The 144,179-nt window shown below is 30.4% G+C and overlaps 8 protein-coding genes and 1 pseudogene across 12 annotated transcripts; 3 read left to right on the top strand and 6 right to left on the bottom strand.

Moving 5' to 3' along the window:
• The first annotated feature begins 5,166 nt into the window (after positions 1 to 5,166).
• Positions 5,167 to 12,878, top strand: LOC124845690 (glyoxylate/succinic semialdehyde reductase 1). The gene is made up of 8 exons (XM_088102051.1): positions 5,167 to 5,360; positions 6,379 to 6,489; positions 6,567 to 6,665; positions 7,444 to 7,545; positions 11,723 to 11,838; positions 12,036 to 12,114; positions 12,200 to 12,370; positions 12,606 to 12,878. The coding sequence occupies exons 1-8, from the start codon at positions 5,256 to 5,258 to the stop codon at positions 12,693 to 12,695; spliced, it is 873 nt and encodes a 290-aa protein (XP_087958177.1). The 5' UTR covers positions 5,167 to 5,255; the 3' UTR covers positions 12,696 to 12,878.
• Positions 12,879 to 25,464: 12,586 nt separating this feature from the next.
• On the bottom strand, positions 25,465 to 29,989 carry LOC124826062 (common plant regulatory factor 1-like). 4 transcript variants are annotated; one of them, XM_088102435.1, is made up of 13 exons: positions 29,783 to 29,989; positions 28,789 to 28,907; positions 28,639 to 28,695; positions 28,257 to 28,349; positions 28,053 to 28,133; positions 27,800 to 27,841; positions 27,535 to 27,695; positions 27,342 to 27,390; positions 27,171 to 27,219; positions 26,709 to 26,947; positions 26,496 to 26,573; positions 26,158 to 26,283; positions 25,465 to 26,069 (listed from the first exon to the last, which is right to left on the bottom strand). In XM_088102435.1, the coding sequence occupies exons 2-13, from the start codon at positions 28,849 to 28,851 to the stop codon at positions 25,830 to 25,832; spliced, it is 1,278 nt and encodes a 425-aa protein (XP_087958561.1). In that variant the 5' UTR covers positions 28,852 to 28,907; positions 29,783 to 29,989; the 3' UTR covers positions 25,465 to 25,829. The 4 variants fall into 4 exon arrangements, with proteins under 4 accessions (XP_087958561.1, XP_087958559.1, XP_087958560.1 ...); XM_088102433.1 differs by having other exon boundaries at positions 28,639 to 28,701; positions 29,783 to 29,988; XM_088102434.1 differs by having other exon boundaries at positions 26,709 to 26,944; positions 28,639 to 28,701; positions 29,783 to 29,988.
• Positions 29,990 to 55,711: 25,722 nt separating this feature from the next.
• LOC124840121 (GDSL esterase/lipase At4g01130-like) lies at positions 55,712 to 58,606 on the top strand. The gene is made up of 5 exons (XM_047316121.2): positions 55,712 to 56,005; positions 56,095 to 56,304; positions 56,400 to 56,569; positions 57,705 to 57,975; positions 58,143 to 58,606. The coding sequence occupies exons 1-5, from the start codon at positions 55,750 to 55,752 to the stop codon at positions 58,385 to 58,387; spliced, it is 1,152 nt and encodes a 383-aa protein (XP_047172077.1). The 5' UTR covers positions 55,712 to 55,749; the 3' UTR covers positions 58,388 to 58,606.
• A 252-nt stretch (positions 58,607 to 58,858) lies between these two features.
• LOC124840123 (uncharacterized) lies at positions 58,859 to 60,784 on the bottom strand. The gene has a single exon (XM_047316123.2). It carries the CDS (start codon positions 60,041 to 60,043, stop codon positions 59,087 to 59,089), a length of 957 nt encoding a protein of 318 aa, XP_047172079.1. The 5' UTR covers positions 60,044 to 60,784; the 3' UTR covers positions 58,859 to 59,086.
• A 2,120-nt stretch (positions 60,785 to 62,904) lies between these two features.
• On the bottom strand, positions 62,905 to 65,388 carry LOC124840122 (CURVATURE THYLAKOID 1A-like protein). The gene is made up of 5 exons (XM_047316122.2): positions 65,122 to 65,388; positions 64,029 to 64,123; positions 63,746 to 63,853; positions 63,540 to 63,611; positions 62,905 to 63,237 (listed from the first exon to the last, which is right to left on the bottom strand). The coding sequence occupies exons 1-5, from the start codon at positions 65,273 to 65,275 to the stop codon at positions 63,172 to 63,174; spliced, it is 495 nt and encodes a 164-aa protein (XP_047172078.1). The 5' UTR covers positions 65,276 to 65,388; the 3' UTR covers positions 62,905 to 63,171.
• Positions 65,389 to 66,088: 700 nt separating this feature from the next.
• Positions 66,089 to 67,110, top strand: LOC124840125 (copper ion binding protein). The gene has a single exon (XM_047316125.2). It carries the CDS (start codon positions 66,234 to 66,236, stop codon positions 66,954 to 66,956), a length of 723 nt encoding a protein of 240 aa, XP_047172081.1. The 5' UTR covers positions 66,089 to 66,233; the 3' UTR covers positions 66,957 to 67,110.
• A 4,746-nt stretch (positions 67,111 to 71,856) lies between these two features.
• Positions 71,857 to 72,609, bottom strand: LOC124840124 (eukaryotic translation initiation factor 1A pseudogene; annotated as a pseudogene).
• Positions 72,610 to 80,916: 8,307 nt separating this feature from the next.
• Positions 80,917 to 109,783, bottom strand: LOC124840127 (uncharacterized). Of its 2 annotated transcripts, none has more exons than XM_088101763.1 (15): positions 109,629 to 109,783; positions 109,392 to 109,451; positions 97,414 to 100,465; positions 97,085 to 97,333; positions 96,228 to 96,947; positions 94,674 to 95,480; positions 93,140 to 93,754; positions 88,954 to 89,421; positions 87,899 to 88,693; positions 85,319 to 85,783; positions 84,081 to 84,902; positions 82,098 to 82,856; positions 81,772 to 81,848; positions 81,636 to 81,693; positions 80,917 to 81,149 (listed from the first exon to the last, which is right to left on the bottom strand). In XM_088101763.1, exons 3-13 carry the CDS (start codon positions 100,390 to 100,392, stop codon positions 81,810 to 81,812), a joined length of 8,718 nt encoding a protein of 2,905 aa, XP_087957889.1. In that variant the 5' UTR covers positions 100,393 to 100,465; positions 109,392 to 109,451; positions 109,629 to 109,783; the 3' UTR covers positions 80,917 to 81,149; positions 81,636 to 81,693; positions 81,772 to 81,809. The 2 variants fall into 2 exon arrangements, with proteins under 2 accessions (XP_087957889.1, XP_087957888.1); XM_088101762.1 differs by having other exon boundaries at positions 97,414 to 100,432.
• A 16,279-nt stretch (positions 109,784 to 126,062) lies between these two features.
• Positions 126,063 to 129,832, bottom strand: LOC124840119 (BTB/POZ domain-containing protein POB1-like). Its single transcript, XM_088102356.1, has 6 exons — positions 129,394 to 129,832; positions 128,957 to 129,073; positions 128,226 to 128,353; positions 128,072 to 128,135; positions 127,691 to 127,970; positions 126,063 to 127,017 (listed from the first exon to the last, which is right to left on the bottom strand). The coding sequence occupies exons 1-6, from the start codon at positions 129,641 to 129,643 to the stop codon at positions 126,204 to 126,206; spliced, it is 1,653 nt and encodes a 550-aa protein (XP_087958482.1). The 5' UTR covers positions 129,644 to 129,832; the 3' UTR covers positions 126,063 to 126,203.
• Positions 129,833 to 144,179: the final 14,347 nt, after the last annotated feature.

Here is a 144,179-nt window from a genome sequence, read left to right as displayed (position 1 = left end):
TTATTACCTAAGACCGTGGTTATCATCGTGGTTAAAACTGCGATCCGCATTGTGGTTAAGTTAAGACCCTGGTTAACAAAGGGATACAAAAGTCAATAATATTAACTTTATCGAAAAAGCTAAGAACCACGAAATTTTCCCAGTTCTTTTCACAATGAGGAATGGGAACAGGGTTTTACAATTATTTACTATCTCTCTTTTTTAATTTAAAATAATTAAATGAAATTAGTTACTAGATATAAAAAAGTATTTATGTATTCTAATTTTAAATTACAATGAATTGTTAATAAAATAAACGGTATTTTATTTTTATGAACAAATTTTCATATTTTTAATTTTTCTATCAATCATTACTGAAATTAAGTATTTGTTTTAGGAATTCATTTTTCTAAAAACTATTACAGTTCAAACTTAAATTTAAGGTTTTTATTCTTAAGTTTATTCAATTTAGTTTTAATATATTTTTTTTTATCAATTTGATCTAAATTTTTGATAATTTAATTTAATTTTGTCTTTTTTTAATATCAGTAATTAAGTTAGTTAATGATTTTTTAGCTTTTTTTAGTTTTTTTTTAAAAAAATGTTATATTTAATTTAGTTTTGTTTAATTTTGTTTTATTTTTTTTAATGAAATAATTTTGTTTTTTATTGACATCAAATTTAATTTTTATATAAATATTATAATAATATTTTTATTAAAATTTAAATTTTTATTAAATATTTTTAATTAAGGTTAAGATTGATTTAAAATTAAAATACTTTTAAATTCATTGTGTTATTCCTTTTGTTATAATTTTAAATCAACTGTAACTTAAAAAAAAAATAATAATATTATTATAACATTTATACAAAATTTAAATTTAATTTTAATTAAAAAAGATAAAACTATTTTATTTTAAAATAAACGAAAATTAAATTGAAGAAAAAAAAATATGAAGATCAAATTAAATATTAAACATTCATCTTGATATATATTGATCCTAGCATGATACTGTATTAACATGTGAACAATTTTTTAAGTTAAAAAACTTAAGAAAAATTAAAAAATAAAAAAATCCAAAAAACAAATCATGAAATAATGTGAAAAATATAATTAACTGTTTGTTAATTATTTGTACAATTTTAAAAAAACCAAACTCAACAAAATTCACAAAAATTAAAAGAAAATTAAAAAGAAAATTAAACTAAATTAAATAAAATCAAAAAATAAATGAAGTGGTTTTCTTACCACGAAAGTGGTTTTCCCCTCCCGACGTCCTCTCCGCGTGATGTAGTGTTTTATCTACGTGGCGAAAAAAATATATAGTTTGAGATTCTTATCCAATAAAAATAATTACTTTATAACTTAGTTTAATAATATATTAATAAATAATACAAAACTATTAATATATTAATGGTTAAGTCATTGTCGTTTGTGACCGTGTTAAATATGCTGCTAGTCTTAATTCTTTTTTTATATTCTCAAAATGCATGGTAGATAATAATTTTGATGTTTTTAAAATATATTAAGTTATTTTAATATATTATATGTTTTTATAAAGCTAAGTTGAATGTGTACTTCACAAAACCTTCAATAATTTCATAAATATTTTTAACTTTTAATTTCTAAATTTCTAAAATACTCATGTTCCTCCCTAGTATTTGACGTTGATAAAATAAATGATATTATATATCCAGAAGATACTCTGGTGTTTAAGTGAATCAATTAAATCAGTATAATATTAAATGTGTAATTAATAAAAATGTAAACAAAAAGTCTTAATACAAAAATACAAAAAGAGTGTCTTGTATTTTTGTTGTCTTTGTGTCTAGTTGAGTTATGAATTGCAAGAGTTGTCGAATATTGCACAAGTTCTTAAGGAGAGAATGATATTTATTACTTTCTACATTGCGACCGATGTACTTATCGTTGGTTTTGCAACCAACATAGTGTTGGTAGTCAAGTATCAATGTTGTCGGACACATCTTTGTCCTATGGTATGGGGTGAGATGGAGGTATAATCAAAGAGAATAAGGAGGACCCTGCAGAGGAGCATGTTGAGTTTGGATTACCTAAGAGGCGAGGGTACGAGTCGGTAAACCCCTTAGTTAAAAGTTATTTCTCCAAGTTCAGGTAGTCTAGTATTTTAAATTCTTGGTTAAACAACATCTATGTTTTTTATAGGGGAGTGTCTGTTGATTGCAAAACCAACGACAAATGCACTACTAGTCATAGCGTAACAAGTGATAAATATCATTCTCTCCTATGAGACTTGTGTAACACTTAACAATTCTCGCAATTCACAACTCACTTAAACACAAAGATAACAAAAACACAAGAAACTCTTTTTTGTATTTTTATCAAACAGTTGGTATGCACGAAAATATAACATATAGTATTTACAACTTGTTAAGAATAGAGTTCATGCACTTCGTTCTCATGCATTAACAAACACCTCAATTCTATGCATGTCAAAATCAACTCACCAATATACTCAAATCCTATCCCTAGTGACTTTGAGCCTATGATAACAATCCCTCAAGTCCTCAACCAACAATCAAGCATTAAGTTAAGAGTCTTAAAATTACTAATGAATCGTTTTCTATCTCTAGATACAAACTCTATTAGGTATTAAATTTCAGTTATAGGTTCAAGTCATACTTTTAAATACATAAAGAACCGCAAATCAAGCAAAGGATGATCAAGCCATAACAAGCATTAAGCATATAAATCAAATACTAACTTTGAAATAAAAAGGTGTATGTATTAACATCACAAAATACATAAGATTCAGTTTATTATATCTAATCTCAACAAATAAGAATAGTCTTCCATGGTGGACAAATTAGGGTTCTATAAATTGAAGAGATAAGAAAAAAATTGAAACCAAAGATAGACGCACGCCCTTTCCCAATGTTTTTGGCAACTACTTTATGCTCTAATTGTGCCTCTTCTTTGCATCAACACCTCTAATTTGTGACCTATCTTTCTAGTTCTCCACACAACCTCTAAGATTCTTTTCCCAACACCCTAAGTGATTTTATTAATGTAATATTGAGGAATTATAAAAACTTGCAAAAACATGATTAAATGCCCACTTTCGTGTATCAGAACTAACAGACTCGCCCATCAACTTCATTATCGCTAAACAAAGCCTAAAAATTGATGCTATTTGACTTGTAACTCGTTGTACGAGCCATTTTTTGCCTAGCGACTCAAATACTACAAGTTTGGGCTATCATTTTGGTCCAGTGAGCAACCAACTCGCCCATCGAGTTAGCCTAACACATAATGATGATTTTTTTGTCGTCCATGGGTGGTATGTGGCAACATAACCCTATAAGTGAGTCTTTTCTTCATGCTTACAACCTTGGGTGCGATTCTAGAGTCTTTAAGTGGGTATTTGTTTAAAAATAATTCTTTCTTGTCCAATCATGCTTTCTTGAATTCCAACTTATTTTCCTTCACCAGAATTGATTTTTATTTCCTTATTTTACACACTCAAAGAGAGATTAAAGGTAAAACAAACATATACTAACTAAAACACAAAAACACACTAAACTTGGGAAAAAGTAAGGTAAAAGTTGTAAAAGAGTTGATTTATTCATGAAAGTATACACACAAAAACACGTAAACTCAATACTTATTAGTGTCTGAAGACATTGTGTCTCTTAAGAGGGTAAATGTAATTGATAATGTCTATCATGGCCGAGAGGAGTATGGGGAGGAGTTCTATTTTTGTTTATATGGAATTTTTTGTTTAGTTAACGTTCGTCTACCCTTTGACGAGTTTACAATGGGTGTACTCAGACTTCTGAACGTAGCTCCAATGCTATTACATTTGAATAGTTGGTATTGCCTTTAAGCCTTTAGGTTAATATGTAAATCTTTATATCTATCTCCTTCTCTTGATTTTTTTTTTTGTACTTTTACCTTACATGGTAATTGGATCCGAATACCTGGTTTTCCTTGGGAAGCAAGTCAGGTACCTACCTCTTAGGTGCATACTCTCAATCTTTCAAGAAATTAAAGAATGATTTTTTCAGGGTAATGATTAACCCTGCTGGTTGCTCATACTTTTATGATGATAAAAGTAATAAGAAGTTTTCTTTCTATTGGACCACAACTCTTTAGGTACAAGGAAGGATTGAAGGACATCTTGTCTGAGGAGAAGCGAAGAATAGTGGGGATATTGGAACAAATCCTAAAGAAGTTATCGATTAAGAATATTGTTAGGGTTTACTTATCCACTAAGCTTCGAGTTGAATGGTAAGTGTAGAATATATATTGTAACTTGAATATTTTTTTGAACAAGTCTAAAGATTTTGTGGTGCTTGCAAGTTACATGGCTCAACATTATGCCAAGGTAGAAACGAGCAAGGACATATTTCACCGCCTAAAGAACCAATTGGCCAATGAGGCCAAGAAGAGTGGGAACATTGTTGTTCCCAACTTGCAAGGATCAGTGGTGGATACCCATCGGCCAACAAGTGGCAATAAAAGGCTCGTTCCTTTGAAGCAGAGAGGGTGTTAGAAAAGATAGAAAGAAACTAAGGGTTGAGTTGTTTGGCGATGTTGGAGGTTCGACTATAAGGAACAAATAATTCGACTTAGGTGGTTTAGAAGGTCCTTTAATCGTGATGAGGAAAGAATTGTTGACCAACCTAAAGAACAGTGTGTTAAAGCTAGTGGAGGAGACTAATTTGACTATTTTTGTCTTAATCATGTTCTAATCCCAAAAACGATACCTTATTATAGATCAATCACAATTCACCTATCGTAGAGTTTGGCTAAGACAAATCTTAAACAAATAAAAATATAAACAATAAATAAATAAAAGAAAACAATAACAAGACCTACAGTCATACAAATATTGAAACAAATGCCTTAACTTAGGAAATTTAGTCCCTTTGTTAAATTCTTCAATACAAATGTCTAAATTTAGTTTTTTAAAATTGTTACTATACACAATAAACTTAAAAGATTTTACCAAAATATATTATTAGCATATTTTAAGTTATTATATTAATAGAATTATCATCACTTAAAAATTAAAAGTTTAAGCGGCTAATAATACATAAAAAATTTAGGCTAGTTCTTCATTCTCAAAATTCCCAGGATTTATAAATTAAAAGATTTTAAATATTTACAAAAACGTGTTGTTTATAAACGATACTACCGATATTTGTTATGGTAAAGGAAGCGGCTTTCCTGAGAAGTTGGGAAGAAGAGAGTGGTGAGTGAGAGTGAGAAATCAGAAGAGAGAGAGAGAGAGATGGAGGTTGGATTCTTAGGTTTGGGGATAATGGGCAAGGCTATGGCAACCAACTTGCTACGCCATGGCTTCAAAGTCACTGTTTGGAACAGAACCCTCTCCAAGGTCTCAATACACATTCCTCCAACTTTTTCAAGTTTCACTTTTTTCTTTACTGTTACGTTTGTGTGTGTCCATACAATGATTTCTTTCAATAATACTGGTTCATTATTATGGTTAATATGAGTTTCTGCATTTTTTTTTTGTGTAATTTTAATTTGGGGTTCCGTAGAATAGTTTCTTCTCATATGTCATTAACCATACTTCAAGTTGCACAGAAAGTTATGAGCTGAGGTATTGCTCCTGGCGTTTTGGAATGCAGCTTAGCAAATTTAACTGTTTTCTTATAGATGATGTCAGACAAGTGACTTCAGAAAATTGTGATACAGATTTAGCTCTCTAAAATAAGGGTTAAGTAAGTAATCTCATCTGTTGTTGAGAAAATCAACTGTTGATATTGTCGTAAAAAAGCTGACAGAAGATAATAAAAGTAACAAACAAAGATTTCCCTAGATCACTGTCAACATTGTTACAACAATTTTAAGGACGCGATGTGTTATACAAGTTTTCTCATATACAACAGGAACTTCTTGATAATTTCGAGGATACAAAACTAGCAAGTAATAACGAAACCTAGGATATAAAGAAGATAAGAGAAGTTAGAAGAACCGAGAATAAAGTTCGTGGAATAATATTTCTTTTTGAGAGGGAAGAAAGAGCTTGTTTTTGGTTATCCTCTTGGAATGAGGTGCTCTATTTATAGAGCTATAATCAGAAGGGTAACGACCCAATGGTCAAGACTTGCGGACTACTCTTTGCATAACGGTTTTGACAAACATTCATCAGCACAAAAGGAACAGTGTTTTGCAATACTTACCCAATGAGTATAACAGATATTACAGCACATCCATTTTTTGTTGTGATGGTTTGTGTAACATCAATTTTTAATTCTTTTATTGGATTCCTTAGTTTACCTTCAGACATGAGTTTTAGTTTAGATATACTTTGTTGTCAGCAAATTAGAGTGTTTATTAACTATGGAGCTCTCAATATATGTGTTGGCTTAGCAACTTTCTGATTGTAGTGTGAAGAACTTGTGCAACATGGTGCTTCTGTTGGAGAAACGCCAGCTACTGTAGTCAAGAAATGCAAGTATACAATTGCAATGCTATCTGATCCTTCAGCTGCTTTATCGGTCAGTTGTTGTGAATATTATTTTAACTAACTTCTTTTTTAGCTCTTATATTAATTCTGTTTGTGGTGACTTTCTAGGTTGTGCTTGATAAAGATGGTGTTCTTGATCATATTAATGGAAAAGGTTACATTGACATGTCAACAGTGGATGCTGATACATCCTCCAAGATATCTGAGGTTGGTATACCCAGCTGATGTTGTGATTTGTGTAAAATGTAGTCTGTCTACTTTTCCAAAATTTTTCTACAGACTCTTGTTGCTCAACAGAAACTTGTAAATTAAAGAGAGGTTGCATCTAGTAATGTTGCATGACTTCATTTTCCATATTGCCCAGGGTATTTTGTGTGAAAATTTGTATCATTTTTGTTCTGTATTCTATTTCATCTTCGAGGACCCCATTTTATTAAGTATTTTATAGCCGAGAAACATTGCTCTAATCCTCCCTCTTCTCTCTCTTCCCCTGGTTTGAAATCAGAATAATGTAATTTAGTTTGCAGTTTAGCTTGTGGGGATGTCGTGCATTGCAAGTTTTTATCTAATGATAAGTTTGTGATGATGTCATTATCTAGTATTTGGCCATTCAAAATTCCCGTATAAAGGAAGTTAAATTATCTGGGGAGTCAACAGTACTGGGGATTTGTTTTTGAATGAGGAATAGTTGATATGAAGTTAAGCTTTCCCAACCGTTTAAATGTGAATGGGAATGCTATATATTACATTATTTGCAGATTCTTGCTGTAGAACGTTTGAACATCTGCAACCCCTAAATAAATAAATATATGCTTCGTTATATTTGTCCTTTTGTGATATATGCATTGCTTAGGTTATTGTAGTATACTATCTTTGCCAGTTCATACTATATGCATAAGATGGTACTTCACATTTTACCTACTCAACCATTCGAATGGAAAGAAATCCATATGCAAGTTGCCATTTACAGACCTGATTTCAACAGGCTATCAAAGCAAAAGGTGGTTACTTCCTTGAAGCTCCTGTTTCGGGTAGCAAGAAGCCTGCAGAAGATGGCCAGCTGGTTATACTTGCCGCTGGGGACAAGGTATTTCTAAATGTTATTCTGTAAATTGTTGATAAATATTCTTTGCGAGCTTCTTTTTTTCCTTTAACTATGCGAGGGCGATGAAATATTCAGATGTCTCTTCTCTCCATCAAATGACCTGTTTGCATGACTGGATGTTTTCAGAGTATAAGATGCATAAGATATATCAGCAACCCGATAATGCCCTCAAAACCTTTTAATGAATGTATATTGATGATCAGTGTTCTCCTGGAGTATTCTGTTGATATCCCAAAAGAAAATTTGATGTATATTTGAGCTATTTAAGCAATATCTAGTGTTGTAAAATGCAATCCGATGACAATAATGTGAAGGTAACATCTTCAAATTATGGAAACATCTTTTGCTTATTGTTATTCATGTTGGGTACAAACAAAGTTCCACATCGCATAAATATGAAATACACATGGGTTTATATACACATAAGATACATCCCTTAATAAAGGTCTTTTAGAGTGGTATCAAAAGCAAATCTGTGAAGGCTTAGCCCAAAACGGACAATATCTTACTAATGAGGAGACCGTGTATATTGAACCTACACAATACCTGGTATCAGAGCCCATGTTGTGAACCAACTATTCCTTAAATTTCAGTTGCAAAGGAGTTATTATAAATGGGTAAAACATCCTTTTTTTTTCACGAAGGTTAGTCATGAGCTTAACTTAAAATAAAGTTATTATAGAGAGAGAGAAATGGAGAAGTAAGCAAGGTTGCAAGACAGATGTGTCTGGTGCCCTCAATTTATGTAACATATAAAGGGTGGCCAATGCAGTTTTACCCCACCAAGGAGACTGTTTCTAGGTTTTGAACCCACTGACTTCCTATTCCAGATCACAAGGTAGTGCCTATGCTCCTCATCTTGTGTAACATGTGTACAATTAAAATAAGAATATTGTTTTTGATGGGTTGGAACCCCTTGCAATTATTGCAGCCATTTAGAAGGAGAGATAAAAATAAAGTTGTCTCACAATTTAATATTAGTAGGACACTGGTGCTCTTTTTATCTTTTGGGCCTTTTCTCTCCCATTGGTATTTTAAGTGTTGTGCGGGCCATTGGAAATAGTCATCTATTGGTAGAAATGTGTATGTTCTATAGTATTGATGCTAGTTCAGTGAAGGAGCAACCATAGTTAACCTTTTCTAAATTTAGTATGAAGGTTAGGCCATGTATTTGCTGTCTGGGAATGTCCTGATAGAATTTTGTAAATTAAATGTTTCATGCCTTCTTCGTTGTATGAGCCCTTAATAGAACGTGTGAATAACCTGCAAATCACACTTCAAGCCCGTTGAGGCAAGCCATAAACTAAAAGAGAAAGAGAAAAATTCTCGCCAAGAAAGCATTACTATGTTGTCAGATATCTGTTGAAGTTGGGTATGTAATTTTGACGTTAGGCTTTGTTGATGTCGTGTGTGTTGGGAGCTGTGACCTGTGTGAAATATGCAGTTTGAGTTATTTGTTTTTGTTCTGGTTCAATTAGATTTATTCTTTGATTAGGATTGATTGGTCAAGCTTGTAGTATTCGTGTTGATGTCTGATAAACTATAATTCGCCTCAAGTTTATGCATATAATGGTTTTCCCATTTAATGTAGTATTGGGTCGACCAAGAATCAATCCAAGGATAGAGCAATCAATTAACTAGCTATAGTGTGTGTGATGTTATTTTAGTGGGGAACTAATCTATCTAAACTTATTTACTACACACACTAAATGATATGCTAAAATTGCTAAAACAGAATGCAACCTAAATCTGATCCTAAGCTAGTGCTAGCATGCAAGATGAACTATAATTATTTATTTTAGCTTTTAAATGCAAATGCAACGTCTAGGATGATTATATGCATGTATGAAATACCCAAACTAACTAATCCTAAAAAAATCTGAACTCTAACAGAACCTAAAATGATGTAGAAAAGGTTATACACACTGTTTGATGAAATTCCTGAGAGAAACCTAAATGCACTCTAATTGTTTGATGAAATGTTGGTGTGAAGTGGAATTATGCCGTGAGCTACAGAAATGTTATCAACACTGAATAAAACTAAAACCTATGAACAAAACAACTAAAGTCTACCTAAAATACCTAATTCGAACTGAAATGTGATAAAACTCGAAAATGAACTATGGAATGGCTGTGAATATATGCGAAAAACAATTCTGTGGCGTATTGAAGCAATTATATGAAATGGATGATACAGAACACTCATACAGGAATATAATCACTAAAAGGAACTGAAAATTTAGCCAAGAATCAAGTAATTCGAAAATCCATAACTATGAACCCTAGATAACGAAAATAAGTCTCAGTGAAATTCACTAAATTCTACTTCTAATGTGATGCGAATTGAATCTTGGAGGTTGTGGAAACATGTACAGCACAGAGAACAACACAATTCAACAGCAAGAATGCATGGAAATGCAATACCGACGTACGAATGGAACTGTACACAAAAAATGGAATTAACAGTCAAACCAGGTATTTGCTCCTAATCAATTTCAACTGGATTGAATTTCTGATGTTCAAGAGCCGCTATGTGCTTCTTGAATGAAAGAAAGGCCTCTATGTGCTCGTTGTATTACAGCAAAGACTATGCATTTGCTATAATGCCATTATACAGAAATTTGATCAAGTTAATCTTGAATACTAGCGAAAATGGGATTTGCCATGCAAGAAACTGAAAACATGTTTAACACTACAATTGAGTAAAACAATCAGTTTGAGTAGTCCAGGATTGTTTATATCTTCAAGAGTAAATCTCTTTACAATGAAAGAAATTGAAGAAATGCTGTTAAATGGCATGTCTCTAGCTTTCTATGTTCAGCAATTTTGAATCTTTTCTTCTCTGCCCAAGCTTCGTCCACAAATCTCCAGAACTCCACCCCTTTATTCTATTACAAATTTCCTATTTATATCTAGCTACCTCTAAATTGGTTTTACCTACAATTACAAGTCAAAGAGACTTCCTACAGCAGGTAAACATTGGTGCAGCAGCTCCTTTCAAGTACATTTGATAATCCTGGTTCAGCAGGTCGCTGGTTTCCAGGTTAAGGTTACTTCAGCCTTCAAAAATGACTATTAGAATTCTTCACTTGCTGCAGCTCATGATCCAGCCCTTCTCCAGTCATATAACAGCAGGTCCAGCAGCTGATGGAGTTCAAAACTAGTGCAGGTTGTCCTGGTTTTATTCTAGCTTAAGTGCTTTGATCACCTTCAATTGTAGGTCAGCGTTCCTTAACTATTGCATCTGGAACCTATCAAAGGTTGGAATAGTTTCGTGAAAAGGAAGCTCTATGTACTGCTGCAATTATTCATTAATAAACTGAGAAAACATTAACTATTTAAGCTACGAAAATATATTATACGATACTATAATGTTAACAGTCTAACCTGCCAAGAAATAAAAGATATTAAAAACTTGGTTAGCAGCAACTACTACCTAAGCTGGAATTAACCTTCAACAAAGTAAAGCTAGATACAATTTTAAACCGAAAACAGCAAATGTGATTAACTATCCTATTTTCAGAAACAGCAACTAAAATGTAATTAGGTCTACAGTAATACTAGACAACTACAAGAGTTTACTACCAACACTACTTAACTACTACAGGCAAACTAGAACCAACCTAGGACTTAAACTAATAATACAAAGTAAACAAAACCAAAATGAGAGTGAGAATGTAATGGAGCAACCCTATGCTATCAACTGAAGTCTAAACTAGAACAAATGAAACTTAAGAAAATCTAAGACAACACTACTATACTTGTAGATAGTCACTAAACTAAGCTAAAAACTACTAATTAAAAGAAAATACAAGTTAAAGCCTAATTAACTAATATACACTAAAAACGTCGTAATAGACTAAGAATCACGCAAACTTGGCCCTAAAAGAGTGATTTTAAGCTTAAAAAATTCTAGCACTTGGGAACTCATCAATATCCATAATTCTAGTGTAGTTCAAAGATGTACAAATAGTGTTGCTTGTTATACTCTAATTATCTGAAAACAATATTCACATTTCCTCATATTTAAGTCTGTGTGAGAGTGCTCTCATTCAGATTCCTTGTTGTATACTGCTCCATACTGAGGAAAATACAAGAGAATTAATATGCATTGCGCATATTTCTGTACATTACAGTTGTTGATTCTTTTGACATGCAGGCATTGTATGATGAAGCACTTCCAGCATTTGACATACTGGGGAAGAAGTCTTTCTTTTTGGGTGACGTTGGAAATGGTGCAAAAATGAAACTTGTTGTGAACATGATAATGGGCAGGTAATGTTTTCTTCACCCTTTTCCTGGCTCCATCATTTTTAATTTGGAGTGGATAGAGGGGATAGCAGTATTTTATGAATCAGCTAACAAGAAATAATCATCCACATTATACTATTAGTATTCCTTCTTTGGCTGCAAGCCAAATGCATGTCCATATTTTCTGTCTTGTTCTGTAAATTAGTTTTTCTCCGTTACAGTATGATGAATGCTTTCTCTGAGGGACTCACACTAGCTGAAAGAAGTGGTTTGGACCCTGCAACTCTTCTTGATGTGCTGGTAATTGATTTCAACCACGGAGATTCTTATTGGTACCTTTCGTTAGTACCATTTTAAACAATAATTGGGGAATTTTTGTGTGCAGGATCTTGGTGCCATAAGTAACGGCATGTTTAAATTGAAAGGACCTACAATGCTTCAAAACAGTTACTCCCCAGCATTTCCACTGAAACATCAGCAGAAGGACATGAGGTTAGCTCTTGCTCTTGGAGATGAAAATGCTGTATCAATGCCAATAGCAGCTGCAGCAAATGAGGTAAAACTATTTTTCAAATATTTTCTTTTAATGGCAAAAAACGATAGGATCTGTTGCTACTTCTTTAGTTCACATGACTGCAAGTCCGGTGAATATAACGACTGGTGCTCAAATTACTGAATTGGCTTCATTTGTTTCTTTAGAGATGGAACCCTTTTATTTTCTATATTATGCTTTTATGTTTAGTGACTATCATGGAAGTTTCATGAGGTACTAAAAAACCCTGTTTTTGTAGGCTTTCAAGAAGGCCAGAAGTATGGGGTTGGGAGACCTTGATTTTTCGGCAGTTCATGAAACTTACAAAGCACCTGATCGTTCATCTTGACTGGATGACTTTCTGAAGTGATTAAGCCACCATCTGGTCAACAGTGTGACGTGAACCTTTTAAAATATCTGTTTGAGCATTGGTCATGATTGTAGAATCTTATTGAGATGAATGATCCTTTTAAAATTTTGACACCATTGCAAAAGTAAGCCTTAATGTGTGAAAACGAGTTTATTAGTTCAATTCGTTGCAACTGTTCACTTACATTAATGTTTCAGTTTAAGTGAGTGGTTTGGAATAGGTTTAAGACGAATCTGACATCTGTGATAAACTCTCTTCCATCGCATTCGTCTTATTTTGTTTCACACAATCTTTTACATGTTTCACGTATCACCAAGAACCTTTTAAGTGTTTTTCAATTCGCTAAAGATAATTGTGTGTTTTTCGAATTCTTTCTTCATTTTTGCAACGTTCAACACCAGGAAACAAAGGTGATTTATATAGATATATGGGGTCCATCGCATGTATGTTCTATAAAGGATCGCGATATTCTAACAACACAATTTTGACAAAAAATTGACAACGTTACGTGTCAAAAGGCTATTGGATCATTTAAGATATTTTTTTTTGTTAAAGTTGACAATGAATTTGGCTTCCGAAAACGTCCCTCTCAGTTTTGTTTTCATTCTCCTCCATTGTTGCATTTTAGTTTTCATGTTGTGTGTGTTTTCTCTCCTTTCTCTCTCACGAAGCAAGCTTCATCTTCTCCGGCGAGACTCCGGTGAAGCAATGGAAAACTCCGGTAATAAAGTATTTTTTTTTTCCCTTTCCATTTTCCATTTCCTATTTTCCATTTCTCATTTTCCCTTTCCCCTTTTTTCCTTTTCCCTTACTCCATTTTCATCCTCTCTCTAACCTCTTTCATCGTTCCCTTTCCTTTCTCTCTTCAAGTTTTCTCCTTTCTCTCTTAAAGCTCACTCCTTTCTCTCTTCAAGCCTTCTCCTTTCTCTCTTCAAGCTCTCTCCTTTCTCCCTTCAAGCTTTCTTTTTTCTCTCTCGTTTCTCTTTATTTTAGCTTCATCTTCTTCGGCGAAGCAACCCAGCGAGAAACATGTTCTTCTTTATATTGATTTTGTTGTGGGAAATGGAAAACTCCGGTGACTTCGGTGATGAGAGCAAGATATCTCCACTATTCCTTTTCCTCTTTCCCATTTTCCACTTCCTCTTTCCCATTTTCCACTTCCTCTTTCCCATTTTCCATTTAGCCTTTCCCCTTTCCTCTTTGCCAATTTGTGTTTCTTGTTTTGTTAATTATTTTTTGGATTGTTCTAACATGAATTTTTTTTTATGCAGTTGTGTGTGCAACATTCTTTCAAAACCAAGTTTGTTGATGTTTTGAATGGAAGATTGACTCATGAGGAGAGGAATGTCTACTTGATAAAATTATGGAATGTCCACTTTACAATCATGCTGATGTTAATATTTTAAAAAATTATTGTAATGAATTGTATCGAACATTTCCAATTCACAACATGTTTTTTCAATGTTAATATTCATGGATTGAACCAAAATATGTTCTCATCATGGAATGTTAATGGATTTGATACACATGACCATTAAACTCACTCAACCATCTCAAAAATTGGAAAAAGTCACCAAAAACACAGACAAAACCATCATGGGGAGTCCAGTTGAACTACCTTGGTTTAAACACCTATAAAAGCCCCTGTCAATCAATTACAGAGACAAAAATAGAAAAAAATAGAAAAAAATCACCCATAGGGACAGAAAAATGACCCTGGGGAGTGTTGTTCATCCAGGTGGGGAGTACAGTTGAAGTTTCTGTACACATGACAATTTTTTCTCTAGTAATCGATTACAGGGGTCTTGTAATCGATTACCAGAGAAAAAATTGTCATTTGTACAGAAACTTCAACTGTACTCCCCACCTGGATGAACAGTACTCCCCATGCTCTATTTTTGTTAAATTTTTCATTTTTTGAGATGGGTGAGTGAGTTAAATGTTATTGGGTGTGCTCCCTGCATCAATAATGAGGTTAGGTCATTGATTTCTTCAAAATAAAAATGTCCATTTAGGTGGTTTTCTCCAATTGAGGTGAGGTGCATAACTCATGCTGTCAACTTTGACCTTGGCTGACTATTTTAATCATACATTTTTCCACAGACCTCCAAATGATATGATTCTTTTTTTTTATTAGAAAGTAGACTAAAAACTCTTTTCAATGACTACTAATTTATAATTTTTGGACATCTGAGTAGGTGCAGTTAATTCCTTAAAGTTAACGTTTTATATATTTCTATCACCTTTGACCTTTGCTGGTTATTTTGCTCATAACTTTATTCATCGAACTCCAAATGAGTTGATTCTTGTTTTGTTGGAAAGCTCTTTGAGTCTAGATTCCAACAAAACAAGAATCAAGTCATTTGGAGTTCGGTGGAGAATGTTAAGAACAAAACAAGTAGCAAAGTTCAGAAAAATAGAGTTGGGGAGCAGTGTTCATCTAGCTGGAGAGTACAGTTGAAGTTTTTGTACAAATTACCCTTTTTCCTCTGGTAATCGATTACAAGACCCCTGTAATCGATTACCAGAGGAAAAAGGGTAATTTGTACAGAAACTTCAACTGTACTCCCCAGCTAGATGAACACTGCTCCCCATTCTCTATTTTTGTTGAATTTTTCCTTTTTTAAGATGGGTGAGTGAGTTCAATGTTATTCGGTGAGCTCTCTGCACCAATAATGAGGTTAGGTCATTGATTTCTTGAAAATAAAAATGTCCACTTAGGTGGTTTTCTCCAATTGAGGTGAGGTGCATAACCCATGCTGTCAACTTTGACCTTTGTTGACTATTTTAATCATAACTTTTTTCACAGACCTCCAAATGATGTGATTTTTTTTTATTAGAAAGTAGACTCAAATATCTTTCCAATGACTACTAATTTATAATTTTTGGACACCTGAGTAGGTGCAGTTAATTCCTTAAAGTTAACATTTTATATATTTCTACCACCTCTGACCTTTGCTGGTTGTGTTGCTCATAACTTTCTCCATCGAACTCTAAATGAGTTGATTCTTGTTTTGTTGGAAAGCTCTTTCAGTCTAGATTCGAACAAAACAAGAATCAAGTCATTTGGAGTTCGGTGGAGAAATGATGCACTTGTAATCGATTAGAGGGACCTTGTAATCGATTACCAGTGGAAAAATCCCCTTTTGTACCAAAAGTTGAGGAGTGCTACCTAGACATGGCTGAAGCACTCCCCAGCAGTCCTGACGACTGTGTTTTCAAGGTTTTGTGGATTAATCCTCCCTTTTGGCCATGGTTTAAGGTGTCCACAACAAGCAATTTTCAAGTTTGGTGAGTCCTATGTGGATGGAAGACCCACTAAGGGTGTTTATAGGTTGAAAGGTGAAGTCCTGCACCATTGACACATGAATGATGCACTTGTAATCGATTATAGGGACCCTATAATCGATTACCAATGGAAAAATCCCCTTGTGTACCAAAAGTTGAGGAGTGCTACCCAAACATGGCTGAAGCACTCCCCAGCAGTCCTGACGATTATGTTTTCAAAGTTTTGTGGATTGATCCCCCCCTGTTGGGCATGGTTTAAGGCGTCCACAACAAGAAATTTCAACTTTGGTGAGTCCTATGTGGATGGAAGACCCACGAAGGGTGTTTATAGGTCGAGAGGTAAGGTTCTGCACCATTGACACAGGAATGATGCACTTGTAATCGATTACAGGGACCCTGTAATCGATTACCAGTGGAAAAATCCCATTTTGTACCAAAAGTTGAGGAATGCTACCCAAACATGGCTGAAGCACTCCCCAGCAGTCCTGACGCCAACAAAACCACTCGCTAACCAAAGAGGAAGGAACAATGCACCTAAGCGACGAAGGAACAACGGTGTCAGCGGAAAAACGAGAGCTTTGGAGAAATGGCGCACAAAAAGCACTTCAATGGCGTAGAGAGAGAGAGAGAGAGAGAGAGACGACTTCCTCCAAAGACACTGGTGGACCCAAGCGACGGACGAACAATGTTGGACGGAGACACCACTTCAATGACGGAGAGAGTTTCAAAGGAAGGAACTTCAATGACGGAGAGAGAGTTTTGAAGGATCTTTCGGTGAAGGGGGAGAGAAAGTTTCAAAAAGGAGGAAAGAGAGTTTCGAAAAGGGGGAAAGAGAGTTTCGAAAAGGAGGAAAGAGAGTTTGGCAGGGTCAGGTTTTAGAAATTGAAAAGCGCCAAAAGGTTTCTGAAGATTATTCCAAAAATGCCCTCCAAAACAAAATGAATCTTTAAACAAAATTTAATAAAAACAACCAATGATAGTGTGACACGTGTTGTTGTCAAATTGTTGTCAAAAATCTATTGTTGAAGAAACGTTTTCCTTTTATAAATGGTGATCAACATTATAATTCATTTTAGGTTTAATTGCTTCCTTTGTCCCCAGTTTGGTTGAATTGTGTCAAATTCATCCTCATTTTTAAAAAAGTTTCATTGTCGTCCTCACGTGGTGTAAAAGTGTCAATTGAATCCAAACATAGAAAAAATTTGTGTCAATGTAGTCATCTCCGTTAAATACATACTAACGGTGTTAAGTGGCTGATTATTTGGCACTAGAGAATTAAAACGTGGCAAATGAGTCACAGTAGTGGTAATGATGTGTCAATGACGTGTCAATGACGTGGCAGTCCCCTAGGGTTTATTTTCTTCTTCTCCTCAATCCTCGTTTCTATTCTTTTCCTCAATCCTCGTTTCTGTTCTTGAATAATCCAAATGAGTCACAATAGTCTTAACAATTGGTGAATCTGCTTGTGTGTTAACAATAAAAACACTTGTGTGCGTAACGCTTGTATGTTAACAATAAAAACACTTGTGTGCGTAACGCTGCCTCCATGAATCTGCTTGCCATACTCAATATTTATTGTCTGCGGTCCACGCCCATCGATAATAGAGATGGGATTTGCTAGAGCATCTGATTCGGTGACTGTTTGTACATCCAAATCAAACTTGTACTCTGAAAATTCTCTAGATCCAGCTGGTATTACACTGAGGAGTTGTAACAGTAAACCCTTGGCACCTGCATCCTCATCGCTTATCGTTAAAGTGAACCTACAATTTGAACGATCTACGTTGTATGACATGGTCCACTTCTCAATCCGCTTTCCACTACAGTTTTGCTCAAATTTTCTTTCTGTCAAGTCAACGAAGACTTTTCTTCCGAGCTGATAATGGAAAGGTTCATCCTCTCCAGCGCCAACAGTGCTGAGAAGACCAAATCTGCGAATACTGTTTCCCATCTAAAGCCAACAAACTAAGATTGGAATGGAGAGATGATGGTACGCAAATATGTAAAAGGGAACTGTATAGACTCGGGAATTCAGCAACCGATTAATGGATATATGGGTACCTGGCTAGGTTTTCCCTGCGACACCATCAACTATTGCCCGCAGCTTCTTAACAATAATCAAGAACAAAATGCGACAGGGTCTTCTTCCGCGCGACTCAACCTGCCCAAAATTGCCAAGAAAGGAAAAAAATATTCCGAAATTACAAGATGAAGAACACCAATCTACAGAGAGGAAAACAAGAAACCCACTCAAATCGCAAAATCAGAAACCCCCAAATTTCCAAGTCGCGACAATAAGAAACCCCAAACTTCGAGTCAGACGCGACTTCCCTTCACTGCGAATACGCCGGAACACGAACCTAGCGCGGAGGCGCCGCTGCTGCAAAGGCGTCGCGGCTTCAACATCCACCACGCCGCGATAAAATGAAAGACGCGCCTGAGCCATTCAAAATCGCCTCCCTCCCTGCAGGAACGAACCGGCCACAGAGAAGCGAAAGGGAGTCTTCCCTCCCTGCGAAGCATGAACCAGAAATTGGGAAGAGGAAAAGGAGGTTCGCGCCTCCCTCACCGCGGAACGAACAAAGCGACAAAAAAAAAAGAAAATGGGTGCCTCCATCTTCTTATGAAGCCGCGACAGGGAGGAGAAGAAGAAAACAAACCCTAAGTTGGGTTATTCAAGAACAGAAACGAGGATTGAGGAGAAGAAGAAAACAAACCCTAAGGACTGCCACGTCATTGACACGTCATTGACACATCATTACCACTACTGTGACTCATTTGCCACGTTTTAATTCTCTAGTGCCAAATAATCAGCCACTTAACACCGTTAGTATGTATTTAACGGAGATGACTACATTGACACAAATTTTTTCTATGTTTGGATTCAATTGACACTTTTACACCACGTGAGGACGACAATGAAACTTTTTTAAAAATGAGGATGAATTTGACACAATTCAACCAAACTGGGGACAAAGGAAGCAATTAAACCTTCATTTTAAATCTCATGCATGCTTGTTTCTTGATTATTCTGTTAATAAGAAAGGACATCTCTTTTAAAGTCTCACATCTTAACACAATACCGTTCATACTTGAACCCTCTACTATTAAATATATATATATATATATATATATATATATATATATATATATATATATATTTATATCGAATGTTAGAGTTGTCAAAATGGGTTAAAATTTCTGAATCAACTTGACTTATTATGAATTTAAGCCAAGTTGGATTAAAAAAAGTTATAAATTTCAACACGAGTAAAAAATGAGTCTGGTTTACTAAGAACGAACTTATTTGAATCTGTGGTGAATTGAGTTGGTTCTCCAACCCATCCATAAATTCTAAATATTAAATTATATTAAAATACGAAAACCTAAAATGTTTTTCTATCTCTAAATGTGTTTGGATTGTTTTGTATTTTTGTAGTTTTGGATTGTATTTGGATTTGGACTTCAATTAGAAAAAAATTGTAAGTTTTTTAGGATTGAAAAAGAGATTGTAATTAAGTGAGTCAATATGTTTAACATGTGGACGAAGTCAGATTCAACTTTTTTGAACTTGTTAATAAGTGAATAGATTGAATTAACTCATTAAATGATCAACATATTATGGGTCGGGCTAAGTGAAGTCAGATGACCTGTTTTGATAACTTTATGAAATGTTAAGCTTTTTAAATATGAATACGATGAAAGATTTAAAATATTAAAATAATCTTGTTACAAAATCTGAATATTAATAAATAATTATGATGTAAATTTTCATTAAAAATGACAATAATATAAACAATATAATTATCCAAATTAAGAAAAATAATTACAAGACTTTACACTAAAAAGTGCAAGAATAAAGTATCGTCATTTGTAAATATATATATATCTAGTGATAACGTTACAAAGACATTTTTTTTATAAAGGTTCTAATACCTAATTAGTTTCGCTGAATTTCTTTCGAGGATTAAATGATGTTGAAGAATAAAGTCGACAAATAACATGTGAGTCTCCACCATAACCATAACCAATATGAATTCCTCATTTACGACAAAACAATGCATTATCTAAACAAGTAAACCACGATACCTGAAACCAAATAATATTAAAGGTTAATTGAAACAACAAAAAATTAATTAATTACAAACTTTTGATATTCGTGCATAATATCATATATGATGACATCAATTAAAAAATATTCACAAAAATCATATAAACATTCAATCCAAAATTTCAAAGCAATAAATCGAACTATGACACAAAGTATTTAAGATTGTTAAGTTGTTAACATTATAATTATGAAATATAAAAACATTCTATTTCTTTAACTAATAAGAAACCAATACACTTATTGTGGTAGACTTTCACCTATGTATAAATTAGATAAATAGTAGGTTGTCATGTCTTCAAAATTAGCACATTGGTGTATTCTTTTCTAATTATAATTTAAAGCTTCTTACAGTTAAGAAAGTCTATCCATGTATTGATTCAACATAAAAAAAAAATCAGTGTTATGAAATTGAATAATGTGAAGTGATTTAGTTGTTCTTTCAACTTCTTCATCATTCAATATTTATAAAAAATTGCAACCCTAAAAAAACTCACCTGAGAAAGTTTAAAGCTGAGGACACCACCATTAAAAAAACACAGTTTCTAACTTCATATGTTATATAGAGATGTTAGATCATTATGCACCCATTATTGTTGTGATTGGAAATATAAATGAAAAGAAAACATCACAATTTGACTACAATAATTTTCTAATTTATTATTGGTTGTCCTTATTTTTTGTCTATGATTATGAAACTTCACTTCTCACTCATAGATGATCAAATGTTATCCTATGCGATACTTTTTTTTAGGAAGACTAAGTCCTCAAACCTTTAAATTACTACAATTTTGTCTTTGAAACCCAATATTTTCATATTCCAATGATTTTTTCATTCCATAATTGGCAAGATTTTGATTTTGAAAGCTTATGGATAACATTAAATAATATGTACTAGAAGTATAAATTTTCACTCAAGAAAACGAAAAAGACCAACTAGATAAGTTACATATCTCATTTATGCTTAGATAAACAAGACCAAAGCATTAATCATACAAAATATAATATTCTCTTCAATTGCATCGGTGATACCCATCATTTCTATTTTTATATCAATATAAATTAACATCATGTTGTATACAATAGGTACCACAAATCACCTAACTTTTACTTATTATTAAGTGCCACATCTATAAACAAATGACAATAAAACATGCGAACTTAGAACACTTGAAAAACCATACATATGAAATTCATTTTTGAGACAACAAATTTAACATAAAAGTTAAAACTACTTTTTATATTCACTTTTTTTTTTCTTTAACATAATCTCGATCAACATGCAAATTTACTTTTTTGTAAAACAAGACGGAACACTTACTCTTTTTTTTTTTTTTATCTTAAATAATGTGATTTTATTTTAATAACTTTTTCATAGAAATTTTGTAACATCACATCTTAACATAAAAAATTACTAAATAAAATATTGCATAATTAATATTCACAAAACAGAAAAATTTACAGAATAAAATATATTAATACAAGCTAAAATTATAATAAGATAGCATTAATACATCCAACACTAGACCAACTAAATGTATTTCAAAACGATACAATTCATGTTCTCATATCATTCAACAACTCATACAATTAGCTCCTCCTTTGTTACAGGGGTCTCTTACTTTCATTTTCATCTGTTCACACTAATAAAGTGATAATTACAAAAAAATAAACAACATAATAGAATCAACAAAAAAAAGAAAAGCAAGTTAGCTAAAAAAGATATAGATGTAATCATAATATACTAAATCATTTAATTTATACATGTAATGGTTAGATTGTAAGCCGAGTTGGTTAATTTGTTAGCCTAGACAGTTGTTGCTTACTGTCTTGGCAATTGTATTTTTTCTAGTATAACCCAACTCCTATACATTTTGAACAATTAGAGAATAAGTGAGTTAGTGTGAATAATACAAAGTTTTTTGATGCATCTTTTAGTTTGTTCTTTTCTTTCTCTATTCCTTCATTGTCGTTCAGTTCAAAGGCATTGTCGTTCAGTGCATAGTTCTCAGTCCCATCAACATTGCCATTGGGTGCAACGGTACTTGATCGTTCGGTGTTCGTGCTCTTGATTCGTTCTCGGGCGTCAGGTGCAGACGATCATTAACAGTCGGCGCAAACGTTCCTTAGTGTTCGATTCAAGCATCCACAAAACGTTCGTCACACTAGGATAAATCCTCGTTCTTTACCATTCTAACAGTAACCACAATAATATAATATTTTATCTTACTCATATTTAATATATTACATAGATTTCTTTATATTCTAGTTATTTTAGTATTTATAATTTATAAATGAAGAAAATACAAAAGGGAAAATTTACCATATGTCATAAAAAAAATAAAAAGTAAAAGTAACTTTGCTAAAAGAGAAAAAGAAACAAAATATGTGTCTCATTTTAAATAACCTGTCTTGTCCTGCTTGTTTCTTTCTGATTTTGTGGCATACTTTTTGTATTGTATTACACATGCACATACTCTTTTCTCATTAAACAATCTATTCACTTTCTTTTTTCTCTCATTTTCTCACTCTCCTCGCTCTCTAACCATCATGCTAAAAAATCTTATTTGTTTTATACAAATAAATCTCATTATATACTAATTCGTTGCTATTTCATATATTAATTTGTGATTATCATTCTTCGATAACTATTTTAACCATAATTTTGCGAGAACCAATTTTTTCGGTCATTAATTTCTGTTGTTAAATTACAATGTTTTCCTGTTGTTATTATTTTCTTTTGTTTGTCAAAAATAGAAACTTGATACTTATTATGGTTTCCAGTATTCCTTGGGTCGTCTAAATAATTGGTAAGATCTTAATTTACTTTTTATCTATTTGAAATTTCATCGTCTTTTCACAAAATCATTAATACAAAAATCACTTTTTATGATAGACGTTATCATTCACTTATTATAAATGTGATGAAAATTTCATTATAATAAATATTATTTATTTTTACAAAATAAAATACTTATAATACATGTTAATTATATTTTATTTTATGCGATAAATATACTATTTTATTTGGACAAGTAAAAGTGCCAGTATTATAAATATTAATTGTAAAAATTCAAATTTATATATTGTTATATTTTTAAAGATAAAGTCTCTGTTTATAATATACTTGCATAAATTCAGTTATCATTGATGTTTGCATTTTTTAAATTTTTTATTGTATTATAAGTTAATAATATATGTAAATTGATTAAGTTAATATATAAGAGAAAAATAATGAAAATAATAAGAAGTATTTGAATGTTAGCCATAGAAATTATCAATATAATAAAGAAAAAAATAGAAAAAAAGATAAACTTGTACAGTTTTATACAAAATATTTTAAAATAGCGATTACTTTTAAAAAAAGTTTAATTAACAATTATATTTTTAAAACAATTAGTTAATAATTATATTATGAAGGATAAAATATGAATAGAAAAGATATACATAAAAAGATGTATCATCTTTATATATATAGGTATATTTTATATACAGGTTAGATTAATAAATTATTTGATTGTAAGTAAAGAATAATTAATTTTAATAAAAGTCTAATTGTAAAATACGTTATCGAGTGCAATAATACTTACATTCAAAATAATTTAAATTATAATATGCACTGAAAGAATAAAATCAACTCAATTTAATTTTTTTTGTTTACTTCAATTTTATTAATTAATAATTTTCTGTTTTACAAGAATAAGGAGAAAAAGAACATTTAAAGAAATCTTAGAATTAAAATATTTACATATTATTTTCAAAAACCAAATATATATCTACAGACTAAATACACTTAATAGTAAATTTAAAATTATTTATAAGAAAATGTTTTTTAATTATAAATATATTTTGTTTTATAACTTGAACTTTGAAAGTTATATTTAAAACTTACAAACTATCTTGTATGATTGTCCTGTCAAATAACACAATAGTAATCATGATTACCAATTTCGAAATCGAAACATATTGAATGACCATTTAAAAGAATAACTAAAATTAATAATTATAATTTATGGCAAAATATAATTAAAATTAATTTATGAGTAATTTGAAATAAAATCTATAAATATAAGTTTTTTGAGATAAATAACATGAAATTCATCTAAAATCTGTACTCATTTTGGTATTAAAATATTTCTGCTTCCTAATTTGACCAAACAGAATTTCAAAGACAAAAACAAAAATCCGAACACCCAATACCCCCATACAGAAAAAATGGAATAAAAATAAATTTAAAAGCATGATATTTAGCACGAAATATCACCTGATATTAAAACTATATTTCCTTAGTGATTGACAACGTAATTAAACATCTCAAAATTATGTAAACTTTTTTCCTAAAATTTACATCCCTTACTATCAATATTTATTATAGAATGATTTTTCGATTCATTGTAAAATAAACTTTGAAAAAAATGAATGCACAGACCTTAGGTCTAAATGTAAACAGCTGATTATACTAATAAAGAAAATACTTTGGATAAACCATAAAAATTAATTATTTGCTCTTTCAAGTTTTAAAAGAAAATAATCACAGTCCCAATCATAAGGAAATGAAGAACGTTCCATGAAAGGCTTTCCCCAATCATTCAACGACAGCCACATGTGATGTGTACTCACTAACAGCCAAACCTCGTCTAAGTCATCAAGTGTCAACATTACATAAAAGATTAACTTAAATAAATATAACTAATATTAAAAGATTAGTCTTAAGTTTGATGTATGTAAATAGAAAAAAAAAAAAAAAACTCACCCAAGTAATTTCCTTTATATATGTAACAAACAATTTACAATAAATGTTGAATAATCATGCACTACATAATTTCGAATTTAATCTAGAGTCTAAAAAAGACTAGTTTCTCTCTATAAATTAATTGGTAAAATCTATCCAAAATTTTCCAAATCTTAATTTTATTCTTATAAGACACGACTTATTTTGCGACATTCTTTACTTAATAAAATAAAATAAAATCTAGACAATATCGTAATTAATAAATCTACCACTTTATTTCTTATAGAAAAAGATTTCCGTGTGAAGATTATAATCTTCGATTATTATTCAAATTACATAAACCAAATAAAATCTGCATGCAAGGTTTTAAATTCAATCCTTACATAAAAATATTACTATATACACTTATTAGTATTTTAATAATACTTTTTTATTTTTAACTTAAGTACTAAATATATTATTATATTATTAAAATTCTACTATTAAAATGATTAATAAAATGAAAATTTTGAGAGTGTCAGTATATTTTTGTTATTTATATATGTAGACTGGGTAGTTAGTTGCAAAGACGTATCAAAAGGTAACCATAGCCACACACGAGAAATTGCTTGCAAAATATTCAAACGAAAACAAAGAAAATGTGAGAATACCTCAACTCATACCATAGGAAAGTTCACACCAATATAGTTAATACACAACCAATTATACAGAGTGTGAGAACCCTATCTTTAAAGTCTAAGCTAGATCCCTAATACTCATCAATTTACAAACTTCTTTAAAGTTGTCATCCATTTCTGTCAATTCTAATAAAATACAGAGTTCATGTCCTAAGAAACTGACAAGCAAAGAATTAGTTCTGGTCTATAGATGGATTTAGGTTGTAAAACTCAGCTGATCCATCCCTCTGAAAACTGTTAGCACCAAGCTGTAATTTTGGACTTGTAATATGCCAAAATTACAAAATAAGCCAGTGCAATTACTGGTTTCACCCAGCAGCAACAGCATCAGCTCTAGGATTTGTATCCAGTAGTTGATGCAGCTTTGCACCAGAATTTGGTTTGTTCTCACATAAATCACTCTCATTGTCTGCACTTCTATCGTTAGAACTGGAATTATTAACTCTTGATAGCAGGTTCTCAGTACTTACTGGAGTAGACCTCTTGCTGTCAATGCTTTCCAAAATTATCTCTTCCCTTTGTCCCAGGTGAGTATTTATCAGTTTTTCCTGAGTCAAAATCAATGAAGAACTCAATCAATATCACAGTATACCAATGAAATGTCACAATAGTATGAAAGAATATTTATAGCAATACCCTCATTGCAGAATTTTCCATCCTCATCTGCTCTGAACCTTCAGTCAATTTAGTTATTTCTGACTTCAGTGACACATTTTCAGCAGTTAACATCTCAACTTTTCGGGCCAATTCTTCAGTCTCGGCCTAAACAGAGAAAATATGAGCATTATTCATCAACTTTTCTCATGTCAGATCAGCCCTTTTCCTATTTAGTTTTTCAATTTCAATTTTTGAGGGCTACATGCACGGAACTGAATAAGCATGAGATAGGACAGAAACCAAGCAATTCATGTCTTTTACCAGGCAACAATAGAAACTATGGAAGATTAGCACGTCAACAATATAATAATTTATACCTGCTTCCTCAGTCTGGACCTTCTAGCAGATTCACGGTTAGATTGTTTCCTCCTCTCCCGTTTCAACTCACGCTCATTCTAAGGAATTAGATACACACAGAATTAACCATCAGTAAAAGATTGAGGGTGCAGCATAATTATTCTAGTATGTTTCACAAGCATCTCTGTATTAAACGTGATAAAACATTAGAATGAACCATTATCTGACCAGACCTGTATCCAAGCTTCAGGAGGCACAGCTGCACAAGGTTGTGGGGCACTCGTGAGATTTTCCTTAGAATGAACAGTCAAAGAGTTCCTAAGCTCCAATGCTGTGGTCATACCTGAAGAAATTACAGGACCTACAAACTTTCCTGCAATACTAGCTGGAGTAGCAGGCACAATTATTTTCGAAGATGCAGTCTCTTTGGAAATTGGGCCATCTTGTGTCTCAGTTTTCCCTTCTCCATCTGCTTGTACAGTGTGATAAAATATAACCGTCAAAACACGTATTAAAAACAACTTAACTCCTCAAGTGAATAGCTTAAGATGCTTAAAAGGCCATCCAAATATCAACTTATCAACACCCTAGTACGATACTCAATGATCTAGTTGACATCAAAAGTATAATTGTGATCCAAGACAACTCAATCATTCATCAAGATGCAACAGTGAATAGGACTATTAGAGTCATACCAGTGGTTGATGTTTCCTCTCGGCTTCTTTTCATTTTTGTTTGATTAGCCTGAGCATAAAATTATAACATATCATAAAACTTAATTCTTCAATTTGTAGAATCATTATAAATGAAACACTGTTAGTGCACAAGGACAAGAAAAAATATGTTAATAGTGAAAATGTTCTCACCCCTGCAGTGTTGCCATCACTTCCATCGCTAGAACCCTCAGTATCCACACTGTTCATATCACCATAAAATTATTCAGTTACTCATATCGACTTACTAGTATAACTCTCGGACCAAAATTCTCTTACACGGGAGAAGAGGGAAGTAGAGTTCATTCGGGTAATAATCATATAGAAAGAATTTGGATCAACAAACCTCTGTGACAGCCTGTTTTCAGCTCCAAGCTCAGCACTCTCTGCATTGCAATTGCCTATTGACATTGCAAGCCCATCAAATCCTTTCAATTTCTTCATTAACCCCTGATCGGTATTTCCGGATAATTTTGTCGGTGAATCTACACTTGAAGGAGTCCCAGCCTGCATCATTTTTCCATGTCAACTCATCATAATTCATAGTATTCGGGGAATTAAGCATAAGATTAGAAACTAAGAAGACAATTAAGAGAAAATAAAAAACTTACAGCAGGTGGAGATGGAACTCCCTGGCCGTGTGAATGTGGCCCCTACATTATACCAATATAATTTATGAGTACATAGGAAATTTTCCAATCACGAAGGTTTGTTACATTAAGAAGATCATAGAATCAAAAGGTCAATAACAGCTTAAAGGCACCCACATATGAATAACATGAAAATACCAAGGAAAAAAGGAATCCCGTCTTCATATATTCCTAACCCTTAAAAGTAAAGATTTAAAATAAGAAGTACACTTACAATAGCAACTGCAGGGTGAGTATAAACTCCACCAGGAGGATAAAATGCTGCATATGGTGGCCCATAAGGTGGCATCATAGGCTGCAAGAAACAATAAGTTGGCAAATTATTCATCCCTTCCATCTAAGATATATATCAGGAACATCCAAAAAAGCATAGAAATGGTAATGGTAAAGCAAAATAAATGTCTCTTGGGGGCACTACCTGTGGCGGACCCCACATGAATGGGTGTGGAGCATGACCAGAAGCCACAGTTGAGTTGAAGTATGGAGGAATGTTGACTCTTGGCCCATAATACTAATATATGGCAAAAATGGTTAGCAATTCGCAAGTGGGAAAAAAATAATAGGTTTCATCAGATCATTGGTTTAAGAATAGCTAAAAATAGAAATACATGAACTAAAATTGTTGATTGATCAAGTGAATTTACAGTGCTACAATCTTTTATTGGGATAAAACTTGAACTACTAAATTTTTTAGAGCAGTTATTTTATTTACATTAAAGTTATTTAGCTAAAACAATGACTTTGACATGAAGACTTGTGTAATTAAGGCACAAAGGAAATGATGGCAAGAGGTAGGTAACCTGCATGGCAGCCCAATCAGGATAGACATGAATGTTAGGCTGATATGTCTGATTGGCCTGATCCTGTCAACAAGGTTAGAAATAAGTATTTAAGAAGACTATTTATAAAATGTGTCCTCACACATAGTGCATAAACAGTTCTCAGCTTACAGTTGTTGCTGGTGAAGAAGGACTTCCAGTTTGAACAGATTTCCCTTCCTCACTGTTTCCCATGAGGCAATCACCAGAAGAAAAGCACCGAGTTAAATATGTCCCAACAAGTTATTCAGCTGCATTCAAAGAAGCTATGTTGTTGTCAGCAAGAAAATGTTGCAAAGACTAAAATATCATACAAAAGGTTCTATCTAGCAACAGTACAATATCACTGAAAATGTTGGTTTACTCTGTTAATGACATAGTTAGCATTCAGACAACACATACTACAAAATTACCCACTGCAGTTTGACATTATGCAGGTGTAAATATTATACAGATAGCATCAAACAAATATTGCTCTTTTCTTGCAAAAAAATACCACAGACAGAATGAATACTCAGTCAATAACAGAATGGTATAGGGTCAACTATGTCTTTTTGTTACCCCACAATGGATAGAAAGCGATAAACACAAACCACCAAAGCATTACATAACAAATAAAACCCAAAAGGACAATCTGAGAGCACAATGACAAAAAAACCCTCCAAATCAAAAATCTTTTTCCACCCTCATGCTGAGAGAGGAGTATTGAGACTCCTAGAATTTGCTACCTGAACCTCCATACTTTACAATTTACAGGCTTAACCCCTGATCCAAAATACCATCACTTCTTCCCTTGTTATTTTTTTCCAGCTATTTCATAGAAGAAAACTAAATTCCCAACAACAAAAAATTGCAAAACAAGAATCAAAGCGCAGAAGGTACCAAATTCAAATAAATTAGCTCACACAACACGAGATCCAGGGCATTCAAAACTCTAATCCTTTTGCTCCATTAACTAGAACATATATTTGAAAAAAAATATGTATATCAACAAAAACCACCTTATGCTTGCGTTCCTTGTTTCTATAAATTTTCTAACACCTTTTCCCTAATCATAAAACTTCAAACCCAAAAATAAAAATCAAATCTTTCTGAGCTAGAATCACAGCACCGAAATTCTACGTACCTGATACCTGAGGGGATTAAGATATCAAACTCTTAACCAAAACAAGGAAAAAGAAAATCCCAGAATGAAAAAGAAAAAAAAGAACAACAATTGGTTCTGGTGGGTTGAAAATATCCTGAAATTAAGGTTTGGAAAAACAATTCCGGTGGTTCTCTATCTACTTTCTCTCTCTTAAAAAACGAGGGAAAGAGCTTGCTTGGGTTTCAGAGAGAAGGAAGGGGTGGTGAAAAAGGAAGAGAGGAGAGAGAAGGGGCCATATCCACGTCACCACACACGTGTCTAATACAGAAGCTTGCGTATGCCTACGCGTATATACGATAGGTTGGGCGAGTGTGGTGGTTGTTGAGGTGGCCATTAATTTATTCCAGTGTCATTGACATCGCACACGTGGTCATCTTTTGTGGGGTCCACACCAGTTTATCCGGTCATGTGAGCTTACGTGTCTTTTGGATTTAAATACTTTTTTATTAATTAATTAATCAGAAGATATTTATACCGCTAAAATTAATAGATATATTACGTGATTGAAATTATCTTTCTTTCAAAAATGTTATTAAAATGAATGCTGATGTAATGTAATTGTACTGTTAATATTTGTAAACAGCCATTAATGTTCATATTTATCTTGTGAAGGTATATGATAAAATAGTTATTAAAAAAATTAGTATAAATATATATTGAATAACAAACAAAATATTTTAGAAGAATAAACATATTAAATGAGATAAAATTTAATTAATTTGTTTGCATTTGAAATTTATATGCTATAGATTCTTTTAGCATTTAAATGTTTCTTAATTCATTCTTTTCGATATATGTTTTACTGTTTGTTAAATGTACTTTTATAACTCTTTCCTCGTATTTAACAAGTGTTTTGCAATCCAAATCTTTAATACGACATACAAAAGTATGAATTAACTTTTTCTTTCAAATATTATTTTTTATAATAATAAATTTATTATTATTATATTTACAAAATTAAATATAAATATCATTTATAACTTCATTATAAATATTTTTTATTTATTTTATAGATAGTTTTATACTTAGAAAAATTATTAAATTTAAGATGAAACTAAAAATACGATTAAATTTAGAAAAAGGTAAAATTGATAATATGTTATTTTTTTAAAATTTAAAAAACTTTGTGTAAGGATAAATTTGGCAAATAAATGTAGAAATCCTTTTAAATGTATTGCTTTTATATTTATATTGATGGAATATTTTTACCATAACAATATAAAAATTAGGTTAAAGATTTGAGTGAAAGAATAATAATTAATTAAGTCTTTTGGTAAAATAAATAATTATGAATAATAGTTATATATATATATATATATATATATATATATATATATATATATATATATATTAATTCACACATGCTAAATAAAACGTGCTAAAGTGGAAAATTAATATATGTAGATACTTAACTTTAACTTTTTTTTGGTATACTTCAGTTATGATTTCATTTTGATAATATGCTATAATAAATCTGTCATTTAATTTTATATTTATATATTTTTTGAAGCAAACCGAATTAAATTACTTACTATATTAAAATATAATATTATATTCAGAATTACTTTAAAAAAATATGATTATCAAAATTTGTTTTTATATTTAATTATATTATATCTATAATTTTGAAACAATGGTAGCAAACATGGAAATATGTACAGTAGTTTTTGGCAAGATTAGTAATTTATTTATCGAATTAGATGGCAAACATAGTAATTATAAAAAACACCATATTTTTATTTTATAATTTTATAAATATATTAATTATTTTATAGTTATAAAATTAAAAGATCAAATCGAAACTAAATTGTAAAATATTATTCAATTTGATTATATATTACATTAAAATTGTAACATCCCAAAAATACAGTTTAAAACTATATAGTTGAATAATCACATCTAATAATAACTCAAATCAGTCTTACATTAAACAGAGCGTACAGTTATGGCCGAACGGCCTTACAAAGCATTACTAGAAATTAAAATTGTACAAGGTACACTCCTCACCGAACGGTTTACAAAAGAAGATACCGAACGATCATACTAAAACAAAAAGGGAAGATGATCGAACGACCACCTTACAATCAACTAAGCTACTAACCGAACGTCCTATTGTTCGGTCTTCACTTCAACCTCGACTAGGTTTTCTTCCTCCAGCGTCTCTTCCAGCAGTACGTCTCCTTCTGCTCACATCCACACGGATGATCATTGCAATGAAAAAATACGGACGTACAAAACATGACAAGACGGGAAAATACAGGGTAAACTTATGTAATTTAATTCATGCATAAACATACATTCCAAACAATCAACACACAAGGTAAATTTCAATATATGTATCATACAAAACCTATTACTAGACTGACTGTCTGGACTGTATAAAATTTGTGTACCTACGACGTTCGTGCACCCGGGTAATGTAGTAACTGGGATGCCCTCAATAACTGTCACCCGAGGTTAGTCCTATCTGTCCAAATTAACCATAAGGACTAGGACCTCCTACCGTTTCCACACATGACCTACCCTCCTATACGTGAGGACGAGTACTCACGGAACATCAAGATGAACCGCCAGCTTAGCATGCCCACATTCATACTTTACCAATTCCAATATTCATCCATGAGTCGTTCCTCCCCGGAACGCTCGTCCATAATCCAAAACATTTCAATCCATATCATATTCTCTTATCTTTCATTAGTATTCATCTCACTTAAACATTTTTCACAAAGATCCGTAAGGGTACCTAATACCGAATGTTCAACACTGATTCAGAACAAGACCGAACACTTGGAGCGAGACCGAGAGATCTCCAGTTCCAGAATAGATTTAGACTAAGAGGGTACTATCGGTTTGAGAAAGAAACCGAGTACAATCAAATATCACAGTAAATGAATGGAACGAACGTTAATTACAAAGTGAATCAATTAGATGAAATTATTCTTGAGGACTTCAACCGAACACTGAAATGACCATGCCCAGTACTAGGGCTTTATGCCGTAACCAAAGGATACATACACTTCGAGACCTTATAAGAATAATACTTAGAAGAATTCCCATGAAGAAACCGAACGCTTATGAAAACTTAGCTTATTTGGGTTTAGTATCAAGAAATCAGAATGTCAGTCAAAGAGTGAACACTATAGTGAGCGAACCCTAGTGGGCTTGAACGAACGCTCTTATTATGAAGTTTAGCTTAAGGAGCTAGAACGAATGCTTAGTGTAAGACCAAACATTTGTTTAGGACGAACACTTGATATAAGACCAAGTGCTACTAAGCTTATAGAGAATAGGCTTGATAAATATAATCAGATACTATTTGAGTAGTATTTAAGAATAACTAAAATATACAAATACATATATATATATATATATATATATATATATATATATATATATATACACACTTAAGTTTATCACAGAATACCCAGACACAACTATGCTTAGCCGAACGCTCAAGCATAGTATTACAACACGAAAACGCTCGTCCTTAACTAGGACCCTTCCCAAATGAAAGAATCCAATTCTAACCAAGTTTACTAACATTACCGAACGGTCAATGATCGTTCAGTGACGAACGTACACTATCATAGTGGAATTTCATATTCAGAATTCATTTATATTCATCTCATTTCTTAACATATAGTTTCATAACCTATACATTCATATCATAATCAATTTTCATACTTCATACAATCCAAACATATCAACCATCATATATTAATGCAATTAATTCAACGAACGTTCATGCAACACACATAATCATACAAATTAAATTAATAAGCTTCCCTTACCTTACAAAGTGAATGAACGTTCCTAGAGAAGACTTGAGGTTCGCTTGACTACAACTCCTTCTACCCTTACGTTCAACAATTCTTCAAAAAGCAAACCAAACAACCAACAATGGTTCACCCAAGATGAAATCATGCAACCAGAATTTGGTTTGCATGTGCCAGAAAACGAACGTCTAAAGACAAGAAGAACTTACCAGTTCAGAACTCGAAATCGTTTGGTTCAAACTGAAGCTCTGGACGCCGGAAGTGCTTCTACGGTTCCTGAACGGTAATCGGAGAAGAAAAATTGTGAGTTTTGATAGAGAGAAGGGAGAGCTTTTAGAGAGAAGGAGGAGAATTTGAGAGTTTCAGAGTTTGGAGAAGAAGATGCATGCAGAGAGTGTGACGTAAACTTTCCAAAAACTCAGTTTTGCTTAAAATGAATGTCCGCTCATCTGCCGATACCTGTCTTCCATTATCTGATTTTCGGATCCTCGTCACTTGACACCTGGCGTCCGTTCTGAGGGGTTTGGATGCGTTTTTAATGATTCTGACAAAAATAATACAAAATTAAATTAAATAATCAATTTTTATATTTGATTTCGTTTCCTTTAATTAAACTCGTCTTTTAGTGAAAGAAAATTTAGGAACTAGAAAATCTTATTGAATAAAATATACTATACTTTTAAATTCACCATACACATGTCCATCTTTTATTACTGTGAAGGACGACATAAGACAGTTTAAATATTTTTCTTTTATTTTTTATGAATGTCTTAATTTGTAATATATAATATTTTAAACGAATAATATTGGATAATACTTCAAAAATTACTATAATTCTAATAATATTATTTGACAAATTTGAAATCGTACTTGAGTAGATAATCATACTTGTTGTAATAAGCTCACTGGTTTTCTTTATGCAGTTATATTTCTAACTAAAATTACAAATATATTTGCTGTCAATAATTTGAGTAGATAATCATACTTGTTTGTGACTCAAACAAATATGACTCATTTGTTGAGTGAGATTATATTTGCCTTAATTTTATCTCTCTTTTTTATTGTCTAAAAATGAAATTAGTCTATCAACAAAGGAGTCTGAAATATAAACTTTTGGAATTGATTTATTAAAATAAAATATTTTAAAATATAAAAATAAATAAAAAGTAATTTAAAATTCAACCGGAATGAATATGATATAGATATGAGTACTTGTTAAGTACAGTGTAGAGTTATCACATCAGTCTTCAAATGATAGTATACATAAAAATAGAAAGAAAAAAAGTGATGACATTCTATATTAATCTTCAAATAAAAATAAATGTTAATTTCAAAAATAAATAAATATTAAAATAAATTATTTTAAATAAGTAGAAAGGCTACCTATAATATGTTTTAGTGATATGTCAAAAATTATATACTGTATAGTAATATTTAACATATATTTTATAAAAAGATAATTAGAAAATAACGGTTATTTATTAATATTTATCTGTACTGAATAACCAAACACAGTAGTAAAAAAAAAGTGCAGTGGCAGGCACATCCTGCTTTCAGATGTGGAGAGCACTGAATGTATCATGCACGCAGCTGCAGCTTTCGGTTCATCTTTTACGCACCAAATTCACCTTCCATTTCTCACGTCACATCCTTTATCTTCCCATATCTTCATCTCACTTTTTAAGTATAAAGTTATAAACAAAAAATAAATAAAAATTCAAACTTCATTCAACAAAATCACCATCTTTCTAAAAATATTTCCTCATTTTTTCTAACTTCTTCCTAAATTTTTAAAGAATGTATCATTTCTTTCTTTTATCAAAGTTCATCATAGAGTCCTTAATAAAGAATAAAAGAAGTCTATTTGATAAAAAAAAGAAATTGGAATATAAATTCATCTTTATCTTCTTTTTTCCTGATTGATTTTTTTATTTATTGAAAGCATATTAGTAGTGCTTGTATGTGGCATTTTTTTGAGCAAAGATGAATATGTTAGTCGAAGATCATATAAGTGTGTTCAGATTATTAATATGATGGTTTTGATAGTACTTTCAGATAAAAGATATAGACCCTCAAGGTGTGACATAGTCAAAATAGTATATATTTTACGTAGTCGTGTTCTTTGATAAAAGTTTTTAAAATTATATATTTTGGAAGTGTAAAGATGTGATGATATTTTAGTTTGATATTTAAATTTTGATTTTGATGTTGTAAATTTTATTGAATGATATTAAGTATGAATTGTTTGAAGTTTAAAAATAGTTGGGAGATGTGTTATTCAAATTGGTTGAGTTTGGAAGTCTTATATATATATATATATATATATATATATATATATATATATATATATATATATATGTTGATTTGTGAGTTTAATTTGAATGTATGTTATATTTGAGCACTTTAAAACCTTAGAAATCTTTATATATGTATAAAAATTGTAAAATTTTATACTAAGGTTGCATAAAGACTTTGAAATCATGTTTTAGGTTTTATGGCTTTTTGATATTTTTCTCATGCAAAACTAGCAGAAATAAGAATATTGGTCTCAACCCTTTTCGCTACAAAAATTGTACTTGATCATTTTCTCTTAAGCGAAAATAGTACTACAAATAAAATCTATCTATGTTAGATTTTCGTTAAATAAGTTCAAACGAAAAAATTTCCATTTAAGCTAAAATTAATTTGAAAAAAAAAAGAATCTTTTTTTCTTCTATATATGTTGTTTGTTGGTTGTTTGTTTTAATTGATTTAAATATAAATGTTAATTATACATGATTTTAATTATTTATATGATTAGTTTCACATGATAAATTGTAGACTTATTTATTTTAATGAATGAAATACTATATTGAAATATTTAGGTTATGAATGGGGAATTCATGAAGAGATATTATAAATATGTAAATATTGGAATCACATGGAGATAAATATTAGTTAGTGAGAATTGAAGGAGATTTTTATGATCTAATTTGTAAAGTAAAAAAAAGTGTATGAAGGATTTATCCAACCACATGAGTGGAAAGATATTCTTAATATGTAGCTTTGTTGGGTTGCCAACTTAAATGAAGATAGTGTGACATGTTCATATCTCTGAGTCTAACTTAATATCCATGTTTTCTAAAAGTAGAGTCGAGTATATCTGAATATTGTTGTCATTTGACATGTGATGTAGCTATTGAGCTGATATTTAGACACTTGATTCTATTGTTGAATAAATTAATGGATTGTAATTGTATTCATTTTATTATGCCAATGGGATGTAAATAGAATATGTGTGTATAATTTGATTTATAAGCATGTATGAAAGTATTTTCTAAAACTCTAAGTTTATCCTATTTTGTGTTATATTATTATTTATCAATTGTGATAGTTTTGTGTTACATGAAAACAAATGATGTTATAAGAGGACAATTGTTAAACTCTTTGGCAAGTGCACCAAATCGTTCAAGTAATAAACCGTGGTAAGACCAGGTATCGTTTTCCCAAGAGACTCGTAATACTAGAAAATTATGCGATTAACAACTCATCTAGACTCAAGAACAACTCATCATTTAAGAATAAGTGCAAAAAGATAAATTCACAAGTAATTACAAGGTTGGACTTTGTTATTGAAGGCACTTGAAAATGGAAAAGACTAGAAATGGTATGAAATGACATTGTTAAGGTTAGTTTTCACCAATGCACTTTTGTGTATAACCAATTTCATCTTCTCTCCATCAATTTACTAAAGTCAATCCACTGAAACACTCTAGCCCTAATCCCTTAGGTGAAAGAGCCTAGGTTTTCCTTATCAAACTCCAATCCCTTGGACAATCTAACAAGCAAACCCGCATTAAGAACTAGGATCTAAGACAACATGTGAATCATATCCCATCCCTGGCTCAATGACTGATAATGCTAAATTTTACCATTATTTAAGCATCAATTTAGTAGCAAAATCAACTCCTTTCTAACTTATAACTTATTAAATCCTCTTCTTTTGTCTTGTTTTCTAAATATTTGTGTTTTTGGCTACTTTGATGTACTTTCATCAATAATCCCTTGTTTTGTAGCTAAAAATGAGCTTGGAAGAGTCTCCAACAATGTATAGAGCAAACCAAAGCAAGCACATGCAGAAACGCTCGTCCCAAGCAAGAGGACGCTCGTCGCCAGCAAGAGGACGCTCGTCCTCGTCCAGAAAAAGACAAGATAGGACGCTCGTCCAGAAGGCAGAAGAGCGGACGCTCGTCCAGAGTAGAAGCACGAGCGGACGCTCGTCCAGAAGGTAGAAATGGACGCTCGTCCTGAGAGATGCGCAATGGACACTCGTCCAGAGAAGAAACGAGAGGACGCTCGCTTTAAGATCGAAAACAAGAATACTAGTAATAGATAGAAAATGCATTTATAAATAAAAAACAGTCATTCATTACACAAGAGTTCATAGGCTACATCTAACCCTAACAAGATGAATCTGGTTCTCCATTTCCATGGAGAACCCTAAAGCTTACAAACATGGAAGATGGAAGAAGAAGGAGGCCCAAAGGAAGAGGATGAGATGTTCCCACAAGCTCCTCTCGCCCTCCATGAGCTCCAAACGTGAAATCGCGCCTCCAAAGAACCAAAGACCCTTTTTCTTTCTGCCTCGTAAGCATATATACTGCCCGAATTCTCGCTTAAGCTAAATTATTCTCGCTTAAGCGAGAATGTTCTCGCTTAAGCGAGAATGTTATCGCTTAAGCTAAATTATTCTCACTTAAGCGAAAATGACTGTTAAATCAATGACTTCCTGGATCATTGAGGCTCTTCAATGTAATGGAGGATCTTCCTAACATCGAAATAGATCAAAGAAAACAAGGGATTAGAGTATTATTTACGTAATGTAGCTCAAAATATAGATAAATACTAAAACTAAATAAAAGAGAGGATTTAAGCAAGTAATAAGCTAAAGAAGAGTTGATTTTGGTACTAAAATGATGCTTAGATAATGGTAAGAATTAGCATTATCAACAATCTAAACAAATATGAACTAAAGGTAAAAATTGTGAGAACTCCCAATTTTTACTTGTTTTTTCTTTTTATTTTATACAGAAAACTCTTCTCCTAGATATCATCTTCCCCAACCACAACTCACATGTCTCGCTTCTTTTTTCTCACCAAGAGAGCACAACAGACAAAAACCCCAACTTCCCTTGACGTCGATTAGCTTCTAGTGAGATCCAATCACCATTTCCATCATCACCAGTATCCATCACTCTAGTTGATTTATGGTCCTCTTGACAAGAACCGCCACACATCAACCGTGGCCACTGACTTCCATTGCCACACTCACCGGACAAAGTCGCCTCCATTTTAGCCCTTGGAATCCTTCAACATGAGAGCTTGTGTGTCTTTTTGTCTTTGTCATTGATCTCGCCACAACTGAAGTTGTCATCTAGTAACTATCACCACATTGTCTCATCTTTGGCAAGCTTTGTTTTTTGTTGCCTTTCACCACCAGATCTTCATTGGGCTAGACCTTTCTTTATCCAACACCACTTGTGTGATGTCAAAAATGGATTTTTTTTCTTATTAGAGAATATTACACCACCTTAATTATTTATGAAAATATTTCACAAAATTCTTTTTTATTCATAAAGCTGATATTTTACATAAGTGTACACCATAATCATACAAGATAGACTTATATTACATACATCTTATTTCTTTATTTATTTGTACATGCATTTACACGTTACATGTTCATTAACGTTTAGTTGATACATGTACTATAGTGTTATGCGTTTAAGATGTTTACACGAATATAACGTTTAGTTTGTTATCCTATAAAGTTTCTTTTCATTAGATATTATTTCGTTTGACATTATTGTTAAAGTTCAAAACAAAGATTGAGAGACAATCTTATCTTAACATGAGATTCCTTTTTACCCAACCTTATCACAATAATAGTATTATTATAAGTACATGATGTATGTTTATATATGATACTATCCTTTCAATATATTATGATTATATTTTTATCATTAGAGAGAGAGGGGAGAGAGAAGGGGAGAAAGGGAGGGGAGAGAGAGAGAGGGAAAGGGGGAGAGGAGAAAGAGATAGAGGTGAGTTTATATAAAAAAAGATAATGATGACTTTAATACATTACGGTGAGTTCTAATTTATGCTCTTTTCTCCATTGAGCAAATCTATTTTCCCTCGCATGAAAGCTTTCTATTAATTGCATGTTGTCTCTATTTGTTCTTGATGAAACCTCCTCTGGTTGAAATCCTAAGATTTTATCTTGATATGTTGTTTGAACTTTTTATTGTGTAGACAGAGCAATTCTATGGGTGAAGGTCATTTAGGGAAAAAGAGTAGTGCTAGGAAAAGTTTACAAGGTAAGGGAAGTTGATCATTTAAATTGTTTTTAAATAAAATTTATAATTGTAGAACATTTGAATGATTAATGAATATTGACGATGGTGTATTTTTAAAGCTATCAAAACGGGTAACTCGGTTCGACCCAGCCCGACTTACCACGGGTTGGTCACTTAGTGAGCCAACACAACTCGGCTCACTTATTAGCGAACTGGAAAAATTTGAACCTGGTCCGACCCACCACGGGTTGGCGTACTGACTCATTTAATTATAAGTTTTTTTAAAATAAAAAAATTATAGTTTTTTTAATTCAAATCTAAATAAAAGTTACACTAAAATGATGTTAAACTCCATAGACAATTCAAAATAAATAAAAAGGTATCATACAATCCAATCATAATCCAAAAACATGTAAAAAGACGAACAAATAAGTTTTAAATATTGATAATTTTTGTAACACTTTTTCATTTATAATATTAAAGTCTTGAATAAATAAATTTATAATATTTTTCTCTCTTGAAACATCTTTTTTATCACCATCTACAATATAATAAAAAAATGTTAACTAATAATATTGAAACACAAAATAATAAATAATTAAATTAAATTAAGTGGGTTGGTGAGTCAACCCGGCTCACCACGGGTTCAACTCGGTGAGCCGAGTTCTAAGTGATAATGAAGGACTGTGATAGAAATATTACGATGTTAATGAATTATAGTTTTAAAAAATTGTATTAGGTTTACCAATTTATATTTTGAAGTATTTATAAATTCATTTTAAATGTATTTTTAAGTATCTCATTATGTAGTATAAGAACTATAAAATCAAAATTTATTTTGAAATATCTTATTAATGTAGGTTAATTAAGCATTACTAAATATTGTGTAGATATAGAAATTATATTTTTATTGACTCAATTTAGTGAAAAATTGTTAAATTTTTGTTAACTCTTAAGAGTTATTTGAAATACTTTATTTTGGTTATAATTTAGAAACATTTTTACTTTACAATAATAAAAGAAAGACCAACAACCATTTATCACCCTTAATTTTGGTTCTTAACAAGATACTGTGTTCATTTTTTATTTAATCTTTTTCTACAAAATACTTTATCACCAAATGACAACTCATTCAAAGAAATCCTGATGAATAGCACTCTCATAAGAACATATATCATGATTCATTTAAGATTCACAACTTATAATTCACCCAATAGGATAAATACGTTTTCCTTTTAAATTGTTATAAAAAAAATTATCTTTGTAACATCCCAGATTATATAGAATCATATAACATAGTAAGTCCACATTTAAATAAAAAAGAACACTTAGAGTAGACTGTAAATAAAGTTTTAAGCTTACAGTCATCCCAAATTGAGTCCTAATTTAAACTTAAACGCAAATAGAGTATTTCAAAAGATAAGGAATAACTGATAGAATCCTAAGGAGACTAGGCAGCAGCATCATCTTCCTCCAAAGCCTACTTCAAAGGCACCTTATCCACCTCTGCTCACATCCAAGTAGATAATCATTGCAAAAGAAAAGCATACCCAAGCAAATACAAACACACAAGCAAGGGTGAGCTAGATATAAAAATCATGTTATAGCAGTCACATGCAACATGCAAGTAAAGACAAATACAGTACACTACACACACATGACTTGTTGCACTTAAACTTGACTCGTCCGGACTTGGAATGATTGCCGAGCTATGGCGGGTCTTGCAGTCGTGGTGGCCTCTACTGCTTTGCAAAGCCATTGCCAATGGGTTTCACCCTACCACACTCACGAGGTTAGTCTGTTATCACTCACCTTGGGCCATACTGGAAGAACCCAAGACTAGGACCTCCTGCTACTACTCACGACATGGTTCAATCCTCTCTACTTGAGAATGATCGACCATTGTAGTTCCAGGATAACCCCCAAGACTGAGCTGCCATGCAAATCATTCTAAACACTAAGGGCACCACCATGAATCTTCTCCTTGAAGACCATGGAATTACGTCCAATACTATAGGGCACCACCATGTAACCTCCCTTTGAGATCCATGGGATTACGTCCATCAACCATACTTTTAAACCACATACTTTGAGTATAATCACCTTACCACATCATACTATGCATTTCAAACATTCCACACACTTGATTCAACCAAAAAGAGAGCAAAATAAAAGACTGGACTCAAAGGGTTCGCACAACGCACCCTGTTCACAAGGCGAGATAAGAGGATCTCGCACAGCGCACCCCTAAATTCGCATAGCGAATTAACTCGCAGCATGCATTAGACTTTAAACCTCTCGCATAGTGCACTCAGATCGCTATGCGAGAGCCCAAACAGAGACCAACTCCCCTAAAACTCTCGCTCTGCGCCCCACTTGCCTTTCGAATTAAATGGGCAGTGGTTCCAGACCACCACCAGTCGCATAGCGACAGGATTCGCCAGGCGAATCCCCAGACAGAGAGCAACACTCTCTGGTAATTCGCACAGTGCACTAGCTCGCACAACAAATTACCTAGACAGTGAGCACCCTCTATAGGGTGTCGCTATGCGAGCCAGCTCGCATAACGACTCTGCATCATCTGAAGAACGCAAATTCTGCAGAATCACACACTCACACCAATTCTTACCATTCCTAGGCCTCTTGGCCAACTTCTAAGACCTCCAATTCGAAGTATATGTTGAATTAAACATGTCTAACTGATTCTAACCTTTTCTAACATCTTTTTAAAGTATTTATGCATTGATTTATACTTGAAAACTGAAAATCTCTCAACCTAGGGGCCCAAATCTAATTCTACCATTTTTAACATGATCTAGTCCAGTTTTATGTTCCTAGCAAGTCAAAATTGACCTATCTGAGCTACCCAAACAACCCAATTGCACTCTAGATCTCCAATGCCCAAAATCGCTACCTCACTTACTCTCCAAATGAACTAAAATCCTGATAAAACACCAAGTCTCCCACTTATTCAATGTTACAACAGACCTCTTACCCCAAGGCACTTCAACATAGTAATTACAGAAATTAAATACCCCCACACAGTGTACAAACATCACACTCTAGTTCCACCGTTCCAAGATTCAACACATGCAACTTCATCATTCCAAGTCAAAACACAATACCAACAGTAAAGCAGTTCAAAACTCAACATAAATCACATGTAAACAATATAAAAAAATGTATCGTAGCTCCCCTTACCTGGAAAACTTCACAACACAGCTTACAGTATCGTTCTCTACAGCACCTCACACAGCAAGAGCACAACCCTACTCTACAAATCACCCAAGTGGCGATATAAACAACTCTTAGAGCTAGAACGAACAGAGGAAAAACTTAAAGAAGGGTACACTAGGCACATGCAACTTGCCCTAAGTCCCAGACAGCGGAGAACATTGAAGAGCTACTTACTCGCTGAAGAATGAAATTCTATTCGGATGGTTGCGAAGGTCTCAACATCGCGGTCACCTGAGCACCACCTAATCAACAATACAACAGTTGAAATTGGTGAAGGGTTAGAGAGAAGGCAGAGAAAAATCTGAAACTGAGTTTGTAGAGAGAGAAGGGAAAGTTGGCTAATTGAACTCAGATTTTGAAAGGTCCCTTCTAAGGTCATGTTGTCCTTAGTTTTTACGGGTCGGACTGCCTCAACCTAAGGCCCAATAGCCCTACATTTTCAGGCCCTTACATCTTCCATCTTTAGATAATTGATTTTATTTTGGTATATGTTAATGTTAAGTAAAATATTATTTTTAATAAATAATATATGAATGTTATATTAATTATAGACTGTTATATAATTTTGATTATCACATAAAAATATTTAATATATCATTTATTAAAACAAATTACATAAATTTTATAAAATACACAGATTAAATACTTTTTAATTTAAGACTAAAACCCTTTTTTTTTATCCTCTAATTTAAAAAAAAATTCAATTAAATTCTTAATTTTTATATCAAATCATTCCGTTCTATAGATCTAAATATTTAAAATTAATTTTTTTTAAATGATTTCAAGTATAAATTTTAATGAAAATCTAACATTGATATATAAAAATCTAATTAAATCATTCTTAAAATTTAGAGAACTAAATTGAATTAATAAAAATTATAGATCTAATTAATTTGTTTATAAAAATTGGATGAAAAGAAGAGATTTTACCCTTAATTTAATTTAGGAGCAAAATACAATTTTTATACAATTTAAAGATAATATCTTTAAATAATTATGCATATGATATACTTGTTTCAATAACAAGTTTATAGACCAATATGAAAAAAAATTAAATCATTTTTCTTTTTTTATTTATTAGTGACTTACATATATCAATATATTCATATTTTAAATTACTTTTCTTTTATCTTTTATTCTTATTTTAATTATTATTATTTTATTTCTTTACATTTATCCCTCTTATGCCTAGACTAGCTTATGGAACAAGTATTTAAAAAAACTGAAAAGTGGTTAAAAACATAAACTAAAAATACAATCTCAAGCTTCAACTAACGTTCAAACACAAATAAATATATATGGTATGAGTTTCAATTTCATTTAATCAGAAATAAGTCTTGATAATTTTTTATGCACGCTCTATCATATAAAAAATAAAATAATTTTACAGCCTAATTAGTGTTACTAAAATAAAGTTAATAATATAAAATAAATATAAAAAAAAAACCTTTTGTATCAGCAAAAAATAAAAATAAAAATACGTAAGGACTTGTTTTTCACGTGTGAATAAAATAGTACATGAAATATATTGTAAGGAATAATTTAATTGGTTTTATGTTTAAACTTTAAACCCATTAATTATATTTTCCTTCCTCCATGCCCGAGAGATTAAAATATCTTCCCCCTTCTTCGAGTTCTCTCTTCAAGATATATATGCATATGTTGAGTTATTTCACATGAGTTTGTTTATTGGTAATTAGATTTTATTACTCAAATGATTAATGAATTTTTAGAATGTTTTGTATCATCGTCTTCAAAATTCAAGAAAATAAAAGGTAAGAGAAACTACCTTTATTCCAAATTTTAAATCAAATTATGATTAGACGAGTGATTTTAGGTTGTAGAAATGAGCTTGCATAATTATGATATTTGGTTACCAATTTATAGGTAGTTGAACAAATGAAATTAAGAAAATTTTTAGTAATAGTATGTGAAGTTATATATAAAAGCCTAGAATTTTGGTATTAGTGTAGATTTAGTTGATCTTTTGTATGATATAAATTCTGTTAATTAAGTGGTATAATAGATGAATAATGATACTTCTTAATTGATTTTGGTTTAATATGGTTATTTACATGATTCCGTGTGAATGATTTCGGTATACCATTGTAATTTTCATATGACGATTTTAAATTGTAATTGGTTTTAGAAGCTTAAATAATTTGATAATATCTTTTAAAATTTGATTATATTTGTATATTCTTTTAAAAAAATAATTTTTTCTCATTAAAAAAATCATTTTTTAAGAATTAATAAACTTGTGATAAATTTCATTAAGCGAAATTGTAACATCTCAAAATATGGTATAAATACTATAAAATAGTCATCACAATTTTTAGTAAGATAGATCAGTCGAAAAAAAAGAAATATAAAGTTATTATAGTTATCAAAATAACCACAAAGAAAACTTTATATAAAATCTGATTAAACCCAAAACTATATACATGACAACCAACTAAAAATATTAAACATTTGTAGTCCCTCCCTCCAACGCTTGCTCCAAAAAAGCTTCATCACCCTCTGCTCACACCCACCGAATGATCATAGCCAAAGAAAGAAGTACAGAAACATAAAACAAGGCACAAACAAAAAGGGTTAGTTAGGTATACAAGACAATTCATAAATTTCTTTAACAATTCAAACATCAAACATAGATCAGATATAGCAATCCAGTCATCCTAAACATGCCAAGACCTAGACCAGACTATCGAAAATCAATATGAATGTCTGACTATTGGTAGTCTATGCACTATAGTGGTAATACAACTGACTCAATCCAAGCTACCATACAAGTTTAGTCTATTTCAGTTGCCTATGACCATGATCAAAGCCTATAGAAAAGAACCTCTTGCTACTCTCACCACATGATTCACCCCTCTCTACTTGAGAATTGATAACCATTAGAGTGTCGCAATAAACCACTAATTCAAAGTTCCGTACATTCATACAACAACAATACATGGTACCACCATGTAACCTCTCCATGAGTCATGGAATAACATTCATCAATCGTACTTCAAATACATACATAACCTTAAGAATAAATCATCATGTAATACAATAGATACTTCTACACCATCCTCAAAGTCCTAGCATAGTTCAAGTTACCAAAAAACAAAAGAAAGAAAGAATCAAAACATATTTTGGACTGGTCGCTTAGTGCCCATGCTCGCTCCGCTAGATATGGTCTTACTCGCTCAGCGTCCAACTCGCTTAGTGAAAAAAAAACTTTCTCGCTCAGCTAAGACTTTCGCCCACCCATTGCTACCACCAACCTCTTCCCCAAACTAATCTGCTTAACCCTTTTATCTCGCTATGCGAATACAGAAACAATGAGTTTTGCTCGTTCAGCGGCTACACTTGCTCAGCGGCTACACTCACTCAACGAGACTACATAATTTTACAGCATCAATTCTGAAGAATTTGCACCCCTCAACCCCTTGTGACCTATCCTATGCATCTTTCCCAACTTCTAAGACTCCTAAATTGTATTCTAAACTAAAATTGGCCTAGGCAAAAGTATATAAACCAACCTAAACTCGTTTTAAACTGTTTTATCACAAGAATCTAATCCAAAAATAACCAAAACCTCACATTAGAGACTAAAAATTGAATTCCACAAGTTCTAGCTCATATTTGAGCAACTTAGGGGTCTGAACAAGTCACAAATAACTCAAAAACAGACTTCAACCCCTCCAAATTGCCTCAGTACCTTCAATTCAAAATTCCACTACTCAAGACCCCTAATTTGCACCTAAAAACCATCCAAAACACCACTAATGCACTATTACACATTTGAAAATCAGATTTAAATAGTTCACAACTTAAACAAGTCCTAAATAATCATTCAACATAACCCAAATTACCATATCTCCATTTAGACCTTTATTTCATAAACTCACTTATTAAAACCCCCATTTTTAGACAAAAAATAACATACAACTTAGCCTAACTTTTCCTTCCCAAAAATTTCAATTCAATTAACATTGCAAACTTCACAAACACCAAAGGTTCATCATCAAGAACACATCCAAACAGATTCATCTCAATCTAGAACATCCATTACAGCATCAAGCATAAATTAACTATTTTAAAGCATTCAAATCACAATTCATACAAAGGAAGACAAACTTCTAGTTTTAACTAAATTCAATAAGACCTAACTAAAACCATCAATTTAAAATAACATCAAGAAAGGTCACTAGCTTCCCTTACCTCAAAAAGAATTACTACAACTTTAAGAACGTCCAATCGTTGCTTCAAACGAAAGGAACTTTAGAAAACACCTACGAATCACCAAATTATGATCGGAGTGAGTTCTTAGGACCTCAGATTGACAAAAAACTAGGAAAAGATAATAAAAAACACATGCGATAGAAATCGCTACGCATGCTCTCCAACTAAGAATGGAAGGGAAAAAACAGTTGAAACTTACTAGCTCTATGTCAGAAATTGATTGGATGGAAGTGGAGATAACTCAATTGTGATCTTCTAAGAACTTCCTAATCATTAATTAGCTGATTAAGGAGTGAAAATTCTTAGAGAAAAAGGAGAGGAAATTAAGAGAGATGAATTGTGTTTTAAGTAATGAAACGAGTTTAAGAAAATCTATTTATTTTATTGAATTATTTTAATTTTTTAAATATTTGGTCTCATTATTTTAAAAATCTATACACTATAATACACTATTTTCTAGGTTCTTATAAATCAATTTTACACAGCAAAGCGTAAAATTCACTTAGCAGAATGAATTTAAGCAAAGAAAAATTATAATGTTCAAAAGTTGTATTTCTTAACTTTAAATTAAAATATTAATATATATATATATATATATATATATATATATATATATTATTTCGAATATATCTTGCAAACTTTTGTTGAATTTTATTAACAAAATTGTTGATGTTATTAAAGTCTATATTATTATATTGAATTTTTGTTGATGTTATTGAATTTTATATCCAAACTTTTTTATTGATGATTATGTGGAAGTCTATAAATAATACCATTTTAATATATATATATATATATATATATATATTTATAAATATTATTTTATAAATTAGTTTTTTTAGAGATTGAGTTAGATTTAAATTCTACTTTTTAATATTTGAATTAAATTTTATTTTAATAAGATTTGTTTATTATATATATTATTTCATTCACTATCAAATTATTTATTAAGATTATTTATTAATGTCTAGTTTTATTCATTGTAATTTTTAAGTGATGAAAAGTGAATGAAGAATTTTTTTCATAAAGTAGAAGAGACCCTGATAACTATGATAACTATGAGTGTGTAAGAAACTACACTAATAAAGATTTTGTAGTAGAATAAATTGAAAATCAAATTGAATGATTAAGTATACAATAGTGTATTATAAATGTTTGTATAATATATAAATCACAATATTTCAAAATTCATCTATAATAGTGTGTTATTTGTTGTATGATGCTTTTAGTAAATAAGTATGATAATATTATTAAATGAGTAATAAAATTTTCCTTAATAATAATAAAATTGTAAATCTGGTTTTTTTAATGTGTTATCTTTGAATAATGACCATGTTTTAAATATGGGAGAAGATAATAGTTAAAATATTCATGGTCATAAATAATAATTGATGAGAGGATATATGTTTCAAATTTTGTTTTTATTTTAGAGAATTTTATATTTCATAGTGTGTATATATATATACTTGGAACTTGGACATGTTTTTTTTATAGCAGTTAAGCTGTATTATATTTGTTCTAGATTTGTTACACTTTCTTATTCTCCCCATTATTCTTCATCCAAACTTTGAAATGCATCCTTGTTGAATTGTTTTAAATAAACATTAATATCATATATTCACATTCACAGTACAATCTTGACTTCCTATGAATGAATTATCATTGACGTGGACAATCATACCAATAAGGTTTTTTTTTAACACAACCACATTTCTCTTATGGGATTTGATGTTTTTTATAGGAAGGGTGGGATACATTTTTTATTTGGTATGAAAAACCATAATTATATAATATGTTTATTCATTTTTTATATTTTAACGGATCAAATTAATTTCTATTTTTCAAGTCTATATTGATTTTCTATTGATACTAAACTATATCACTTTATATTCAATTCGCCTAAACACTAATAACCAATATACAAGTTATAATATAACACACAATATTCCAACGATTATAAAACTCTAACATAGATAGATTAAATAGTAAAAATGCAATGATAAAATTTGCAAGAGAAAAATATATTTATACTGATTTTTTCTACGAATTTTCAGACAATTTGTTAGATTATTTTACATTTTCTTTTATTTGTGGATTTTTTAATCTATTTTCTCATCCTTTGTTGCAATTTTCTTTTCCATTTATTACGGATGTATTAATGCCTCTTGAATTTCTACTTTGCGATATAATATACGCAAATAAAATATACCTGAACGGATTAAAACTATGTGCATATTTAATTAATATACTTTCGAATTTTTTTTTCATAAACATTATTAATACTTTATTTTGAAAATTGTCAAAGGAATGGAATAATGGTGAAGTTTGATTTGGTAAAGAAGTAGCAGAGTTAAACACAATTTTGGTTACTTAAACATGCTGATTTTTTGTGTTATTATTGATACTTAATGTAAAATTAAATTTTATTTTAACTAATTTGAGGAAATTTAAAAATAAAAAGTAAAATTGTTAAATTATTTATATATAAGTGGGCCCGTCCTAGGTGATGTCGGTGAATGTGGTCCTGTCGAAAAGAGAGTGGTGAGTGGTGACGTGTGTCTAAGTGCGTTGTGAATGAATGATTGATACGATAGAAGCTGTTTGTTGCGTACCCAACTCAACGCGTTTTTTCTTCGTAAACCTTCTTTTCACACCAAATCTGCTTCTACCCCACCAATATCAATATATCAAAATAAGTTTACTCCTTTCTCTCGAATCTTTACATTTTAATTGTAAAACATACAGCAAGAAAAGTAAATAATTAGTAAAGTACTTTTCAATAAACTTTAATCTTATTTTGTCACGTTGTAAAAAAATTAGAGTAATTTTGATCTTCGTATGTTTGTGCCAGGAAGGTGAAAATGAAAGTATAAATAAGGTTATTTTGTTTTTAGTTCGGAATAAATAATGAGAACTTGCTTATATTGATTTTTTTTAACACACTTTATAATAGGATATATATTTTTCTTAGTTGTATAAGATTTAATTTTTTGTAATGAAACATCCAGTTATTTATTTATTTATTATAGAGAGATTATTTAAAAAATAAAATAAAAGTAGAAATTTTACTTTATATTTAATGTTAAATTGAAATTTTAATCTTCAAGTTAGTTTTTGTACAAAATCTAGTCACAATTTTAAATTTTGTTCTTTCACATTATTTTTAAACTCTTGAGACTTTTTTTTCAATTTTTTAATCAGAAGTTCCAATTTATGTGACGACAAAATTTAAAACAATCTAATTTAATCAAACTTTTGCTTTAAATAAGTTTTCTTTTACCTCATGTTCCAATTCTTTTTTTCTAGTGAAGCTTGCGTGTATAATTTTTCTTAATTACAGATAAGATTTAGACAGAATAGATTTAGTTTTGTTAGTCTTCATATTTAGTAATTAATTTGATTTTTTAATCATATTTTATGGGAATAAATTATGATTTTTCTATTTGCATGCCCTTTAAATAATTTTCTAAAAAAAAATAAAGAATTCAAAGTAATGGAAGCTAGATGTTATTTAGTTATGTATGTTTTATGTTTTACAATTGAGTTTTAGGTTATTTTAAGCACTTCGGAAAATTTAATTACCAATTGTTTTGAATTCTATGTAGTAGAAACATAAAATTTATATTTGCATTGAAATATGTATAAATTGTTTGTTTATGTGTTGGTATATAATGTATGAAGTTTGTGAATGTAAAGAAATAAAGGGTTAATATATCATATGGAATTGATAACAACTTGGTAAAAAACTGAAATTTTTTTTCATAGTCATTCCAAATTCTTCGTAGGACAAACCTACTTGAATTTAGGTGGACAGTACATTATGAAATTATCAAAATCATGTTCTATCACATGTATTATTTTTGTATAGATACAAAAGTATATCAATAACATTATTTGGTCTAAATACTCTCAATCAATCCAAATTGACTCAAAATTATTAATCATGTTATTAACCACACTATGACTAAATAACGCTATAATCATAATTATTATAGTGTATTTGAGTTTCTAATATAGGTCAAGATTTATTAAAGGTAATATAAAGTGAACATATCAGTAACATCATGAGAGTTTAAATATAAGATGAATTGGATCTTATAAGAATAAATATAAACAATGTGCGAATTACATTGGTTTATTTAACTATGCAAACTACATTTAATTTTAAATCAATTAATTAAGTTTCACTAAATAAATTAAAATTTTGATGAATAAGATGAATATTCTTTGGGCTCTCATAACTACCTAACTAACTCATTAAGTATCATTAAGTATTATTTAGACTTGTAATTACTTGTAACTAATATCTTAAGTATTATTTAAGCTCATAAAAATTCCTAAATAGTCTTCTAGTATTCCTTCAACAATGTCATTACAAATCAAAAAATTGAAATCACACTTTTTAATCTATTTAAAACCTTTCAACCACAACTAATATTTATATGAACTCCTTTTACTTATAAGAATACATATTTGATCTATCGATTGATTATATTATGGTCAAAGTCCTACTTAAGGTTACTTAATAAAACTAGAAGAAACTGAAGATTATATTGTATGTCAATCAAACATTTAGTTAACATTACGTACTTTAATGTATTTAAATTTCTTAAAAATGTAAAATTCTTATATAAAATGAGGTTTAGCTTAAAATATAATGAATATACATTTTATTAAAAAAAATTTAGAAGAATTTCCTTCAATGAAAAATTCCATAATATTGTATGAGATTAGAGTGATAAATATTTTAACTTTTTTTTGTTAACTTCTATATAATTGTTGTATATATACCACTGGAAATTCATCCGTCATCGTGCCTACCTCTTCATATATTTTCTCATGATAATTAAAACTCATTAATTAGTGTAATTAATTTTATAATATAACTATTATATTATAATAAAAATAATTATTAAGACATAAAAAGTAAATTTATAATAAGGATATGAAACATAAAAAAAAAGGTAAAAAAAAAATGTATAAAAGCAGTTGTAAAAACAATCCCATTATTCATAATTAGAGATAAACTCAAGAAAATATTGTCATTAAAATGGTGTTTCTCTACCTTAACTTTCACCCCTAAGGCAATGATCATGTAATAGTGTAGTCATTGGTTGGAAGCAAGAGAACTCATTAGAATTAAATAAAACTAAAACATAGAAGAAGTTATTTGAATTAAGTAAATCTGAAATGTAGTTTCTCTATTTATTTAGACAATATTATAATAATAATTATAATTTCATTTTAAACAAAGACATTTGGCTTTCCATTTTTTAAAATAGATGGTTTTGATAAAGTTAGAACAATTAATTCTATAAACTAGATATTTTATTTTGGAATGAGAAATTAAGAATTAAAAAAAGTGAGAAATTGAAATGATATTTTAATTTTAATAATATGAAACCAGAAATGATGGCTGCGTTGCATGTGAGTGGGCCTAGTGGGGTGTGACGCGTGCATTAAAGGGAACACGTCAGATAGAAACGCTGACCGTTGATTCTTTTTGGAGATGCGATTTTTGCGGTGGATTTGCGTTATGACGTGTTCTGCTTTTCTCTTCCAATGCCTTCTTTCTCGCTACCGACAAAATGACGTGTCCCCGCATTCACATGCAATTTCAATACATACGGTGGGGCCCAACCATTTTTGTTTGGACTATTTTAGCCTTCTTTTCCATGTTCACATTTCCAGATAATGAATGTGGTGGCATAGTGTAGCATAGCATTATTGTTACTCTATCATCCCATTTAATGTCAATTACTATATAAACATGACTCTTATTTTGACCCCTTCAACAGATAAGTAATTTCACATATTAATTTGAATAATGGGTAACGATTTTAAAATAAATTTATCAAAATCAGTGTACCTAAATTTAAGGCTGATTTTACGATTGACCTTGACAAACTCACTAAATTAAATTTGACTCTCTTTTTTTTCATTTTTTTAAAATCAGGTTTTGGTCAGTTAACTCACGCTATTAGTAAAACAAGAATTAAGGTTAAGCCTAGGTGGCATTTTTTTTTTAAATAATAAGGTGGATGTTTTTCACTTGATTTGTGATAGTTATTGGAGTTCGTTTTTTTTATTCAATGGAGATAGTGTATGAACTATTAGAATAACGTTATTTTTACTGATCAAGCATTATTTTAAGGAAAATAAATCAAAGTAAATGTTTTTGTCATTTTTTTTACCAAAAAAATATCATAAGAATCTTAGAAAGAGAAGAGCGAAAAAATGTAATAAAATTTCATTAAAAAGATTTTACATTAATAAAGTACATTGTAATAAACATAAATTTATTCTCTTGTATTTAATACAAATACTTACTAAAAACTGAAAGTCCAGTTTGTTGATAAAGTTAGATCACACGTTATATAGATAGTATGATTTATTATTAGGATTAGTAGTACCACTTTTTCTTTTAATGTTTCAATTTTTTATTTTTTATTTTTTAATTTTTAGAAATATTCTTTGCATCCTTTATACTAACAATGTTTCATTTGCTTGTAGTGATGGAACTGATGAGATTCATGTTAACAATAACACATGTAACTAAAATAATAATGTGAAAGTTTATTTTTATTTTTCTATAATATCTTTTTAAAACCTTAAATTAAGTACACTTTTATTTGATTCCCCGGAATTTTAAGAACCATATTTTAATCTCTCAAATTTTAAAAATAACCTTTTAGTCCCTTATATATAAAACTGATTTTTTTAGTTTTAAATTAAAACTGATATGTACTTTACTTTTACAGTGAAAAAGGTGAATTAAAATCTGTAATTGAACCTTTTCGTCAATATTTAAGATTGGCCCATTACATCTATGATGATTTATTTTTATATTTCATGAATAGATTTAAGTAATTAATAATACTATTTCTAAGAGAACTAAAAATAACGTATTAAATAATAATATTTTAAAATAAATTTGTATATCATTTTAAACCCCTAAATCTAATGAAAAAAATTTAAATAAAACGGTTAAAAACTTTTCAACAACGTTAACTTTGCAAATCGAAATAAATTATTTTCTTAAATAAAAGAAAAAATTTAAATATTATTTTTATTAAATTAAATTATATGAAATGGACGAACTGAGTTTTCCTCAGAAGAAGAAAGTCTCACTGATGGAGTTTTTCCATTGGGCTTAGTCGGCCCATCTATTCATGGTAGTAAGTAGATGAAACTACTTTTGTCAACTTCTACTTCCACCAAACAAACGTATCATATCATCACTCCACATATAAATTAAATTACGTCAAAACAAATGATGTAGATATTTTCACCAAGTAACAAATGTAAAAACACTCTAACCAAGTGTTCTACGTTTCATCTCTTGACTAGATCATTTTTAATGTGTTTAATTGCACCCCTTTTGATTATATCCTAATTATATGATTAGGCAAAGCATATATTACATTACATTTCTGCAAATCAAACCGTCTCATGCTGTAATTGTAATGTACAATATTGATATATAATACTCCAAAAAGGATTAATATAAAAGAAGATTCTTATTCAATTGACTAATTTATCTATAATTATAATAATAATAATAATTATAGATAAATTTCTATAATCTTCTTAGGGTTTTCTTGTTGTAGACTTAATATTTTATAATATCGCTTTTTTTTTTCAAACAAGTGAATGAATATTGATCATTATCAAAATTTATATATAAAATCATAAAATGCTCAATGAGAAGTTATTCAGTAAACAAGTATGTTAAGTGAAATCCAAAACTCTAAACTCAAATGAAACATAAAAAACAATAATAAAGCTAGAATCAAGATTTCATTTAATAAAATGTCAATTTATATTTATGTGTTTGGTTGAATTGGTAAATAACAATAACTTTCCCAATAGAGAAGTAGGTTGAAGTGTTGCTACATGCATGCAATAACATATGAATAGGAAATAACCTATTTTAAATTATAAAGCATTTAGTGTGTTTGTTAATTAGTTAACATTAGTTTACTTAATTGAATGATTTAGCTTCGAATATATAGAAAGGAAGCCACCCTATAATCCTATAGTTTTATAAATGTCCTTATCCTTAGCTCCTTTTAGCAGAATTAGATTTTGTGACAACTTTAGAGCTCATAGTAAGAAATTGAGTTCTTTCTAGAATCATATGAATTTATATGTTGGAAGCTTTTAGCCTTTTATATGCATTGTAGGTAAGTTCATCTTCCATAGGTTTGTTAACCAGTCACTGTTCTAAAATAACCTATTCAGTGTTTGGCTTTATCTTGAGAAGCATGCAGTTCCTATAATATGGGTCTCCGTTTGTTACCTTTATCAAGATTAGCCTCTGGAAGAGCTTTTATCAAAGGGAAAAAAAATAAGCAAAATGGGTACCCTTAAGGTGTCCAACAGTTCATGCACATTTTCAAAATTCTTGGTAGTTTGCATGGTGGCATTTTCTTTGGTTGATTCAAGTTATGGTGACTGTGATTTTAAGGCAATCTTCAATTTTGGGGATTCAAATTCGGATACTGGTGGGTTTCATGCAGCCTTTCCTGCACAGCCTGATCCCTATGGAATGACCTTTTTCAAAAAACCAGTTGGTCGTGCTTCTGATGGAAGGCTCGTTCTTGATTTTCTTGGTAATCACATCTATTGTTATAATAATATTATAACTTTCTGATATATTTTAACGTATTCTGTTGAAAAATATTTGATTTTGAACGTGCAGCTCAGGGTCTAGGGCTTCCATTTTTGAGTCCATATCTTGAGTCAATTGGATCAGACTATAGCCATGGAGCTAACTTTGCATCTTCAGCTTCCACTGTGATTCCTCCCATTACTTCCTTCTTTCATAGTGGACTCAGTCCATTTTCCCTTTCCATTCAACTCAGCCAAATGAGACAATTCAAAGCCAGAGTTGATGAATTTCATCAAACAGGTACACAGAAAAATGTTACTACAGATTTACATTTACTTAATCTAATAATGGTACACTCACCCATGAATCTTTCTTTCCATGCATGCACCATACAGGAACTATACCATCATCTGGTATTCCTTCACCAGATATATTCAAAAAGGCCATTTACATGTTATACATTGGCCAAAATGATCTCACTTCCAAAATAGCAGCCACTGGTAGTATTAATGGACTCATGGAAACCTTTCCTCAAATTCTTTCACAAATTAATGATGCTGTCAAGGTTTGAGTATATTCTTCATGCATTTTATATAGTAATCTTTCAGAAGATTTTTATCTTATGTTCATTCAACCTTGTTGGCAAATTATATATATGTCACACTGTTTTAATAAAGCATCTCAGGGCCAGTTGTGCAAGAAATTTGGACTATTATGTGTCATATAATTATGCATGATGTAATAACATTTAAATTATGTGACCATTTAAAAAAGTTAAATGACTTTTTGAAAAGCTTATATATCTTTTGACCAGTATCAAAATAACCTTTTTCATATGATTAGTTCTATAAGAAAAGTTTTTATAAATAATTCTACTCCTCCCTGTAGATAAAGAAAAAAAAATATGGTAAGTTCTCTTAAGCTGTAGAAACTTTATTAAATTTCTTATAAAATCTTTTCTTCTTACTTGGCTCAAAATCATCTCATTTGTTTAAATATAAAGGAATTTAATGTAAAAGAGAGTCTTATATATAACACAACTAGGACTTAATTATCTTGTTGATAGTTCAAAATTTACAGTGAACATAGTTTAGGTTTTCAAATTAAAAAAAGAAGAAGAAAAAGTAATCTCTTATGTTTATTAAAATATTGTTTTAATCTCAAAATATTAAATTTAAAGAATTGGAAGGATTTTTTGAAAACTATTTTAGCCTCTCAAATTTAATATACAACATTAAAATCACATTTTTTTTAAGTTTAAAAACTAAAATAAAATATTTTTAAATTTGAAGGACCAAAATCATGTTTTATTTTTTTCTTTAAGAATTAAAAAATAATCAAACCTAAAATTATGTACTCCTCAATTTTAAGGACTTAAAAACATAGTAAACCTAAAACTATTTATTTTTTCTCTTTTGTTGGAACAAGTTATATAATAGAATATTATTGGTTTTACTTTAATTTATGGGTTCTATAGCATAATATCAGTTGATTGAGAAAACTTTCAAAATTGAATTTGTTTTGGAAGAGATTGCTACTGTGTATATATATATATACACATAATAAATTCATAAAACATTCTTTACCTTAATTTCTCTTTCATTTTCTTTCATCTTATCAATACTTTACAGTATACACTCTCTGTTTTCTGTAACATTATTTGTATGAATTTTTTGTACTCATAAAGTTTGTGTTTTTAGGAGCTTTATGCACAAGGGGCACGCACAATTATGGTATTCAATCTTGGTCCTGTGGGATGTTATCCAGGATATTTGGTACAGCTTCCTCATGCTACTTCTGATTTTGATGAGTTTGGATGCATCGCTTCTTACCAGAATGTTGTAAATTATTACAACAAATTGTTGAAGGACACAGTGAGCCAAACCAGACAAAGTTTACCAGATGTTTCCCTCATTCATGTAGACACTTACTCTGCTTTGTCGGAGCTCTTTCACCATCCCACACTTTATGGTACAAACATATTCCCTTCACTTGTTTATCTCTGCAGTTCTTCTAACTGGTGATTTCAAATGGTTGAATAGCATTACCAAGTTTTATATGCTGCAATTATACACCAAACATGCTGATTTAACATATGCAACTTTGGTTTCTGGTTCAATTTTGTTTTCTTTGAACAGGGTTTAAGTATGGTACCAAAACATGTTGTGGATATGGAGGGGGTGACCACAACTTTAACCCTAAAATTTTGTGTGGTAATATGCTAGCAAGTGCTTGTGCTGAACCCCGAGAATACGTGAGTTGGGATGGAATCCATTTCACAGAAGCAGCAAACAAGATTGTTGCAAATGCTATTCTAAATGGTTCTCTTTTTGACCCCCCTTTCCCTCTCCATGAACATTGTGATATACAACCTATTGTTTGATCCAGTGCTAGCAACCAAAGGTCTTTCTTATGTAGCAATTTAACTATTTTGAAATACTCAGCTGTCAAATTGTTAAATAATGTTTCGATTTATGGGGTGTTGTTACTTTCACCCTTGTGTGTGTAGCAGTTCAAACAAAAACATGGTACTTATTGGTAGCATTACTGTTTGGAGAAAAGAAAAACATGTTATCATATAAATGTTGGACTTTGGTTATTATATATGGTATCTGATATGAACTACCCTGCTTCATGTTATGCAGAAAATAATTAGCATATAGAGTTGATTTATCTTCCTTGAAAGGTTGCTATGAGTGTGTTGTAGTGCTTGGATTTGAGTTCCAATAAAAATTTCATAAGGTTTGAGTTTTAATGATTGTCACTTTCATTGATTTAAGAAAAACTCAAGGGTGTAAGACATAAATCAAGCTACACAAACTCTGGTACTTCGTGTTCAAATATAGACAGCAGAAGAGAATACAAACGTTTTGTTCACATATTCCTAAAAAGAATTTGACGTGAAAACAGAACATGAAATAAAAGTGCTATTAACAGCTGTAATAACTACATAAATATAGGATAGTTTCTTGTTGTTGTTGACTGAACAATTGTTTTGTTGATAAGGACCAAAGTTGAAAAGATAACATTTATGTACTCATCTGTTTGCATAAAAGTATCACAAGTGATATTAATGTACATTTTAATTCTCAAGGATTGGTTGTGTTCTAATCGATGAAGCTAATGGTAATTTAGTTTCTCCAATCCAAAATGTGTCAAAAAGCTCTTCCCCAGCTGAATTTTTCTCCATTTTTCTTATTTTTCTCTTCTTGACCTCCATAACCAAAGCTAACAAGATCAAACCCAAAACAACCAACCCAATGAAACCTATTGCAAACCCCAACACCCACCATGTGGTAAATCTCCTGCCATGACTGTGAGTATGAAGTTCATCTGGAAAAGGAAATGATGGAATTACAAGAGTGTAATGTCCTTGTCTGTGTACTTCACAAACATATGGCTTAGTCATGTTCTTGAATTTCACCAACCCATTATCAGTAAACTTAGCACAAAGAGGAGTGTGATTTCTCCCACGTTCATCGGCAAGAGGAAACCAAATTTTGATGGGATCACCATGAATGGTAAAGTTAATCTTCTCATCCACCAATGCTGATTCTGAAGAACTGTAAGCCATGATACCAAAAACTGGAGCCACCATTGTGTGGTTAGGTACATTGTAGTAATGAGAAGAACAATTGCCTAAGTTTTCGTACAAAATGGTTATTCTTTTCTGGCTTGGCCGAGACATAATCCGTGGCGGAAGGTTGAAGAAACTGTAGTTCATTCCTCTTGACCATAAAGAAAAACTGCGCAATCTAACGACTGAAACTTCCATACCTGTTAAGTTGGAAGGAAGGGAAACATTGTAGAGAACACCTGTTTTAGGATTTTTTATCTCTTCATTTGCTTGCATGCGAAGAAAGGAATCCAGTGATTTACGATCAGAATAAGTCTTCAAACCTTCAACAAGAGATGATGAAAACAAACACACAATTACCAACGTAACTTGCCACCATCCATGAAGCCCCATGAATGTCACCCCAGTAGCCTTTTTTTGTCTCTGATGTTCAATTCTTGAATGATTTTCAAGGAAATCCATGCATGCACTGAACCCATTGAAGCTTTTATGATGCAGTAGTAACTTCACTACTCATCAATGGAAGAAGGATGAGTTTTCTCACCACAAACTTTCTTTTCCTCTAGTTTTATTAAAGATAACTGAATGTAACTCACAATCAGAATCCTTCCCTAACCAAGTATATATATAATATAACAGATCAGAATCTGTTTACAACAACACTTGGTTTTCTTCTCTTAACACATAAGAAAACTTGTACAAGGTTTCTTGATGATGTGATGCAAGACAGTTAATGGATTTGGTTGAGAAGTTACATCTATAGCATGTTATGAAAATGATTAGGTTCCAAAGTGGAACAAGAACAGAAGCCTGAATTATTCAACTCTTGTTATATGAATGTGGAGATCTATTGGAGTTTGTTGTGCCTAGAAATGAGAGGTGTATGTGGAAGAATGTGGGTGTAGAGAAATTAATGAGGCGATGAAATATGAGTGAAAATGTTGTATTGTGATGACATTGGTCAACAAATGAAAAGGGGAATGGAACCTTTCAGAGTTGGTGATGCCTAATAGGGTGTTGTTTTGTTATTAACTATTTGTCATTATTAATTATTGGATTGTTGAAGAAGAAGGATATTTATTGAGGCACATATTTTTGGTCCCACATCGATTCTATTGAGAGCTTTGGTCAAAGAGATAAAAAGGAAAGAATGAGTTGGTGAACATCTGTGCCAACCACATGGGGCGGAAGCCACGCAACTCCAATGCCTATTTTAGGTAACAAATTAGTTTGAGTTTTAAATTACTAGTATTATTCTCATTCATCTACCTGTAATTAGTGTAGTCTGGTTAAAAACACGTTAATTAATTACTAAGATGCCATTCTTTAAGTAAAAGAGGTTTCTCTTAACATATTAAAATTAATCATATCATATAATCTGTAAACTTATATTTCTGTTCTCTTTCTAAGTGTGTATTAAGTGTTAATGTACATTTTTTATGTACATGAAACAATTTTTAAAGGAAAATAATAAAAGTGATTTAAAAGGAAAACAAAGAAAAATATTTTCAAAAACTTTGATATGTAATATATATATATATATATATATATATATATATATATGTATGTATGTATGTATGTATGGTTAATTAATTATAAATATTTAGTATTTTATTGAAAGCATTACATACAAAACACTTAGATTTAAAAATACTTGCACGATTGTTTGGATTTTGGTAAAATAAGAAATTTTATTAGTCATAATAGGGTGTTTGGTAAGTTCATATAGGAAGAAAAAATATATTTGGATGTTAGACTATCTCTTTCAACTTACTTTTCCTATTGCATCATTTTACTCATATTTTAATTACTTATTTCTTTCTTTCTTTTTTCTTTTTCTCTTTTCAAATTGTTATTCATACCAAAATTAGATATTAAAATAATCGAATATGATACAAGAGAGTTGAGCAACTCTAATTCACCTTATTACCCAATTTATTTATTATATATAATTGTAAAATTATTAACTTGATCTAATCTAAACAAGCAATCTATATAACTTTTAAAATTTTTATTTTTAAAATAATAAACTAAGTGTATATTTAGCAAAACATACATAAAAATTAAAGTTCTATAATTAAGAATTAAATCTTTCATATAACACATATTGTATAATAAATTACAAAACTAAAATGCCATATTAACTTTCTCTTTAATATTCGAAGCTTTATGTTTAATTGGTTTTAACATTAATTTTGTCCATCAATACCAATTTTTTGAAGTATTCATACAATAAATTAAAAAATTAATATTATAATTGTAATTAAGCTAAGTTTTAGATGAGTTGGTCAGTAACCTTGAATATGGATTTTGAGTTGTTTTAAAGACTCTTAATAAAATGTTCTAATTAATATATACAAAAATGATTTTTTAAAAAGGCTAATATAGCGAATTTTACGTATACAAATCTCTTCTCGCGTTGCATCATTCTTTGTTTTACATGGAATAATAAAAATTATATATTATTTCGCATTTAATGTTGCGTGTTAGAGATTACATACTCACTAATGTCAACTTCTATTTTATAAAGCAGAATACATAATCTAAATATTTTTTCTAATATTATCCTTTTTCTTTCTCATTTACATGTGTATTTCAGACACTACCTGTAATTAGCAAACAATTTCTTAAAGTATATCATTTCATCATACCCTCTTTCTAAATATATTTGAATATTTTTTAAAAGAAATTGTCAACAGATAAAATAACATAATATATATCATAATTTAAATTCTCCATTGTAAATTGAAAATATAATTTATTTTATACAAATATGTTTATGAATTATAAATTTTAATTATAATATAATTTATATGTTAAATTTACTTATGATATATTTTTATTGTATAAAAATGAACTTTGTCCTAAGCAATGTAAAAGACGAAATACTAGTTTGTAGTTAACTTTTTTTTTAACAAAAACCATTTGAATGAAAGAGATAATTCTATTCATCATCACCTCAAACCATGTGTCAAATAAAATTACCTTTGACAAAAGAAATTAATGCATACACAACATATATATATATATATATATATATCCACATGTTAAAAAAAATCTAAAATAGTATTTCTCATAATTAATTATAAAAACGATGATAATAAAAAATAAATTAAGAATATACATTTTTTGTATGGACAGTAGTTAAAAATAACAAATGAAATTTCCAAATTAATTTGTAAATGCCCCATTTACTTTATGCTTGCTGTAAAATTTCTACATGATTGATTTAAAGTTTTACTTTTAGCAAATTATGTGCTTTAAAATGGTAGTAGATCTTCAATCTATCATGATCTAGACACAGAAACAACTGGTCCCATATATGATATAATTCCTCCTTCTATACTCATATATCACTTAAATTTCTTACACAGGAAAGAAGTGGAAAGATAATGGTTCCATTCAGAGCCATATACATAAAATTTGCTACATTATTTTGACAATGAAATGGGTTCATTACAGGGGCAATAGAGGTTGAGAGGAATTCTATTCTACTTCAAGAGATACATACTTATACAGCAGATAAGAGCAAACAAAAACAAATGGTGCTCACAGAAGATAAACTTCACTTGGTACTTGCTAACACCATTCTATTCAGTTCCAGTGATTTTCTTCTTCAGTCCCTCAATGTCTGTAGCTAGCTCCTTCCTGCTAGACTGTATAGAAAATACACATAAATAATCACTTGTAAAATGTACATTTTACAATACATGTCTTGTTGCAGAGGTAAAAAGTTATCATTCAATCACTTTTGAATTCATTCAGTAGCTCATTTACCCTATGCCAAATCATCATAGCACTCAAAGGGAAAAAAAAAATGAAAACAAAACGTACAACTGTATCAACACCAGCACCAAAAACTCAACAGAGAATCCAAATTCCTCAAGGCGTGGTAAAACAAAACATCTTACATTGTAAAATCTAAAAGAGTGAAGTATTCATGATGTGTGTTACTTACCTTGAACAGAAGGTATCGGTAGACAAACCATCCAGTGTATCCTAGACCTACCAACTCCATGATCTTTGGAAGCTGAAACATAAATGGTATTATTCCAGAATGGTTCACCAAGGTTTTATATGGATGATGTACTCAGAAATATATAACCAGAAGTGATGAAACAATAAGGTAAAAGTGAATTATATTCATTAAGAGAGAAGGCTTACCAAGGGAACTGAGTTGATTGCGCTCACGAGAATGGAAGATAGCCAAACAGCAACTAAAGCCCCACCACCATAGATAAGCACTGTGGACTTGTTTTCAACAGCATCCCACTGATTATGATAAACGGAGGATATTATTTCCACTTGGTTAAAAAATGAGTTTGTACCAAACATTGTGTAAAATAAGGGTTGGCAAGGAGGAGAAAGCGCATGCTTGTGGATTTGTTAAAAGGAAGTTCAGGACAAAACCAAATTGCTGAAATCAGCCAAGTAGTAAACTTCTTGCCTTTTCCTTCAAATCTGTGAACAACTCATTGGCATCTACTGAGGATGATTCCTCTGAAGAAGCTCTGGTCTGAAGCAGAAAAGATTTTCCGGACACTGAAAAAGGAAAAGAAACATCACCTTAGAATTATTATAAGATAAATGAACAAAAAAGAGATGTGACGAAATAACATGAACATTGAATATGCAACAGAAGAATTACTAGTCCTAAAGCTAGGGAGGAGCTGTCGCTAAAACTACAAACACAGAAGGCTTAACCAAGTAACCAAGTGTAAAGTCTTGGACAAGTATTAATTGATGGTGGCATGAATTGCCCCATTCACATTGCAGAAACTAAATTAACTTTCTGATTAGACTTTGATTTGGCAAAGTGTAACCACTCAATACAAGATGTTTACTACTCATCAATTTCAAAATGCAGAAGTGTTTCCGTTACATAATGAACATCACCTAGGACAGGGATGATCAAAACATGGAATAATTTCAAACTAGATTAAAGATTAAAACACATAAAAGAGGAAGTGAGATAAATTATTTCAGGAGAGGACAAGATAAAAGAATTGGACAACAGCTTAATAGCGCTGACAGGCCCAAAATTAAAAATATAACAATGTAAAAAATACAAACATACTATACATGACAATAATAATGCAGCATACTTCAAGAGTTTATGTAAATGAAACCCTTTTTCCTCTTCCATTTCCTGCTAAAACTAATCTTCGACTGTCGGAAACTAAACATCGGCATCACCCAGAAGGAATTTGAACGTGGTTCGTCACTTCACTAAAGTCTAACCCCATTAGTAAATCAAATCAATCCAATTAAAAAATTTCAACCCAATTGTTTGGAGCCACCAAATTTTACACCTTTTTGTGAAGAAACAAGATTTCAAAATTAAGACTAACAAGGAGAATGGCATACCAAATAGAAAACGAGAGAACAAGCAAATGCATCTCAATTGTAAAAAGAAAGACCGCTTTTTTCTTTTTTCTTTTTCTTTGTCACAAATTTTAAAAACAACTTACTAGAAAAACGCAATATTCCTAAAGATTCAACGTTTTGAGACGAACAAGGAAAAAAGAGGAAGAGCGAACCTGAAAAGTGGTTGAGGGAAGGTGAGAACAAGGTGGTGCTGGTGCTGGTTACACGTGGAGGCAGAGAAGGCAAAGCAGAACAGCGGGTAACGTTGGTGGTGGTCGGAATCCTAGGTGGTAGTAGCACCGTCACTGCCGCCGCCGCCGCTGCCATTATTATTATTAATTAATATGAGAAATATGAACAGTGTGATGGGTATCACTCTATCTATCCCCAAACCAAGAAATTGGCACTTTGGTTGGTCTCACTTTCTTCCTATTCAAATTCAATAGATATTTATTTTTATAAAAAAAATAAAGAAAGTAGAGAAGAACATGTTGCTTACACTTGTTATCCATTACCTTAATTCAATATTCCAACCTCTTGACACGTGGACTAACTTCGCTCTCTCATTGGCCACTTCCCTATCTTCTAAATCCACATCTCTATCAAAATTTCAACTCCCCCCGAAATCAACCCTATCATGCCTACACATTTATACCTACTAAATACAATTTTTCGGCTATTACTTCCTCCACCCCCATAATTATTAAGTGCATTCATACATTAACAAAATTTAAAAAGACTAAAATATTCATCATTATTTTAACAAACCATCGTTATAGAAGAAGAAAAAGAGAGAATGAGGAAAAAAAACTCGTTCTGTAAAGTTAATTGTGGAAAACATATTTCAGAAATTATTATATACATAAGGTATTATTATATGCATTTTGAAAAGTTTATTTTTGAAATTCTATTTTATAAAACTCCTTTCGAAATATATTTCATGAAATTCTAGATATTTTATTCTGAAAATCTTATTTCTAAAATCTTTTTTGAAAAATTTCTAAAACATGTGGTTTAGAAATTACTTTAAAATTTGGAATGTGTGAAGAAATTGTGGAGTGCAGGAAGTAAAAGCCCAATTTCTCCATTCAATACTCCAAGAAAGATGGGTCCTTTATGCTGTAGCAGCCCATTGAAAATTTCTTTTCGGGCCAGCTCATTGTCTGCAGTTTCTCTCCCTGTTGCTCTTTCTTGCCCTAACTCTGCTACCCACACTTTCCTGGCTCCAAACCACCAACTTCTTAGTCCGTAGAGAACAAACAACCACCGACCCGTCACCGGAATTATGTTCCGCCTCGCAAAGCCGAACCCTTTTCTCTCTGGGCACCACCTCATACAGCGCTGCTCCGTCAGCGGCACAGCGAAGGGCAAGGCGAAGATCAAAGCGGGCCAAGCCCTGAAACGCTCCCGAATCACCACCAAGAAATCGGGATCATCCCAAATCGCAGCCCCACCAATGTCGCGCGAGCGCCAAGAGCGTGAGAATCTATACGAGCGGTGCCTCCAGGCCCCCACCCCGCTCCGCTACCTCACCCCGCGGCAGCGCGAGCGCGAAGCGGAGCGCGAGAAGATGGGGCTCATCAGCAAGGAACGGAAGCGAGAAATCGACATGATGAGAAGCAAAGACAACAAATTTAAGGTTTCAGACAAACCCACGATAATCGGGACACCTGGGTTGGACTATGTCTCTCTGGGGTTGGTGGATGTGGAGAAGTTGCCCACGTATGAGCTAACGGTTGAAGATGGGAGGAGGTTGGCGAAGGACTATAGTAGGGTTTTGATGAGGAAGCATAGGGCTAGACAGGCTGCGGAATCGAATCTTTTGAGAATGAAAAAGGAGGCAATTGAGGCTTTGCCTGAAGGGTTGAGAGAAGCTGCTTTGGTTCCTGATTTGAGTCCTTTTCCTGTTAATAGGTTTATGGCTACTCTCACTCCTCCTATTGAGGGTTACATTGAGCAGATTAGGGAAGCTGCTAATAAGATCAGTGGAACGGAGAAGATTAGGTGACTCTGTATTGGAATGGAATTGGTTTTGTTTGTGAATTTTGTCCACTGTTTGGTGGAATGGATTGGAATAGCAAATAATGTTGGTTGTTTTTGGACTGATTAAATAGGATGTAATGTGATGAGAATGAAATATATTTAGTCTGATGTTTTCCATTGTTTTGTTGTTGTTTAGAGGTATGCGATGAAATGATGTTAGCTGGTTTAGATGGATTGAAGTTGGATGAAATGAAACAGGCTGGCTAGCTGATTTACATTGTTTGAAATTGAATGAAATGAAATGTGATGTGGTGACGACTTTGATTTGTTTTCTGTCATTTTGAGGTATTGGATGAAATTAACTAGTTTTCTAATTTATGTTTGGGTTCATTTATTTTTTAGATATTGGAATGGGATGGAATACCTACTAATGGTATAATGATTTTATTTCAATTCATTACATTACACATTAATTGTTGCATGATTCTATCTCCTTTCCCCTTGTTTTTAGATGAACAATTTGAAAGGAGGAGGTTTTGAATTGTATAAGTGACTCGACCTTAGTGTGTGATATTGTCATTGTTATGATTGAACTGGTTTCTTTTTTGTGAAATAAAACAGAGTGAAAAAAAAATGGAAAAAGGGATAGACTAGGGAGCAAGAAAAATTATGTTTGTAAACTGATGAAAATCTTGCTAGATGTTATGCTAAACCTGTGATTACTTCTTGTCTAGTGCACATTGGAGTGGGATTGCTCTGTGTTGTTTGCTTGTTTGGAGTGCACATATTAAATGGCTAGTATTAGCACTGATATTAAACATTTAAGAGAGCAACTTCAAATCTAATTCATTGCATTGGAATTGATTGTTAAAGAAATTCAACATGTCAAATTGGTGAATTCTGCAAGTGATTCAGTTGTTGAGGGAAACGTGTCACTGAAGTTAGAAATGACTCAATTAACTGAAGATTCTGAAATTCTGCAATGAGTATTCCTGTATACTGTCGTGTCATTTTGTATTATTGAGTTTAACTAAGGAAAAACTGAGAAATACTCAACTGGGACAAGGGAAAGACATGGTTTTGACATGTATTGACAGCAAGAGGGTAATTACAGAAAACTTGATTCAAGACTTAATAATTCCAGTTTTAATGATAGAAGTGAAGAGAATGAGAATGAAATGGATGACAACGTTAAATAAGTTTGTAATTGAAGAGTATAATAGAGGGTGGTTAACGACAGTAAAGTTTTGGTTGTGAAATTTCTTAAGATGAGTTAAGGTTTCTAACCTTTCTGTAGTTTTGGTTTAGATGATTTTGCATGCAATTTTTGGCTGAGGTTGCCTTTTAACATGTCTTTGTAACTACTAGTGTGCATTTGAATTCAATTAATTTTAGAGACTATAATCTGAATGATATAAAAAAACGTTACAATACTTGTTATGTAAGGTTTTAAACCTCTTATCAGTAAGCCGTCAACTTTAATTTGGATAATAATTAAATATTATAATCTTCGTAAAGGAAATATTATTCAATAACAAAATAAATTTTCTGACAATACATGAAAAGCTAATAAATTGTTTCTAAAATTAATTTAAACACATTATGAATTTCAAAGTTTTTAATTGTATTAAGAGTTTTTTTTTAAATAATTCTCTCGAAATACACTACTTCAAAAATATTTTCAATTTAATTTATTTAAAATAATTTATTTTCCTGATTTATTGTAACAATAATTTGAAATATCTCAGTGAGGGCTTTTTTCAATTTCCATTCTAAGATATGCTTCGATAAATTTTTTCATAAACATGTTTTATGAAAGAAAATAAGAAAAAAATGAATTTCTTTATAAATTAAAATTAGTTTATATATGAAATAATTTGTAAAATTTATTTTATATATTTGATCTAAATTTTTATTTTTTATTTTTCAATAAATTAATCTTAATTTATAAATAAATTTATTTTAATGTACAAAAAAATTCCTTTCATTTTATTTTTTATTTTTCAAACTTAAAAAATTATTTAACTATTAAACTCAAATTTTATTTTGAACTTGTTCAAAGAAAAAATATTTTTATGATAAAAAAATAGTTTTTATTCTTATAATTGGTGGACATACATCACATCCAAAATTTTAAATTTTATACAATATTAATATTTTTAAAATCAAATTCTTTTACAATTCAAATCTTATTAATTTAATTAGATGTTTTTAGAATATGACTAAGTTCACACCTACGTAAATTTAAATATAAAATATATTTTTAGTTATGTGAAATTGAAATTTATTTTTATCTAAAATTTTGATACATGTTCCAAAATTTAAAAATAAATTTATATATTCTTTTAATTAAATGATATTAAATTTATTTTATGTATTAAATAATATTTGAATTAAAATATGTTAAATAGAGTAAACATTTAAATGAAACGGTTCATTTTACACCTTAAAATAATTGGATTAAAAGAATTATATTTTTTCTTAAAATTTAATAACTAAATAATATCAAAATTTAAAATAATAGTAAATTTTAATTTCACATTAAGATTTAAAGATTAAAAACATATTTATCTTTAAATTTAATTATGGAAACAAGAAAATACCCGAGTTGATGATAATGACGGAGGAAAATGCACGTATGTTTCCTATTCTTAATGTCGTCGACTGACTAGGAAAAGCCTTCGTGGAACGTCATAGATTTCGAACATTTTCTTGTTTGGTGGGGTTTGTAACTTATTTTCAAACATGTACATATATAATCATATCACGTAACCAATTTGTTTTCAAACACCCGAACTCAGTAAATTGAATGTAGATTATGCAACATGCACTAACTAGGTCATTGCTGAGGGAAGTGAATGACAGTTAAATTTTTGGCCTCACTGGGTCAAATCTCGAAACCATCCTCCGTTTTGAAGCTGCCACAACTTCATAATTTAAACAAATAAAGCACATTTTTCAGCTTTAGAACGAGGCAAAATCATATTATGATTTACCCAAGACGGGACAACATTTGAAATCATTGGTCAAGTAAATTTAGTACTTGACATTTAAAAGTTGTCCATTCTTTATATCTTATTCATCACACTGCTGTAGCTGCTAATAAACTTAAGGAAAATGACACTTAAACAACCATTTTTGACAACATTTAGACACGCGCACACGTGTCAAAATCTGAGTGGTCCAGTTGGAAAAATTAAATGAAAATGGACCACTCAGATTTTGACACGTGTGCGCGTGTCTAAATGTTGTCAAAAATGGTTGTTCAAGTATCATTTTCCTAAACTTAACAATATGACGTTTTTCTGTTTAAAATCCTTGCTTATCATGAATGGGGTTCCTATATAGTTACTGCAGTCTGATCTTGCATTAAGCATCAGGTAATCTCTATTCACTTACATTTATGATAGATTTATCTTCATATTTCCAAAACAGGAGGAAGCTATATTTCGGATGGCATCCCAGTTCCACAACATTAATCACCACAGAAATACATTTCATAATTTACACCCACACCAAAACTATAACCAAGCAGAAAATTAGAAAGAGATAAATAGTCCATAAGACGATAATAATGATAAAACTCTTTAAGAGGATTAAGTTTAGGACTAATTTGAAGGGTTTTACAAAATTTAAGCGACTATGTATTAGTACTACTGCTTAAATGAATATACCTTGAAGAGGGAGTTATCCTAATAATATCAAATTGGTCATTTACTTAAAATCAACCACTCCAACAAACAACTGCCTAGGAAATCAAATCTCATCACATATCTAACAGGTAGAAATAAGAGTACTGCCACAGGACTAGGTTCATAACGGATTGGGCCATGTTTGCTCAAATAGGCAAAACATACAGAACGTAGGATCCGTGAAACATTATAATCTACTGGCCTACTGCCAATTGCCCGAGTTGCCTGAATAATTGAAACAGAACAGTTAAAGTCCCTTGCTAACATTCTATACAGGACAACATTCTAAATGAACTAGCCTATGAAAAACTAGCTCTAAGGACAGAACAATACACTAGCAACTATGAATGACTACAAAAACTGAAAAATCCTATCACTAATTCTGCACAACGACAAAATGATTTCACATATCAAGCTATAGCCACCAACACAAACATAACTCCTTCAAAATCTTAACAAGAATTACAACCAAAACCAAACTTCCCATGATCTTGTTTCTTGCCTCTGATGATGATAGAGAAACAAAGAGAAAAAGACCAGGAGAACAGATCCAAACACCCTTTACGTCTTCAATAAAAAAAGAAAATAAACGCCTCAAACTATGTCAAAGATATTTTCATCCCCATTTCAAAACTAAATCAAAGATATTTTCAAAACTAAATCAAAGATATTTTTAAAACTAAACCAAAACCAAGGTTTTGAACTACAGTCCTCAAATGTACACAACCACCAAGGACTACAGTGATTGTAACTAGAACCACATTGGTCACTCATGTCTGCAATCTCCTGTGAAACATGAGATTAAAAACCTTAACCAAAAGTACTCCCAACAACTTGTTTCGTTTCAAGTGTTAGAAGTGGATTTTAGTTTCAAACTTCATTTTCAAAAGTAAATGTTTATAAATCTCCCGATCCGCACATGACTTTCAAGAATTAATGGTTAAAACTTTTACATGCTAAACGTGATTCTTCCATCCTCTAGACAAGTTTACAAATTGAGTACTTTTTGGATAACCCTGTGCTAGAGGTGAATCCAAACACCCAAAACACACTATAAGTACATGCTTGGATGACCCTTCCAAAAGTACGGGCAGAATGAAAGATTACAATAAACAACCTTCTCCAAACTGTACGTTACAAATTGTCAAAGCATGTACTATTCCATCTCATTCACAACCAGAACAATAAAACAGAACAAAGGAATCAATCAAGAAACACAGAACAGTACAAGTATACCACCGTATAACAGAATATCTTATTTCATTAACACTCACCATTCATACATGGCACAGTACACAGACAGACAACACCTTAAAACCACATACAGTTAAATATAATCTCAACAAAGAAAAAAAAAAGGAAACCAAAAACCGTTACCGAAACCCTAATATTTCAAATCTTATCGATATCCTCATCCTCGAACTCAATATAATCATTCCCAGCGCCATCGTCTTCCTCGTCGAGGCCAGCGCCGATACCCTCGTTGAGCCTGGTGCTATCAGGAAGCTCACCGTAGGCCTTGAGGAGACGAGCCTCGTCGGGCATGTACTTGAGGATGACGTCGGCCTTGTCGTCCTGATAGTCGCGAAGGCCGACTAGGATGATGTCGCCGGCGGCGATCCAGACCTTCTTGTGCATCTTGCCGCGGATGTGGCAGAGCCGCTTGGTTCCATCGATGCACATGGCCTCGCAGCGGCCGTTTCCGAGCATCCGGAGCACCTGCGCGTACTCCTGGCCGTCCTCCTTGAAAACGAGCTCACGCTTCTCGTCGTCCGCCTCGTTCTTCCCACGCTTCCGGTTCTTTCCTCCCTTTCCCTTGTTCTTCGGCATCCTCGATTCGAAACCCTAACAATTGATCCTCGCGCCGATTTCTTTTCCCTTTTCCGTTTCTGTTTCACGAATGCAGGATTTGCGTTGCCTTGCGTTGAGACGCAGAGAAATTGGGGTCGTTTGAGTAGGGGTATGCGTGGGGAACACGAATTGAGGGTGAGTTCGAATTGACACTATTGCCCCGGGTGTAACGTCACTCTTATAATAATACCACTATTTTTTTTAATGTAAGAAGAAAATAATAACGTTGTTTTGTTGCTTGACAATCAAGGTTTAGATTGATTAAATCGTGACTGTTGATTGTTTTATACCAATTGGACACTACTTATATAAATTTTAGTCTATATATTAATTTAATTAAAATATTATACCAGTTTAATCAAAGTGTTGGTGTCATAATAAAGTAATAATTGATTTTTCTTATTATTATAAGATTGATGATGATTATGAAAGTATTTTAATAATTATATAATATTTAAATATGTTATAATTAATATATTAGTTCAGATATAAAATTAGTCAATAATTATACTAATTTAACTAAAACATTGTTTTAATTTAACTAATATTTTTCGTAAATTATAGGATTATCACTGTAGTTCCAAAGTGTGAGAACTTTAACATCATATAAAATTATATCCAAATCACTTATTAACATATTTAAGAGGGTGATCTGAGTTTGGGAATATAATCTTGAAATGTTGTACTTTACTGCGTAATTTTTGAAAGGTTTGTAAAGAGACAAACTAATTTTGTTGCTCATACCTTTTTCTAGCTAGAGTATCTTTGTTTCTGAGGTTGTACTCAGCGAATGGTTGAACTTGTTTTCACGTAACCAATGTAAGCGACTTTCTATATAAAAAGAAGAGCGTTAATTTGATAGAACAAGATTAACCAAATGTTAAATGAAAGATAATACTAAATTATTTACATAACATGCTACATTTTGAAATAAAAAAAATTAAATGAAATTTTGGAAACATAATCCATTAATCATGTTATTCTATTTTGATAATATTATTATATACTTAATGATCAAAGTAATAAGAAAAATAGTTAAGCTTGAGAACTTAACAAATAAATTAAAAATTTCAAAACAATTTACTATATTTTTTTAAGGACCAATGCTATAACAAATTAATGATTTATGCAATTTTTTAAAAATATTTATAGGAATAAAATTATGATCTATTTAGTTTATCAAATTGCAAACTTTAGTTACTTAAATTAAAAATTTAAAAACAATTAAAAATTTATAATTTGTTCAATCTCACCTAAACTTACCAATTTTATAATTTTTAAACTAAATACATGTAAAATTCAGCTTTATACAAAAATGAACATCATATATAAAAAGTCATATCCTAAACACTTAAGGTGACTTTTGTTGTTATTTTGAACTTCTATTACACAACATAACACAAATACACAAAATGGTAAACTACAAAAAAAAGAAGATATACACTTTAAATCACATTTACATTTCCCACCTTACCGAAAATGCACATCTATTTCCCAATTCTTATAAAGGAATCATAAATATATTTACACAACAATAAAAAACCTTGATAATTTTTAAAAGAGAAATATTGAGTAGATTCACCCAAAATTAACAATTAGCTCACTCAAATGCAAGTAGGGTAATTCCTTGCACTTACTTTCCAGAGTGTTATGTATAAATCTTCATTGACTTTTGGTCATTTGATATTTTCATCTACATTGAATTAAAATGAAACTAGGACATTTATATTCATGGTTTCACAATTTAATAATTACCTTATACACAAACTATTTTATTCATGATTTCACAATTTAATAATTACCTTATACACAAACTAGGTCAAATTACCATGTAACTATTTTTCACACCATTTGTACAATTAATGTCATCTCGATATCAATTGGTAATAAAACATAAACATTAATCCTTTCAAGAACAAAAACAATTCATCATATTATAATAGAGTTATACATATCATTCATAACATTTAAAAATATTTTGAACAATGAAACATATAATATAATATAGAAAAATATTACTAAAGGTAGATTCTTTCACTAGAACGACATTACCTAATAAAATATGCATTTGACTCTTTCCTTGAATAACAAGTTGTCACTTAAACAATATTTTTCCACTTGAAGAGTTGTAAAGCCATAGGTTTTGCATTCAACCTTTATTTCACTTAACCAATACATACAAATAACAACAACTCAACATAAAAAAAAAACGATCCAAAACATTTTGTACTTAGCAGATAATTTTGATATTAAAACTATAAATTAGTTTTAATATTTCAATTCAATTTATACCTTATGATTTCATTGACCAAGTCCATCAAAATTTCGTTATCTAATTCAATTATATATAGTATGATCAATGGATTGGGAAACAAATGACGGAAGAGGTTACACCCGTGTCCTTCAAGTTAATGAGAACGCTGGTAATATTCCTTTCCGTCGATAGATCGTAATCTTAACTAGAGATCTTAAATGATGTTAATTGAGCTTGTATGTGTTTTGATTAGCCAATTCTAAAAACAGTTACATAAATCAGTTAGGTAAATCATATTAAGATATAATTGGATTGTGATTAGATCGGTGATAAACAAAAACCCATTAAAAAAATTATTTATATTTATTTTATTTAGTGAGGTATTTATAACCTTATTTTTTGTTTATATTTATTTGTCTATTTATTTTATTTAGTGAGATGTTTTTAACCTTATTTTTTTTTATTTACTTGTCTTTATTATTTATATTTAGTTTATTTAGTAAGGTGTTTATAACCTATTTTTTTATTTTTATTTATTTGCCTATATATTTTATTTAGTGAGGTGTTTGTAACCTCATTCGTAAGACATAGTTTAATGACTTTTGTAAGGTTAAACAAACTGCAATAGTTATTAGACGCTTATGTGATTAACAAAACTTTTTGGAAAATGTTTATATAGTAAAGTAATAACATACGATCTTTATATTGGTTCGCTCCAACTTGAGTTAGGACTAGTTCTCCCTTAAAATCTCTTAAGGGGTTCCACTAATGTTTAATAAAGATTACAATGAGTACTAACTACTCCTGGTTTACAATGAGTATAATTCACCACTCGTGGTTCAATAAGTATTATCAACCACTTCTGATTTACTATAATCTAAACTAGATTGCAAGAGTTTATCCACTCCTGGTTTCTAACTAGTCTACGTGACTAGATCGTTTAGTTCACCTGAACTAAACAACAAGTTTTTTTTATTCACTTCTGAATTTAAAAGCACAATCAAGGTGTTCTTGAATACAAGTACAAATTCAAATAAAGAGAAGATATATTCAATACAATGAATTCTGAAAACTTAAAAGGACTTTCTCCTTTAAATGAAAGCGTTAAACGATATATAGAGACAGTGTAACAAGAAGTTTGTTTATATGCATGTATTCTCTGTGTCTTCTCTTCATGCAATCGTGTTGTGTGTGTGTGTGTGTGTATATATATATATATATATATATGTATATATATATAACTTTCTTCGAGTGAGAGATCCGTTAGATAGAGAGTTGACTTCCATGTAGATTTTGTAGCCTTTTTAGGTAGGTAGTCAGACTTAAGTTTACATTGTAGAGCTATAGTGCTTTATCAGAGCTTTTATAAAAGTAGTTTGTACGATACTATAGAGCTTGAAGCTTTAAGGAAATAATCCTAAAATGTCTTAATATCTCTTAACATCTTTATCCTTCATGTGCAAGAATTTCAATAAAGGTCTTGTACTTTCATGATCTGCACAGATAAAGAGGACAAGACATACAAACAAATAGGTGTTTTCTCATACATGCATTAAATGTTTTACATGTCACGTTAAGGCATATTTGCGTTAAAACATATTGGCACATGTCAGTTCTTTTGATATATAGAAGCATCATTTTAGGAAACAAAGCATTTGATATATGATCTTCAGATAATATAAAATGTTAAACGCTTACTTAATAAACTTTTTGTAAGTTTCATTATATCGTTTAGCGAGCTTTTCTTAGAGGATTCTTTTCTTTAAACGCTTATTTGTTCAACAATGTTTGGATATAAGATTTTAAGCTTTAATGTTTTACATTAGGTACACTTAGACGTTTCCTTTTGTTAGACGTTTTTTTTATTAAACATTGTTTATTAGACAATATATGTTGAAAAACACTATTTTCATAAAATGTTGTAACTGCTTATTTAATGCAACGTTGTTTGATAAACAGTTTGTATTTGATAAACACATATTTCGTTGAACGTTATTTTTAGTAAACACATCCTTTAGATGCTTTATTCAATAATTGATATTTCATTAAGTATTGTACATTAAACCTGAAAACAAGAGTTGCTAGACAATCTAGTCTCCTTAGAGAATATTGTATAATAAAGCTCTTTGAATCTATATCCCAATGCCACAAATTTCATCTCAATCAATTTTTTTTGATAAAATGTTATGATTTAAACAATCAATAAAGGTCAAGCATTAAAAACCTATGTATTCCTTTCAAACTACCACGCTTTTATAAATGGTACTGTATTAAACTCATCTATCTAAAAATCATATATGTTTTGGTAGTTTAATTGAAGCTCTTCGAATCTAGATTCCAATCCCACAAATTTCATCTCAATCTATTTTTTTAGTAAAATGTTATGATTTAAACAATCAAGAAAGGTCAAGCATGAAAAACCTATGTATTTTTCTTTATCATGCTTTTATAAATGGAATTGCATTAGAATCATATCTCTAAAAATTGTGTTTTTGTAGTCTAATTAAAACTCTTCGATTTATAAGATCACAAAAATTTACAAGACAGTGTAACTAAATCACATCACATCATAAAATTATTAAAGCACAAAAATACTAGATTTACACGGCAGTAAGTAACCTGTTCAAGACTAGTAAGGGAAATGAAATGAGGTTATAAATACCCCACTGAATAAAACAAAACTCAATAATAAAGAAAGAAAAAAACAAATGAGGTCAAAAACACCTAACTAAATAAAGTAAATAGACAAATAAATATATTAAAAAAATGGGTTATAAACACCTCAATAAATAAAATAAGTATAAATAATAAAGACAAGTAAAAAAAAAATTTATAAGAATCTCACTAAATAAAATAAATATAAATAATAGAAACAAGTAAATAAAAAAAGTGAGATTAAAAGCACCTCACTAAATAAAATAAATGTAAACAAAAATGAGATTATAAACGCATCACTAAATAAAATAATTATAAATAATACAAGCAAGTAAATAAAAATAAAAAAGATTAAAAACACATCCTAAATAAAATAAAATAAAATATAAATAAAAATAAAAATGAAATTATTCAATAGAATTTGGCCTGATTCTCTTTTTCTTTTTCTTTTTCTCCTGCAGTGATTTTTACAAAAAGTGATATTGTAATACTAGATATTTCATTGTAACCAACCACTCCAGAAATAATAATGTTAGAATTACTGAGTAGAAGTAAGTTAATGGGAAATGACGTATAATGTTTTTATTATAATAATAAAAGACAAGAAAAGAAGAACAAGGCAGCTAGCAGAATTATGACAAATTATTAATTTATTTAATATTGGGTGGCAAATGTCTTTGTCTAAAACGCGTAAGAATTTATCTCAAAATATGTAACCCATTCTTACGTACATTAATTGTTTGGGTAATATAATATAATATATATAAAAAAACTATAAACATTATTTGAAATGTTGACCCTGGCCCTTATCCATTATCTTCAACACATGCATATTATAAAATTTGACTATTGTCAGTGTAGTATTATAAAAAGATAAGTTGTGAATATTATGAAGTAAATAAAATGTGAGTATTCTGAGTGCAGTAACTTTTCGAAAATAAAGTTAAAAATATTACTTGTATTTTAGAAATAGAATTAGAAGTATTATGTATATTTTGAAAGTAGAGTTGTAAGTGTTACGTGTATTTTTGAAATAGAATCAGAAGTAATACTGTCTTTGAAAAATAGAGATAAAAGTATAGATAATGAGAAAGCCTTGAATGCTGAGCTAATGGAGCTTGTGACTTATATTTGTTGCTAGCATGGACATGCGATGATGAAATATACTTTTTATTTTGTGATTTTGTTACGATGGGATAAATGGCATTTGGAATAATATAATTTTCTTTTAATACATAATAATTTCTGTTTCGGATGTGTAGGGCTGTGCTATTCCTGATCTCCCAATTCTCCTGCGCTCTTGTCTCGGTTGCTGATCTTCCTTCCAAGTCTTAGCTCTCCTTTTAATCCCGGGGGGCGGAGACCTGCAAAAGACTCTCCGATGCCAAAGTCAGTTTCGGAACAACGGTTTTTCTCAAGGACAACAATAAATGTGCATTCAATGTAACCTATCTACCACTCACCATGGACCTGTATTTATAGTTTTCGCTATGGGCTTGGGATTAGTGAAAAGTTAATCACGGCCCAAAGTAGCCCAATAGCTTTTAATCCCCACTTACCTCTAAGCCAGGTTAATTTACCTAAGCCACGATGATTAGTGATTTGGGTGGTCAATGGCGTGTGGGCGTCCGCCCATGTGATATGGGCGTCCGCCTCCAATGTCACGGAAGGCGGACGGTAGTTGGTCCTTCGGCATTAAAATGGGCGGACGGTCGTTCCTGGTACAATTTCATTTATTGTAGTTAGGATAGATTTAAATGAGTATATTATTAATGTATTTATAACTAATTACTTTAAAATATAACAAAGAAAATTTGATTTATGGTAGCAGGAGGTGTAACTTTTTCTAAAAAAAACAAATAAATGTAAATAAAATAAATTATAAAAAATTTATTTAATAAAATAAATATAAATAATAAAGACAAGTAAATTAAAAAAAATTAGGTTAAAAACACTTAACTAAATAAAATAAATAAGTAAATAAATGTAGATAAAATAAGGTTATAAATATTTAACTAAATAAAATAAATATAAATAATAAATAAAAATAAATAAAAAAATGAGATTGAAACATCTTACTAAATAAAATAAATAAACAAATAAATGTAAATCAAATGAGGTTATAAACATTTCAATAAATAAAATAAATATAAATAATAAATACGAGTAAATCAAATAAATAAGATTAAAAATATTTCATTGAATAAAATAAATAAGTAAGTAAATGTAAATAAAAATAAGTTTATAAACACTTCACTAAATATAATAAATAGACAAACAAAGGTAAAAAAAATTATAAATACCTTCCTAAATAAATTAATAAATGCAAATAAAAAAGAGATTAAAAATACTCCATTAAATAAATTAAATATAAATATAGATAAATGAAAAATGAAGTTATTGACATTTCACTAAATAAATAATAGCAATAAATGAATAAAAATCAAATTATAAATAAATTATTAATAAAATAATAACAATAACTATATATGAACGAGGTTATTAACACTTTACTAATAAAATAATAATAATAATAAATAAATAAAAATTGAAGTTATGAATATCTCAATAATAAATTAAAAACAATAACAATAAATAAATGAATAAAATTAAAATAAGGACACTAAAATAAAATAAATAAATATTAAAATAAATTTAAAAATTATAAAAGTAAATACAATTTTTTTATCTCAGAACAATTTGTTCAAATAAAAGTTTACTATTCAATATATTTATTAATTTCTCTAAATTATTCTAAAATCTTGATTAATAAAAAAAGAAAATGAAAAGGAAGAAGAAGATAAAGAAAGAATGATAGATTCAATTCTAAAACTTTGTTGTTTCTCTTCTTTTATTGTTATATAAAAAATTTATATTATTATCATAATATTATTTTAATATTTCTTTTTCTAGATTCATATTATTATTTAAATATTTTAATATATAATAATAACATTATCACTGTTTAAATATTTTAATGTTATAATAAAATCATCATACATCATTTAAATATTTTTAATATTTATTTATAATATTTTACATAAAGAATTTAATTGAATCGTTTTAAAAAAAATAAAGTTAATTAAAAAAAATCAAACTGAATAATTGAAACAACAATTAAATGAAATAAGAATTTTAGTCTTATATTTATATTACAAAAATAATATGTGTACATTAATTATAGATATTATGAAAATATTTATATTTATTTAATATTATTCACTGTACATAAGTTGGTACGTTTTTCACTAAGTTTTGAAAAAAAAATGAAACTGACTTGTGTAAATGGCTGTAATGTAAACAACCGATAAAAGTGTCTATAAACTATTAAGGACGCATTGAAACCTTTTACAAGTACTTCAGACTTTTTAAGTTCCACAAAATTTGAAACTATTATAGGCACTGTTGTATTGTATGCCACATTTTCTCAAAAATCTTCATGACCTCATCAACTTTCTTTATTACAAACAAATATGCATTTACATTACTTACGTGACAACAGAGAACTCATAAGTGACTAGATAGAATTATGATCACGTGAAGATAAAATTAACAGAAAATGAATATAATCTTACATTTGTGTTTTTAAACCAGCATAAGCACATGCAAATAGTCAATATATTTAGTGACACAGTTCGTCACTTCACTCTTAATCAAATTCATGACTGTTCATCACTTTTAATCTCACACAGTATATAATACAAATAATAATGTATTTCTTCTTCATTTTCATCCATTCTTTATGCCTTCAATCTCCTCTTAATTACTGCAAGGCAACAACAGAAGCTCAACCCTAGACGAATTATAAAAGCAATTACTATAAGTTATAAATTAAAGAGTTAAATATGTTTTTAATCCCTAAACTATTGGTCGTTTCTAGTTTTCGTCCCCTCTTTCAAAGTAAGGTACAATTTGATCCTCATTCTTTTCGAAACGTTCATTTTAGTCTTGGAATTTTGGTTTTAGTCCTCATTTGTTGCTAAATGAGGACCAAGGACTAAAATGAAAGTTTCGAGAAGAAAGAGGACCAAATTGTACCTTACTTTGAAAGAGGGACAAAAACCAGAAACGGTCAATAGTTTAGGGACTAAAAACATATTTAACCCTAAATTCAACTATAGAAGAAGTAAAAGTAGTATTGTAGCGAATATCATGCTGCTCTTAAGTCTCATAAATAAAAATTGACAAAAGAAATATGCACTTAAATAGATATCAATAAAACAGAAAATGACACTGATACAAATTTACTTACCTAATCTTACGTAACCATCATGTTATGCTGTGAAAAACTGCTTCTAATTAATCATCATCTGCACGTACATAGGATAGTATCACTCACAATAAAAAAAAGTTACCAATTTCAGTAGCATTAGTTGATATTGATGTACCGTGTTCATTGTCTCCATCAATATCTGAATCTGAACTATTAAAGAACTGAAATGATGGCCCTAGAAGCATCGGGAGCCTATTTAAAACAAAAAATAATGTTATCAATTCAAAGCACGAATAAATAGTTGAATTATATTTTTCCAATGAAAAAAGAGAATAGCCTAGCTACTTATAAATTCTCGGTAAGAAAATGTCTAGTATTTTTTAATGAAAATGATGAATCATACCACTTGATAAAAATAAATTAAAAGAAATGTTAGAAATTAGCAGAGGCCTATACTCCTAATTATATGGAACAAATATTAAGACGTAAAAGTATGCGTACCTCTTCTTCAAAATTTCTGTGCAGAGCGGAATTAAGGTCAGTTTCCTTTCGGGGTCTCTCATATTCTGAATAATACCACTTTGTCGGATTATCTATTTTGGTGACCGCACTGAAAGTTTTCATGGAACTGCACTTGATGACGTGGACTTCCTCTAAAGATGGAAAACTTAAAGTGAAGTTGCCAACGCAAAAGCACGTCAGTTCTTTTAATCTTTTAAGATCCAAAACCCGAAGTCGCTCAAATATAGTTTCTTGATTCTCATGAGATTCATCTGCAATAATTGCCATCAATCCCTCACAGTCTTCCACTACCAGATCTTCAAGTTTCACAAGCTCTTTGGCTATTGATGCTGGAAACACGCCTTTAAGGCATTTGCATGTATCGACAAACACTTTTTCTAGACTGGGCATGCCTAGAATTCCACGAGGATCTTCATTCCAAACGTTCTTCAGATTTGTCAACTTCGATAAAACCAATTTCTGGAGAGGAAAAGTAATTGATGTGGCTTTTGTAGTACATTTGACATCAAATATGGTTTTGACATAATCACAGTTTCGAACTTCTAATGTTTTTAATTTGGGTAATAAAGAAAGTAAATGGAAAGGTAGCACTGCATCTGATAAAAACGGGCAGTCTTCCACAATCAATGTGACCAACCCACTGAAACAGAAGTTGGGTATAGACAGTGAGCCACGCCATATCTCATGTAGTCCTCGTCTACTTTTTAGATCAATCACCGATTGCCTTTGCGTCTGCACCTACAAAATAAGAAATAAACTATGAAATTAATTCTTTATTACAACAATTAATAAATATTCAAATTTGTGCCATATCTCTGGTAATTTTTGTCTACTTTTGAGATCAAGTTTTTCAATTTCTGAAATCTGCACGTGCAAAGAATATATAAAATAAAAATGAAACTAATTATTTACAAGAGTCAACGATATCTTTTAAATTACTACCCTACAAATATGAAATACTCACTTTTGCAAGTTTCAAGACTTCCAAAAACAAGTTAAGAATTGAGGTTTATAATTTTATTTAGTTGTCCTTACATGAAAACTGGTTCAACCGTTACGGTAGGTTTAAAAATGTAAATAAGTAAATAAATTTTATTGTTAGAATATGGAAATTTATAATTATCCTAAACTATGTTCTTTTCCTTTCATTTTCATACTCTATAGTGACAAATAATTTATTGCTCTAATTTTGTAACGAAAAGTTAAGACTGCATATGAATGATAATCAGTATTCATTATAATTGTTGATTAAATAATGATCGTAATTCGACTTTAAATTATAGACACAGCGTGTAAAATTTAATTAGAAGTTATAGCAAAATTTTGTAATAATTAAAAGGTTTAATCATCTCGAACATCCCTATTTTTTTAGGTTTTTTTCAAATAGGTTCTCGTATTGTAAATGCTCTCGATTATGTCTCTTATTGTAAAAAATTGAATCAATTTAGACATCGGTGTTAGTACGAAACTAATGCCGAGGTCTAAATTGATTCAGTTTTTCACAATAAGGGACCTAATCGATAGCATTTACAATACGGAGACCTATTTGAGAAAATCGTAAAAAAATAGGGATGTTCGAGATGATTAAACCTAATTAAAATTACATTTATTTTTTTTCTGTCACCTAGACTTGCACTAAGCTACTCTTATATGGTAGGTAAAAAACATGAAAGTAATCCATTTATGACTATAATTTTGAAGAATTGTTTCATAAGATTATATTTTTATATATTTTTTCTGTAGCCTAGAATTGGAATAGGCTCTTGTTAATAGTTTAAGTATGATATTGATGACTATTTATTTTGAAGAATTGTTAAAAATATTATAATAATTTTTTAACGTTGTCCTAAGCCGCCTTGCATACTTAAACAAATTCTACAGATATATGTCCATGCACAACGAAATGTGTTCTAAGATGCTGATTTATAACGACAAGAATCATAACAAAATTTAAACACATACCTTTCTCCCAAATTCCTTCTGCATAGTAGTGTAGAGATCAGTTTCCACTAGAATAACGTCTTTGTTTCCAATTGTTGCTTGAGACAACTTTTCTGCTTTTAGCGTACTTGGACATAAAGTTACCATCTCTGTACATAATGTCACTGATAATTGTTGTAAGGATGGGAAACTTAAACTGCCTCTGTAAAACCATTGGAGATTCAATAACTTATCAAGTTTTAAACAACTGAGCTGCGAAAATATTATCTCATCCTCATCTGATTCCTCGCTTTCTTTCGATACTATTTCTTTAATTGATTTACACTGTTTTATCTCCATTCTTTGAAGTTGACCCAAACTTTTGGCTGTTGAGGATGTGAACAAATATGATAAGCCATCACAATTTTCTACATTTAAACATGTCAGGTTTGAGAAAGACATTGTGCATGTTACCAAGTTTTCCAAACGGGAACATCTAATGACTTCAAAAGTTTCTAGATTTCTGACAAAGGACTCAGTCCATGAGTTCTCTAATCCAACGGAAACTAGCTCTCCAAGGGACTCCAACCGTAATTCATTCAGCTGTAATAGAAGTTCACTATTATTAGGTCTTTGATGGCAGAAAATAACCTTGAATGAACTACTCCACACCACAAGCTTCTTTACATTTGGCAACTGTTGTAGAAATCCATACTCCGGAAATTCATCACACTCAATATCAAAGCACAGACCGAGAACTTTTAATTTGTGTAAAAGATTTCTCTGAAATTCTCCGTCCACAATCTTCTTTAATTCATTTTTACCCACTGTCAGATGCTCTAAGTTGGGTATAATTAGCTGCAACTACAAACCAATGTAAAAGCAGGTTAGTACAGTCATAGATTCAACTCTCTGTATAAAATTGAAATTGTGAACTTTCATGCAAAATAAGGCAGATAATTAGTGAAAAACTAAAACATTTCAAGATAAAATTAAAAATATGTGTGAACAAGTCCATTTAAAAGAGAATAAAGGATGAATTAGCCAGACCAGGTAGTTGCTCATAAGGCGGCAACCATTTTGATTTAAAGTTAATTTTCAGATGAAAAGTTTGATAAATGAGATGAATAGTGGTTCTATACGAAGAAAATAATGAGAAATATTTCGATGGTTGGTAGGAGATTGTTTATCAAGATTTAAACACTTTTAACGCATTATATATATTTGATACATAGCATGTGTGTGAGAATGCATATGTTATTGAAGAAAGAAGCGCAAACCTCAAATGTTGGTGCTGCATCATCATGAATGTAATGTATACTATTATGTTCAAAGTTGGGCAAATCCGATAGTGCCAATGACGTCACACAGGGGAGGATAAGCTTAGGATTTCTTCCTTCTGGATGAGCTGGATTAGCCTCTTTAACTTCACTACAAACTGTTTCCAGATTTGGCAGCTTCCGTAACACTAATTTCTTTAGAGAAAAAGTAGTTGTATCTTGTGTTGTACATTTGATATCAAATATGATTTTCACAGAATCACAGTTTTGAACTTTCAATGTTTCTAATTTAGGTAATAAAGGAAGTAAAGTGAAAGGTAGCACTGCGTCAGATGGAATTTTGCATTTATTGACAATCAAGGTTTTCAAGTCAGTGAAAGAAAAGTGGGGTATCTGCAGTGAGAGACACCATATCTCTTCTAGGTCTGCCCTTTCTGTCAATTCAAGACTCCATTTCGATGCAATCTTTCGAAACCAGCACATGTAAATGAAAAAAAAATGAAAAAAAAAAGAAAATATGAAATTAATGTTGTATAAGAATTAGCAAGAATTTAGACTTACCAGTTTTGCTACAAATCACCAACTTTACTTATAACTAATTACTCACAAATACACACATCAAATTTAATATTTTTTCTTTTCGTACTACATTTTTCCTACACAATTATGTTTCGGGACTTTGAGAATTGGTAAAATTTTAGTTACATTTAAAATTCTATTTAATTCACGTAAAAATGAAAATTGTTTCTTCAATTAAAAAGTATATGTATATAATTTCCTTTGGCAATTTAAGTTGTGATTGCTTTGATTGAGTTCTAAAGTTTTTCAAATTATTATTTTGTTAATTTTTCTAATTGTTTTTGAAGTTTAGGAATGTAACTAAATAAATATTAATTTAAAAAATCAACTTTCATAATAATAAAAGATTGATGAAGGAGACTAAATTCAAATATAAGGATGTGAATTACATCTTCACTTAATTTTACTTTTCTGTCCCAATACGTTATGTTTGACTTGCCCTTTAAACTATTTTCTATTTTTTGCCAAATCTATTACTAATATCCAGGAAAAAAATTTAGTTACTTAATTGTAGAACTTTTTAAATGTTATTAGAAGTGAAATTTTTTATTTTAGTTTTTAACCTTTTATATTTATTATCTATTTATCACTTAAAACAATTATTATGTTTTCCTTTTACTTTTATATAAAGTATTTTTTTTTACATTACCAAAAAAACTATTATTTCTAATATATTTTTAAATAAGATAGTGACAATAATAAAAAAAATACTTTTTTTATTACTATTGTTATTAATATTATATTTTTATATTCTTTATAGTTTTTCTTTTATGATTCCTAGATTATACTTAAAATCCAATAATATTGATTATAGTAGATTTATTTTATTTTTACCTTATTTATTTATTTATTTGCATTCCAGATGATGCATTTTATTTTCAAATATCTGTTAAAAATGTGTTTTTTTTATTATCCTAAATTTGTGTATAAATATTATAAAAAATAGTTGAAGATTAATAAGAAATATTCTTTATGATAAATATATAGCAATTAAAAGTAAAATAAATATAATGAGAACAATTTATTAATAAATATAATGAGAACAATTTATTTTTATTAATTAAAAGTAAAAACATCTTTTATTTGTAGAGATACTAAATTAATGTTAGAATGGTATATGAAAAATATTTGATTCTGTTCTATTTCTTTATATTTATCAGTTATTTTAATTAATAAATTTACCATATACTATGAGTACGTTAATTAAGTTAAATTTAATTTAATTTGTATGGGTTATTGGGACAATGTTTCAAACCATCAATTTATCATAATTTTTGTTAAATATGATTTTTAAAGTAATTTATTATGAAAATTATTTGAAAATAATTATGATTGAATAATAGAGAATTTACATTTTGTTAACATATAAATTATATGCTTTTTCAATGTATTTTTGTTGCATTTTATATAAAAAAAATGGGAAATTTGTAAGATACAATTTATAGTTTACTTTAAAATTAAAGAAAAAACAAGTGTATTTAACATGATTTAGGATAAATAAATAACTTTCCTTTAATTAAAATCATTTAATTTTTTTGTTTTTATATTGTATAACTGTCTTTATAATTTTTATAAAACATAAAATATGGTAAGTTTTTATTTCATAGCTAGCAGGAGTGTAAGTGTTATTTGAGTGGCTACAAGAGGGAAATAATATAAAACAATTTAATAACACGATAATAATGAAAGCCTTATTTAGTAATTTGGGAGTTATTAGAGTTTATTAACATACTACATAGTTTCAATCTGGGAGTTATTAGAGTTTATTTGGATAAACTTGTCTGTAAAATTTTTAAGTTGAAAACATTCTATTTTAGTTTTTGTCTTCCTTTGACAAAGAAGAAAGCATAATGTCAAACTCTTAAAATATCAATATTGACCGATACACAATTAAAAAGTTATTTCTTGCGGATGACTACTAGCAGACAATAAAAGATTTCAATGGTAGGAGGTATTCAGACATGAATTGTAAATGTTAAATTAAAAATATTAAACACGTACCTTTTTCAGATATTCTTTCCTCGTAGTAGAGTTGAGCTCGGTTTTCAATTGAATTGCATCTGAGAACTCACCAACTTTAACTTGACACAATTTGCCTGCCACAATAGTACCCACACCTAAAGTTATCATTTTGTTGCAATATGTTACTGAAAGTTCCTCCAAGGATGGGAAACCTAAACTCCCTCCGTAGAACCTTTTTAGATTCAATAAATTATCAAGATTCAAACAAGTGAGCTGCGGAAATATTATCTCATCCTCATCTGATTCCTCCCCATCTTCCTTACAAACTATCTCTTCAATTGAAGAACAATCCTTTATCTCCATTCTTTTGAGTTTACCCAAACGCTTCGCTGTTGAGGATGTTAACAAATATGATAAGCTACCGCAATCATTTACTTTCAAACACGTCAGATTGGAGAAAGACACTGTGCACGCTACCAAGTTTTTTAAACTCCTACAATTAATGACTTCAAAGATTTCTAAGTTTCTGACAAAGGAATCACTCCAAGACTTCTCTAGCCCAATGGAAACCATCTCTCTGAGGGACTCCAACCGTAATACTTTCAGCTTCTGTAGCACATTATTAAGACTTTCACAACAGAACATCTGCTTGAAGGAACAATCACGCACCTCAAGTTTCTCTATATTCGGAACCTGTTCAAGAATTTTACATCGAAATACATCCGAACCAAAGCAGAGAGTAAGAGCTTTTAAACTGTCTAAGAGGTTTCTCTCAAATTCCCCTCGCAAAATCATATTTACTCCATTTTCCCACAGTGACAAACACTTGAATAACTGGAAAAAAGCACAAGAAGAAGGATGTTATTTTTTCATAACTAGAGATCCATCTCTTTTGTATACTTTATGCTGAAAGATTCCTAATAAGTTATAGTTGGTGACAACTTAACCACGTGATGGCATTGTACGTGAAATTCATATTTTAATTTTCACAATATTTCGTACTACTCAAGGAACAATGACAAACAATTATAGAAACCGATGATTCTATCCTTAATTTACAGTCCAAGAGGAAGTGATAAAACAGTAGTACATACCTTTTCAGTACCGACTTGATTCTCGGCATGTGATTCTAGATCTGTAAAAATTTCACAATACTGTGAGCTGTAGTAAAAATACTTCAAGTTGGGCACACGCTGAACATCCAATGATCTCACAAAGGGAGAACAATGATCTTCATTGCAAACATTCTCCAGTTTTGGCAGGTTGAATAAAGTCAATTTGTTCAAGGAAAAAGGAAGGGTTGGTCCCATAGATGCCACTTCTCTGTCTTGTGTTGTACATTTAACATCAAAGATGGTTTTAACAGAATCACAGTATCGAACTTCCAACGTTTCTAAATTAGTTAAGAAAGGAAGTAAATTGAACGGTAGCAGTACATCTGATAAAAACTGGCAACCATCCAGAATTAGTGATTCCAAGAGACTGAAGTAGGAGTTTGGAATGCACCGTGAGCCAAGACATAACTCTTGAATATCTCTCTCACTCAAATTTGATGTACTCACCTGCAAAACAAATTAGATTTTCATCACATCCAAATTTGTTTGAACTTTTTGATATTACATCTGTCATGGTTATGAAAATGTTGATAAAAAACATGAAAATAGGAAAAGAAAACTATCAAATCATAATAATAAAAATAAAATAAAAATGAGGACTTGCAAAATTAAGATTATAGAAAGTAACATACAGTATATAACAGAATTTTTTTTTATTAATTAACAGGTTAGCTTATTATGAAAAGAAATTGAAGGGATAATTTCTTTTGTAGGTGTGATGATAAGATTTACAATTCAACTAAAAATGTTTAAAATCGGTGATGTGGGAGAATGCTAGACCTAATGTTATTATAGGACATTTCAAATATTTAAATAAGTTTCTTGTTAGTATTTTGAGACTGTGAAAAGAATAGTTAATATATATATATATATATATATATATATATATATATATATATAATAGTTAATTTCAATTTATGTGGAATGTTTTAGATTTTTTTATCTTATGTAGAATGTTTTTAATTTCTTTTTCTTCTCATCTTAGGTTTTTCTACAATATACTAGAATTTGTATTCCATTTCAATATTCTTCTAGAATTTGCATTACAGTTACGTAATACGCTTCCTTAATGAAAATTCGGTAACTCCAAGTATAACGCGCAATAATTCAAATCTTGGTCTTGGTAACGCCTTCAAAAAAATATTTGCAATTTGATCTTCTGTTGGACAATACTCGAGTCGAATTTGTTTAGTTGTCTTTTCTTCTTTAATGAAGTGATATTTAATGGCTATCTATTTTGTTCTTTAATGATGGACTATCTCTAACTTCTCTCTAGCTAATTTTAGTCGTTCTTCATCTTTTTGGAAATTAAGAACTATAGTTATGATCGTTTGAAGGAGTTCTACGAAAGCACTTGATCGAAGAGTCAAATATAGTAAGACTCGTTTTGCTCTCTTTTAGGCAATCTATTTCTTTGACTAATTTTAACTTTTTCATTGTTTGAATCCAAACTTGATTGTGATATAATAAGCATTAAACTATAATTTTGAGAAAATTTTGCATGTTTCAAGTTAGTATTTGTGAAATAGGATGTTTGAAATCAAATTACAGGTTATGTGAATTGTACAAAAGTTAGGATTCTATGAAATTGTATTGTTGGAATTGAATAAAGTTAGGAAACTAATTTGTGCATGATGAGCAATTGATCCTTAAGGAAGTATTCAAATAAATTGGATGGGAAACAGGAAAGAAATAGAAATATTATATTTAGCCAACTGCACAAGTTAAATACTTGATTTTTCATTGTTTTGATGTTGTATTACGAGACATATATTTATTGTTGGGCACCACTTCGAAATGGCCAAGTTAGAGAGCTCTAGGAGGCTAGAGCGTTGGACGCCAATCTGCACTGTTAGGCGCTCGCTTATTAGGTGAAGGAAATGATAATGAAGAATGTTAAGTCAGTGAATTTCATATGTGTGTGAGGTTTTGCTTCGCTAGTGCAGAATTGGCTTTTAATGTCACTCCGTAGACGTCAGACCACAAAATAACCAACGTAAATTATTGACCGGTGACATTTTCGTAAATAAGTTGGGCATCTAGACGTCGGTTGAGGGGGGGGGGGACGACGTCTATATGCCTAACAGGTAGGTGAAAAATCATTTATAGACGTCTGATCCCGCCATCCCCGATGTCTATGCGCAATTATAGACGTTAGTCCCATGTAACAGACGTCTATATGGCTGACAGGGTAGGTGAAAAGTTAACCTAGACGTCGGATCCCACCACATCTGACGTCTATATACACTGCGAATATTAATTTTTAAATCTAATGGATGTCATATTAGTGAGGTCCCCGACGTCTAGTCGAGAATAGATGTCGGGCACTAGGGGCACCGAGGTCTTGATTCTTGTTAAATCAGAAATCACGAACCCGTGGTTACACACACTTCATCGTCTTTCTCCTCGCCTTTTCTCTCCGCAGCATTGCATTTTCAGGTGCATTTTATCTCTTTTGAACCGTTTAAATTTACTTTTACTCCGATTAAATTAGTCTTTGATGGATTATGTTCCATTTGAACCGATTAAAATGAGTTTTCGTTGTGTTTTCGTGCAGTTTTTCTCGTGTCTTTGGGTAACGTAGTAGCACCTTCTCCCTTTGCTAGTTTCCTCGTAAGAAAATTTTGCATCTTTTGTATCTCTCATAGCATTTCAACCCAAAATCGAACCTGGATCCTTATCTAGTTTTCATGTCACCGTATTCTTTTTCATTGGCGGTTGGAATGGAACTAGGCAAGGACCCAGATTCGGTTTTCGGTTGAAATGCCACAAGAGATCCAAAAGATGCAAGCTTTTCTTATGAGGAAATTAGCAAAGGAAGAAGGTGCTACTACGTTACCCAAAAACACGAGCTGTTGTAGACGTCGGTTAATGTCATGTCCGACGTCTATAGTGCCCTTAGACATCGGTTAAAGGCATTAACCGACGTCTATAGTGCCCTTAGACGTCGATTTTGGTGTAATCCGACGTCTTTGATAGACGTCGGACTCTATAGCCCAAAACTTCGGATCGAGATTTGACGTTAAAAGCCCAAAAGAACAGATGTCTAAAACCCTTTTTGCACTAGTGCTTCTAAGGAAGAGGTACAAACCCTTTATAATTTTAGTGTTGTGCATTTGATTAGGGACACTCATGGGAAGCTGTCATTATACTCTACTAGACTCAAAGACTCAGGTAGAGGAACAAGTCTAGAGATGATGAAGAGTGAAAGAGGTTCTTATAGTTAATCTTAGGGTCGTGAATTCCATTTCAACATTGAAGATTTGATTTTACATGGCAAAGCAAAACTCTTAAAAGTTCGAGTGCATGCATAAATCTGAATAATAGGATATATATTTATGAATGGATGAGGATTGCTTTATGATAGATGAAGTAATTGTTTGCTAATTAATTTTAATTGATCTTTATATAATAACTTTATAGGAATGTTTAAGTTATTAATAATTTATCCTCTTTTTGGTGTTGGTTGTTTGTGTCTCTTATGCAATGATTGCTTTTATGGCGTTAGCAAATGAGATGTTGAAGGCATTGATGGGAATTCCTTAGGATATTATGTACATAGATATATTGTACGGTGTAGTTTATTAGTGTTGTTTTGCATTTTGAAGGATGGTAAAATAACTTGTGTATTTTGAAAGACTTAGTTTTTGTGAAAGGATAATAATTACACTATACTATAGTATGTTTGCATATATTTCTTCTGTCCATCTGACCAGGTTTGCCTAATACCACTACAAGAAAATCCTTATATAACAATCAATTTTAGAAACTAAAATTGATTGGTCACTAATTAATTTATATATCAATTTATAATAGTTAGGTATCCAAAATAGTCTCTATCATGAATAAATATTTGTAATTACTTTGTGAATTAGATTCTAAATTTGTCTTTGATGTTAACTACCAAGGTTTTAATTTTTAGTGTCTAAATTGGTTACAAAATAATTAGTGAAAAATTTACAGTTTAATTTACAAAATAATGATATTTTTTATTCATAAAAAATTACTTCAAAAACTAATAATTTTAAATTTATAAATTAATATCAAAACTAATCATCATAGTGAACAATTATTAAATTGGAGATGCACTCTATTTTCTTGTTACACTGATTTTGTATAAAAGCTAATTTTGAATGGTGACATAAAGGCAAAGTGTGAGAATTACCTGTTGTTTGGAGTGGATAGAATATTTGAGGTCTTGCAATTCTTCTAGAATCAACGTGGTGAGACAAGGAAACACAGACTCATGTGTTGTTCCTTCTCCTTCCTCATCCTTTTCATCCTTAACTATTTCTGCCAATTCCCGACAGTCATTTACCTCAAGCACTTCAAGTCTTGCAAGATCTTTGGCTACCGATGCTGGAAACAAACTTTTAAGACACTCACAACTTCTAACACTCATTTTCTTTAGCAGTTGAAGGCCAATGATTCCCTCCGGATCCTTGTCCCATACATGCTCCAGTTTTGGTAGGAGATCTAAAAACAATTTTTTCGGACGGAATATTCCTGAAGGTTTTGTCATCACCCTGTTCTCATCGCCGATATTAAAAATGACCTGTGCTGCTGCACAATTCACTACTTCTAATTCTTCCAAATTGTGAAAGCAAGAAAGCAAATGAGATGGAATTACATGCACTACACTATCACATCCGAATATAGTCAACGTTTTCAAATAATCAAAGCAATTTTGCTGCATCCAATCACTGCCATGCCATAGTTGCTCTATAATATATTCAGTACTACTGTCAAGCCAAAGATCGTCACTGTATGTGAAATAGACCTGTAAATCAGGATAAAAGAAGGCGACGTAACTTAGATTCAGCCAATGTAAATTATTTATAAAATAATAATATCAGTATCATATGTGAAGCCGCAGATTCTCAGTATATGCGAAACTGACCTGTAAAATAGAATGATAGTTTTTATATCCCCACAAAGTTAAAGATTTTTTTTTTTACATATTTGAAATTAAAAAAGTTTAAATAACTAAAAATATATTTTTTCATTTATAATATATTTCCTGGTACTAATAACAGTAGAAATGGTTTATAAATTAAAATTATCAAATTACTATCTAAATATTTTTTTGATATGAATTAAATTTAATATACTCATTACTCTAGCAAAACTATTAATATAAAATAAAATAAATAGTAATACTATTTCTTTTTATATTTTTAGACAAGTATAATGTAATACTATAAATTCATTAAAATAGTTATATATATGCAAAAATAAGTTTATTAATTTAAAAGTACTTACAGTGAAAATATATAGTGAAAGTTAGTAAAAGTGTTATATTACTAACTTATTACCGTCAGGTTTGTGTAATTTCTTTTATGATAAAAACATAAATATTTAATATAAATATATAAACTATTAAACTATTATAGTGACAATTTGCTAACCGTGTTGTGTGAAAAAGCTTGACGTACTTTTTTTTAGATGGAAATCATGTATTAAATTGAATGCTTTTTCAGACAGTTTATATTAAATTGTATGCTTTAAAAATAGATGAACCACGTCTAATTTATTAGAGAGATAAAAGGAGTTTGAATCTTTGAAAAACTCAACATACTTACCATTTAAAGGTTTTATGCTAAAAACAAGGATTTGCAATTTCCAATCGTGGTTTGGAAAGAAGATTTTAATAAAATGAGAAGAAATAGTATTAAATAAATGAATAAGTGAATAATTACCTTATCGGTGAAAATTTTATGTATGGTGTCATTCAAGTTGCCTTCCCAGAGCCATTTGGCTTTTTCATCTCCTTCCACACCAAATATATTTTTTAACTTTGGTGTTATTGGATCTCTTTCACTGAATTTCTCCATCTTACAGCATTCTCTTACAATCAATATTTCCAGTGATGGAAATTCAAATTCAGAGTGCTTGCAACTGCAAAAACTTGCAAGGTTGTCTAGTTTCACAAGTTCTATGGTAATCAATTTGCTAAATTCAATTTTCATCTCTATGCCTTCTTCACTCAGCTCATTGCTTACTATTTCCTCTACATTAGAACAACGGATTACCTTCAGAGTCTTGAGTTGAACCATGTTTTTGGCGGTGGAGAATGTCATTAAGTTCCTTAATCCCGAACAATTGGTCAGTTTCAAACATGTCAAGTATGTAAAAGATAAAGAGGGAGGATCTAAATTGCTCAATTTGTCGCACCCAATTAAGCTTAAAACCTCTAGTCTTCCTAGAATTGGAAATCCTAGATCCGTTATCCCTGAATACATCACAACTAACTCCTTCAGCTCTAATGCGATTACCAATCCTTCTTGCTGTGCTAAATTTGCTCTTGGATTTAACACTTTGGACGAGTAAGGAAAAGCCAATTTTAGCTTTTCAAGATTTGGCATTCTGTATGGAAACTGGTTAAGAAAATCAACACTTTCTACTGAAATCAAATTAAGTTCTTTTAGACGGTGCATTTGATACTTGGGTAACAAATTTTGTGCTTCCTCGAAGTCAATTTCCATATACTCCAAGTTGGGGAATACCTAAACAGTGAAACGAATAAAAGTAAATTCTATGAAGAATTAACGAAGTAAAATGGCTCCGGTACCTCTTTCATATATATATATATATATATATATATATATATATATATATATATATATATATTAATACGTTCCAAGAAAAAATATTTATAGGAAATACTTGTGGAAATATATAGATTTGACCGTAAATACTACATGTTCTGGAAAATTTTGTTCTTGAGGCTCCTACAAGCAAATTAGTAATTAATTTTAGCCATTGACTTAAAGGGAAAAAGAAAAATTGTAAATAATGAGGATTTGGTTTTAAACAATTCGGGGAACCCGTGATTAATCAGCAATTCAGAGGGTAAGATTGCGAAGACAATATGAGAAGTCAAAATGCCATTAATTTCATTTTAAGAAAACTAGAAAGGTGCAAAAATATCGGATGCCAGACTATATTTTTTTTTTACAGAGTACAAAGTTTTTATTTTACACCAAAAATGAAAATTTTAATAAAAATAAAATTAATAATATATTATTATGAATAACATTCACTGTAAAAATAAAATAGCATTCCTATATTTCTTTTTCAAATTGAATAATCTTAAAAGTTCAATTTTTATTTAATCTATCTTTTATTTCTCCTCATCCAAAAAAATATTTATTTTTAGTTTAGTTCTTGTGTCTTTTTCTCCTATATATATATATAAATTGACTACACATTTTTTTTTTGTTGAACTCTAAGAAAGGTGGAACATTGCGTACCTTTTGAGCTGAGAAAACAAAACTTTCTTCTTCCTCTGTTGTTTTAACGATTTCTTTGGAAAATGCTTTAAGCTTCAAACAGCGGTTCACAGCTAACTCCTTCAATTTTGGACACTTTATCATATGTCTCCCCTTATAGAAATGTTTGATATTCGGTAGTGAATACAATCTCACATAGGTTAGTTCAGGAAACTCTAATGGATCATTGTTAGCTTCTGATGCATCTTTACTTGAAACAATTTCCTTCATCCTCTCACAATGTAATATTGACATATGTTCAAGCTTTGATACATCTTTTACCATAGAAGCTGGAAACAAATTCTTCAATTCATCACAATAACTTACATCTATAGTCCGAAGTTTTTTAAAATTGAGAATTCCATGAGGATCTTTGCTCCACAATTCCTTCAATTTCGGGAGGTTTTCAAGAAGAATAACCTGCAGATTTGTGTCTATCCCACCAGATACATCTATTTCTTTAGAATCTCTAACTTCAAAAATTTCTTTCACGGACTTGCATCTAGAAATTTTCAAGTTAATCAAACTTTCAAACCATCCTTCCATGTTACTTGGAAAAATCATGTCTAGTTTATTGCACTCATCAATGTTCGCCGAAATGAGACTAGAAAAAGAATCAATGTTCACTTTAGTATGCCATATATCTCTTAGTCTCCTCATTTTGCTAAGGTGGATTTCCTCCAACTTAGGGAAGACGCAAACCTACATTTTGATGAAAACATATAATAATTACATTTAGATGTTAAACAAAAAACACAAAGTGTAGAGTTTGGTTAAGAACTGTAAACAAAATATTAACTGAACTAAAAACATGTACTCTTATTTACACCAATACACACCTTATCTGCATTATTTTCATTTGTCTCAAAAATCTTCTCCATAATTGGACATTCACTTATGATAAGGCTTTTCAGCTTCTTTAAACTACTAGCCACAGACAACGAACATAAGTATGTCAATTTATCACACTCTTTCACAACTAGTTTTATCAAGTTTTGAAAGCAGAAACTTGACGAGAGTTGATCGCTCCATATCTTATGGATGTTGAGTGAGCATAAATTCAAGCTCTCTAAGTTTGGAATTTCAACCTGCAAACACATACACAGTTAATATTTTACAACAGTTGAACAATTTATTTAAATTATAGGGAAAATGTGTAATATCATACTTGTTCACCAAAAAGTGGAGGTGCCTGGTAACTTTTTTGATCTTCTTCACTACCACTACTTTTAGTTTGAGGCTTTGTCGGATGTAGCCAGCAAGACTTCTCCACTTTGGTATAAAAACATGTTAATGATGGTAACTTTTGGAATGTCAAAGTCTGCAACTTTAGAAACTTAACCTTATAACATTTCTTTGGTATTCGAAAGATTTCCTTTAAAGATTCACATTCAGAAACCTCGATTGTTTTTAGGCTAGCACAAAATTTATCCAAGTAAGAATTATATTTACAAATCTTACATGGTACTTCACTATTAGCAAATTCCACCATGTAAACGGAGTAGAGACTCACCAATCGATCACACATATTCACCTTGATGGACTTTAATTTGGCGAATGAAGCAACTGTAAGTGGACCATTAGATATCATTTCCAAGTTCTTCAGATTGTAAAGGCATAGAGATTCCAAATTGGGAAAAGCATTTATACAATTAGACAATTCCATTGAATTGACATATTTGATGGCATTGCTATCTATGATGGATAAGTGTTTCAGATCTGGAAATCCATCCATATTCAACTTATTAACAGCTTCAACAACATCATCTACCTTTCCCAATAACAAACTTTGTACTGTTTTAAACAACAATTTTATGTCTTCTTGGAAGTGAATGTTAGTGTCATGATTCAGTTGTAATGCCAAAACTCTGAACGTTTCGTACTTATCAAACATCTTAAAGCCTATAATAGAAAACATTTCCACGTCTCCAACAACAATTTGGTAATCTTTTAACTTGGCAAAGAACAAGTGATTAGGCAAAAGTGAAAAACATGGGATGCTTAAGTCCACAACTTTTAACTGATGCAAATTCTTCAGCTCACAAAGAATCGAATTTTGACCATGGCTTGGCTCTCCTTCCACCAACATTTTGGTCAAGCTTTTCCTTATATACAACTCTTCTAAATGTGTCAAACTTGATAAAATATTAGGTGGAATGTTAATCTCTAGTATAGAACAATCATTGATGTCTAACAGTTGTAACTTATCCAAGCACCCCAATTCAGTTGGCAAACTTTTAAGTTGGGATCCAGAGAAGCTAAGAATTCTTAACTTTTTTAGCTCTCCTATGGATAAGTTGTCCTCTAAAGTGCACCGTTCCAAACAAAGCATTCTGAGCTTTAATAAGCTTTTGATCGAAGGTGGAAATCTTTTTAGATGAAAACCGGTCAATATTAAAACTTTGAGATTTTTCATTCCTTCAAAAAACTTCTCAGGTATTGTCAAAGATTGATTATTAGTGTCTATTTGAAAAAAATTAAGTCGAGAACATTTGACTGTAGGAAGCTCGTCAATGATATCACAATTGCATATAGAAATAGAAGTGCATCTCCTGAGTTCAGGCCACTCATCTACTTTTCCATTTCTTAAAGTAAAAACATTTTTGTCCTTGTTTGCTATAGACAAAGCAGCATCTCGAACTATATCATGCATATTGAAATGAATATCAGAATTTCCATCCAATAGTAAGCCCGAGTCTTTTAGCTTTTGGATTGTTATCTTGATTTTGTCTCGAGCTTCCCAAAGTGAGGAGACCCCTTCAAGTATACCCAAACCAAAACAACACTTCACCAAGTCCATAATCAGTGGTTGATGGCCCATTTGAGCACAAAGTAAGAAAATGGATTTGATCTCCTCATTTTCTAGATGCTCATAACTCATCTTCACTGAAATGTCCATATATGTTTGAACTCCCACCAATTCCTGCTTTTTAAGTTTTTCAAGTGCTGCTTCCCATACTAACTCACTCTTACCTTTTAATGCCTTTGCAACTGTTACTATTGCCATTGGTAACCCTGCACAATACTTCGTCACAATTTCTTTTCTAGAGTCTGACATGTTATGTATTCCAGACAACTTCTGAAAAAACATCAAAGCATCCTTGTCATCTAATGGCTCTACACGGAAAGTCGATTTTACATCCATTTCAATTTCTAATACTCTTTTTTGACGTGCAGTGAGCAAAATTTTGCACCCCTTATGACCGCCAATGATTTTTTCTCTTTTCAATACTGTCTTATGATGATCCATGTTATTTTTGTCCTTTTTCAAGAATTTATCATTAAGACCCCTCGTATCATTACTTAAATCATCATTATCATCACTTGGAATCCCTAACTTGTTTAGATCTAATTTATGCCAAAGGTCATCCAAGATTAAAAGGGTGTTTCCTTTTTCTTTCTTTAACCTCCTCCGTAGACAATCAGCTCTCACATTTTCCCCTTCCCCTTCCAATTGCAGTTGTAACATATAAGCAATTTCTTCCTGGATGCTCTGCAGATTGGGATTCGCTGTTATTTCTACTTTAACCACCACATTAAACAACTTGTCTTTAGCTATCCTTGCAATTTCTTTGATTAAAGCACTCTTACCCACACCTCCTTCCCCATACAATCCAATCATTCTCACACTGGAATTTTCAAGTTGTCTCATTACTTTTTCCATTGTGGATTTTGTAGAACTGAATTCTTCAAAGCCAGAATTAGACAATGTGGTATCATTAGATGTTACATTTTCCCTATAGGAAATTTCATCTAACCCAGGGGACTCATTAATTAGCTGTTTAACACCCACTTCCATCTTCTTTGCTTGTCTTCCTAACCTGTGTCTATTCCACAAGTACGAAAAAACATAACAATTGAGTGATCTGGCCCTTTTGTGGCCATCATCATTCTCAAACTCCTCCACTATAGTCTTAATTTCACTCACTTTTCGACTCCATTCAATAACCTTACCTTCAATGTTTTTTAGATTTTTATAAGCCTCATCACATTGATGATCTATCTTGTCTTTTTCATTTTCTAGATCCTTAACACTATCCTTCAGTTCATGAACACTTTGCTTATAACAGACTATGTAAGTCACGTGTCGAACACCGTGTCTCCATACAAAACGAATCCCTTGTACTACAACGCTGGACCAATCCATCCTTGGAGCCTGGTTATCTTCTACAAGGTGGGACTACATCCTTTTATCAGCAACGTAACATATCAATCAGTAACTGAATAAAAAAAAATAAGATAACATTTAATGAGTAACGAAATCAATTATATATGTGTTAAATTTTTTTAGATAATTTATATCTGTATTAAATTATTCTACTTGCACTATCTTATTGTTTGTTGTTTGTTCAACTACTATATGTTATATGTGAACAAATTGTTGATTGTGGAAGTATCAAGAAACAAAGTAAGAAGCCCAGTGAGACTACTTGATGTAAAATGTGTGAACAGCATATGTACATATTTCTTTGTATATTACGGATTTCCTCTTATTTTCTTTAATGAGAATTGTTACACTTCAATAACTTTTCAGCCCATAAGAATGACTAGGAAACCAGAAGTAATATTAATACTCATTGTAACAAGGAATGGTGGGAATACTTGGTGAGATCTTGGACAAACAAAACTCGTGTAATCTTCGAAAAGATTAGTGAAACTTCTTAAGAGTTCTTAAGAGAGAATTGGACATAACTCAGGTTGAGTGAACCAATATAAAAATTTGTGGTTTACTATTTTTCTATTCAACACGTTTTTTTATTCACTCGTATTATTAAAACCTAGCATCTAATAATCTTAAAACCCTTACACATTATCTTTACAAGCTATTAGACGTTGATTTGCGAAAAGATTTTGAAAACACTATTCACCTTCTCTCTAGTGTTTTCCCTGTAATTTCAATATATATATATATATATATATATATATATATATATATATATATATATATATATTCATTTTTAATTTTCTTTTCTTGTAATTTGTACATGTTCTTTGCTCTCTTTCTTTTCCATTTTCATCCATTCATCACAATCCTCATTTGTGTTGTCGAGAACACTGATGGGAACCTATCCAGGGAACTTGATGAAAATTATCTAAGGAGTTACAACATGAACAAGGACTAGAAGAATGGAAGAAGAAGAAGAAAGACTTCAAAGAGCTCTTCTTTTGTGAAGGATATTGTTTAAACTTTTTTTTCTTCTCTTAAGCTTTGTAATTATGTAAGTCTTTTCTTTAGGCCTTGTATTTAGGCCAATGTTACATTTCATTTAGGCTTGTATTCTTTCCACTTCTTTTGATCAGCCTATGAAATAATTGATTATTTCATCGAATAATCTATTATTCCATAAACATCTCGAAAAGAAGGAAGTTTTTATGATTTAATTGATTATGAGTCTCGCATAATCGATTAAAATAGACAGATTTTGACCAAAACGTCAGCTTATTTTTTATTCTTAAGTAGGAATGTGAACTAAGTGGTTTGTTACGCTTGCTTGGGCCTCAAATAACCCTTAGGACATACTTAGAGGTTAAGGCACCTAGTGCAATTCATCTACACTCTAGAAGAAGGTTCATGAAACTTTAGGTTCAATGCATTTTTATTATTCAATGTACTTTTCTTTCTTCCTTATTAAGATATGAGTCCACTACTCCTTCTATAAAAGGGAGTGCTCAAGAGTTTTATATTCAACTTAAACTTGGAATTAATGAAGAGAAACTTTACCCCATATTGCAACTTTTCTTTTTCTAAGTTCACTAGGATAGATGTCTTTTTGATGTCTCTTAACATTTTCTTGATGGTTGACCCAACCTCCTTCAAGATACACATCCAAACACTCACCATATTAATTTTCCTTCATCTTTACATGTGCTTCCGCAACTAGTACAACATCTCAATGGAGTCTCCTTAAACTTGAGTGAAAAGGGTTTTCGTCATCTTGGCACCAAACCTTGTTCCTTTCTATGGGTTTTGTTCCATCATTTGGCTCATGATCCATCATTGGTGTCTATTTTGCAATTTAGTGAAGAGGGCCTTGGTCCAGGTTTTGGAGCAAGCCATTTTTTTTATCATTTGATATCAAGAGCAAAGACTACATGCTTTAGGTATCAAGAGTATGGGTTTCATTCATGGTTCTTCAAGAGATGAGTATTCTTGATCCAAGTCTGTGTTGTTTATTGCTTTCCTTACATGTCTCATGTTTGTGTTGAGTGATATATGTTGGGTCTATCGAGAAGGAGGTTCCCTGTGGGTTACACAAACACCAATAACATCTGAGCCAACTATATAAGGGATCAACACCACTCTATACCCAAAACCTTAAGGTAATGGGTTAATAGGTCTTTCACCTTTATATACTGCTCTACTTTCTCATTTCTATCCAATGTGGGACTGGGACTCACACTTGGATTCCCAACAATCTCCCCTACAAGGGTGAGTCCCTTCCACATAGGTACACTCCCCCTTTAGCGGAAGCATTCCCAACCAACCACAACCACGAGTAGCCCTTTCCAACCGCCGTTCATCTTAACAGAACTCACTTATTTGAATACCTTTGCCAGGAAGACTTTCGGTATAAGGATCATTATACTCGTCTGAGTCGGTCACCAAGACAAACCAGACTTTGATACCACTGTTGGGAAAATCGAGGAAGAGGTTTCTTGTGGGTTACACAAACACCAATAACATCTGAGCCAACTATATAAGGGATCGACACCACTCTTTACCCAAAACCTTAAGGCAATGGGTTAATGGGTCTTTCACCTTTATATACTGTCACTAGTGCAAAAACAGCGTATAACGTCACACGTTCAACATCTAATCACTCAATAGCCAACGTTAAAAATGACCGGTGGCAATTTTGTAAATAAATGCAATTATTAACGTCGTTTAGAATTATAATTCGACATAAAAGGATATAAAACGTCAAATGTCTCAGTGTTAGACGTCAAAAGGTTAGTGAATTCAATAAAAATTTGAGCGGGAGAGTGAAAATTCATTCACTTTATCTTAGCGCGCGAGACCCTCTTCTCTACTCAAATTTTTCTCGAACGAAGTTTGACGACCATCACATGTAATATTTCTTTCATTTGATACAAATGCATGTTAATTAACTACTTTAGGTATGATTTTCGTTTGTTTTCACCGATTATTTTCGTGTTCTTGTCCTTCATATGCGCATTCTGCTTTCTCTCTCACTGGTGGCAATACTTTATTCCGATGAACCCACCTTTTGAAGGTTAGTTTTCGTTTTCGTCTTGAAAAACTTATTTGTTGAACTTGTTTGTTGTTTTTTTTTTATTGAATTTGTTTGTTGTTGTTGTTTGGTTGAACTTGTTTGTTATTGTTGTTTTGTTGAACTTGTTTGTTGTTGTTGTTTAATTGAACTTGTTTGTTGTTTGTCATTGTTATTTATTGTTGATCCTATATCATCGTAAAAGGATTACAATTATTTTAAAAAAAAATTATTAACGTCATATATTGACAAAATTCGACGTTAAATTAATGTAGTATATTGACAAAATTCGACGTTAAATTAACGTCGAAGTTTTTAAATTCGACGTTAATTTAACGTCTCCCAATATGACGTCGTTCTCGAATTCGACTTGAAAGGCCAAAAGTATTCGACGTCGTACGCTGTTTTTGTACTAGTGTGCTCTACTTTCTCATTTCTATCCAATGTGGGACTTGGACTCACACTTGGATGCCCAACATTGCTAAGTGTAAATTTTTGGGAGAAGAATGACGCTAAGCACCAGGACTGTCCTTGAGTGCTGCCTTTTGCGAAAGGTTTGACGCTAAGTGCCTGCACTACCTCTAAGTGTCACTTTCTAAGAAAAGCCTAGCATTGGGCACCACTTCTAAGCATAAGTGTACATGTCTGAAATTTCTTATTTAATGGTTGTTTGATATAGAATTTACAATGTACTTTATGCATGTCTAAGAGTATTATGGTGTTTATTCATGTATGACATTGTGATGACGATGCGTATGGTATATGTGTTAGCATAATTCCATGGATCTCTTAGGGAGATTTTATGGTGGCATTTCATTAGTGTAAGCACGAATGTAAGAGTCTAGGCGTTGGAGAATGTAACATCCCAAAAATATAGCCATAAACCATATAATAGAATATTTACAATTAATAATAACTCAGATCAGTCTTAACATTTAAAAGAACGTACGGTTATGGCCGAACGACCTTACGTATAATTACAATCTTAACTGTACAAGATAAGCGAAATTTGACCGAACGGTTTACAAAACCAACACCGAACGGTCATACAAAAGAAAGGAAAAGGTGATTTAACGACCACCTTACCCAATAACCAAACTATTATCCGAACGTCCTACTGTTCGGTTTTCACCTCTACACCTACCAAGTTCTCTTCTTCCAGCGCATCTTCCAGTAGCGCGTCTCCTTCTGCTCACATCCACACGGATGATCATTACAACGACAAGGACGGACGTACAACAAGACAACACAAGGAAAACACAGGGTAAGCTTATGTAATTTAATTCATGCACCAACATATGAGTTAAACAATCCAACACACACAAGAATTTCAATTATATGTATCATACCAAGCCTATCACTAGACTGACCGTCCGGACTGTATGACATCTGTGTAGCTACGACGTTCGTGCACCCGGGTGGTGTAGTAACTGGGATACACTCAACAGCTGCCACCCGAGGTTAGCCCTATCTGTCCGAATTACCCCTAAGGACTAGGACCTCCTGCCGTTCCCACACATGACCTACCCTCCTCTACATAAGGACGAGTACTCACGGAACATCAGGATGAATCGACAGCTTAGCATTACCACAGTCACACTTTACAAATTCCAATATTCATACATGAGTCGTTCCTCCCTGGAACGCTCGTTCATAATCCACAACAGTTTATCCATCTCATATACTCTCCATCTCTTATTATCCATCATTTTTATTCCATCTTTAACACCAATTCGACTAACAACAAAAACCGAACGTTCAGTCCCCACTCAAAACGAGGATGAACACTAGGAACGGGACCGAGAAATCCCCAAGTTCCAGAATAGAATAAGACCAAAAGGATTACTTTTATATTTAAGAATAAACGAGTACAATTATATAATATAGGACGAACGTTAATTACAACATGAATCAGTTAAATGGACTGACTCTCGAGATCTCAAACCAACACTCAAAGAATATCAAGTACGGAAGCTTTAGGCCGGAGAAAATGAATGTAGACAAGTCAAGACGTTAAAGAACCATACTTAGAATAATTCATGTACCTAAACCCAATGCCAGTCAATGACCGAACACAATGAAAGGGAATCCTACTGAAGTTGGACGGACGTTATTTCATCATGATTGATTAATTATAAAAGAGTAAAGGTGCTTGGTATAAGACCGAGCACTACTCACTTCGAGAGTTTGGTGTGAGACCGAGCGCTACTAAAGTTTATAATAGAAAGATTTATACTTGAGATATTGTCGGAATTGTGTTTAAGAATAAATACTGTATATAAATACATATATTTACCAGGTTTAAGTTTATCACTGAATACTCAGATGCAACTACGCTTGACCGAACGCTCAAGCACAGTACTATCATACGAAGACGTTCGTCCTCAACTAGAATTCTTTCCAAATGAAAGAATTCAATTTCAATCAGACTTAATAGAAACATCGAACGGTCAAGGACCGTTCAATGACGAACGTACACTAACATAGGGGAATTCATATTCAGATCTCATTTATCAATACATAATTTCATAACTTTATAAAATTCATATCATACTAAGAAATCATATTTCACATCAACAACCATATCAGTATTCATACTTTATACATACATTCAACCACTCAGCAACATACATTCATTATCAACGAACGTGCAAGAACATACAATTAAATTAGATAAGCTTCCCTTACCTCTTAAAGGTGATCGAACGTTCTCAGATATGGGCTAGGGTTCTCCTTCTAAGCGGGGTCTCAACGTTCTACAAACTATAACCCACATAGACCATACAATTACTCAGAATGATAGATTCAACTCATGCAACCAAAAATCTGGGTTTGCATGTTACAGAAAAACACGAATGGAGAAAGGATGAACTTACCAGTTCAGAATCTTAAACGGATCGGTTCAAACGATTGTTCTCTACACCGGAAATGTAGAACTGGTGCCTGAAGGATGATCGGAGAAAAGAAAGAGTGAGTTCTGGTAGAAAGAAGGGAGAGTTGTTTTAGAGAGAAGGAGGAGGAATGGAAAAATCAGATTTTTGGAGAAGAAGAGCGCATGCAGGGAGTGACACGGATTTCATAAAAATCAGTTTTGTTTAAAAACGAACGTCCGCTCTCCTGCTGACACCTGCATTCCACTATCTGATTTCTGGATCCTCGTTTCTTGACACCTGGCGTCCGCTCAGAGGGGATTTGGGTGCGTTTTAATGAGGTTTGACAGGTGGGGTTTTGGGTGCGTTTTTCCGAGGTCTGACAGAGGTTATCTTATTACTCTAACAATTATTCAAGCTCAAGTAGAGCAAAATGGGGTATGTGATGAGAGGTACAAGAAGTCCTCGTCAAAGGGCTTTTTACCTTGGCCAAGGTGAAACCCATTGACAATGGCTCTGAAGAGCAGTAGAGGACACCACAAGTGACCTCCCTCCCCCGATTTCACATCAGCGCTTTATTCGAATAATTGAGTCTTTATACGTGATATTGTTGTTTTATGAGTGTGTGATGTATGATGATATTTCTATAGTAGTTTTATGAAAATTCTTTTTGCACATTAGCATACCCTTTCTTCTGTTTTGTTCTATTTATGTTGTTTTCTTTCTTTTGCAATAATCACCTTTATTAGTATGAGAGAATAAAACTTGATCTATTTTAGGAGGGATATGTGTTGTTGTTTGTTGTTTGGTTGTTTTCCTTCTTTTCTAGAATCTTAAGAAAGACTCTTATCTTTCCTTCTATACCATAGTTTCTTTGAAACAATACCTATGTATCTCATGTTATTATTGTTATACCTTGGAATAATTATAATAACAATTCTCTAGATTGTAGATTTTTTGTTTCAAATATTATTATGAAATGTCTTATTTTATAAGTTTTATGCTACTAAATGGAATGTTACATGAAACGCAAAAGTGGTAGAAATGTTAAATTTGGAGTGGAGTTAGAGAGGAGAAAACATAGTTTGTGTTCAATGTCCTTTTAAGGAAGAACGTATAATTTTCCCTAATCCGTAAAGGTTGTATTCCACCTTTGTGTGTTGTTTCTACATGGGTCATTCATCTTCATCTTACTTATTTAATTTGTGGGAGATGCAAAATTGAAGTTTTTCCTTTTATGGTGGTGGGTAGGGGATTCGATGGAGCATCCATTTTCAACTTGGAGAGCTTACTACGTTGAGAAGAACTAGAACTACTAAGAATGACAAGAAACAATTTTAGGATTGTCCTTTTTAAACCCATGTTATAGCCTTACCTGTTTATGTTTTTCTCAACCTCATCACATTGATGTTTTATCCTCTCCTTTTTCATATACAAGATTCTTAACACTATCATAGATAGTTCAAAAATATTTTGTTTGTAATGATAGACTATGTAAGTCACGTGTCATCTAACACCACCACATTTCCATTTAAAATTAATCCATATAAAATTAATCACTCCTCTAACTAAAGGACTCCAAAAAAATCTATTTTTGGAGCTTAATTATACAAGGTCGGATTACATCCTTTTCCAAGAAAACACAAAGTAAAAATATACCAGTCAGTAAAAAAAGGAGAATAATATTTAGTCAATAAAAAATGAAAATCAAATCAATATTGTATTACAATTTATATAGAAATGCTAAATTTAAGAGAAGATAAGTACCTATTTAACAATGTATTAAACTGATATCGGTACTTTTTTACCACTTTCCACTTATAAGGAGTATACAAAATACTCATAATTACTTTCTTTATTTTTCTCAAAGATAAATAACACAAGTATTCTTTAAATATTATATTTAAATACTAAAAAAAACTATATTACAAATCCGCAAATAAGAGCATTTTTAAATTCAATTAATTATATTTCTTTGATTCGATTCACTTTTATTTATTAATCATCCATGGTTTTAAGAACTTATATATGGTTGGAAAATTCAATCTAAGTTCATTTTCAAATTCGAATAATTAATATGCCTCACTACTAGGATTAATGTTTGATTTGCTAATATTTAATAATTCGAATACATATAATTTAATCATTAGTTTAAATTGAATCGAGCCATTCAAAAATTTTGATATATTTCAGATTAGTTTCAAAAATAAAATTTTATAAATAACTTGATATATAAATTAAAATTAGAATAAATTTTTAAATTAAAATAAAACTTACTATAAATTTTTAATGAATAAAAAGTTGTATTTCAAAGTAAAAATATATTAAAATAAATAAATTTATAAAGTATGCAAATTTAAATTAATAAATTTATTTTATATATTATTTTAAATATTTAATATTATTTATATAATTTATTATAATAAAAACTTAAAGTTGTATATTAAAAATAATAAATTATATTAAAATATTATATATAGTGTTTTTGGGCAAATCCTTGTTAAATATTGTGAACAAAGTTTCTTGCCCATAACCACTATAATTTTTCGTAATTATAATATTTTATTATTATCTCGTTTTTGTAACTTATCTTGAACCAGCTTGTTTCTCCACTTAAAACAAAGCAAGTGTTAATGCTTTTATATATTTAACAACATACTTCAAATGAAATATTATTACGATTTTAAAATATAATATAATAGAATTATGATTAAATTATACTATATAACAGACGTAATTTTTTGTTATTAAATGAAATTTATAAGATTGAATTAAAATTAATTTCACTTTTTTTAATATGATAACAGAATATATGCATTATTCATAAGTCTAAAGTAAGTTTAAAACTAAGAGTACTGTTAAGGATATGTTACCTCGAGTGTGAGACAAACTATGTAAAACTTAAAATTATTGTTTGCTAAGTTCATAATTTTGTATACGTAATATCCATCTTGTATGAGTCAAATTTGTAAAATAGTCAAACAAAAAAAATGAGGCGATATAGAGATTGATAGGTTGATATTTATATAAGCTACAAAACACACCTCGTTAAGCTGTGATTTGCCTTTACGTTCCACCGTTCCAAATCGTAATACCGAGCAACACTGCAAGAGAATGGTGAGAGAGTTTGAGAAACAGTAGAGTTCCAAATTGTGATTTGTATGACGCAAACGTTTCATATTATAGATAAACCTAAATCTAAACTTGGTGTCCTTATAGCAAGAAATGAAGAAGATATTAGCAACAGAGTGAGAAAACTGAACTTCAACATCAGTGTTTACCTGACCACACTATGAGGACAACTAAAGTAGCCAGAGACTCCGAAAAAAGCTTCAAAGAGAGCACTGAGAATGGATCATAAACAATACTTTCACTACCCTTTCTCCTCAATTCACTTCCTTCACTTCAAAATATACCAAATAATAATGCAGCTCAGAGTTTTGAATTAATGAGTATTTGGTTATAGTCAAACATGTTGTCTTACTTAAACGTGTGTTATACCGATCAAGGAAAAAATAATCTTTTCTTTGATCGACGCATTTTAATATTTGAGATAAGATGTAAACAAGGATAAAAAAATTAATTATTTCAATTATATTCACATGCTTAACCCACATATTGCGCTTGTCATGTTCCCTTCTATTAATTAAAAATAATCAAATATTTGAATTTATATTGTTATCTTACTTAAACAGTAGTTAGATCTATCAGGATCCTGCATTCAGATTATTTTATTATTTTTTACCTGACAAGTCTTTCTAAATATTGTTACACGAGGCAACGTTCCACCTACTTAATAAACTAATCCATTATTAAACGTCTAATTTATTTTTAGAATGGTTGTTTGTACATCGCTCATTCAACTTCCCAGCCCTTCAGACACCAATCAATATACCACAACTAATAACAAGTATCTCATTAACATCATACATAGTACAAAACAGCCTCCCTTTATTTTGAAATTGTGAATTAAAAATCTTTATATAAAGAGATACTCGATATGAGAGAAATATAATTAAAAGCCCTCATTAATAAGTCATTGACAATTCACATGGTGACAGCCAAGCCAATGTATTGAGTTGGCACTCAATAAAATAATGTGATGGATATCTCCATCATTACAGTAGTTGAAATTTATTTTAGTTGCATACATAAAAGTAATTTAACGATGCAACAATTGAAATATGTATTGTAATTATCATGGTTCAACTCAGCTAAATTAATATCAAACTCAATTGCATAAATATATATATAATTATTTAAAAGAAAACTGGATTTGAATTGTTTTACATTAATTTAATTTTTAAGAACTCAATTGTTCTTAGATAAGACTGTTAAAATTAAATTGGACCATAACTAAATATAGGTAAAAAACATGAGGTATAGTGTTATTTAAACAGTTCGAATAGTTGAATTCTAATTTTGTTTAACGATAATTTAGTTCTATTATTTATACATTTTGTTCTTCCTAAATTGCAACAACGCCTCCAACCACAATTTCTATAACGAAATCACGATTTAGAACCATGTAGCTAACTAATTAATTAACTTAATTTTTGTCAATTGAAAATCTTTATGTTGAGAGGGTCATACGATACAATGAGAAATATAATTGGTACAAGGGAAACTTTAGAAAGAATTTATAAAATATTTGTTGTGTAGGTTAAATTTTTATTTAGGACTAACAAACTTCGTAATTCAACAATAATGATGATTTATTCTATTTTTGAGGTGTCACTAGACATATGAAAATCAAAACTAAATGTATTTTGCTTATATGTCTTTTAGTTCCTATGCAGGCGTTTCCTAATTTTAAAAAGACATATTTATTTACTTAGATACAATATATAAAATATTATGAAAAGGATTGTTCCTGGTGGTTTGATTTTTTTTTATGCTTCTAACTAATCTAGTAGGGAGTTCCCTCCTCCTAAGATATCACTTATTTTTCATTCATTCATATTTTTTTTTATAATTACATTGTTATTATTTTGTCTTATGACAAAATTAATCTTTATAAAAATTTAAATAACCATTATTCAATGTGTGCATATTTTTATTAGGCTTGTAACGTGACTAGACTAGGGCCGAAAGGTATTTAAAGAAGGATATAAAGGTCTAAATGAATATTTATGGCTTATTTGAAACATGAGTTACCATATAGGCATCACATACATTATTTGTCACATACATTTTTCTGTTTGTCATCACTTTGTGATTTTTTTTTTGTCCTTTTTTTCTTAATGCATTATTTTCCTTTGATTACTTAGTACTTTGCATCTTAAGTTGACTTCTACTATGATGATAACACTTGCTTGAGAAATTTTTTTAAAAAGAATTTATTTATTTTTTCTAAAATGGGGTAGTAATGAATATTTTTTATGCATTTTAGATAAATAAAGACAACCACACATCATTTCAGATCGTAAATGTTTTATCTTCAAAAGACTAACTTTGTCACAATATTATATGAACTCAAGACAAGTTGTTATTTTTTTAAGGTAGAGAAACAAATGTTTTTTTTTGTTGGGGACCCTGTTATTTATGTAATAACGCAAACCAGTATTGTATCGCAAACCAGTATTGTAAGGTAAGTGTGTGTGTCTATATATATATATATATATATATATATATATATATATATATATATATATATAATGAAAATTTATATATGTGGTTAATCTCTCTTGTGTTAAATGAAACAGTGATAATCGATTATTCTGTGTAATAATCGATTATTTGCGCAAGCAACTCTCTTCTAAACTAGCTCGTGATAATCGATTATTCCTCTTGATAATCGATTATTTGTGCAATGACTTACTAAATATGAAAACTTCTAAAAGTTTTTACATCATTATATTTTATCCTATACAAGTATCATAACCATGATTTTTAAAGTTTTTATTTAATGTTTAATTAGATTATTTATAAATGTTTATTAGATTATTTTAAAATGTTTAAAAAGATAATTTGTAATTGTTTAATTTAGTTTTATTAATTTTATTTGTTAATATTTAATTTATTTTTCTAATTTCTTATTATAACTTAATTATAAATGTTGAATTTATTGTATTAGTATTTAATAATTTTTGTATAAAATAATTTGTATGAATTAAATTAAAAGAAATTATTTAAAATTCATATGAAAATTTTATTAAAAATTTAAAATTCATACAAAAAACATGTGTCGAGTGTCGAATTTCATATCCGATAGACTTTCATCTTGCACGGCTCGTAAGTGATAAAAGGAAGAGGATGAGCTCTTTTTGTTTTTTATTACTTTCCTTTTGCGTATGTATAAGATCTAATAGTTTCTATTTTGAAGTTTTTTATAAACTTTAATTATATTATTCATAAATGTTTATTAGATTATTTTAAAATAATTAATTAGATAATTTTAAATATTTAATTTAGTTTTATTAAGTTTATTAGATTATATGTAAATATTTAATTTATTGTATTAGAGTTTTATTATAATTTAATTATAAATGTTAAATTTATTATATTTATTTTTTATTTTCTTTAAATTTTTATATAAAATAATTTATAGGAATTATTTTAATTTAATAAAAAAAATTTACAATTCGTATGAAAAATTTATTAAAAAATTAAAATTCATATGAAAAAATGTACCGGATAGATCCGATACATATTTGAAGTTTTTTTTTCAATTATTAATCATATTATTTATAAATATTTGTTAAATTATTTTAAAATATTTAATTAGATAATTTCTAAATGTTTAATTTAATTTTATTAAGTTTATTAGATTATTTGTAAATATTTAATTTATTGTATTATTTTTTTATTATAATATAATTATAAATGTTAAATTTATTGGATTAGTTTTTAATTTTCTTAAATTTTTGTATAAAATAATTTTTATAAATATTTTAATTTATTAAAAAAATAAATTTATTTAAAATTCATACGAAAAATTTATTAAAAATTTAAAAGTCATATGAAAAACATGTATCGGATTTCATATCCGATATATGGTTTTTGAAGTTTTTATTTCTTTTAATTTTTAATTATATTATTAATAAATGTTTATTAGATTATTTTAAAATATTTAATTAGATAATTTTTAAATTTATAATTTAGTTTATTAAATTATTTATATATATTTAATTTATTGTATTAGTTTTTTATTATAATTTAGTTATAAATGTTAAATTTATTATAATAGTTTTTTTATTGTCTTTAACTTTTTTTACAGAATTATTTGTATACTTTTTTTTTAATTTATTCAAATAATAAACTTATTTCATAATTCATGTGAAAAATTTATTAAAATTTAAAATTCATATGAAAAACATGTATCGAATTTTCATATCCGTTTTAAGTTTTTATTTTAATTTTTAATTATATTATTTGTATATTAAATTATATTAAATATTTACAAACAAAATTATTTAATTCAAAATAAATTTAATTAATTCAAATATTTTTGTACTTATAAAATCTTGTTTAAAATTAAATTAAATCATTAAAAAAAATAAATTCAAATTCAAATAACTGAATGGGTTCCTATGAAGACCAAATGGGTTTTCGACATCCGATAGAGGTCTTCTCATGTTTCCAAAACCGATTTTCCAAAACCTAGTTCTAATCCCTTGCGTTTCTTTCGTCCAAAAGAGTTTCTATTTCCACATCTTCTAATCAAAGAAAGTTGAGGAGAAAGCAAAGAAAACAAAAAAGAGAGGAGAAAAACTGAGATCCGAAAAGAGGAAGAGAAATGCGAGAAACAAGAGCTTCCAGAAGGATAAAGTTGTTAAAAGAGTCTGGTCAGAGATTTTTTTCATTTTATTAAAATTAATAACATTTTAATTGGTTTTTTAATTGAATGTGTAACAAGTATTTTTGAAAATTTTAGAGGTGCATGAAATCGTTGGAGGTGCAGGACCCAATCATGGGCTATATATATATAACCATTGGCCTCTCGTACGGTGTATCTTTTATATAGACAAGAATAGTAACAATGTTCAATAAAAAAGATAATAATGACTTGCGTTTCTCAGAAATATCTTCTTCACAGTAGAGTTGAGATCAATTTCCAATGTAGTGTTTGATCCTTCAAGTTTAACTTCAGACAACTTATTACTTGCATTCAAAGTATCAGGACATAAACTTACCATATCGTGGCACTCTCTTATTGACAATTCCTCCAACAATGGAAAACTTAAACTCCCTTTGTAAAACCTTTGGAGATTTACCAGATATTTAAGTTTTAAAGAATTGAGCTTCGGAAATATTATTTCATCCTATTCCTTCCCTTCTTTAGACTTTATTTCTTCAATTGATTCACACATTCTTATCTCCATTCTTTGGAGTTTAGCCAAACTTTTGGCTGTTGAAGATGTGAACAAATATGACAAGTTATTTTCAACTTTTAAACATATCAGATTCGAGAAAGACACTCTGCATGTTACCAAGTTTTTTAAACTGGAACACCTAATGACTTCAAAGGTTTCTAGATTTCTGATAAAGAACTAAGTCCAAGAGTTCTCTAACCCAATGGAAACCAACTTTTTAAGGGACTCCAAGTGTAATACTTTCAGCTGTAATAGAAGTCCACTATAATCTACATTATTAGGACTTTGACAGCAGAACATTTCCTTCAAGGAACCACCACGTACCACAAGCTTCTCTTTATTGGGAAACTGTTCTAGAATTTCATACCCAAATGCATCCGCAAACCAGCAGAGAGTAAGAAGTTTCAAGTTGTCTAAGAAGTTTCTCTGAAATTCTCCATGCAAAATCATCTCTACTCCATTATTCCACAGTGACAACCACTTTAACTGAGAAAAAGCACAAGCAAGCAGGTTATGGCAATTAGTGATCCCTCTTTTCATATACCAGACATAAATAACCTTGCATGCTCAAAGATTCATGATAAGTAATAATGATAGGTTCCTGGGAACCTAATCAAGAACTCTCTCACAGTCTCTCTAACCCTCTTCACAGGTTAATGGTTTGTTAATAAACAATATACTCAAAAACTGCCTTTTAACTATCCAAACAATCTATTTATACAATTCCTCTACCTTCTATCCCAATTCCATTTCCCATTATAACCTTATATCCTAAATATCCTATATCCTAACATTACACCCCCTCAGAACAACCTTGTCCTCAAGGTTAGAGGACAAATTGAAGACGTTTGATCTATAATTAATTGAACGTACATTTGCTAAGTGGTGGTAGCACACACGGTGAAGGAGAAAAGAAGAGAGGACACACCGAGAAGAAGAAAAGTAAAGAGAAGAGAGGGGTTGCGGTTTTTGAATGTGATGTGCAGCGAAAAAAATAAAGAGAAAGGGCCACGGTGGTGTGTGTAAAAGAGAAAGAGAAAGAGAGCCAGTAGCGTGGAGGGCTGAGTTTGCCTCTAAGTGTGTAAGTATTCTAAGAGTGTGTTCTGAGACTATGAATTTTTATCGCACATGTACTGTTATTAGGATGAAGATTGGAAGGCTAACAATGGAGCTGCAAAAAATAGCAACATGATAAGATAACATATGTTTTATTGGGTTTATACATAAATTGACTATTGTTTGCTTCATACTTGATTCTTATTTTAAGGATTATTTTTGTTTACACAGTTGGGGTCTGGTTCTGCTTCTAAATCTGTTCTAACATTTTGCTAAATCATTATTTATTGATGATTAGTTATGGTTTTGTATTTAATTGGGATGTAGTGTAGCACTTTTCCATCATATGATTTTGGGTTGTAATGGACTGCTTTTCCATCAGATGCTTGGAACACACTTTTTCCCGAATGACTTGGTTGAATTTCCTATTGGACATTGTTGTGTCGTGAGAACGTGATTTTTATAGTGTTTGAGTTTCTAAGACCAGTTATTTCAAGAACAATAATAATAATACTTTTACTCACCAAAGAAATTCTACATTTAAATGACACGATATGGTCCCACATCAATAAATATCCAGTAATGGTAATGTTGGAAGAAAAAAAAATCTTCTTTTCATAATGACGAAGTTTCTTCTATTTTCTTTTCTCCTTGGTTCTCACTTTGAAACCCCTCTCCTCTATCGCTTTCTCTCCATTGAGTCGAAACTTATATTCTTCTTTCCACAATCATAAAACTTTTTTCTATTTTTGTTTCTCTTAGAATATATGTTTGGATTATTTTAAATGGTGTGTGAATGACAATGAGAGAGTGATGTTGTTTTTGGGGTTTTAAAAAAAAGAGAAGTTGTGTTCTTCCATTTCGTTGTTCGATTGTGGGTGTTGGAGATTTATTTTTTATTGTGGGTGTTCATCATTTTGTTGGATTTAGGGTTCTCTAAATTTTGTTGGGTTATGACTGTTTGTGGTTCATTGCTCTTGTCTTTGAAAGAGAATTTCCTGCTTCCATTTTTACAGGTCCTCTATCAGCGTCATTTATGTTTTTCGATGTTGTTTGCATATGTTGGAGCGACTACAATCCCGTAGTCCTAGATTACGCAAACAATGATTGGAAGTCTTAAAAGCAAGATTGCTCAATGAAATGCCTCAATGAAGTAGGCAAAACTACAAATTTTTCAATTTGGGCTTAAGGGCTCTTATTTTAAACTGCTTAAGTTTTAAGTGCTTTTTACTTCATTATGACATCATGAATAGCTTAATTGAAGCAATTATACTGACTTTAGATTGACTTTAGCTTTTGATTCAGTTCAAAACAGATCACAAAAACATATTAATCACTCATGAAATCATTGGTTCAACTTGTAGCAAATTTTGATAGTTTTGGTGGTTTTGAAAGTGACTTTTCATTTTAGCAACAATAAGTTAATTTTGACTTAACCATTGTCTTGATTACTACAAATAGACTTTCTTTCGATCACTGGATTTACATAAATCAATAGCTAATATACAATCTATAATATCTTGGAACAACAAAAATTGCAGAAAATGACTCCAACTTGACCACCAAATTAGTGTATGTGTGATTAGAATGGCAAAACATCAATGAAATTGATTGTAGAATATTTAAATAAAGTGAAGTCAACCCTGGTTTAAGGCTAAGTATAAGTGACTCATAATTTGGACCCAAGCTATGCCAAGTAATTATTGGTGCAGTAACAGGTTATGTAGTCAAAGTTATGTGGTTAGTTATTAAGCTGGTTTTGTACAACTAACAAAATGCTTAAGATGGATATCAATGGTCATATTAATCAGTGCAGTAAGTGGTTATTCAGTCAAGGTTATGTAGTTTTCTGTGAAAGTCACATTATGTACAACATTTATAGTGGTTCTTGAGGGTAAATTTCATCACATTTATTGGTGCGGAAATTGGTTATGTAGTTAGTGTTTTGTGATTATTTCTTAAGCTTATTATGTACAACTGACAAAATTCTTAAAGTGAATATTATGGGTCAGATTAGTTAGTGCAGTAAGTGGTTATCCAGTCAAGGTTATGTAATTTTCTATGAAAGTCGTTATGTATAACATTTGTAGTGGTTCTTGAGGATATATTTCATCATATTTATTGGTGCAGTAACTAGTTGTGTAGTTAGTGTTATTTGTTAAGCTAATTATGTAAAATTGACAAAATGCTTAAGATAAATATCAAGGGTCACATTAGTTACTGCATTAAGTGGTTATCCAATCAAGGTTATATGATTTTCTGTAAAAGTTGTTATGTACAACATTTATAGTGTTCTTCAGGATAAATTTCATTACATTTATTGATGCAGTAACTGGTTATGTAATTAGTGTTATGTGGTTATTTGTTTAATCGATTATGTACAATTGACAAAATGCTTACGATGAATATCAATGGTCAGATTAGTTAGTGCAGTAAGTGGTTATCCAATAAAGATTATGTGATTTTCGGTGAAAGTCGTTATGTACAACATTTCTAGTGGTTCTTGATCATATAGATTTTATCATATTTATTGGTGTAATAACTAGTTATGTAGTGAGTGTTATGTGGTTATTTGTTAATATGATTATGTACAATTGACGAAATACTTAAGATGAATAGGGAAGTCATGAAAATTCTATAAGCAGGTTGTCAGTTAGTTAGTGCTTCTACAAAGCTCTTATAGCAAGTGGAATGACTTGTCAGTGTGTAATTTCCCGGTGTAGTAAGTGACTATCTAATTCACCTATGTGGTTAGTTGTATTAGTCGTTCTATACAACAACAAAATCGTCAACAAAGATTTAAGTGGTGTCATTTTTTAGTGCAATAAGTGGTTATCCACTTTAGCTTATATGGTTAGTTGTATTTATCATTTTGTACATGAAAAAAGTTGTCAACAAGGATTCAAGTATTATGATTTCATGGTGCAGTAAGTGGTTCATTTCTGTTTGTTAAAATGTGATGTATCAATTTTTAATTTACACATGAAGAAGACATAAAAAACAAAATTTAATTTTAATTGAAAGAAAGATTACAATGTATATTTTTAATGGGTTCAAAAGCAAAAGGCAGATGAGTTAAATGACTTTTGTGGAAAATTCAAAAGTTAACACAATCGATTAAACATCAAAATTACAAAGATGGAACCTAATTCCGCAAAACATAGTTAACTATATATTTTTTATTTACAAAGATGGAACCCAATAGGATTGCAACCTTTCTGAATCCACCCATGCGAGTTATAACTTTGTAAATATCTACTTTTCCATTTAAAGGAAGTTGTTTCCTCATACGCATGAATCCTTGCTCAAAAATCCATTTTCCTTGGAAAGAATCACAGTCCCCTTGAACTTCTTCTAAAGTAATCTCTTGTTGTACATATTCACACAATCCAGAACAAGAGCATGAACCACCAAGTAGGTCCTTGCACCCTTCTTGCAAGTTCATTAAACCAAGAAATAAAAATCTCAACAGTGAATAGATGACCAAAAAAGTGTGAATTCTTGAAGATTAAATTCTCGACGATCAAACAATATTCAAATTGAAATACCACCAAGTATTACTTGATAAAGCTTGTAGCCACTATCATGGAGAGCCTTCAGAACATCATTTATACAATTGATGTTACTTGACTTCATGAATGCAATAGCAAATTTTTTGGTGGCAGGACGAGAAATAAATTTTGTATTATCCAAGATTCATCATCAGATGAACTACAATGACAAGAAAAACACTAGGATTTATGTATTCTTTAAACCTAGAATACTTTGACTACTACATACACATCTTTCAAAAGATGACCTGCTAAGGGAATTAAAAATCTTTTCGTGAAATGACTTGCACATTGTTCTCTTGCCATATCTCAACATGTTGTAAACAGAAAATGCCTCTGAATAAGCATTTACCTGACGAAGGTGGGATATTAAAGAGGACTAAAGCTCCTACAAAGAGAGAAAGACATTATAAACTTTTATTTAGTAACTAAATCAACATCAGATGAAACAATCTCAGTTTCTTAATTGTGTAAGTGCAACTTAGACTCGGTAACAAAAATGTGAAATCCCTAACCAGGGTCCAAACAATTTTTGTAAAAAAAAAATGAAAACTAGAGCATAAGTCATCCACCTAATGGTGTCTAGGGTGAACACTTGCGTACAACCTTAACCACACTAGCATAGAGGCTGCTTATAAGATTTGAACTTGTGACCTTTATGTAACAAGGTAATAGGCTTGCCACCACAGATAAAAAAAAATGTGTACACCATGATAAAATTAAGAGGACAATTTTCAGTCACAATGAAGAAAACTAAGTTCAATAGTACAAGGTAATATTCCATATTAGTACTTGGATAAAATGTCATACCTCTCCTGGTTGGTGGCATTTACCATGCATGTTCTTCATGGTTTGATAAGCTATTAGATACTTTTTTCTCTACAGAAATATTTTAATAGAATATGGAAGGTATTGTAGTTAGGGTTTGTGCAAAAATCCTTTTTTTCCTTGACCTAGGGTTTGTACTTCTTTGAAGGAAAAGAATGAATAACCAAAGACGAAGAAGAAATTAATCGATAACTTTAACAACAATAAACACCACGATTGAAAAAAGGTCGAGAGAGAACACCAAATAAAAGAAAGAAAAGTTTAAGACCGGGACAAAAATGAAGTCAGAAAAACAGGAGAGGAAAAAATAAATTCCCAAAATAAATATACAATTTTCTATTTTACCTGACATCATTGTGCATGTTTTAAATGAAATACGAGGTTGGTGGTGTCAAAAGATTGTAATTGACATGTCGTCGTATCAACATATTACTACTCTTTTAAGAAAAGATAATAGAAATATTTTCGGATACAAACACATACTTCTTCTTATTATTTATATAAATCAATGTTCTTATTGAACTAGACAAATTCATTAAATTAGTGAAAACTAGGTTTAAGGTTTAACATGACTCAATTACAGTGAGGCCAATTTTAGTAAAATATTATTTAATTTTTTAAGTTTTTTTTAATGAACATAATATAGAAATTATAACTAATCTAGTGCATCATATTTAATTTTTTTAATGTAATAATATAATAAGTACTTTCTTTGCACTTATGCTTTTGAATTAACTTGTGTAATTTTGGAAACGAGATACTTACGTAGCTGCCTTCAAATTTAATTTTGAATAGCCATTTTAATCTGTTTCACTGTAGACATCAATTAAGAAGTTACTATTCAATTACTGAAACATCCCAATCAATATATAGACTCTGCGACAATAGTTACTCTTTTAACATACTATGGATCCTACATAAAATAAAAAATGATAGAATAAAAAAATATGTATGTGTTAAAATAGGAGTTAATAGGAAAAGAAAATAGAAGATTTGTACGTAAAGTTTCATATTTTAATTTGTACTTCATATGGAACAATGACAAACAACTAACGAGACTGATGATTCGACATTAAATTTTCCATATTGTGCATCAGGAGGAAGTAATAAAACAGGACGTACTTTTTCAGTACCGACTTGATTCTCCGTATGTGATTCTAAATGTGCAAAATTGTCGCACTGCATTGAGCAGTAGTAGAAATACTTCAACAATGGCAAACTCTTCAATGATCTCACTCAGGGCTCTTGATTTCTTCAACAATACTTATCAATCCCTTAGTCTTCGACTTTTAGATTTTTAAGCTCCACAAGATCTTTGACTATCTATTAATGTAGGAAATACGTTTCTAACAGTTCTCAACGTGTACTTCTAGATGATGCATCGTTAGCATTCTATAAGGATATTCTTTCCAAACATTCTTTAAATTTTACAGATCCGATAAAATTAAATTTTTCAAAGAAAAAAAAGTTTGTCTAATAGATGTCACATCTTTCTGTTCATTTGACATCAAATATGTTTTTGATAAATATACTATTCCGAACTTCCAATGTGTCCAAATTAGTTAAGGAATAAAGTAAATTCGTTTGTTTGTTGTATATTCATTTAAAATTTTTCTAGATATTTTTAAAATTTATGAATATTATAAATGGATATCTATAAATATTTAAAAACATATATTTTACAAATTTTTAAAATAAAATTATAAAAAAAATATAAATTAAAATTTAATTTTAATTAAATTTAATCTAATAAAATATAAATTAATTTTAATTTTAATGAAATTTAATTTAATAAAATATAATTAAATTTTAATTTTAATTTTAGGTCAATAATAAATATTCATGATATAAATAATATAATATTTATATCTATCAATTTATAAATGAATATTAAAATATTTATTATTCAAGAATAATAAATATCTTACTATTATTCTTTGTGAATTTTATATCCTTTGTAAATTTAAATAATAATAAAATGAGAGAAAAAAAAGAGAACAAAAAAGTAATGGGCCAAAGGCCCTTATCTGTCATTTTTCACTTGTGGTATCAGGATCGAGTCTGGTAACAGCGAACCAATAATACGTTAAGATTTTAATCATTATTGTCATTGTTTTTACATTATTATATTCACTTACATTAGGGTGTTGCTTCCTCTACTACCACACCTTTCTCCCTCCACCTCTTTCTTATTATTTTGTCTCTCAGTAAAATTTTATTTGTAGGGTTATTATTTTTTAATTTTACCCATTCACAACCTATTTCATTAATAACTTATTCTAGCCCGTGCATGAGTAAAATATTTTTCTTTCATTTTAACATTATACTTTTTCCTCTCTTTCTTTCGTCGTTGTGAGATACTACAAGTTGCAAAGGTTGGTGGTGATGGAAAGAATTATCAAGCAGTCTCCCACTCCTGGTGCAGTGAGTGGAGTGGTGCAGTGCGTGTCGTGCTTCCTCCAAGTGCCTATTCGAATAAACCTTGAAATAAAACCCTAAAATAAAAAACGTAACCTTTAAATGGAGGTGACATCCTTCAACGGATGTCAACATCTTTTTAAATTAAGGATATAATTGTATTTAAAATAACGTGGGGAGGTGGAGGAAGTATAGGGTAGTGGTGGAGGGAGCAACATCCCTTACTTTAATGTGTCATTATTCAAAATTTATTGGAGATTTGGAGTTGATTAGAGATGACAACAACTTCTAATAGATAAATAAATATAAATATAATTAAAATTCTCCTTTTAATAAAATTATTTTTTATAATTTATTAATAAATTAGAAAATACATAATAATAAAATTTTCGTATCAAGAATAAGATATTAGCATTAATTTGGATAGTGAAATCCAAAAAGCTAGTAGCTGAAGTCTATGTACAACTGGTGTACGTAGTACTAAATTACTAGAACGATGAGGTGAAGGTCCAAGCCACCTTATTTTCAAGAGTGTTTTTGGACCAATTCACAGTCAATTTCCCATTCACATAGCCAAACATTTAGAATTCCTCAGTTAATTAACGTTGCCTCCCACAAAAGTTAAAAGAGAGAAACTATAGGATATGATCGTTCATCTCCGTGATCATGGAATTAAAATTTCTGGTTTATCGTACAACTTTGGTTCCGTCTTCTTCTTTTCTTGTTAATTAAGAAACTGTCCCTTTTTCAAGACTATGAGTTCGTCATTCAAAGAAAGTTTGCCAACTCTCTCACTCTCACCATGAAATTAGATAAGTGACCCTAATTAGATATCAAACTAATTTAATCAATTCTCGATTGGAGTGCTATTTGGATTGAGAATAATATTTGAAGAATAGTGAATGAATAAATTTTTAAAAAAATTATATCATTGTTTGGATTAAGGAAAAAATAAGTAATTAAGTTAATTTAAGATAAAAATTTGTGAATGATAAGATAAATATAATAAATTAAAAAATATTTTATTAAATGATTATCATTTTATTCTTAAAAATAAATATGATATAAGTTTAGATATAAATAATAAAAAATTAAGTTAAAATAAAATTAAAATTATAAATTTTATTATATTATTAATTATTATTATTATTTATATTATATTATATATAATAAAAAATCAAAATTATACATATAAATATAAAAGAATCATAATCGATTTATCAAAATCGATTCGAATACAAAATCAATTTCATTTTTTTTTCAATCACTCATAATCGATTCTATAGTACATAGAAAATCGTTTCAGAAACACGTTCGATTTTAATTGTGTGGATAGCTCTCACTCAAATCGTCACCTTGAGATTTGTACAAAACCAATTAAACAAACAAATCTAATATCACACTTTCCCTTGAACATCCCAAAACAAACAAAGGCTAAATGGTGTTGTCTTGTCAAATCTTGATTAGAGTTCTTCCAAATATATTAGGTTGCAACATGCTGAATTTTCTTTCATTGATGGGAATTTAGGTCAGAGGGAATAACACCACGCACGTAGTTTCATATAATCTTATATTTTGAATATATCAGAAACAACATTTTGAATTGAAATTACATGGTTTATACAATCTTATATTCTTCTGTCATCTCTTTTCTCTTCCCATTTAAGAGTAGTTTCATATTTGTATTTGCTGTGTTCTTCTGTTGAATTTGTTTATAGTAAATGTTATTATTTTATAGCAATATTTGCTCACAGGGAATGTTTCCTATGTGAGCAAAGATTCTGTACTCTCTGTTTCTGCAACTTGTTTTTGGTCTCCTTTTTATTCCACATCAAATTGTTGGAACAAAATGACCAAATCATGTGTGGGAAAATTGATACCACACAATCGCTGAAAAGTGACATGTGTGGTACAAAATCATCTTACTTCTGCTGGTACATCTGGTTGGTGTCATTTGTACATAGAGAAGATTAATACAGTGCAGTTATATGCTGAACTTTCTAAATTTATATCGTAAGTTGATCAAGAATTGCATTCTACATCCTCACTGCAAATTCTTATATATCCTTTGATAATTAATACAGCTAGAATAGGATTCGTGTTCAGCAACAACAAGAATATTCTCATGCTACCACTTTAATTTTACAAACATGTCATCGTACAGATATTCTCATGTTCTAATTTTGTGTTTATTTGTCCTTTCCTTTTTCTTATTGGAAGAAATATACACAGATGTAAAATAGAACTTGTCAGGTCAAATTTAAGAAATGTTTTAGTTTTCTAAATGTAGATGCATATAATTGAAATCAGTGATGAGAGATGGGATTCATAAAATTATATCAGAAAATTCAAAATGCAGAAAGAAAAAAAAAAGGAAGAGGAAGAACCTCGGCTATTTCGATCACTTTATTTTAGATAGTTCCAAAACAATTTTTAAAACTTAGTGAATATTAATGACAAATTAATTCCGCAGAATTATTTTATAAAGTAATTATTTTAACCGAAAAATAAAAAGATTGCACTTACTTTCCTTAAATTTATGTTAAATGATATTCACCTGAAAAGTTTTAAAATAGTTATTGATCTCTTTTATATATATTTTTTTTACTAAATTACATTTACATTTCTTCAATTTTTTTTTAATAGACATTCATCTTTTTTTTAAAAAAAAAATACACATATCTCTTATATTTATATGCTTGACTTTTTTAAATTAAAATATTATGAATTTAAAAGAGTAATTTGATTACTTAAATCTAAAAATTTTAAATTTCATTCGCAAAGTATCAATTTAAAAAAATTTATATTTCCTCAAATTTACGTTTATTATTTTTATTCTTCTACCACCTTGGACTCGATGCTTGAAACATCGTCGATTTAGCTATGGTTGTCGGAATAATGATGTTTTCTCCGTGTAAGATTAATCATAGTTAAGTTTTGACTTTGTCAAGCTTAATCATATATATATAAAAACTTTCTTCTCTTTTTAAGATTTAATTGAAATTATTTTTAATTAATGTTGTTTTTCTATAAACAATTGATATGAGCTAAATTCTTTTAATCAATGTTAATGACTATAATTTTTAATCAATGTAAATTTAATATGTTTTAGTCAATATTAATAGATATTATTTTTCCATTAACATCCTTAAAAATTTTATAGAAGTGTGTAATGATTAATTATTTTATCAATATTGGTGTACAAATTACTTTTTAATCAAAGTCATTAGTATTATTTTATGTTTATTTCGTATTTTTATATTTTGTAATACTTAATTTTTTATCCAAATAAAAAAATTAAAATTGAATAAATATAAATTATACCTACTAAACAAAATATCCTTTTAATAAAAATAATTGAAATTCAACGTTTGTTAATTTGCTGCAAAATTGTAAAAATGTCATTCTTAAACAAGTCCTTGATAAAAGGCACTGAGTGCAAATAGAAAAATGGAGTCAATATGTTAAGGTGTGATTTCAATTCCGACACTGAGAAAGTGAGTTTTTCGAGCGAACAGGAATGGAAGGCAAGTTGACTTCTCTTAGATATCTTCTCAATCTAGTGCACATGCCTGTATATTTAAGCTTTTGAAAGATTAAATGTTATGAGGAATGATAATAATTCGAGATCTAAAAAGAGGTCAGGGCTACCAATTGGAATAGAAAAGTTCAGAACTAGAAATGGGGGTCAGTGCCTGATGGTGAGCTCAGCTCTAAGATGGAGGACACCATTGATGAAGTAAAGACTATCCTCAGCCATAAACGATGTCCATGGAATAGCAAACAAGTTTCTATACCCAACGGCCTTTCCCCCTGTGAACATGTAGTTACCTTTGTACTTGCTAACGAATTCTTCTGTTGGCCTAGATCTTGCAGCAAACTCATAGTCAACAGCAAAGCTCACTGACCCCTTCTCCTGCATTCCCAAAAACAGCCCAAAGCAATGGAAAGAGCTTTGTTGATCCATGTTACAATGTGCTGATAGGAAAAAACCTTGACCACCCAAATGGAATGCCTGAGAATATACCCGCCCAGATGGAAATAGATTGGCGCACTCCTCCCTCTTCAGATCCAAGTACACTACACACTGCTGCCGGGGAAGTTCGAATTCAACCACCTTCACCGGCCGGTACTTATATGCCCTCTCCACAAATCTACGGTTTGAAGAAGCAGAGTCTTCTGCTGCCAGTGCCCGTTGGCGGTGTGGAGCCTCAGCCTTGAAAAATAGGCCCTCCAGTACAAGCTTGGATGCAACATCATGGTCGAAGTCAGAACAGGTTAATACCTTCTTAAGCTTTCGGCAGGTCATGTAAGGGAAGCGAATTAAACGAGCAAGATGGGCACCCAAGACTTCTCGCCTTTCTTCCAGTTTAGGGTACTGCTGTCGAGACCACTTCAACACAAAATCATATACAGCATCCTCTGATGCAACCTGGAGATCATCGCTAGACAGTATTGCCTCTACTCCAGCTAGGGGCAAGGCCATGACCTCTTCCTGGAACCTGGTCACGTGCAAGATTTATTAGCATTCATAAATAAATATGACAATAAGATGAAAACAATGAAAAATAGCAACAAAATAAACAGCTGTTCTACAAAAGAATGGACATTTATTTAATTCCATATAAAGAGAAGTATTTTCCAAAGACGTTTTTGTCATGGGATTCTATAATAGAAAAAAACTCTAAATTACGTATAACCTATTAATAACTTGTTTGGACACTTCTCTGAAATGGGAAATATCAAGTCCAATACAAAAAATGCAGAATGTACAACTGAGCTTTAGGAGAGACACGCATAACAAGTTATTCAAAATAAGGAACTAAATACACCATAGTTGATCAACCAAAAGTAGAACAGGTGTATTACCTTTAAGGTACCTATTATTAGACACAATACAGACACATTAGAGCCACTTCTAATACCATACATTTTCTTCCCCGACCATTTCCAGTTTCCAACAACAAATGGGAAGAAATTCAAACAAAATACAGTAAAGCAGCTACAACTGAAATCTATTTTAATACCAGCAGCTAACAAGAGAGACAAAATGAAGAGGGAGAGGAAGTAATAAATGCCACTTGACACAAGTAAACACCAGATCTAGACAAGAGTTTGTTTCAAGTAACATCAGATAATGTGACTGAAATTAAAATAAAAAGCTGAAACACTTACTTGGTTATATCCTTGTATCGACCAGCCAGATACTGCTTTGCAGCATCAGTCAACGGTTGGACTGCATCGGCCATTAAGACACTAGAAGGAAGCTCCAGATAAAGCAAAGCAGAGTCAGGTGTCATAGGCATGTTCCGCAATAACCGGCTACAGTATCTCATGCACGAAGCAACTTCAAATTTGTCAGCAGCCATCAACACGTCCAGCAAAGCAGGTGCTGTAGTAGTGGTCAAGGTATTACTGTACATGAAGTTCAGCAACTCCATGAGAGCAGCTTCTTCTGCAACATAAAAAGAAGTATGACATTTCTAATGTAACCATTTGAGGGCAAAGAGGCAAAACTGTGCAAAGAATCTACAAAGTACATTCCTACATTACTACCTGAGGCATTAATTCTGAGGGAAACATGTCTCTGCTCAGACTCCCTCATCCCATTTGAGAAAAGCTGCATAAGTAAATACATACTAGTAAGCAAATATATTTTTGGTAGAAAAAAATCAAATGTACCCTATAAAGAAGAAAGATCTTCCTCAACCTTATAAAAGAAAGGACTTTTAGCAGCCAAGATAGGAGAACTTATGTGCAGCGTTTTAACTCTAACAACGGCACCTGCAGAGCAGTCCATGCTCCAGTCCGAATCATGACTATTTGTAGCTTCATCACCTGAATTAACCACACCAGACTCGAGTATTCACAGAGCAGAAATGATAACTTCATACAGAAAGGGAAGGAACCAAAAGATATCCATAAAGATATCAATATCCATTCCTTGTTTAAAAGCAAATGAGAGTGTCATATTTTCAGATAACAAATAAACTTCTCTAAACAATCACACTCGTGTATAAATCGTACATTTACGAATAAATTAGAGGATTTTTCATGCAAAATATGTAGATTCCTAAAGACAATTGGGAAACGAGGGCATGTTTCATTCCCTTCTCATTTTTCAGATTTAAAAACGATTTTTCCAAAACAATTTCACTCCTAATCAGCAATCTATTTCTTATCCAAAATTTTTGAAAATGATTTCCGAAATAGTTACTTTAAAAAATCAATATACAAAAGCATATGTTCTCATATTTTGTTTTGATCTTGTTTGAGCTCTACCTCAATTCCACACTCTACTCTCGCCTTACACCGCCCTCCACTCCACCAACTGTCCGGACAACATTATTTAATTACGTTCCGAAGCCAAAGAACAGTTATTGAAAATACTAATCCAGTACGCTATATGTATAACACTTTAAAGGTATTCAATTCAAATACCAGAATGAGGTTCTTCAACCATTGCAACAGCCTCCTCATCTTGGTTTTCACGCTCATCCACATCAGGTTGATTCCCATTCAAAATTTGCTCGTCTGGCATAGCAGCAGGTTCCGTGCCTGAACCAAAAAGAGCACACATATTAGCTACACAATGAGAAAAAACTTGCTTCTACGTAATCTATATCTAACATTCACTTTCAAGAAGAAGAAAAAAAAATCTATCAAATTTATACAAAATAACACACTTAATCTGTATTTCCAGTTTCAACACTTCAACAATTTTTTTTTTCTAATTTTGTAAAAAACACGTTGTACGTGCAAATCACAACCATTTCTACTTCTACCAGTGAACAATTCTAGAAACCCTAGAAATTATCTTTCCCATAATAACAACAGAAACAGGTAGGGAGGAAGTGAGGGAGAGAGAGAGACAGGACCTGTGTCCTTTCTGATATCCTCACGGCGACGCTTGCGGTGGCGCGCCCAATCGGCAATGGTGGCGCAGCCATCGGAATCGGGTCCGGCGTCTGCAGGGTCAGCCATGATCTCGATCCGAAGAACCCTGTCGGAGAAATTGCTGTCGTTGAAGGCGAAGGCGAAATCGGCGTCGGAAGTGGAACCAGCGCGAGACCAGTCGGATTCCATGGCCACAACCGGGTCAAATAGATCCGAATTCGAATCTTTCATGCGTCTAACGACGAACCGAACCTATGATAAGGTCGAAAATTGAGAAACGGATCACAGGTTATGGTTTATAAGGGTTTAGAGAGAGATGAGTGTGTTTGACAGAGAAACAACTCAAAATAATGAGAAGAAGGAGCAAAAGCCATGACCCCCAAAATACTGCATACATTTCTGAAGTTCATCACCAGAGTAAAATTGTTTTCATTTTATTCTCGCTCTCAGATTTTATTCTAATTATTATTCAACTAATTTAAAGAAAACAAAGTGTCTTTCTACTTCTTATTAGGCTTTTAGAAGAATTAAATTAACTTTAAAAATTACCTCAGATATATTTAAGTGTATTATAGATTTGGAAATTTTCAATTAAATTTATATTAATTAAACTTAGTTAATAAGTATCATATTTTAAAATAAATCAATTATTTACTATAATATAAAAATATAATTAAAAAAAATGAGACCAAACTAAATTCAAGTAAAAAAATACAAATTAAACTTTCCTAAAAAATAATTAAACAATTCTAAACATAAAAGTTTATACCTTATGAATCCAACATGTTATAATATCATATTATTTATAATAATTTTTTTTAGTTATAAAGAACAAACTTAATTGTATAATAATTTTATTTCCTAAAACTATCGAAATATTTCAACTCCATTTCTTCTTACATATTTTCACAATATTTATTTATCTTTATTTAAGAAACCAAGGAATATTTGAGAAAAAAAAAAGTTTACAATTGTCAAAAGATTATCTTGTTACCACCTAGTACAAGGGAATGTTTCTAAACAGTAATAAAAATAATGGATAAAATTAGATGTCACCTAATTATAAAAAATGACATAAACTCAATTAGAAAAGATTAAAAAAATTGAATATTCAATAAAAAAGAAGTAACAGAGATTTAATTAAAAATATATAAATTTATCATAAATTTAAAATTTAATTAAAAAATAATAATTAAACTTAATTAGATTACAAAAACTAAACTATTTTATAAAAAAAAAAACTAAATTTATTTTATTTTTACGTTATCGATTTTTTTTTTAAATAGCAATGATGATTTTCTATCAGTAGATTGTAAATTTTATTTATTAAAAATTGTTTTGAATACATTATGATAAATTACACAGGAAAATTACACATTATTGTCATGGTGGAAACTTTACTATTTCAGCAATGATTTATTTTCTCTCATGACTTCAGTGTTTTTATTCATACAGTTTGCCTATAAATAAAATAAATCCATGTATGAATTTAAGATAAAAGAAATAGAATAATAAGTTATTTCTATTTTTTAAATCAAATTGTTATATTAAGAAGGCAGGTCATATAATTAAATTAATTAAATTTTGTTCAAAAAAAGAGAAACGGTTTAGTTTAGTAAAATAGAATGTCGTGTTAAACTAAAATTCTAGTTCTATTTTAGTTGGAGTAATTTTTATAGTTTTATTTAGTAAGCTATTTTTGGTGAGTCCAACCCCAGTTTTGAACATCTCTACCTCTTATACCTATAGTTTGGTAAAAAAGTCCATACGTTTAATTAAACATGGCAAAAAAATTAATTATATTCATTTATTAATTTAGTTATAAAATTAAAAAAATAGATCTGTATTAATATTTTTAGAAGAAGTTTGAATGAATATATCTCAAAGTTTTTTTATCTTTTTAGGAAGTCAACTTATAACGAGTTCATCAGAACATTTATATTTTGAATTGAAGATAAGATTTTTCAAGGTTTTGTTTAAAATATTATTACAAAAATAACTTTTGACGTTTGCTATTTTTGATATTTAACGTTAGAAGAAACTTCATTGTCGTAGTTGGAGATGTCAAATTGATGTTAGTATTGAAAATAGATAGTTTAAGGACATTGATCACGTAGTCCAATGTCCCTACACAATAGGTTTCACAACACACCGACGTCTAATTGACGTTACTTCTAACTAAAAATAGATAACATTTAATGTTTCTTAGTGCGAGACATTAAATGCTCCCTTCTTTTTAAATATTTTTTTATACTAAAATACAATTTAATCAATCACTTAATAATAATACAACATCACCAACAAAACTAAATAACTAATTAAAATTTGATATACTGAATGGCCTCGGTTGTTGTCATAACCACTGCCAAAAGCACTTTATGCTTCGGCTATTATAGCAATTGCGGTCAAAAGTAATTAAAATATTTATTTAATATAAGGATCTTTGGCCTTGGTTGGAAAGAATCGAGGCCATAGATTCTTTTTTGCTTCAGTTTTTATGACAATCGATGCTTAAAGTTTATGTTTTTTTAATGATCGTTCTAGTTTTTTGTAATATTTTATATCGCAGGAACAAACCTCCATATAAAAACGAGTATCTACATCACAAAAATATAATCCAAAATAAACTTTTAAGGGAAAAACCCCAAAAGCCCTTGTTTTGGGTCAATCTAAAGCTTAAAAATTATTTGGAAAGTCAATTGTGTCAGATCTTTAAACGACCATAACTTTTCTGGTTGACAAATTTGACATTATTATATATCGATTTGAAGTAGAAAAAAATGTTCAATACCATAGCAACCTGCAAAGTCGATTGCTCCTTCTAGATTTTCAAAAAAAGGTCATTTTCTATTTTTCATCAATTTATTTTATTTTTTTCAAACTTTGCAAAAATATTTCACATACTTACACTTTGAATTTTGATCTAAAATTTGTTGTGGGGGCTTTTCATGATTTTTTGGTACCGTGAACAAATTTTCAGGTCATTTGAAGTTTTTTTGAATATACTCTCAGTTTTACCCTATGTTTGGATGTATATGTATATGGTATATGAATAACAAACAAGTTCAACAAATGAAAATGAAAGATCATTAAAAATCCAAAATGAAATTAACCTTGAAGGTGAGTTTGGCACCGAAATATATCGTTGTCGTCGGTGAGGGAGAAAAGGAGAAAGCGCCTATGCTCCAAAGAGTACATGTGCATGAAATCAATCAGTCAAAATGAAATAAATTCATACTTAAAGTAGTTAATCAATGTGTATTTGTGTAAAATGAAAGAAAAATTACTTGTGTTGGTCATTGAAAGCTTTGTCGGATAAGGGTTTCGGTAGAGAATCATGCTCAATAATAGCTTTGAACAAGTGATGATGGTCGTGAAAATGGAAGACGATGTTGGAGGCGTAGTGACGGTGTTGGACAATGGAGACAAAGAGAGGAACAAGAGAAAAAGCAGAGAAAATGAAAAAGAAATGTGCAAAAGGCACTAGAGCAGAAAGGGCTTTAGACGTCCGTTCTTTTGGCCTTTTAACGTCTGACCTTCCCCTGACGTCTTTGTGGGTGACGTTACTCAGACGTCAGGGGTCCACATCGGACGTGTATATAGACATCCGATGTGTCAAGCCCGACGCCTATCTAGACGTCCGGTGTACACCTCGGACGTCCACGTAGACGTCCCACGTGCCCGTCAGACGTCCGCGACGACCACCTCCTGAATTGTTTTGTGGTAGGGCTGGGGTTGGACGTTCGTTTGTGCACTGCAAGACGTCCGTTTGTGCACTCGGTTGATTGCTTCTATAGATAAGGCGGAGCGTCCTTGGCTCAACATTTTAGCACATAGGGCTTCGGCCGGCGCTACTATAGCGCTTCGCTAACTCGAAGTCTCTCGGTAAATCTAGCTTCGCTAACGCTCGACTAAGTCTTGAACCGTCGCGCTTATCTTGCTCCCACTTCCTTGCATCTGCACTCGTCAAGCCAACTTTTCTTTTTGGGAGGTGAAACTGCGGTTGAAGCGGACATTTCGAAATGACAGCATCAAAGATCCCCCCTGCTTGCAGAAATGAATGGATCAGAAGGGGGGCTGGGTTCTATTTTCGGGCTGGGCGGGAGGTGAAGGTTAGGTTGGTCTTGAATGATGGAACACCAATGGAGGATTTTGGAGCAAGCATGACAAGTGCAAAGTTTCACAAGTCTATTCAATACGTCTTTCGGAAGTAGTGTCTAGACATATTTCTATGTTTGAGCCATTTGGGCTTAATGTACTTGAAAGTTTGGATAGAGTCGGTGGGCTGACGTTGGATAGTTGTTGTTTGTTTTTTAATGAATATGAATTATTTTGTGCTTCTAGACTAAATTTTAATGAGAATGTTCATTAAACGAAATAATTTGAGAGTTTGTTTAAGTCTTAAGGGTTATAATGGTATGGTTGAATTGGAATAAGAACATAGTGAGACTGATTTTGATAAAGATTATATGCTCTACATGTATTATAGTGACAATAAGGAAAAATTGAGAAAGACTAAGCTAAGAACTGATTTTATTTCATAAATATGTTTTGATAATCTTTATAATAAATTATTATTGCTTTTATATTGAGTTTATTCTTTATATGCATTAGCTTACCCTTATGTTTTTTCTTTGCTTTTTTTTTCTGCAATAATCCTATAATTATACGTGAGTAGAGATAAGAACAAGGGTGGTAGTAGAGTAGGAGATGGAAAAGGTCACCGAAGGCCTAGAATAGAAGGAATCGTAGGTGATGGATTATATCATAGAATTGGAGAGAAGTATCCATTATGTTTTAAAAAAACTACAAATTATTCTTAGGTTTTATTATAGATAATTTATGAATTTTGTTACCACTAAATAGTGATATGAATGTTTAAAAATTTTAGAATTTTTAGGGTGTTACAACCTTCAACAAACCACATGAAGTACATAAAAAACACTAGAAGGGGATTGAATAATGTTAATGGAAAAATTCTTTTCGCAACCCTTATGATATAGCATGTTGTCAAGTTTTATGATATTCTTTTAAACGCTTAGAGGCTCAACCTAAAAATAAATTATAACAAGAATTTTTTTTGTCGTGCTATTTAGAATGTACACTGCAGAGTTTGTAAGAACTTCCTTTGTTAAAGAGTAATCATTTAGCTTGGAAGGCTCTTGTATTTAGAAATAAAAACAAAACTACAGGTTTTGTAAGAGAAGCGTTTAGGCAAGAGAAGAAATGAATGCACATATATTTTATATTGGTTCACTCCAACTGAGCTACACCTAGTCTCCTCCGGAGAGGGTTCCACTATAATCTTCAACAAGATTACAACTGAGCATTCGCACCACTCTTGGTCTTCTCAGTCAATGAATAACCACCTGTTATTCTAGACTAAATGAGTATTATCACCACTCCTAGTCTACAGTCATCTAATAACCACTTGTTAACCTAGACTGGATAAGTATTCGCACCAATCCTGATACTAAGCAACATTGCCTAAATTTCCTTAACTCAACTGAGTTCAACAAGTGTTTTGATTCTCTTTAGAATTGCAATCAAAGATTGCTTACAAGTCGTTCAGATTATTACCTTCGTAGAGAGGATTTGTTTACAATACAACGCAGTCTAAACACTCACATGTTTTTCTCTCTTTCTTACAATCACTAAGCAATGTAACACTGAAGCTCGAGAGTATTTATTTTCGTCTTTTCTCTTCTTCTCTTCTTCTCTTTTTCTGCTTTGATATTTTTTTCTTTAGCTCTTTCCTTTACTTCTCTTTTGAGCGCTTCTTAGGATGAATATTTTGTTGTATGTTATCCTCCTGATTTTTCTTTCAAAGACTTTTTTATTTAAAGGCTTTTTGGACAAATGTTCGTTAGACTAAACTCTTGGCCTTGATTCTTTTGCTTTCTCTTTCTTTGTGTATAATAGTCGTTGGATAAAGTCAACTTGTCAAAAGCAGACATGCTTTTTGAGTACTTTGCTTGAAATAGGTTGTACGTTCTTTTGCACACCGCTTCAAGTGATGAACATTTTGTGAATATCTCTTTTGTCTCTAACGTCTACTTCTAATATTTTGATTTGAAGCTTATGGATGCGTGTAGAATAGCTTATCTACAAAGATTAAAGCAGATTGTGCATGCAACATATATGTTTTTTTCTTATCACTTTTGTTGTGTTTGAATGTTGAGCATTCAATTACATTTAATGTTTGTTCATAACAACAAAGTGTTTTCTGATTTCCTACTGTATAGTTAACATTTAACAATTAAGCTTTTCTTCTAAGGATACTAAGCATTGAGTAAAGACTTCATCATTGGACGAAGTAATGTTTTAGCTCATGGTACCGTTTAAACAGTGTAAACGCTTCTTGTTATTTCACCTATTTAGACAAACAACATTTAACATTGTTTGTGTTATCTTTGGTGTTTTTAAGTTTTAGTCTTTTAGTGTGTTTTGTCAATGACATCGTCTTGGTATTGTTTTGTTTTCCCGAGAACTAAACTGAATACATTTTAGGTACTATATAAGCTTTACGCATTTAGCTTCAACGCTCTTAGACGCTTTTGACTTATTAGTCGTCTAGTACTACGTCTAGGTGTCTTGACTTAGTTATTTTTCTATTTCCTAAAATCCTAAGTGTTTTTTTATGTTGGAAATTTTGGTTCTAAGTCTTATGTTTTCATCTTGTGTTGTTTTCATATTATTATTCCGTTTAATGTTATTTGAATAAACTTCAAAACATGAGAGTGTTTAGGTGCTTAGACGATTTTGTCTTAACACCACAAATATTAAAATGTACCAGCAATTAGAACATTTATCTAACTCCACACTCTTTAATTAAAAAAAAAACACATCTTTTTTTACTTGATAATTAAATTATTTTCTACTTATATAACCAAGCCCTCAGCGTTAGAAAGATACCTCATTATTTTTGTTTAATTGGCATTATGACCTAAATTAGGTGTTCTTAGTATAACATAGTATGACACTATTTAAAGTAAGTGATATATAAATAATATTAAATAGCCTCTAACGTTGAATCTTATTTACGCTTACTAGCCACATAGTTTAAATTATGCACGAGAATTAAATAAGTGAGTCTGATTCATAATCATATATGAGTTTATATAATTACATTATCTGTGTCATACTTAATATCTTATATTTCTTTTCACTTTCTTTTCTTTTTTATGTTTTATGTCTTTTCTTCTCAATGAAAATTTGTTGAATATGTATGCATATGCCACCCCTGTAGGTTGAGCATTTTTTCCCAGTAGTAAATGCTAGATTTCTAGGACTACAATGAAACGAGATACACACAAATACGAACACACACACAAATATAAACACACACTCCAAGAAAAGGAATAAGTAAGAGCTTGTTTTGTTCTCCACCAAAATTCCTAAGGTGGGTTCTACTCTTCAAAAATAAATAGATCTTTCAAACATATAAGATAAGATAAACAAAAATAAGAGTGTGTGTTTTAGAAAAATAATTATCTTTCTAAAATGAAGTTTGAATAGTTAACATTTTCTATTTATAAGATTCGTACTTAAATAATATATATATATATATATATATATATATATATATATATATATATATATATATATATATATATATATATATATATATCATCTCAATTTTTCCACTTTTACTCTTAAACAATTAATCAAATCCTTACTAGTTTAATATAAAAAAAATAAAAACTCAACCTAATTTAACCCAAATTTTTTTTTGTAGTGAATTAGATAATGAATTTGCCTAAATTGTATCAAACTCAACACACACTATGAGAAAATCACCAACTGATTTTAGAGACAAAAAATAATTAATTACTATAGTGATACTAATTTATAAACTAAATTTTTGTATATTTAATATAGTCTTCATTATGAATAAAATATTATAATTAGTTTGTGAATTAGAATGTAAATTAAACTCTTAAATTAACTATCAAGATTTTAGCTACTAAAAAAATTAGTGTCTACTACTCAAATTCAAAAACCAATTATAATATTTTTTTATTCATAATAAATAATGTCTTAGATAGTAATATTTAAAAATTTTTAAATTGTATATATAAATTCATCAATTATTTTTTATCTCTAAAAGTGATTGGTATTTTATTATTTTCTTATAGTGACACATACTCCTTTAAATATGTATATGTTACTCTTGCAATTTTTTAAAATTTAATTTACTAATTAAATATAACATAAGTTTGAAAAGTTGTACTCTTTGAAATCATGTTCAATTTGGATTTCGATAATCATGCAAATAAAATAATTAAAATTAAATCTTCCAATTTTAATTACTCAACTTCAATTCTAATTTATTTTTTACTATTGGATAAGAACTAAATTGATTTCAAGAAAGAAGCTACAACATTTTTCTTTTACTATACTACGTTAATTTAATTGGTATTAATATTTAAATAGAAAAACATTTATTGGAAGACTTATAAGACTAGATTTAATTAATAAAATCTTAGTTGTCTTCCATATAAGAAATTTCTCACCACCTTCGTTCAATACTTTTGAAAGAAAATAATCAATTGTCAAAAATATTAAATATGTTAATTTCATTAAATGGAAATAAATATTAAATGCACATGTCTTTATTACTTTTTTTCCTTTAAAAGCAATTAATATGCATGGTTGTTTTTAAACTTGTTTTAAGGAAAAATTAACTTCATCAACCTAAATATTAAATGCTCATTGAAGTCACTTGCACAAAGAATCGAAAAGAGCTTTAAATATTACATGTATAAAAATTAATTTAAATCAATTACGAAGATGCATCGACAAATTCAATTTTCTTTTTGATGCCTATATAATCCAAGGCATACTAATGCTAAAATCATTCACATCCCATGTAAAACACTTTCATTCATCTCAAACTAGTATTAGAAGATGTGATAAGTGTTCAATGGGTCAAAATGGAGCTTCCTTTGCCATGAAAATTGAAAGGAGGTGATTGTAGACCATGATTGAAAGGTCATATATACCCCATGTGAGTGACCACAAATATCATTATGCACTCACTAGGGTGTGCATGAGCTTTGAAACATGGCTATTTTGATCTTTTCTATTTTGTGGTGAAGGAAGCTTCAATCAAATTTGAGACTAATTTAGCATTTTTTTCATTCATTTTTCTAACATATATCACTTTAGTTGGTTTATTACATATATGAATTTAATGATTTTCTCTTCAATTGTTATCATAGTTTTCACTTCATTTTAATTACTGTAATTATCATGTCAAACATTGACACTCTAGCTTTATATCTTCTGGATTTAAGGTTTTTATGTAAATCTTGATTAGCTTTTTGACCTTAAACCATTTTGGTTTTCTCTTTTGTTTAGGACATGATTTAGATCTGAAATTGGGATTGAGGAGATCTGTGGAAAGCTTACAGAAAACTACACAAAGCGTGGACAAATGTTTCGTGGATACATAAATCTGGGCTTGCATTTGGAAATACTGTGCTATGTGTCTTGTTTTGAACATATCTTGAATCGCAGAAAGCAAAACATGAGAACTATAAACTTGTAAAGTTTTGCAGTTTTTCTAAATGTTGGTCGTTATCAGAAAGTTGTATACATACATGAATCATATACAATGTAACAGTAGCAATTCTGCACAAATTTTGCAAAATAATGTAGCAGAATGTTGTAGTATTTAAACTGAAGTTTAATCCTTCTCATATGTTAAAAAGCTTGTAAATTTAGTTGTTTACCAAACTATTGTGAACTTTTATCACACTGTTTTACAACATTCAGTAATCAACAGAAGAAAATACTGTTGTTGCTGCATGCTTTGTATCTGTCAAACACTTACAGACTTACTAGATTGATCAGATGATGCTGGACTTTTATCATATTTTAATGTTATTTAATAGATTAAAAATGTTTCAACACGCTATTATCTTTGTTTGTAGACGCGTGAATAGTTTATGTGCAAATAGCAGAGTGGGTTGTACATACAACATATGTTTTTTTTTTCATTTTTATTGTTTTTGAACGTTAAACATTTAATGATATTTAATGTTTGTTCAAAACAACAAGAGATTTTTTATTTTCTACCATTGAGATAGTTTTTGACAATTAAGCTTTTATTCTAAGGATAACAAGCAGTTGAGTAAAGACTTCATCATTGTATAAAATAATGTTTTAGCCTATGTGTAAACGCTTCTTGTTATTTTACTTGTTTAGACAGACTACATTTAGCATTGTTTGTGTTATCTTTGGTGTTTTTAAGTTTTAGTCTTTTAATGTGTTTTGTCAATGACATGGTATTGACATTGTTTTGTTTTTTCGAGAGCTAAACGGAATACTTTTTAGGTATGATAAGCTTTACACATTTAGCTTCAACTCTCTTAGATGTTTTTGACTTATTAGACGTCTAGCACTGCGTCTAGGTATCTTGACTTAGTTGTTTTTCTGTTTCCTAAAATTCCAAGTGTTTTTCTAAGGTTTTTCAATGTTGGGGATTTTTTTTTTAAGTCTTATCTTTTCATCCTATGTTGTTTTGAAATTATTATTCTGTTTAATGTTATTTGATTAAACTTCAACATGAAAACATTTAAACACATAAATGGTTTTGTTTTAACATCACAGACATTAAAACGTATCAATTAAAGAAACTCTGACATTTTTTAAGAAGTAAGAACTATACTTCTTAAAGGAGTAGTGATTTATTTACAATTAGAACATTTATCTAACTCCATACTCTTTAATTCAAAAAACCACATCTTTTTAGACTTAACAATTAAATTATTTTCTACTTATATAACCAAAACCTCAGCGTTAGAAAGATACCTCAATATTTTTTCTCAATTGGCATTTTGACCTAAATTAGGTGATCTTAGTATAACTTAGTATGACACTATTTTAAGTAAGTGATATTATAATCATATTAAATAGCCTCTTACATTGAATCTTATTTACGCTTACTAGCTACATAGTTTAAATTATGCACGATAATTAAATAAGTGAGTCTGATTCTATATATAATCATATATGAGTATATATAATTATATTACATTATCTGTGTCATACAAATTATTATCTTATATTTGTTTTCACTTTCTTTTCTTTTCTATGTTTTATGCCTTTTCTTCTTAATGAAAATTTGTTGAATATGTATGCATATGACACCCCTGTAGGTTGATATTTTTTTGCAGTCGTAAATGCTAGATTTCTAGGACTACAATGAAACATAAAACAATACAATGACCTTCAGAGGATAAAAGTCATCCTTGATAACATTACTAGATGGAACAACAAATACCTTTTATCACTACACCAATTACTATTAGTTTCACTAATCAATGTTGATCCATTATACACTATATTAGAGGATTAAATTCCTTTTAGATGATATAATTAAACTTTAAATTTTGTAAAATACATATATAAATGTGTATAAGTATAAATTTGTATTTTGTGAATGAGACTATCATATAAAGTGAAATGTGAATTGCCAATAAGTAGTCATAGGTAAATTGATTTTTTAATAGTGTTATTATAAGAAACACCTCAAGATAAGAAAATTTTAAGAGATTATGCTTAATAGTCTAAGAGACGAAGCTCATCAATCTTTTGTCTAAATAAAAACATCCATCAAACGAAAAAACTTGCGTATGACTTATGAAATTATAAATAATATATAATTTTTTATTATATTTTGATTGGTTCAAGCTATTATATGACACACCTTTGTCTGATACACTAACAAAGAATTCTTAGATCATATCGACATAATAATGATAAATTGATTTTTTAATAGTGTTTTACAAATTAGACATGACAAATACAAGTATGTTGTGCTTTCAAATTCATGCCATTAATACAAAACAAGAAAAAAAATTATTACAGATTTTTTTGTTTGTTTTATATATTTTTTAATATAAAATAATAAATTAAAATTTATTTTCAATTAAAATTTTCAAAATTTAGAATGTTGACTTAGTTTGAAAGGAAAGATGTACTATACTTGATTACACAATTTAATTCATTTAATTAAATTTACATAAATTTGATGATAAATTAATTTTACTTTTCAATAATATTTTGTATTATTAAAATTATAAAGTAAAATAAGTATATAATATAAATTATAAAATATTTGTAAAACATAATACAAATTATAATTAAACATTAATTTTTTTTAATTTAGTTAAAAAATGTTTTAGGGGACAATGAAATATCCTTTTAAGTGAAGGTTGTTAGCTAAAGCATTATTCTCAACTAAATTAAAGTTTTCTTGTGAAATTTATTTTAGTTAAATTGTAACCTTACTCAAATTATATATTTTTTCTTGTCTTAAATTAATTTTGATAAATTCGATATGACTTGACTTCATGAACTTAAAGTGTGTATATGTATGCATGTATAACAATGTTAGTATTTTTATATTTGTGCTTGTATTTGTGTGTGATTGTGTTTATATCTGTATGTGAAACACACACAAACAAACACATATACTAGACACACATAAATAAACATACACACATATTCCAAGAAAAAAAAATAAGGAAGAGCTTGCTGTAAACAAATTCTGATGTGACAAAGTTATTTTGTCACCAAAATTCCTAAGCTGAGTTTTAATCTACAAAAATAAATAAGTCTTTCAAAAATATATAAATAAGATAAATAAAAAATAAGAGCTTGTGTTTTACAAAGATAATTATTTTTTTTTAAAATAAATTTGAATAGTTAACATTTTCTATTTAAAAGATTCGTACTTAAATATATAATATATATATATATATATATATATATATATATATATATATATATATCATCTCAATTATTCCACTTTTACTCTTAAACAATTAAAGTCTAACATAAAAAATGTAAAAACTCAACGTAATTTATCTCAAATATTTTTTTAGTCAATTAGATAATGAATTTCCCTAAATTGTATCAAACTCACACTAGTACAGACAGGTGAAACGACAGCGGTTGTTTTTCGTTATAGACACCGGTTTTCGAACCGAGACATATGCAAACGAGGCAAAAAGTGTACTACTTTTGGCCTCGGGCTTGAACCGAGGCATAAACGGAGACGATTTGACATCGGTTCAACCACAACCGAGACAGTAAAGTTTTTGTATTTTTTTCTTTTTTTTTTGAAGGACTATATGCCTCGGGTTAGTTGAACCGAGACCGTATGTTCCACCCTACTGCCTCGGTTGATCAACACACATTATAAAAAACATCAATAAATAAAAATTAATTTTAAAGAGAAAATATAATCAGTTATTATAACAATACTGATTTTTAGACTAAAAATTATTAATATTTAATATAATTTCTATTATGAATAAAAAATTATAATTAGATTGTGAATTGAGATTTAAATATGTATATCTTACTCTTGCAATTTTTTAAATATGTATATCTTACTCTTGCAATTTTTTAAAATTTAATTTACTAATTAAATATAACATAAGTTTTAAAAATTGTACTCTTTGAAATCATGTTAAATTTGGATTTCGATAATCATGCAAATAAAATAATTAAAATTAAATCTTCCAATTTCAATTACTTAACTTAAATTCTAATTTATCTTTTATAAAAGATTTAAAGAATAATTAGATATATTATTTTATATGTTAGGGTTTTATGATTCCTCAACTATTAAAGGATTTAAATTATAATTAATAGAATATTTGACATATTATAACATCCCACTCAAGTTGGTACATGATATCACATATTTCTAACTTAAATAGAGACTCATTAAACACTATGCTTGACACTTTTTTGGTGAGAACATCAACCAACTGCAATTCTGATCTTACAAAGTGAAAAAAATTATTCCAACTTCAAGCTTCTCTTTGATGAAATGTCTATCAATCTCCACATATTTTGTTCTATCATGTTGCACAAGATTGTGAGCAATTGTTATAGTCAACGTATTGTCACAATAAAAACTTATAGTTTCATTTGGTTTAAAGCCAAAATCTGATAACACATTTTTAATCCACAAAAGTTCACATACACCTACTAGTTTCATGCCTCTGAATTTTGCTTCAGCACTAGATCTTGCAACACTATAGGTTGTTTTTTACTCCTCCAAATTACAAGATTTTGCCCTACAAAAGTAAAGTATCTAGAGGTAGATCTTTTATCATCTTTTGAACCTGTTCAATCTACATTAGTATATCCTTCTACCTTTAAGTTTCCTTGATTTAAGAACAAAATTCCTTTTCCAAGAGTGAACTTCAAATATCTCAAAATCCTCTCAAATGCATCCATATGAAACTTTTGTGAGTCAGGCATAAATTAAGTAACAACATTCACTGCATAGGTAATATCTGAACATGTATGAGATAAATAAATTAATTTTCCTACCAGCCTTTGGTATCTCCCTTGGTCTATGCTTGCTGAATTTTGAGCATTAAAAGAGCTTACTTCCAAACAGTCCAATTTCTCATAGTAAATCAATAGTATATTTTCTTTGGCATAGAAAAATACCATGTTTTCATCTAGTCACTTCAATACCAAAAAAATATTTTAGGTTTCCAAGTTGTTTCATCTCAAATTCAGATATAAGGTATTGTTATAAATTAGAAATCTCATCTTGGTCATTTCCTGTAACAATCATGTAATCTACATATATAATCAAAGCTATAATTTTTCTTTTTCCTCTCTTCAAAAATAAGGTGTGATAAGAGTTACTTGCTCTATAACTAAACCATGCTCTTGGGGACAAACCATAGACTTGGTAAACCTTCCAAACCATGCTCTTGAGGAGTGT

Source organism: Vigna umbellata, chromosome 11, assembly GCF_029865625.1.
Source record: "Vigna umbellata cultivar VRB3 chromosome 11, Vumbellata_1.0, whole genome shotgun sequence".
Lineage (NCBI taxonomy): Eukaryota > Viridiplantae > Streptophyta > Magnoliopsida > Fabales > Fabaceae > Vigna > Vigna umbellata.
This window is presented reverse-complemented; position numbering and strand designations above follow the sequence as displayed.

Coding starts and splice junctions, on each gene's coding strand:
- LOC124845690 (XM_088102051.1), top strand. CDS start 5,256: ATGGAGGTTGGATTCTTAGGTTTGGGGATAATGGGCAAGGCTATGGCA. Junction 6,490..6,566: donor ATCCTTCAGCTGCTTTATCG/GTCAGTTGTTGT, acceptor GTGACTTTCTAG/GTTGTGCTTGATAAAGATGG. Junction 12,371..12,605: donor TAGCAGCTGCAGCAAATGAG/GTAAAACTATTT, acceptor CTGTTTTTGTAG/GCTTTCAAGAAGGCCAGAAG.
- LOC124826062 (XM_088102433.1), bottom strand. CDS start 28,851: ATGGGAAACAGTGAGGAAGGGAAATCTGTTCAAACTGGAAGTCCTTCT. Junction 28,702..28,788: donor CTTCTTCACCAGCAACAACT/GTAAGCTGAGAA, acceptor CCTTGTTGACAG/GATCAGGCCAATCAGACATA. Junction 28,134..28,256: donor TCATGTGGGGTCCGCCACAG/GTAGTGCCCCCA, acceptor TGTTTCTTGCAG/CCTATGATGCCACCTTATGG.
- LOC124840121 (XM_047316121.2), top strand. CDS start 55,750: ATGGGTACCCTTAAGGTGTCCAACAGTTCATGCACATTTTCAAAATTC. Junction 56,570..57,704: donor AAATTAATGATGCTGTCAAG/GTTTGAGTATAT, acceptor TTGTGTTTTTAG/GAGCTTTATGCACAAGGGGC. Junction 57,976..58,142: donor TCACCATCCCACACTTTATG/GTACAAACATAT, acceptor TTCTTTGAACAG/GGTTTAAGTATGGTACCAAA.
- LOC124840123 (XM_047316123.2), bottom strand. CDS start 60,043: ATGGATTTCCTTGAAAATCATTCAAGAATTGAACATCAGAGACAAAAA.
- LOC124840122 (XM_047316122.2), bottom strand. CDS start 65,275: ATGGCAGCGGCGGCGGCGGCAGTGACGGTGCTACTACCACCTAGGATT. Junction 63,612..63,745: donor CAATCAACTCAGTTCCCTTG/GTAAGCCTTCTC, acceptor TTTATGTTTCAG/CTTCCAAAGATCATGGAGTT. Junction 63,238..63,539: donor ACCGATACCTTCTGTTCAAG/GTAAGTAACACA, acceptor TTTTCTATACAG/TCTAGCAGGAAGGAGCTAGC.
- LOC124840125 (XM_047316125.2), top strand. CDS start 66,234: ATGTTCCGCCTCGCAAAGCCGAACCCTTTTCTCTCTGGGCACCACCTC.
- LOC124840127 (XM_088101763.1), bottom strand. CDS start 100,392: ATGGATTGGTCCAGCGTTGTAGTACAAGGGATTCGTTTTGTATGGAGA. Junction 89,422..93,139: donor CTATCCACTCCAAACAACAG/GTAATTCTCACA, acceptor TTTGTTTTGCAG/GTGAGTACATCAAATTTGAG. Junction 82,857..84,080: donor AGAAGGAATTTGGGAGAAAG/GTATGTGTTTAA, acceptor CTTATTTTGTAG/GTGCAGACGCAAAGGCAATC.
- LOC124840119 (XM_088102356.1), bottom strand. CDS start 129,643: ATGAAAGATTCGAATTCGGATCTATTTGACCCGGTTGTGGCCATGGAA. Junction 129,074..129,393: donor GGATATCAGAAAGGACACAG/GTCCTGTCTCTC, acceptor TTTTTGGTTCAG/GCACGGAACCTGCTGCTATG. Junction 127,971..128,071: donor CCTCAGAATTAATGCCTCAG/GTAGTAATGTAG, acceptor TTTATGTTGCAG/AAGAAGCTGCTCTCATGGAG.